Raw genomic sequence first — 144,179 nt, 5'->3', positions numbered from 1 at the left:
CTGGCGGAGGAGTTGAAAGGAACACGTATTTGTGACTTTGCGTGTGCATGAAGCATTCATTACTCTGCAACTAAACAGAGACACCTGCTGGAGCAACTACAGAACTTCAGTGATGTCTGTCCAAGAAAGAGAAATATAAGGGCTAATTATTAGTTTAAATGAAAACAGAAAACTTCGTAGCAGCTTAGCAACGGGATAGTTTTTTTTTTTTAAATAAGGCACATTCTCTACCAACTACCCTCTCTTTTGTCTCCTTCATCGTTCTCTTTGCCGCAGAGACACCCAGCTTCTATCCCTGCATGCACCCTTTCCCCCCGCCTCCAATCTAAGCTTGCAAAATCATTAGTAAAGGGATGGAGCCCGGGACCTTGGCAACGCAGCTTTGAATATTTGGAGTCTCTTGCGTTTGCCTTTTGTTCTTTTTATTTTCTATCCCTCACCTCCATGTCCTTCCTCCAACTTCTTGTCATATTGTACCAGATGGTTGTGCAATGGTGATTGGGAGCCATTAGGCGGCGCAGTTTCTGTGCAGAAAGGCGCTTAAAACATCAGTAGCTGGTTGTTAAGCTGCTTGTATTTTGATTCATTTGTGCAATTAGGTACTGTTATAGATTATACTGTATAGATCTGCGAGCGGGGTGGCTTATAGTTTGCAGGGGGAGGCGGCGCTTTGCCTGCATATGTAAAACATAAGCGCCCGTTTTGCAAACACGTCTGTGCCTCTCTGGAGCTTGTCTCTGCTGCGTCAAGCACTAGATAACGCTGAATGTGCCCTTGCAAAAAGCTCGCCCGACCTTTTTGCAGGTAATTTGGCGGGAATTCTATTTTTAAAAAAGAATAAAAGTCTGGGACGCATTTAACGTAATAACGTGTCGGGGGGAAAAAACTGCTTCCTGATGCATTGTGGGAAATGTAGTCCGGGAGTTTGAGATGATCTGAGAACAGGGAAGACCACCTGACCTGCATCAGAAATGCAGTTGTGAGGGAAGGCAGAAGATCTGTTTTATTGATTTGGTTCGTGCAATATCTAATAGGGACTGGAATTGTTGTTCTTGTTGTTGTTGCTTCCGCTGTCCACGCTCGCAGGAATGGATAGAGAAGTCTAGCCTGCCTGACTAAATGGCAGAATAAGTAAAGTGGGGTGGGTTGTATCTGTGATCAGATTTGTCACAAGTATGATTGATTCTGGGATTGTGTCTGCTTTTTTCCTCTGTTTTCATACTGTGTGCAGACTAAATTGGAGCTGGCATGGCTTGTTACTTTTGGACTACTAAACACTCAAAGACAGGCTTTCAGCTCCATGTCTAAGAGGTCATTATAGTGGAGGATATGACTAGTCCCAAAGTCTTCTGCCTTTTATTAAAATGAAATGAAAGCAAGTGTTTGTTTTTGTTTTTGAAAATAGCTTGCTACTGAAGATGAGGTAATGCAGGTATTTTTTTTAATAAGCATATTGTTATAAAAATTTCACACCCTCTTATTTTGCATCTGAGCCTCTTCTCAAGGGCCTCTTCTAAAAGTTTGACATTTGTCCCCTACTCACAGATGTAGGGGACAGAAGAATATATGTGTAGGCCCGAAGCTTGCTGCAGCTCATTCTCATTCTGGGAAATCACTGTTTCCCATTAATTACATCTGAACCAGGTAAATGATTTATTTTTTATATAGCAGTCTCAGTCCAGTAAACTATGTGTAATTGGACTGAGATTTAGCACTGTATCCATATGCTCTTTCTTTCACAACTGTAACATAAAAATTATGAGGTTTGTTAAGATCCTGGTTTCATGACCTGATTTGTAGTCTGAGATTAAACCAGTTTTCTGATTCATGCATAATGGAAAACAGGTTTTGCATTATGGCATACAAAAGGGGGTTCTTCATCCAGCAAACCATAGTTCATAGTTCATTGAGACGATCGGCTAGAATAGCTGCTGTGAGTAGCTCTCCCTTTTTATTTTCTTCCACTGCATATTTCCACAAACTTAATGCTGATATGACCAGAGAGCATCTAACCTACTAAGTAATGGAATCTACAAAGCAAAGAGCCATTCCTTGTAGGGTGTCTCATGAGAGCAAATGCAAAGTATGGTTAAGAATATAAACTGTGAACTTGCAATTCGTTTGCTTCAAATCTCACCTCAGCCAACTCAACAGGTGTCCCTCAGTCAGAAACACGCTTCATAAAAAAATACAGGGCTGCTATCGCTCCCTTCACAATTACAAGTAGGTAGCCTTGTTGGTCTGCCATAGTCAAAACAAAATAAAAAATAATAATAAATCCTTCCAGTAGTACCTTAGAGACCAACTACTGGTAAGTTTGTTCTTGGTATGAGCTTTCGTGTGCATGCACACGAAAGCTCATACCAAGAACAAACTTAGTTGGTCTCTAAGGTGCTACTGGGAGGATTTTTTTTCCCCCTTCACAATGTTCACTTCAGCCTGATGTCACTGTGCTGCATGCTTCCTGACACCCTCTAGTGGCAGCCAGGGAGATGGAACCACAGCAGGAAAATGCACAGTAGGATTGCAGATTCCATGCATTCAATTTGCACAACCACAGCTTTGCATGCTTGGCAACAAGCCAGCTGATATCACAAATTAAACACACACAAGGTGGAGAGATTAAAAGGTCTTAGGCAGTGATCGGGGAGCTGACCACCTATTGCTCACCCGTCGGAACGAAGTGCGAGCCTGAGATTGTAAGCAACAAGAGCGGTTGTGTGCTGTGTTCTGTTGGGTGAGCGAGGTTACCAAGGAAGACGGTAGTTAGTTACTATGCTTAGTTTTGAAAAAACAAAGAGCAGTAGTATTCAAAAGCCAAAACTTTTATTGTACCAGGCATTTGTATGTTTTTTTTTGGTGCATGTGATAGTGAAATGAAAAGGAATCATTTTTCTAGAGCCTGTATCACATCTAGTGCATTTTCAGCAAGCCATCGCTTGAAATGCAATGTTGTCCTTCACAATTTGTATAGTGCTTTTTGCACAACTAGGCCAGGGCTATCTAGGGCTGCATTCTCGGGGGGGGGGGGCATGACAATCTGTTATAGGCCACATAGCGAGGTGGGCAAAGTCAGATCAAAAAGTGTGTGGGGGGGGGGCCACACCCATGTTTCTCTCTTCCACCCTGCTGGTAGAACAACAGGTTACCAGGGAAGATGATAGTTAGTTACTATGCTTAGTTTTGGAAAAAAAAAACAAAGAGCAGTAGTGTTCAAAAGCCAAAACAGGTTGTGCTTGTTAGAGGTCTCCACAGAACACTTGCAGAGGACTTTCTCCTTACTCTTCCTTCCACACTCCATCAGTTTTGGCCTTTCCCTATTTCTCTCCCCACCTCCCCCTCCCCTTCTACCTTTCTTCTTTCCCTTTAGGCTCTTCCTATCTGCATCATGGCATTAGGCTGGGTGCACATAATTTTTTATATATTTATATCCCTGTGTTTCTTCCAAGGAACAGCAGGGGACATAATATGATCCTGCCCTTCCACATGTTATCATCACAACAACCCTGTGGAGGTAGATTAGGATGAGAGATGACTGGCCCAAGTTTACTCAGTGAGTTTTATGTTGGTGGGGGCATGGATTTGGGAGTTCTCGCAGGTCCTGGGTCCTAGTCTGATAATCGAACCCTTTCCTATGCTTATGCTCTTCCCTTGTATTGCCAACTTCATATTCCTACCACCATAGCATCTCTCACCCCTGAAGGCTTCTTGAAGCCCAGTGGCAGCATAAGCATGAATAGGGCCATCAGTATGTTCAAAGCCACACTGTACACAATACATCTTGTGCCCTTCACTTGCCATCAGTTTACCCAATCAGCAAAACCAAACTGATTTTTATGTTTACTATTTTTATGTGAATTCCTCTAGCTGTATTCTGCAGTGGAGGGGAAAATGTTAAATCAGAAGCTATCCTTATGTAACAAAGATTCCCAAGAACTGCAGAATCACGTGTTCTTACATATTAAGAAACAACAACCCAAGAATAGGTTGCACACCTAGAAGAAGCCCAGTAAACTAGCATGTCAGTAACCCTTCCTCATACTACTTTCCTGTGTGCAGAGGAAGGATCACAGTGGCATAAGCCAAATAGTAATGTGATTGTGGAACCCAATACGTTCCAAATAAAGGAAGTGCAGAGCCCTGACAATGGTCTTAAGATGGGCAAACGGAACTATAGGGATAATGCCAGGGATAGCAGTAGGACCTTCTTTGGATTAACGTCATTGTTTCTTGGCTTTTTGAAGTTATTTTGAGTTATTATATGGCACTGTATTTAAAAATGGTTTCATTTACTGCTGTTACCGGTACATTAGTGTTATTTAATACTATTGGTCATTTTTCTGTTTAATTAAGTCCTTGTAAGCCCTTGAGCCTGGTTCAGAAGCTCCAGCTGGTGCAGAATGTGGTGGCCAGACTGCTGGCAAGTGCTGGTGGTTGAGAACATTGACACAATTGCTGAAACAGCTGCATGGGTTGCCCAGTTACTACCCAGCCAGGTTCAAGCTTCTTGTATTAATCTACAAAGCCCTGAACAATTTAGGCCCAGTAATTGCCTCAACCCTTATATCCCAGCTTGATCACCGAAATCTTCTGCAGGAGTGTCATTGGTCATTCCCCAGGTTGTCGAGGCTTAACTGGCAACATGAAACCGAGTGCCATTGGCCCAGTCCTCTGCAACACTACCTTCCATGCCAGTTTTAAAACACCTGCTGAAATCTTTAATATTCTGCCAGGCCTATAAAGGCAATTAACAATATATCGTTACACAATGGTTAATTGATGCCTGTTTTTTTTTTTAAAAAAAACTTTTTATGGTTCTCATTGTACGGTTTGATGTGTATGGGTTGTTAGGGATGGGGTGGTACCTCTGCTGGGGGACGCTTTGTGCTCCTTTGGAATAGTTTGGCCACCTTTGGTCCCCAGTTTGCACTTAGCTCTCACCTGTGGCAATAGTGACTATACCCAGGAACAGCTTTGACAGGCCAGCTAAACCAGGTGAGGGTAGCCAGTGGAAACCACCTAACTGGGAACCACTGTGCTAGACTGTTGTGTTGCCTCAGTAATTGACTAGAGAAGAGCCAACAAACTGAATCCCAATCCAGATAAGATTGAGGCACTGTGAGTGGTTCCCTAGACAAGATGGATAGGAGTTTGCCTGTTCTTGATGGGGTTACACTTCCTCTGAAGATGCGGGTATGTAGCTTGGGGGTACTTTTGCTGTGGCCTTGGTAGCACAGAGTGCCTTCCGTCAGCTTTGGCTGCTGGCCCAGCTGTGCCCCGATCTGGACAGGGATAGCCTGGCTTCTGTTGATTATGCTCCGGTTACCTCTAGGTTAGATTACTACAACGTGTTATACATGGGGCTGCCTCTGAAGACAGCTGGGAAACTTCTGCTGGTGCAGATTTTAGCGGCCATATTGCTCACTAGGGCAAAACAGTTTGAGTATAATGCCAATCCTGGCTCAACTGGCTGCCAATTACATTCTGGGCCCAATACAAAGTGACCTATAACGCCTTAAGCAGCTGAGGATCGCAATACCTCAAGAACGTATCTCGGACCCTGTGGCCATCATCTGAGGCCCTTCTTCATGTTCTGGGTGGCAACATGAGACGGGCCTTTTCTGTGGTGGCTCCCTGTTTGTGGAATGATCTGCCCAGGGAGGCTCACTTGGTACCTTCATTGCATATCTGTAGGCACCTGACAAAAACATGCCATTTCTCCCAGACCTTTGGCTAATTAAACAATCTATGGCCTTTTAAACTGTGGGGGGGAGGGAAGGGGTATTATTGTTATTGTTTGTTACTATGTTATGTATTTTTGTGTTTTTATATTGTAAACCACCCTCTGATCCTTGGGTAAAGGGATGGTATAGAAAGTAAGTAAGTAAATAAATAAATAAATCCTAATTATTGACTAAATGAAATTAAACATTTCAAATAAATAGAGCAGAACAAGGAACTACATTAGGCTAGATATGCAGCGAAAGGATAGGTTAAAAGCACTGCATTTGCATAAACGGGTTTGGGGTGTGATGGTATACATACTACTGCACATCCAATTCTCCTGCTTGAATAATAGGAAAAGGCCTAGCAGGTTGCACAGCTCTCTCATAACAACATTTCAGTCCCTTGTTTCAACCCGTTTTATTTTAACCTGAAGATCTGCATTGCACTGTATATCAAGCTTGAATCTATTTTGCCCCATCTCTTTGCACCAGAAAGCTTATGAGTTTCATCAGAGTCTTGGCTGAGCTTAGGATCTAGGGTTTTCATTCATTATTACAGCATTGGCTGACAAAGAGCCCATTACATCACCCATTTGGAACAGAAACCTTTGCAGCTGCTTGCACGGTGAGATGGGGATTTGGGTTAGTATTATAATTATTTTTAAATAAAACATTTTTTTTTGTTTCATTCTTCCAGGGCAATTTTCTCTGTAAATTGCTGAGAACTGTATGCTAAAGAGCTTCTGGAGGAGGGCAAAGGGAAGGAACAGAATAAAGCAGTTTTATCCTTTCTCTCTTGATTTCCCATAAAAAAGACCTAAGGGGAAGAAATAGCCCCATTACCCTGCATATCTTCTAGTTACTGTAGTGAAGCATGAAAAGCAAAGCACACTCATAATAATGGCAGATGGTATTAAAAAAAGATGACATGGGTCAGGCTCAGAAATGTTTGTTCCATTTCTGACCTCAGAACGAGCATGGTCCTAATTAGTCCAAAAGAAGTAGGCAATTAAACTGATGGTAAGGGAAATGAGTGCTTTTCCTCAACTAGCTGATTTAGAGTGCCAGCAATTTATTTATTTGCAGACAAATGGGATGGAGTGCTAGTGGCTTGCATCATGTTCCTTCTGGTTGAGTATCTGGGGCTTTATATAATGCAAATATTTCACATATTTCACATTTAGTGAAGAAGAGATTTCTGCCTTCAATCCCCGGCATGTCTGATAGTGCCAGCACCTTGAAATAACACTTCCATTTTGAGTAGTCTAATCAAAACTCTAGCATTCACAGGGGAAATGACCGACAGCTGTACATTTTACCAGCTTGGGTTTTATTTTGTGCAGAACAGAAAACAGAGGCACAAGGCTGAATTAAAATGAGAAGCATGTGCAAAGGAAATGGGTTTCAGGGGGCGCCTGAATTCTAAAGTTAGGGTTTTTTATTTTTATTTTAAAAAAACACCATTGCATCTCATTTGGTACTGTTATAATATTTAACTTCATTAGACTTCTGCTTACTGTTAACTTTCAGCCTTTGTGCCAAGTTCATTCCATCCACTGTCAATTTCTGTGAGGAGGTTTACACTTTGAATCCTTTCCTCTGCCATTTTTAATAGGAACAAGAATGATTTTAAAAGAATGGATTTGGAAGGAATGAAAGCTGAAGGTGACTGCCAGAGAAAAAAAAAGAGAAAAAGCACAAGATGCATTCTCAGAAGCCAAATAGGACTGTTTACAGGTGGGTAGCCGTGTTGGTCTGCCATAGTCAAAACAAAATCGAAAATTCTTTCCAGTAGCACCTTAGAGACCAAACTCAGTTTTGAAATAGGACTGTGTCACACAAAGGATAACGTCCATGTGTTCTAGGCCAGTGTTTTTCAACCACTGTTCCGCGGCACACTAGTGTGCCGCGAGATGTTGCCTGGTGTGCCGTGGGAAAATTACTTTATATATAGTCAATATAGGCACAGAGTTAATTTTTTTAACATTTTCTAATGGTGGTGTGCCTCGTGATTTTTTTCATGAAACAAGTGTGCCTTTGCCCAAAAAAGGTTGAAAAACACTGTTCTAGGCTGCCACAAACAGTGCCAATTAAATACCATTCAGCTTGAAACCCATCCCCACCCGCTAAAAGGGAAATAGGGGTGGAGTGGGGAGATTGAAAACACAGCCAACCAGTGGACTGCCCCATCTATCCTAGTCAAGTATATGGAGAGGAGGAAAGCTCCCTAGGATACCAGAAGCTTTCTGCATCCCTGAGGGAGGCTCCTATGTACATCTATTTAAAGCTTTTAGAGGGGGCTGTGTTAGCTCCTGGTAATTTTAGGTACAGTAACAGGATGATGTGCACCCCCAAAACACCCAGTCTTTTTTCCATCTGCCAAAGTTATAAGCAACAGTTTGGCTAATCAAGCTGAACTGCAGCAGGGGAAAGGCCCTGATGTGCAGGTGGCACGGTTTCACCACACTGGATCCTTGTCAGCTGTGAGAACCCACTTCAGTCAGCAGTCTGCTTGCGGCATATTACTTCTTGATCTGTCCATCTTGGGGCAAAAGCTGAATCCTCAGTGACATCACTACAGCTGACATGAATACATGAGTGGCGTCCACTGCTAGCCCTACTCACATAGTGTGCCCACTGAAGTTAGCGGGCTTGGCTAACTTAGATTCATCACCAGAAAGAATGACAAAAGATTTTTTCACATAAAGTTTGCACCTGATAATGCATATGTATAGATTCCAATTAAGAAATATTTACTTATAATTTAAATAAACATGCATGCTGTGGTCTAAACCACTGAGCCTCTTGGGCTTGCCAATCAGGTTGGCGGTTCGAATCCCTGCGATGGAGTGAGCTCCTGTTGCTCTGTCCCAGCTCCTGCCAACCTAGCAGTTCAAAAGCATGTAGATAAATGGGTATCACTGAGGTGGTACGTTTCCATGTACTCTGGTTTCCGTCACAGTGTTCCGTTGTGCCAGAAGTGGTTTAGTTATGCTGGCCACATGACCTGGAAAGCTGTCTGTGGACAAATGCTGGCTCCTTCGGCCTGAAAGCGAGATGATTGCCACAACCCCATAGTCGCCTTTGACTGGACTTAACCATCCAGGGGTCCTTTATCTTTTTTTACCTTTTACATCTCACCATAGTGGAGAAGACTGGGCCCAGTGACCTTGAGCACCTGACCAGCCTCCTTCTCCAGGTTGATGGGCCACTTCAAAGGCCCTTCCTGCTCTTATAGTTCTTTATCTTTAAACCGGATTTAGACTGGATAGCCTTTCAAACAGAGGTCTGTCCTCCACAAAGTAGTATGACTGTATAGTAAATATGTACTAATCACAACTAGGAAAAATGACACATATCACTGCAGTATTGATGTGCTTCAATTTTCTATTTAAGTAAGACAAAACTCAGGATAAAATGAGAGCTCTTCACAAGTAATGAGAATATGAATTTAGCAGAATACAGCAGATGGGAGGGTGGTTATGTGGGCAAGTTTCTGGTTTCCACAGCACAGTCTACATCTGCAATTGATGATGTTAATAGGCTGATTTATTTCAGTTGCTAAAGTAAAGAACCCTAGTACAGTAAATTAAGTCAGATGAGTAGGCTCTTTCTTTTCTAGCTAAAAGAGGCAGAATCCAGCAGCTGACCAGCGATGAAGAAGTGAATGTAAAAGGGACCTGGAATGAGGGATGAAAAGGAGCAAGGCATAAGGTTCAAGTTGAGTGTGAAAGGAGAATGGGATAAGAAATTACAAGAGATGGGTAAAAATACTTATGAGAGGCATGTGGAAGTTGGAAGGGAAAAATATAAAAGAAAAAGCCTTCTGCACTTAGAGTCTCTGGATCAGCAAATTCTGTCTACAATGCAGAGACTGAGTCATGATAGTTCCAGAGCAAACAATTATGTCGAGTTGTTCATATAAATCAACCCTGAGAGCTGTGCGTTCTGGTAATTGGTTTCATTATTGAACTTCTCTTTCCATTAAGAGACTGCTTCTGAAGTTCCACTGAAACCTACCTAACTTAAGCCCATTAGAACTAATCCTGGGGAAGCAAAGGACAAGCCATTTCCCTCTTATAATCAAGGGCCCTTCAATTATTTGATGAATGCCATCATGACCCCACTCAGTCTTCTCTTCTCCAAGCTACGTGTTTGCTGCTCCTTCAAACAGTTCATGAACTGCAGTTCATGAACTGACAGCTCAACAGATGCAGCTGCAGCATCCTAACAACATTTTCTGTGGCAAAGTTAGAGAATATGCTGTCATGAACTCAAAACAAAGCACTGCATATATGTGTGTGTGCACGAGTGCACTTTCTTTTAAAAATTCTTCAGATTTTTAAAAATTAAAGTAAAAAATAAAGCAACAGTTAAGCAAACCTAAAACAACTGGAGAAAACAACTCCAGTTGCTTAATGCCTATTGCAGACATGTCCTCCACCGAGAGCAGAACAAATTGGTGATGGTAAAGACTGGAGGAATTCTGTGGCAGGGGTGGCTTGGGCACACATACAGGCTCTCACAATGAATGCCTTGAAGGGCCATAGGTTGCCCATCTTTATCACACATTAGAATAGGTGGCAAAAATAAAGAAAAGCACAGTTTCATCAGTACAGATGTTGACACAAAATCAGTGGCAGAAAACTTACCTGAAAACTTATGGACATGGATCTCTCTCTGAACTGGTGAGGCTTTATTTTATTTATTAAATTTGTATACTGACCTTCATCTGTAGATCTCAGGGTGGTTCACAGCATAAAAAGACTAGATAAACAACTAAAATACATAAAAACAAAGAGCAAAACAAATCAATAGCCTCCTCCCCCACACTATCCCACAAAGACATTTAAAAGTATATACAGTAGGATGTTAGTTAGCCAAAGGCTTGGTTGAAGAGTTCCACCACCAAAAGCAGCAAGCCTCCTATTCTCTCTTAAGAGGGGAGAATAAAACACCTACTTCAAGCTTCCCTTTCATGACTCCTAAACTGTACATAAATCAGACACTGAAGCAAATTCAGGTCTTTACACCAGGAAGACAAACTGTAAATAAGATCACAGAGTACAGCAATTGTCATATCCTTCCCTGTTTATTAGCAGCTGCAGTCATGCTTTGAGTCTCAATATAGAAATGCATTCCTGTCCCAGAAAACCATCTGAAATATAGTCAATAAGCTATCACATTAATATGAATGTTGTATCACATCAACATAACGCATACTTCTTCCCATTCCCTGACTGCCTCCGTAAAGATGTAAAACACCACACTGAACTTAATTTTAAGCATTACCTCAAGAACAGGATGATATTAACACAAAGAAGTTTCTTTTTAATAGTTAAGATATTTTATTTGAATAGCTTTAAATAGAAAGCTTGTTTAAATTAAACCTGACGAAGTACTCAAAAACAGTTGATTTGTCGTTCAGTCGTGTCCGACTCTTCGTGACTCCATGGACCAGAGCACGTCAGGCACCCCTATCCTCCACTGCCTCCCGCAGTTTGGCCAAACAGTTGATTACTGTATGTTAAAAACACCTAAGAGTAGAGTTGGAGAAGAATGTTGATTTTTTTTTTTTTTTGGCAATAAAATTTTATTATTCAGTCATCTTCTGATACAAAACTAAATAGTCATTTAGTAATATACATTATGTATTTCTTCTAAACATTTCCCCCCTATATATTTTTTACAGATCGTTGGAAGAAATGAATAGATAAAACATGAAGACTACTACATTAAACTCCTACCGCCCAATATTGGGCAGAAACAAAACTGAGAAGAATGTTGATTTTTAAGTGAACCCAATAGCACAGAGATTTCCAAACTGTGTGTCGTGACATGTTAGTGAGTCTGCTGCAGCGTGTAGGTGTGTCGTGTGAATGCTCCCCACACTCCTCCCGGGGCTGGAAAGGGGTTAGTTTAACCTAAGGTTACCAGACGTCCCCGTTTCCCAGGGACAGTCCCCAGATTTACAAGCCAGTCCCCATACAAAATCCATTGAAGTTGAAAAGTGTCCCCGGATTCATTGAAAAAAAATCTGGTAACCTTAGTTTAACCTCCAGTTTGCAAGTAAAACTGAATTACCATGTTGCAAAATGATGCATGTCTAAAAAATGTGTGTCACCAACATGAAAAGTTCGGAAAGCTCTGGACTAGCAGATAGTGCAAAGCCCGGAGAGCTTGAAAAGCTGAGAGCCTGCAGTCCTTGAGGTGTCTTGTTTTCCTGTGGCCAAGATGCGGGACAAACATGACCTCTCTGAAGTTGAAAAGTTCAAAAAGAGTAAACTGAAGAAAACCAACAGCTCAATTCCTAATCTAAGTTGGGGGAGGGAGAGAAATACCTCTTGGAAGAGACTACATGTGGGGTACATGAATAATAATTTTATGTATGGAAAATACATGCTGCATGAAAGTAGGTGGGTTTGAATAACAGTTAAGCCAGGATTCAGGGCCAGATCACTGACCTGGAGAAGTAGTCTAATTTATTGACAGCCGCATGAATTATTACAGCTAGGAAGTGGAAGGGGCAAGCAGAATATAAAATGGAAGAATGGTATAAAGAGGCGTGGGATATAGCTATTAATGATAAATTTGTTAGGGTTTAAAACCTGAAACGCTGGCAGACTAGCAAGGTCACATGATTTAGGTCGTTAAGTTGTTAAGCTGCTCAGTAAATACAGAGCGTTTGTTTTGTTTGCCTCTTGGGCGTGGCTCAGTGAAAGCTCCGGAGGTGTTTTCTGTTATCAGCCTGCAATAAACCTCTCTTTAAGAAGCTGAGCTCCCGTTTGTCATTTGATCGTCTCTGCACTAAGAATCCCGCTGCTGGAAGTGTTTTAATGCTCTGCAAAGAGAAGTGTTGCTGGTTTGCACAGCAGAAGCATTTTTCTGGACCAGTACACTAAAACCTATAAGGTTATGGTCACCAGAACGTTTTTTGTGGCTGTGTTGTGTGCAGAGACAGTGAAAGTAGCCTTCCTGTGAAAGAAGACCGGCTTGGTTGTAAATCCAGGAACGGAGAGGTTGTGAAAGTTAAAGGAGCTGCTTAAGAGAAGATTAACAGCTTAATTAGCTGCAAAAGGCTAGCTTAACCTCCCGTTGTGAGTGTGTGTGTTTTTTTGCTACTAAAGACAGCAGACGGTGGAAGGTTGCTAGTGAAGAAACAAAGGGAAGTTTAAAGGCTTCAGAGAAGGCTCCTAGCATCTGAAAAGTGAGTAATTTAAATCTCAAAAGGGGAAGAGAAGCCAGGGCACACGGAGGGAGTAGCAGCAGACCTCAAGAATGGCAGCAGAAAATTTTCAGGTACCTTTTCCAAAGTTGAACTCCACTAATTACGTGCAGTGGTCTAAGAGGGCACAAGTTTGGTTAGAAGCTAAAGAAGTGTGGACAGACTACGTCCAGAGGCGAAAGCCATTTGTGGCTGTTGAAGCAGATGCCACACCAGAGCAACAGGCTGCTGCACATGTTCAGAATAGAGAACATGATAAAATGGATACCAAAGCTAGATGTATGTTGATGGTATCGATAGAGGACTCTCAATTACCCCATGTTGAAGACCTACGATCTGCATTTGAAATTTGGAATGCCCTTAGGCGTATTCACCATAGAACCACGCCCGGAGAGAAGGTGAATATTATACGTGCTTTGTATGGGTTAAAATTGAAGCCGGGGGACAGTGTGGTTGAGCACACATCACAAATGACTGAATACTTTAACCGGTTGTCGTCTTTAGGCGTGAATTTTCCTGAAAATATTAAAGTTTATACTCTGCTTAGCAGCCTGCATGCAGGGTTTGAAAACTTGGTACTAACTTTACAAGTATTGCCAGAGGACCAGCTGAATGTGAATTATGTGACTGGTAGATTGTGTGAGCAAGAGTATCAATATCATCGAAAGCATACTGATAATCCAAGTGTTGGGTGTTCAGATAATTCCCAACGTGGGGGAACTGGCAAGCAGAGCTGTAAGGAAGCTTCACAGGTGTCTGCTATGACCAGCAAGTCATGTTTTCAATGTGGCAGCAGGTTTCATCTAATAGCAAAGTGTCCAGAAAAGCAACAGGAATTTCAACAGCCAAAAGCCAATTTCAGGAGCTACCGGGGAAGACGACGTGAGAACTACAAGAATCAACGACCCAGAGGGGGAGGAGGTACTGATAAGGGACTATCTGCAATGGCAGCGCAACAAAGCCCTAAAAGGAAGCTACAAACCTTGAAATGGATTATAGACAGTGGTGCCAGTCACAGTTTGGTTCCAGCGACATCTTGTGGCAGCCTGATGAACTGCAAGACCTTACCAGTTGCAAAAACTGTGACTATAGCAGACAATAGTAAACGAGAAATGAACCTTAAAGGCACAATTTATGTTAACTGTTTGCAAACTAACCTTCCTGTTTTTGTTCTTCCAGGAATGAAGAATGGACTTTTGAGTGTGTCATGCCTGGTAAAAAGTGGTTTTAAGGTTGAATTTGAAAATGATGTGTGCACCATTTCAGAACAGGGGAGGGAGCTGGTTAAAATTCCCTGTGAAGATGGGCTTTTTGTTTTGGATGAAGAGCAGTTAGCAGCAGGCAGGTGTTCAACAGGTGAAGCACAAGCTAAGTGTGTAAATAAGGCTCCTCATACAGGTTGTGCACATCTACTACACAGAAGGTTAGCTCATATATGCTTTAAGTATGTAAGCAAGATGCCAGATTTAGCTGAGGGGTGTAACATTAAACCCTGTTCAAATTTTTTGGATTGTTGTGCTTGTAAGCAGGCTAAGGTTAAAACATGTAACTACCCTAGATCTGATAGAGTAAGCAAGAAACCCTTTGAACTGGTACACACAGATGTGTGTGGACCAATGCCAATCAAATCGCTTGGAGGTGCGAGATTTATGCAAATTCTGGTGGATGATTTTTCGAGGGCTAGTTGGGTTTTCTTTCTGAAAGAAAAATCACAAGCAGCTTCAATTCTAATGGATTGGATTGAAGAAGTTGAGTGTAAATTTGATACTAAGGTACGTAAAATACAATCAGATCGTGGTGGGGAGTTTGTAAACCACAAGCTAGAGACTTGGTTAAAAAGGAAAGGTATAGTTCATAGGCTTACCAATCCTTATTCACCCCAAGAGAACGCGGTTGCGGAAAGAAAATTCCGAACATTACAAGAAGCCATTGCTGCTTTATTGTTTGATTCTGGACTTCCACAGCGTTTTTGGGCTGAGGCTGCACTGTATGCAAATTATACTTTTAACAGAGTGTACAATGTCACAGTAGGCAACACTCCTTACTTCATGTTATTTGGGAAAAAACCAAAAATTGATCATTTAAGAGTCTTTGGATGTCGTGCTTATGTACTGGTGCCTAGGGCACAACGTAAGAAAGGTGATCCCAGATCTAAAGAAATGTTTTTCTGTGGTTATCAAACAAACACAAAAGGTTGGAGATTTGTGAATGTGGAAGGCAATCAAACGAAAATCACAATCAGCAGAAGTGCTGAATTTTGTGAACAGGATGGTTGGAATAGAATACATGGAAATCCTGACATATTATTTGATGTGGTGAACAGTAACAATCAAACACAGGCTCCAGGGCAGTTATTAGTTCCAGAACAGGCTGAGGAATTTGAGTCTGAGGACGAGGGTGAAAAACTGTCTAGTTCACACAAGTCTGTAAAGTCAGAATCATCTAGCTCTGAAAGCTCACCTGTACAGCAAGGGAGACGTGTAAAATCAGAATCAGAAAGTTCCTCAACTACTAGTGACAAACAAGTGACGACAGGTGATTCTGAGTCAGAGGGGGCAACTGAAGGAACATCGCAGGAGCTGTTAAGACGCTCCAAGCGAACCACCAAAGGAAAACCTCCTGAGAGGTATCAAGCTATTAGTGTTTGGGCAGGGTTGGCGAATTCCGAACCCGAAAGTTTTGAGGAGGTTGAGCAATTACCCCAGGAGGAGGCCAGTAGGTGGCATGAGGCCATGAAAAAGGAATTAAATTCTATGAAGGAACTTGGTGTGTTTTCCATCGCCAAACTGCCAGAAGGTACCAAGGCAGTAAGTTGCCGATGGGTGTATAGAATAAAGACAACAGCAATGGGGAAACCAGAGTACAAAGCAAGGCTTGTAGCTCGAGGTTTTACCCAAAGAAAGGGGTTACATTACACCGAAGTTTATGCACCCACTTCAAGGAGTGAAACCCTGAGAGCACTATTAGTGGTTGCTGCTCAGAAAGGATTAAAAGTGAGTCAGTTTGATGTCTCAACTGCTTATCTTCATTCAGACTTGGCTGAAGAGCTTTATATGGAGCTACCACCAGGTTTGAAAGACAATAAATTAAATCAGGTTTGGAGACTACATAAATCCATTTATGGACTCAGGCAATCTGCTCATAATTGGAATGAATGTCTGAATGACGTTCTGATAGGCATTGGTTTTAGCAGAAGCAAGGCTGACAATTGCTTATATTTCCGAGGTTCAGGAGACGCTCGAGAATCTTTGCTTGTTTATGTAGATGACCTGATTTATACTTCAAAGACGCAAGAACAAGTAAAAAAATTGGCCAAAGAGTTAAATAAACACTTCAAAATTAAGAATCTTGGTGATGTAAAGGTCTATCTTGGTGTTCAGATAGATAGAACCAAAAATGGCAGTTTCCTACTGAATCAAAAAGGCAAGATATTGCAAATGTTGAAAAAGTTTAGCATGACAGAATGTGCAGGTGTTAAAACTCCAATGGAAATGGGTTTCGTAAAAGACAATGAGTTCAAGGAGAGTGCTGAATTCAAGCGTCCTGAAATTTTTCAGTCAGCACTGGGAAGCTTACTTCACATCTCACAATGGAGTAGACCAGACATTGCGTATGCTGTTAATGTGCTGAGTAGGGAAGCATCAAAACCTAGCGTAAATGCATGGAAAGGAATTCAAAGAGTCTTAAGATACTTACAATACACCAAAGATATCTGTCTTGAATTATCTTCTGAAGGACAAGCACAGGTTACTTGCTGGGCAGATAGTGATTGGGCAAACTTAAAAGATAGAAAATCAGTATCTGGTTGTGTAATAAAATTTGGTAACTCTCTGATTGGATGGAGATCTAAAAAACAAAACCTGATTGCTTTGTCATCGACAGAAGCTGAGTTCTGTGCTTTATCCGAATTATGTAGAGACTTAGAATTTTACAAATGCTTGGCACAAGAGATGTATGAAAAAGTAATCACGCCAATCACTGTATACGGCGATAATCAACCGTGTCTTAAGTTAGCACAAAATGGACAGTTTAAAGGTCGTACAAAACATTTGGATATACGTTTTCAAAATGTGTGTCAAACAGTGAGAGCAGGAATTGTTAAATTAAATTACTGTCCTAGTAATGAAAATCAAGCTGATGGTTTTACAAAACCACTTGGGTTTCAGCGTCATGAAAATTTTTGTGAAGAAATGGGTCTGAAGTAATCCTGTTGTTGTTTGCCAGCGAGAGGGGGTGTTAGGGTTTAAAACCTGAAACGCTGGCAGACTAGCAAGGTCACATGATTTAGGTCGTTAAGTTGTTAAGCTGCTCAGTAAATACAGAGCGTTTGTTTTGTTTGCCTCTTGGGCGTGGCTCAGTGAAAGCTCCGGAGGTGTTTTCTGTTATCAGCCTGCAATAAACCTCTCTTTAAGAAGCTGAGCTCCCGTTTGTCATTTGATCGTCTCTGCACTAAGAATCCCGCTGCTGGAAGTGTTTTAATGCTCTGCAAAGAGAAGTGTTGCTGGTTTGCACAGCAGAAGCATTTTTCTGGACCAGTACACTAAAACCTATAAAAATTAACATTAAGGTAAGAAGGGGAATATGTAGGAGAAATGATTTTGAGGAGATATGGAGGCTGATTTGTAGAATTTGTTCTGTTAAAAGGGAAAGGAGTCAAGAGATGTTGAAATTAGGGAGGTTGGGTAGTTACAATGGGGTTCTAAAAAAAAGGTTAAAAAAGTGAAGAATTCTAAAGAAAAAAAGAAAAGACAGTATCCATTTCCACATCACTGAATCACCATTAGCTTTTACATTATTTTTCCATATTTTATCCGTACTTAGTCACTTATTATATAATATATATCGTTCATAAAACACATACAATTACAGTTGATAAAGAATTGTCTGATTTATAAGAATCAAATATATTGCAGCTATAAAGTGTGTACCATCCTGTAGAACACCAGGACATAGAACATAACAGCTGCCTAGCAGCTATGAGATTATAAATCAGTCCACAGCAGAACAGATTATACTGTGCCTTATATGAAATTGTTTCCCCACCAATCGTATGAACAGCTTTTATAATTTACAGTAATAAATCTGTATTTTATGGAATCCCCAGCCTATGTTTCTGCATAAGCAGACTGAATTGGAAACAACAGATAGTACAAAGAAGAAAGGCCTCCTTGAATAAGCAGTCTTTTGAATTCAGCCTTGTGCTGTAGTACTAAAAGCAATTGTTGGTTATGGAGCTCCATCTAGGGGAAGTATTTATATAAAGCAGGATGGTAATGAATTGGCATCAGATGTAAAACAAAGCAAATAGCTGCGGTGGGAAAGAGCAAACCCCAGGACAAGAATTTAGGAGATACTGTAGTAATGGCAGTTACATCACTGAGCATTGTGTAGCTCTGGGATAATGGTAGAGGAAGAATAGGAAGCTAAAGGAGAAATGGACAGAAGAAGGGGCTAAGACTCTGGTCACAATGTTGCTGGGTTAGCCGTTTGTTAATCTAGTGCCCTCCAGATGTTTTGGACTACAACTCTCATGAGTCCTAGCCTGCACGTGCAGATAGGAATTGTAGTCCAAAACTTCCAAAGAGCACCAGTTTCACAAATTTTCCATGTTGCCTTCTGAAAAATGGAGACGATAACACTGACTTACCTGTTTTGCATGGCTGTTTAAGGATTACAAGAGAAGGTGGTTGGTTGTCATCCATCTGTCTCAGAAGACAATGGAGGAGTGTGCCTTTGGGGATGAGATCAAGCTGCTGGAAGGTTGCCTGCTGTTGCTGTAGAGACTGATATGGGAGAGACATGTTTTGTTGCAGCTGGTGCAGATAGGCATCCAGTTGTGCTGCTGCAGATGCACCATGGCATTTCTTCTTTTTGTGCTCCTCCCAGGGGTCATTCCTCCTCTGGTCACTGCTATGGATACACAAATAAAGTACTATACTTATACAAGAGCTAAGGGAAGACCAGGACAGCATGGAGGAAGAGCAAGTCTGTTCACTGTACCCCCCCCCCACCTAATATGTGCCCATCTAGGCCAGGTAGACCTTCTTAAATGGCACTCACTTTCTACATCTGCTAAACAATGGCTAAACAACCAGTGTGACATGACATTTGTACCCCCCCATCACCCATTTGTTAACTCCCATCTCTCCTACTCCACCTCTCCCAGCCACATTGCCCCTCCCATGTCTTACTGTCATGGTAGCCTTAAGATTTTTCAAGAATACTACTAAACTATTTCTCAACAAGGCAACATTTTTGGAGTGCGACCCTCATTGAGTGCAAGGAACTCACAGGCCAAATGCTGATAAAAACAAATTGATAGTTATCTAGAATCATAAACTTCATATAGAAGATGGGAAGTCAAAGGTGAGAGATGGAGTGAGATCTGAACCAGGGAAGCTCCTGGTTCACAAGCTTGGTCTCTTTGTATACCTTGCCTTGGCCCAGTATACCTGAAGGAGCTTCTCCACCCCCATCGTTCAGCCCGGACATTGAGGTCCAGGGCCGAGGGCCTTCTGGCAGTTCCCTCACTGCGAGAAGCAAAGCTACAGGGAACCAGGCAGAGGGCCTTCTCGGTAGTGGCACCTGCCCTGTGGAACGCCCTCCCTTCAGATGTCAAAGAGATAAACAACTACCTGACATTTAGAAGATATCTGAAGGCAGCCCTGTTTAGGTAAGTTTTTAATGTGTGACATTTTTAATGCATTTTTAATCTTTGTTGGAAGCCGCCCAGAATGGCTGGGAAAACCCAGCCAGATGGGCGGGGTACAAATAAATTATTATTATTATTATTATTATTATTATTATTATTATTATTATTATTTGTCAGCACGTTATATTATCTTATTGCTTTTATTATAGTAGGGCATATCCTCCACAGTTAATGGAGAGAATTTCACTCAGCATTTAGCTCTGAAAGTGCCAGTCAGCTGTCATGTGAGCACACATGATATAGTGACTGTACATCATACTGAATCTTGGCCAGGGATGAGGCCACATGGCAGTGATAGGCAATCCAGAGGCAAAAATAGGTGGAACGGCAAATGTGACTCTAACCTTACTATAATAGGTTCAATTCCAGCCACACAAAAGTCACAGGTTCCTACACAAACACACACACATGTACACACAAACCTCCATCCATGTAAGCAAGAGGCATTATCAACTAAGATAAAAGGCTAAATATTGGATATAAGGCTATTCATTTATTAACAGTGTAGATTTATATCCTGCCCTTCATCCCTTTTGTGAAAATAGGGACATTTTCATCTGAGGAATGTTGGAGGGTATGAACACACAGAGTCATTTTTAAGAATGACAGAACTACAACACATTCTCTCCCCCCCCCCCCAGTGCACATGGTGGGGTTTGCCATGACTTCCCGCTTCACCCACTGAAAAAAAGTCAGAGAGCAGTTGCCTGTTAGCACAGCCATGGAGATACTCTACATGTCATACATTGTCCTAGACTCAATGGGCCAATGGCTGAACTCAGTATACATGTATAAGCAGCTTCATAATACTACACTACTACTAGCAGTATTTACTGAATTGTGTTTTACATGTGTTGGATGGCCTCCTGCCATGTAATATTTAGTTTACCTTCCTGCATCGCAGGAGGTTGGGCTAGATGACCCTCGGGATCTCTTGCAATTCTATGATTTACAACTATACCATAAAAATGGTGACACAAACCATTCATAACGTAAGAATATTCTTCACAACTGTGAGCAGGGCAGTGGGGTGCGGTAAGTGAAGACAACAATTAACTATAACGTTGTTCACCTCTATATGGCGATGTCAGATGCTGTCCTGGAGCCCAGGCATCTTCACTTGGTTGCCTGGCACCCAGCTAATGTCAAACACTAATTTGAAGATGGCCATCATATCTCCTCTCAGTCTCTTTTCCAGGCTAAACATACCAAATTCCCTCAACAGTTCCTCATAAGGTTGGGTTTCCAGATCCTTGATCATCTTGGTTACCCTCCTCTGCACACGTTCAAGCTTGTAAACATCCTTCTTAAATTGTGGTGCCTAGAATTGAACACAGTATTCCAGGTGTGGTCTGAGCAGGGCAGAATAGAGTGGTACTATTACTTCCCTTGAGCTGGACACTATGCTTCTGTTGAACAGCCGCTCCACCTCAGTGCCAGGGGGAAATAGTGCCATGGTGCCTTGAACTGAGAGTGATCAGCTGCCCTGTTTATCATCATATCGGTGGTGTATTGAAATCAACTGCCCTCCCTCGCATGAGGAGTGATATACAGTCATACCTCGGGTTACAGACGCTTCAGGTTGTGTGTTTTCGGGTTGCGCACCGCGCCAAACCCGGAAGTATTGGAACGGGTTACTTCCAGGTTTTGGCACTTGCGCATGCGCAGAAGTGCTGAGTCACAACCCACGCGTGCGCAGACGCAGCACTGCAGGTTGCGAACGCTGTGGGTTGCGAACGCTGCGGGTTGCGAACGTGCCTCCCACACGGATCATGTTTGCAACCTGAGCGTCCCCTGTATTGCTGCATATTACAGAGTCAAAATTGTTATCGCATTTTTGCCAGGATATTTTGGCCAGTGTATTGTTGTTTTAGTGCTAAAACATAAAATTTGTGATATTACCATGCAAAAATGACAAAAATTTAGTTGGGGGGAGGCAAGGGATGTGGCTGTGGACCCCCTGAGTGCATTCCAAGGACTCCCAAGGGTTCCTGGACCTCTAATTGGGAACCACTGCTCTAGATCCTTTTAACGTGTAGCCTGCTTCAGGTAAGCCAGGTGTCTCTCACCTTAACGTTTGTTTAGTTGGTTCTTCCTGCCTAAGTGTAGAACCTTACATTTGTCCCTATTGGAATTCATTCTTGCGTATATGCAGCTCTTTGTGTATGAAGCTCTGCTCACTACTCCTCTATAAGTTAGTGTAGATCTATTTCTTATATATTTTGTGCTTTAAAAACCACACATTTAAAAATATGTACTCTTAATATTGAGCCACACTAATATAAGTGAGATGTCAAATTATGCTATTCTTACTAAATCTGTATATTGTTTATCCTCCAAGAAACTCAAAAGTAATGTACATGGATTCCAACCCACAGCCTCTTATATTATTTTATTAATTATGCAATATATTTCTATCCTGCCAAATTTTGGATTCAAGGTGGCTTATAACATTTTAAAAATCAGTTATAAAATAAAGAACAACAAAAACAAGCTCGTTAAAAGCAATACTTAAAATACATCACAATATATCTCAACCCAGCAATTGTAATTTGCACTGACAGCAGCCCAGTCATCAACATAATCTGCATCTTAATTTCCAAATGCATATATTCTACATGTATTTGCCAGTTAGGCTGAAAGAGGGAAGGCGGCTCAAAGTCACCTTTCACAGGAGCGGAAAGAGGGAGCAGGAAAGGCCAGGGCCAAAAAGATCAGCAGCCCAATTCTGTATGCTTTTACTGCAAAGACTCTTGAGATCAATCAATGGTTTACTCTTATGTGAGCATGCAAAAGATTCGGAATGCAGCCCTGAAGCTCAGTCCTGAGCATTTGCCTGGGAGCAAAACCTTAACTCGTTAAGGTTACTTACTTCAAAGTAAATTTGCAAATATGACTGGTGATGGGCTTCAATAGACAGGCAGACAAACAAAAAACAACTGCAAATTGCCCGTGCACCCCGCCCCCCTCAAGCAGGCACTTAATTAAAGCACTCCAAAGAATCAATTGGCAAGTTAGTACATCCACCCTTGCTCCATCCATGCTGGGCTCAGGTAGCCAAATAATTTTTGGAGGGCTGCATTTGCAAGAGGATTTTGGTCCCTTCCCCCATCCCCTTTTAGTTTCTGGAGCGGAAAACAAAGAACAAGCCGCAAGCCCTCCACATTGAACGATATGGTGGTGGAGGAGAAATAAAATAAAATAAACATCAATATGCTTAAGCGTGTGTGTGTGAACCGGCGCTCTTGGGATGGTGATGGAGGAGACACAGTAAGAATCCCCGATGGAGTTAAAGAATAAGAAAGAAGCGGCACCGTTGGAGGGTCGTAGAGGAAAGAAGTCACTGAGGATGCCGCTTCCTGAAGGTTTCCTGTGGCGAGGGTGCCTTTCCAAGCCAGGAGGGGAAGGGATAGCAGAGATCCCGATGGTCTTTCTATGGAAGCGTAAGCTGGGAGAGGATGGGCTTGCCTGACTTCAGGCAGGAGGGCTCTGCAGGGTCCTAGAGTCCACTCGTCTTCTTCACAGAGCTTAGGAACCACTAACTCGGCTTTCGGAAGGAGCCCCCACATCTCCTTCCCAATGCTGCTGCTGCAGCCGGGGGAAAAAAAAAACAGAACCCCAAACCCCGGGGCACTTGTACAAAAAGAGGGGCTGCCACACAAAACGGGGCTGTCGGGGGCGGTCTGTAGAGTAGGTATCAATAAAAAAAAAATGGATGCCATGCAACCTATTGAGTATAAAATGCACAACTTAGAGCATCAAACCTAGCTCCTGGGGATATGGCTGATATTTTGAAATTATTGAATGTCTTAGAATAAGCAATTTGCTATGAGCCTCTTCTTCAGAAACAACTGCTTCACAGCATTTCTGCATTATTGGTCCCAAGATTTATTGGGGGGGGGGATTTTACATGAAACCTTAATAATCAGAACAATGCTATAAGTAAACTATACTGTATAATGAAAAACCAACATAATAACAGATACAGGCTAATTTGTTAGTGTATGAAGCATGAAAAAGGGAGAAAGAACAGGCATAACATACCTTCCAACATTTCTCTGATGAAAGCAGGGGTGCCCCATTCCATAATATTTCCACTATGTATACCCCACACATCTTATTGGATTGCCCCATCACTCTGGGCAGCTTCCAACACATTTAAAAACAATAAAACATACAATATTAAAAAAAAAACTATACAAGATTGCCTTCAGGCGGCTTGGGGGGTTGGATAACTCCATACCCTCCAACATTTCTCTCATGAAAAAGGGACACCCTACCATACCCTCCAACATTTCTCCAATGATAATACAGTACAGACATCCTAAGGAAAAGCGGGACATTCCAGGCTCAAATCAGAAACTAGGACAGCTTCTCTAAATCACGGACATCCCTGGAAAACAGGGACACTTGGAGGGTCTGACATATTTAGCAATATGATCACCATGCACTGGAAGTACCTGTATTTTTCGCTCCATAAGACACACTCCCCCCCTAAAAAGTGAGGGGAAATGTCTTTGCGTCTTATGGAGCAAAAGCACTGGACAGCAGCGGGATCCTTCGGCTGCCGCTGCAGTCGCAAGCGGAGGGATGCCTCTGCCGCCGGAGCCATGGCTTCCATTGCTCGCTCGCTCGCTGTAAAGATTGTAAGCAGCTGCCGCTTTTCTTGCTGTATAGTGAGCAGGGAGAAGGGACGCACGGCAGCCCCGTCCACCCCTCCTCCCTGCTTGCTGTACAGGAAGAAAAGCAGCAGCCGCTTACACGCTGTGCGCGGCTCTCACGCACAGCGTGTAAGCGGCTGCCTGTCTGCTTGCTTGACACTGTGTGCAGCTCCTCCTCTTGCTCCAGAGTTCCAGCGTCACAGCGTCACCCACAGACACCCACAAATGTGAGGTCTCCCTGTCTCTTCCTTCCTTCCCTCCCTCTTCCATCTTTAATAAAATATTGGGGGGGGGGGCAGGTTGTTTATTAAAAACCAGTTTAGTACAACATTTGATTCAGAATATTTTTTTCCTTGTTTTCCTCCTCTAAAAACTAAGTGCGTCTTATGGAGCGAAAACTATGGTATGTGGCAAACCAACTGAAGAAATATTCTAGATTATGAGAAGGAATTGGTTGTGTGTGTGTGGTGTCCCCCCAATATTTATGTAATCCTTTGAATGAATACTCCCTTACTTTAATTTCCTTCTTTCTAAACCCACTTCCTTTTCCTTTTGGTATTTCTGGATACCTCCTTTCCTACTATTCCACATTCACCACAAATCAGCTTTTTTGTTACTTTGCAAATGAAAAATATTCAGCTGTTAACTTGATGGGATGCTGCATCTTTTGATGTGGCACCAGGCAGAGAAGTAGTGTCTACCTTTCAACAGTGGGCAAGAAAATGGGAGTGGCACCCTGAGGAGCAAAGTGGATGCTGCCATATTTGATATGAATCAGAACTGTCATATTTTTGCTTGGAAATTTGCTGGAAGTTTTCAAATTTAAAGAAGTGAAGTGAAAAAGAAGCAAAAGAAGAAAATGTTCAAAATAAAGGAATGGGTGGGGGAAATTAGAAGCAAAGAATAAATAAGAAGGTCCTGCTTCTCCTATAGCTGCATGCAACCTTGGCTTCAAAGTGACCTCAGCCATGGCTCTGACTCTCCCTCCCCAACTTGTTGTGTTTTACAGACTCCCACTTTACCTCTCGCCTCCTACTCAGCTCACATCATGCAAAAATTCCAGTCCTAAATGCAATGCTTAAAACTCTACTTCAAAACTCTCTTTTGTCTTCCAAATGAACTCTGGGTTGAGGGATGGCCCCCTTCCATTTGTCTTTCTTAATGGCCCATTATCTTCCCCTTGTCTTTGTTACTGGCTGATCTCCCAGGTGATTATCAGGTTGGCCTGTCTGATCCAGGAATTAGGAGTGCCCAGGTATTCAGACTAACACCCCACCCCATGGGCATAACCAAGAAGGGGCAGCTGCCCCACAAATCAATCAATATCAATAAAAATCAATACAAATTTGAGGTTCTGCTCCCCAACAAAAGCCTGCCCCCTAACAAAAATCCCTGCTATGCCCATGCCCATTTGCAGGCGTATACTTCAATCAAGGCAGCACCTCCAATCCTCATTTTGCTCTTAGACTAATATATTAGCAACTACTACACTAAAAATATTTCTAGAAATGGAAAGCTAAGAAACCCTGCTTCAGAATTTTTGCCATTCTGCTTGAAATTAGAACATTTCTTAAGCGAGGGGTCTGCCTACCCAATGTTAGTCATTTCAATTATTTGTGCATCAGCTGACACACATACAAACCCAATGCACACACAGAAACCAGTATTTCCCAAAATAAAGCCCACTCATATCTCAATTGTGCAATGCCTATAGTGTAAAAGGGGGTGTGTGGTATGGGTTGGTACCTCTGGTGGGGGGACACATTGTGTTCCTTCTGGGGTAATTTGCCCACCTTTGGTCCCCAGTGTGTACTCAGCTCTCACCCATGGCTCCTAGATGCTGTCAGCATGCAACAGTGACTACACCCTAGGAAACTGATTTGACTGGCTGGCTAACGCAAGTGAGGGTAGCCAATAGCTCTCAAACCCTTGGTTAGGGACTTCCCCTGCATGTGAAAACAGGCTCTGGTGGGTTGAGTGGACTGTCAACAAGGTGGTTTCTGCACCTGCTATAGTAGCAAGTGAGCGACAGATGGGGCCTGTCAACCTGGGAAGGTAGCTCATCTAGGCATGGGCATAGTTGGGGGGGGGGGGGAGCTGCTCCTCAAATAAATAAATACAAATCATTACAAATCTGAGGTTATGCCCCACCAACAAAAATCCTCGCTATGCCCATGCATCTTGGAGAAGGAAAACTCTGATCCTAAACCTCTGCTGCCTCGTGGGACATCTTTGGGAGAAAAGGCTAAGGAGTAAGCCCTACACATATGTGGAGTCCCTAAGGCTCCTGCTGCCAAACTGGTGCCAAACATACCGGTCTTTCCTTTGAACCACATTAGCGAGCCCGAGGGTGTGTGTATCTTGTCGTCAGGGTAGCCCAGGACCTCCACACACACTGCCCAGGCTTGCGCCCTGAAAAGGTTGTTTCATTGCTAACACAGCAGTTTGATTTCACTCCCATTGTCTCTATAGATGGATGCCAACAACATAGTGTATTGGCGCTGTGGTCTAAACCACTGAGCCTCTTGGGCTTGCCAATTGGAAGGTTGGCAGTTTGAATCCCTGCGATGGGGTGAGCTCCCATTTCCTATCCCAGCTCCTGCCACTAGCAGTTTGAAAACATGCCAATGCAAGTAGATAGCGGTCTGTGGCAGGAAGGTTTCGTGTCCTCTGGTTTCTGTCATGGTGTTCTGTTGCGCCAGAAGCGGTTTAGTCATGCTGGCCACATGATCCAGAAAGCTGTCTGTGCCTGAAAGCGAGATGAGCACTGCAACCCCATAGTCGCCTTTGACTGGACTGAACCGTCCATGGGTCCTTTTACCTTATTATTTACACCTAGTGTTAATAATAATGCGTGCTTTTTGAACTCCCTTGTGCAAAATGCTGTCAGCTCTGACAAGTGATCTTCACATTCCTCTGACATCGCCATACATGCCCTGCCTAGACCGAATTGGGGGGGGGGGTGTCCCAAGTTCAAATCCCCCATTCCACAACGGCTAGTTAGGCTCTTTCTTTCAGCCTAACCTACCTCAAGAGGCTGCTGCGTGAGGATAATTGTAGGGCAGGATCGGGAGCTCGGAAAAGCATCCCTGCAATCCTGAAAGCAACAACAACAATGGATGGGGTTTTAAATAATAATATTTTATTTTATTTTGTATATGGATAAAATCAACAAAATAACGCAGCAAGCGAGCAACCGACATTTCTGAAACTGAAAGCCGACGACCATGGCCACCTCTTCCCAATCTGGGGCAAAGATCAAGCCGGAGAAGCCGAGGGGCGGAATCAGGGGGCCTCCCAAGGCCCTCGGGGCGCGCAGGCCTCAAGCTCCGCTAGGCCCAAGTCCGCTTCCCCTTTTCCGCCTTTCCTGCCTCTTCCGACCGCCGCCTCGGCCGCCTCCCACAGGCCAGCCTGTTCCACCGCCCCCACGCGGCCGGAGGCTCCCTCGGCTACGGAACAGCCTTCCTGCCTGCTTCCCTTCTCTCTCCCCCACCCCCCACCCCGTAATTACGGAGCCGCCGCTGTCTCTCCCCTCTCTCCGTCCTCCTCCATTCCCCTTCAGGCGAGCAGCCCGTCTGAGCGCCGGCACGGGTTCGGTCCCTCCTCCGCGGCGGGGGCTCCATGGAGCCGGCGAGGCGCTAATGAGGCGGCGTGCGGCAGCAGCAGCAGCAGCATATATAGCCCGCCGCTGGGGCTGTTCCAGGCGGTCGTAACAGGAGCCGCTCCTCTGGCAGGCAGGCAGCTTGCCCGCCCGCCCGCCCTTTCCTGGGACAGGGACCATCCCCACCAGCGGCAGCGACGGCGGCGCCCCCGGCGTCTTTCCCTTCTCCCCCGGTGCTCCTTCCTGACGGGCCTTCTTCTGAGGAAAGAGGAGGGATGGCGGCGGTCGCCCCGACCCAGCTGGAAGCCGGTGAGTCTCGGGTGCTGCGGGGGCTGAGGCGGAGGCTGCCTCCTTGGGCTTCCCTCTCCCTGCTTTAACCTGGCTTCTTCTCCTCCTTCTCCTCCTCAGAGCTGTACTACCTGATTGCCCGCTTTCTCCAGTCTGGACCGTGCAAGCAATCTGCCCAGGTGTGAAGGGTTTGTGGGCAAAACCTAGCGTGGTTGTGGTGGTGGTCGGTTGGGGGGCGGCGGCGGCGGCGGCGGCGGCGGTCTTATTCTAGAATGGGGTTCTGTTTTTTTTTTTTAGTCGGGGTTGTGGGGAAGGGACCTCTATTGCTTCCCCTCATGCTCTTTGTGTGTGTATCTGTATGTCTTTTTCCTCAGGTGCTGGTGGAGGAGCTGGAAGAACACCAGGTAATGTCCCAGCATGTGGTCTGAGTGGGGTTTTTGGTGTGTGTGGGGTGTGGGTGTGTGGGGGGGTGGATTAATTCCGAATTAATATATGTCTCCTCTTCAGTCCTTGACCCCTAACCTCACTTCAGTAGCCGTGCAAATATCCTCCTGGTTCGTAACCCCTTCCCACAAATCTTGCTATCGGTGAAGAACTTGTTGGGATAGGTATTAATTGCACACCTTTGCAACGAAGCCTACGTCTCCACCCCCTCTTATTTTGTTTTAAGATTATATTTATTCACGGAGCAGCTGTCTCAAATTAAAAAAGAAACCGTGCTTGCTTATGGTGACCTTTCATTTGGCTCTTAAAAAGAAAGAGAAAGAAAGAAAGAGGGAGGGAGGTGTTGCTACTATAAATGCTGGTTTCTTCCGCCGCCCCCCCCCCCAAATGTGACAACACAGGACATGCAGTTTTTATCTGCTCAGGAAAGGAGCATTATTTCCCCTTGTAGTGCTTGCTTGTGGGACACCCTGGGGTGGCAAATGAGAGAGAGTGGGTATATTTTGGTCAAGGAGCTAGTAGTGGCTTTGTGGAATGGCCAGATAGGCTTTCTTTTCTGAAGAACTGTTCCAGGCCAACAAAGGAGAAGCTGCATGAAATGTAAAGGGCTCTCTCCCACCACTAAGTAGGACAGCTTTTACATGTAAACCTATTTTCCTTTATCTTCAGAAGTTTTTTTTCTTTACACCTATCTGGAGAGTGTAAGTGACATGGCATGCAGCTGTAAGAATCAGTGGGGGAGTTGTTGGGAGATAAGGGAATCATTTGTTTTCCCCATTTCGCACACGCTTTTAATTGCAAGACCTGTATCTCTTCCTTGCACCCCCTCCCCCGCCCCACTCAGTTGATCCCAAGGCGCCTGGATTGGCAAGGCAAAGAGCATCGAAGAAGTTTTGAGGATTTGGTGAGTGAAGCCTGGCTTTTAAACTTGCAGGTGGGGGTAGGGGTTGCTTCAGCTATGGAAGATATCGCAGAGTTATTGCCTTTCCCCTTCTTTTCTACTCTAGCCAAGGGAGAAAGGAAAAGTAATGTTAATATTAGTCACTTGGGAAGTGATTTCTGGTTTATTTTTTGTGTGAATCGAACAGGGAGGGTTATCTGAGGGCACGTACAAAGCTCAGGCCAATGATTCTGCACCTACCAAGCTGGAGTTCCGTGTTTGCAAATGAGAGTTGCTTGCTGATTGGTTGCAGCTTTAAAGATAGGAACTGAAGAGAGGAGGTGGCTTTTTTTTTTTTTTGCAGCATTCGAAAGAAAAATACACTCTCACTGCATAGCCATATATTATTGCTGATAGATATTTATTTTTACACTTTAGATCAAAATGTAGAATGTAAACAAATTATAAAGTGAGTCATTATATGTTAAGTTTTGCTTATGAATGATGAAGATCAGTATGGAAGTACATTGCTTTAAACATGGGAAACATTCATATTTGCTTGAGAAATAAAGGAATGGTAATTCTTGATGACCAAGAAGGGAAGAGTTAAAAAGAGCTAAGTTTATTGGAAGGCAATCCTTGTGCAAACCTTGGATTCATTTCGTTTTAACAATTTGTGCTGGTGAGATGATAATGTAGCACATCAAGTTATGAGTTGTGAGAAGTGTATTAGTGCAAACTGATTTACTAAGAATAAAATATTACATATTTTTAGAATACATTTCTGTTTTTGATTCTAAAATGGCCTATGCCGTCAAATGCTGGAGTATGACAGTTGCTGTGTGTGACGATCATTATATGGAATATGATGTTAGTCAACATTGTATGGTTGCTTTTGCTGGTACTGTAGCACAGATAGGGTAATTGCTCACTACTTTTTTTGAATTATAAACTCCTATCTCATGTCTGGTACTTCTGTTTACCGGTAATTTAGAGGCACCTAAGGAAAGGAAGACTATGGTTACACCTCTGGTCTAAACACTACTGATGTGTTTTCTGTCTACCTTGATTCCATAGGTTTCTTTTTTTTTTTGCAGATAACTTGTAGTTCTGAAAATTTTGCTCCTTTCCCTTTTAGCCTTGTACTAATGCACTGTGCTAGATGCTGTATGATGTTGTTATTTTTATTGGTTTTTTGTTTCTTATAGCTTGTATTATTTTATTACATTTTACATTCCATAGAATTCATATTGTAATACAATAAAATATAAGGAAAAAGAAAGCAATAAAATATGCATATTTAATGCGGTCATATTGTGGACTAGCTGAATGGATCTCTTTGACCACTGTCTACCTATGACATTTTGAGGACCCCTGATATTGGCCACTGGGCGTGTTCAACTGTTTAGTGGGTACTTCTTCACTTCAGATTGTAATATATTATAAATGATGATCTGAAGCTGCTCACTGGGGCTAATTCCATCCCTTAGTTCATGTATGGGGAATGGTTCACTAGCATGGCCAGTGATCAGGAATAATGGGAGTTTCATTCTAACAACACCTGGGGTGATATGGGTTCCTCATCCTTGCCTTAGTTCTTAACCTATACCTAATAGTTTATTTTTTTGGAAGCTAATATGGATGGGCTGCTGGTCTTTAGCAACATATTTCATCTCACCGGGTAATATAAACATATCTCCATATTTCCAGGTTGCTGAGTGTGGATTTTGAAATTAGATATGAGAGAAAAACTCTTGTAAGCAGGGAAGATGAAACTTAAGAATATGATTTACAGTAGTTGGTTTGAATGGACCCTTCTGTCCTCGCCCAGTTTAATTTTTCCACCATTTGAGGTCTAGCTTCTCCCCCGACCCGCTGTCTTTTTAATGCCAGCAGGAAAATTAAACCAGCAAAGGCAAAACAGAAACAAGCCAGTACAATTAGAATATGAAAAACAACTGATGCAAAACCATGTAAAGAATTGTGTGGCAGGGTTTGTAATTTCTTATAAGCAAGAAGTTGTGTTTCTTCTTCTTTTTTTGCTGATTTTATGACTGGGAATAAAGTTAATTTAGGGAGATCACGGATTAATTAATTGCTCTTAAGTCTTCACTGTGACTTTTCAAGGTACTTAAATATTTCTGACATTCATTTCAGGAAAACTTCCTTTGATTCTGAGTGAATGATCAAGCTTTATAGGTATTAAATATTACTTACATAGGAGTACCGTATTTTCCGGCGTATAAAACGACTGGGCGTATGACGTCCCCCAACTTTTCCTGTTAAAATATAGAGTTTGAGATATACTCAACCACAGATTCTCCACCCGGCATATAAGACGACCCCTGACTTTTGAGAAGATTTTCCTGGATTAAAAAGTAGTCTTATACGCCAGAATATACAGTATTGTTTTTAATAACTGGCTGGTATATTTACACAAGCAAATACTATAGCAATTGCTACCAGTACTTGTGACACCTATTTTACATGGCAGAATCTTTCTGTAATGAAAGGTGCTCCCATTCCATTGCTGCAAGTGAACAATATATTCAACCAATACTGGTGGTTATAATTAGAAATGATCATGCACTCAGCACACTTGTACATTCTATAGTGGAAGAAAAATGGTTGTGAATATGAGTTGCTAGAGGTTGGATCTCTGACTTCACAGACCCATGCCTGGTTTTAATTTATGTGGCTGTAGTAATAGACCAATGCAAGGTGTTCAAGCAGGGATGAAACTAGGTTGTTTTTCACCCAGGTCAAAGAACCCATTTGGCACCTCCATGCACACAGGCAGTGAGCCTAAATGGTGCCTGTCTGGAGGCTTCACCTGGGGCAAAAAACCATGCTAGTACCCACCCTCTCCCCCACCCCCGTAGCTAAGGCACTGTCTTCAAGTTATATTTTCTTTAAACAGTGGCAATATCTTTTAAGCAACCATTTTTTACCCCATAAGGTTGTGTTTTTGTTTTTGTTTTGCCTTGCCCAGGTAATCTTGAGAGCTGCACTCCGAAGGTACTGAGAATTGCCTATCATATAATTAAAGTTATTAAGTTTCTTGTGTGCATATATAAAGGTAAAGGTACCCCTGACTGTTAGGTCAAGTCACGGATGACTCTGAGGTTGCGGCGCTAATCTTGCTTTACTGGCCAAGGGAGCCAGTGTACAGCTTCCGGGTCATGTGGCCAGCATGACTAAGCCACTTCTGATGAACCAGAGCAGCGCACGGAAACGGTGTTTACCTTCCCGCCGGAGCGGTACCTATTTATCTACTTGCACTTTGACGTGCTTTTGAACTGCTAGGTTGGCAGGAGCTGGGACCAAGCAACGGAAGCTCACCCCGTCACATATATGTATGCATGTATAGATGTGCTTTAAACTTATCAAGAAAAAGCTGGATGGTAATTTATTGGAGATGTGTTAGGCTTGTTGTTGACCATTTGCCTGGATGAGTAGATTATCAGACCCGAGTCTCCTTGCTCTGGGGTGTTTGTGTGCTTGTCTTTGTGGACTTATATGCAAAGCTAGTACTGGATTCCCTGCATACTGGCAGGCCTTTTGACTAGATATGATTCTTCTAAATCTGCAGTTCTACTTAAAAGGCATCTACCAAACTACTCCTGGCCCATTCTGAAGATGCAGAGGATAGAGTCAGAACTGCCTTGAGCCTTAGGGTAAATAGTGTTATTTTGGCAAACAAGCACAACATCAGCATAGTCATTTTCATACTTGGGATCCTGGTTAGCTGTTTTATACCCTTAAACAATTGTCTACAATGACTGTTGGTGACTCTTCATGATTTCAGACAGGGAACATTATCAGCCCTGCCTGGAGATGCAGCAATTGAACAAGAGACCTTCTGCAGGCAAGCAGATGCTTTTCACTGAGCTACTATTACTTTTCGTAACTATCTAAACTGGAGCAGATGCTCTTGCTTTAGATAAAGCCCCTAATACATTGCCATTTGGGAATTAAACTAGTTTGCTACTGGTGTAGTCTGGAGTATATATGCAAAGAAGCACAATAACAATACGGTGTGCAATACACTGTGCAAACACGTTCTAATAAGTCTCAACTGCTTTTCAGACTGAAGCCCCTCTCCAAGTAGTGTTCTAAATTTAAAATGTGTAGTAAAAGGCAATTTTGTAAACAAAATCAAAACAGCAATATAAAATTTAATTCTCACAGACCAGCAGAAGACAAATAAGGCTGAATTATTAACTTGCCCTGAATAGAGACCAAAGGTACCGGTACCTCTGGAGGAAGACTGCAGAGCAAGTGCAGATAGGATCGTGGATTAAATATTTTTGTAGCACATTTTCAGTGTAAAAAATGTTTTACATGCATACATTGTCTCGGTTGCTTTTGCAGGCACCAGGTAAAGGAGGTTAGTATTATTTCCTTCATAATGCAGATAAAGAGTATATGTGTCTTAATAATACGTAAATTATAGCAAAAAGTCTAGATGGTCATGATGTCATATAATTCATTAGCTACAAGTGCCAGAAAGGCTGGACAGTGGTAAAGTCCAGCTATGTGAGCCCTGCTCAGAGTAGACTTATTAAAATTAATGAACATGACAAACTTAGGTCCTCTAATTTCAGTGGGTCTACTCTGAGTAAAACTTGCATGGTTTCAGCTTTTCCTCTAGTTCAGAAGACTAGAGGCATAGCTGCCCCAAAGCTATTAGTGGTGATGGGGTTCTGCCATAGGAGCCAAATCCTAGCCACCCCATAAAAAATATTGATTCAGATGGTGTCCATGCACTGCATCATTTGATTATGTGGGGGTAGGGCTTACTTGGGACCCCCAATATCTTATTCAAGGTGGGACCTCTGGGTTCTGCTTATGGTAGGGTTACCAGATGTCCCCGGTTCCCAGGGACAGTCTCTGGATTTGCAAATCTGTTCCTGGACAAATTCCATCCCCAGAATGTCCCCAGATTTGCATATCAGTCCCCAAGAAATGTGGCAGTGGCAGCCTCAGCTGCCTGGAGTCAGCCTGGTGGCACAGTTGGCTCTGGCTGGCTTCAGGGGCTGCCCGCTGCCCGCTACCGTGGTGCCCATCATTTTTCCTTGCTGGAACTTCCTGTGAGGAAAAATGGTGGATGCCATGGCCGCAAGCAGCTCCTGAAGCCAGCCAGAGCCAACTGCGCTACCAGGCTGGCTCTGGGCTGCTGGATGCTGCTGCCGCCACCACCACTGCCAAAAGGGAACGGGGGGCATCCGGCGGTACAGATTTCCTGCCCCCTTCCCCCTTTGTTTTGACTGATTGGGGGAGGCTCGGGAGTTGCGGGTGGCCAGCCATTGCCCAGTTTTTAAAAAACTCTGCGCATTTATGTTTCACAAGGTGCAAAAGAAGGGCTTTGCACCTTGCCTAGCAGAGAAACTGTGTGCCTTGTGCCCCCCCGGGCTACGGGCTGCCCACCTGTGACTCCCGAGCCTCCCCCAATCTGTCAAAACAAAGGGGGAACGGGGCAGGAGATTGGGGAAGGCTCAATAGTCAAAGACAGGCAGCTCACCGTTGCCCAGTTTTTTAAAAAAACGCATTTTCACAGGGTGCGAAAGAAGGGCTTTGTACCTTTATACAATATGCATGTGTGCTTGGGCCCAGGGTCTTTTGCCTCACCATCCCCACTACTGACTCCCTGTTGCTACTCAGTAGCCCTCTTGCTAAAGGGGTTGGACCACCAACTGCATAACAACAAACCCTGTTTAAGAAGCATGAATATTGTCCCCATTCTCTTTACTGGTAGCTGTTTTTACAGAACAAAGCAGCTTCATTGTTTTGTTTCTTCCTTATCTTGACATACCCAGGACTCCAAATGTCTGTCCAATCATATCTGTTTGCTAGAATCAAGTGGCTTTTTATTTACAGATTAATTGGCCTCTGATCTACCCTTTCAGGGCTTCATACCAGGGTGAAAACAAATTGCACTATTTAGTTCACTTTGCAAATGGTTAAGGTAACTATTGATTTGCAGCACTGCATTAAATGTACTGAGCCACCAGAATCCAGCTATCTTTTGTTCTGACCTTGGTTAATTTGGTTTTTATTCTCCTGCCTGTCCCATTCTGCATCTGGCCAGTTATCTATGACAATTCTATCAGGACAAAAGAATAATAATAAAAAAGAGGGATCACTTGTATAGGTTACACTGATGTAATTAATTTATGGGATTCCCTGTCATAATATATGATTATGGCCACTATCTTAAATTATCTTTAAAAGGGCGTTGATAGCTTTTTGACAGATAGATTAATAGTTTGTAGCCAACACAGATGAAACAAACTTGGAGCTTCAGAGGCAGTATGATTCTGAATACCAGTTGAATGAATTGTGTGTGTGTGTGTGTGTCATTATTTGCTTCATTCTCCAATTTGTGAGATTCCTAGATGGATCATGTTGACCAATGTACCAAGTAGTGTGGTGGACTTGATAGACCTTTGGCCTGATAGGAACATAAGAAGAGATCTGATGGATCAGGCCATAGGGCCATCTAGTCAAACTTCTTGTTCTTATAGTGGACAACTAAATCCTTGTGGGAAGCTTGCAACCAGGACCTGGCACAACAGCACTCTCCCTGATGCAGCAGGTTCATCTTAAGTCCTTGTTTGTGAAGTTGGGAGCATTGAACTTTCTGAGGGGAGTAACTTGTACGCCTGGTGCATAGACATGTGATACTTAGCTAGACAAAAAACCTCCTTATTGAATAGTAGAATACAGGTGTTCCTTTGGCAGTAGAAATCTACATCTCTCCTGCTTTTTAGAATGTTGGGGTAGGATTATCTACTCATCTAGCTTCACGGGTGGTCAGCATGGTGACCTCCAGATGGTTTGGACTTATAATTCCCATGATGCCTAACCATCAGGCATGATGGCCTGGGCTAACGGTTTTTAATCCAAAATGTCCGGAAAGTATCATGTCTGCTATCCCTGATCTAACTTAACCTGTGTGTGTGTGTGTGTGTGTGTGTGTGTGTGTGTGTGTTTGAGAGAGAGAGAGAGAGAGCATGCTAGGCTTCCCATATTTCAAAAAGTATAAATCCAGACACCCCCCAAATTGTTGAGCTCTTTTTAGAAAACACCAAAAGATCTGCAACTATATAGCGCACACACACACTCTTTCACACACACGAGCCCACATTTCCTCCCTTTTACCTGCAGGAAATGGTGGGAACCATCGGGCAGGAGTGGGCAGGCAGACTTTGAAAGGCTTGCCTGGGAAAGGCATGCCAGGTGCTGGCACTGCGGCCGCAGCAAGAGCCCGCCACACTTAGGATACTGCATCGCTGCCACATGCTGAAGCACCGCTGCTACCTAGCACGTCACCTGTATCTCAGAGAAGTGGTTCTCCAACAGGGCAGCTATGCATGGCCAAGTGAGGGAGGCAGTGGCCAGCTAGAGCCCTCGACATGCACCCCCCCCCAAAAAAAAACCTGGAAAAAACCCTAGAAAAATATTCCCCGCGATGCCATTTTAGGCATCCAATTTCCATACACGTCTGGAATTTTCCGGACGTATGGCAAGCCTAGAGTACACACACACAAATGTGTGCTGGTAGAGCTATTTTATTCTATCCTTTTAAACTTTATATTGTTTTTCAGGCCAGGTATTGAAAAATCAAAAAAGTTATTTCTATGCCAGATAATTTTATTTTTTCAGGTATCAGTGTTAAATCTGTGTAGATGGTTCTTTAAAAAGAGGAACAGAGACTTAAACACGATATTTTTTGCAAATTATCTCTCCTTGTGAATATGTCAGTTCAGATATGCCAATAAAAAAATCAACAAGATATAAGAAATACCTTAGCTAAGGAATTTGTCAGCTTTAGTGCTCTGGGGATTTATTGTTGTTTTTCACAACTGGAAATCATTTTACCTTCATAAAAATATTTCTTCGAAAATGGTGCTACTATGTAGTATTTTCCCAGCCTTTGATTTAAATGTGCTTCGCTGTAGGTTAGTGTTACTTAACAAGCAGCATTTATTCAAGAAATTTCTTGCCATGAGTCACAAATTTACATTGTAGCTTTAAAAGTTAAAGAAATCCTTGGGAACTCACTGTTTTTAACGAAAGGGCTAGTGCTCTGATGTTTTTTATTATAATGATCTTATGTGAAGTAGTACCTCTGGTGGGGAACACTTTGTGCTTCTTGGGGGGGTAGTTTGTCCACCTTTGGTCTCCACCCTGCACTCAGCTCTCACCTGTGGTTCCTAGAAGCTGTCAGCATGCAAAACTGGCTACATCTGGGAAACTGCTTCAACTGACGGGGTAAACCAGGTGAGGGTAGCCAATGGGTCTCTCAAACCTTTGGTGAATTAGAGATTTCCCTTGTATGCAAAGACAGGCTGTGGCGGATTGAGCGATGCACCAACAGTAAGTCCAATTGTTTCTGCACATGCTGTAGGCAGAAGTGAGGGGGCAGATGGGGCTTGTCAGTCTGGGAAAGTAGCCCATCTAGGAGAAGGAATATCTGAACCAAATCTTGCACAAATACGGTTGGATGGTGCCTTATAACCTCCTTCTGGCAACTCCTGCAGCCAAGCTTGTACCAAACGTAGTACTCTGCTTTCTTTTGGACCACATCAGTGAGGCCGAGAATGGGGTCTTGTCATCTGGGCACAAGAAAGGGGCTGTGAGCAGCTGTCTATTGCTTGCCATTAATCCAAGATTGGGTTGTGCAAATGTGCCCACTGATTCAGCATACTTGTGACACTTATAAGCCCTGGGTTTTACTGCTGTTCCTAACTTACTGTAGCTTTTTATGTAGCTTTTGGATTTTAAGGAACACGGTATTATAAGCTACTTTGGGCATTTGTTATGATTGGGAAGGTGGGATATAAATTGCTAGATACTTGCTGAGATCTGGTTTAACACACTTTGTAAGCTGTGAAGGGTGTACCGTAGTTCAAATTTTAGCTTAGCCGCATGATTCACTAGGTAACCTTAGGCAAGTTGCTGTTCTGAATCTGTTATCCCTGCCCCCCTCCCTTGTCTGCAAGAGAGCTGGTGTGGCAAAGTTGCTAGAGAATGTTTGCCTTAGACCAAGGGTTGAGAACCTCAGGCCTTTGGGCCAAATGCACCCCTCTAGTCCTCTTTGTCTGGCTCTTGGGGCTATCCTCAAGCCACATCCCTCACAGGCCCTGCTTCACACCCTCCATGAGTGGTTTTGTCTTGAACAATGATGACTTTTACTTGCACCCACTTTTGCCTGTGAACCTGCTCACCGCTGGCATGTGGTCCCCAGAAGGTTGCCCAGGAAGAAATGCAGCCTGTCAGACTGAAAAGGGTTATCCATTCCTAACTTTGTTGGTTTAAATTCCTACCTGGGCAAGCAGCACTCTCTCACCCTAAGCTACCTCATAGGGGTGTTGTGAAGGGAAAAATGGGAGACCTATGTATGTCACCCTTAGTTCTTTGTGAATTAACAATAAATAGTAAGAGACAACTTCACTGCTAAATTATATAATCTTGTGAGAATTATGAGAATCCACATTTTATATGAATTTTAAAAAGCTGTAAATGTTAGAATTTGGAATAACATTAAAATGCAAAATTTGATTACGCAATGTATTTTAACTTGTGTGAAGAGAATATCCAAATGTTCCTAATACAGTTGTACCTTGGAAGTCAAACAGAATCTGTTCTGGAAGTCCATTCGACTTCCAAAACGTTCGGAAGCCAAAGTGTGGCTTCTGATTGGCTGCAGGAAGCCACGTTGGACATTCGGCTTCCAAATATAGTTCGCAAACTGGAACAGTCACTTCTGGGTTTGCAGTGATCGGGAGCCAAAATATTCGAGAACTAAGCTGTGCAAAAACCAAGATACGACTGTTAATGAGCAAGGGAGGGAAACATGATTTCAGAATGAGACAGTTAGAAACTACTTTCGTTCAGAATGTTTCCTTGTGTTTGGAAGATGATCAGCTAACTTTTTTAGAATGCAGGCAACTCAGTTGTGTTGAGTCTTCAGTTTAACTACTGTACTTCAGTTTAACTACTACCATTGATTTTAAATGTGTATTTGTGTTGAGTGGAGAAGGCGGGCCTGCAGGATCCCCAACATCAAGAGCCAGGCAACTCAGCATCATGGGTAGAGGACATGTTTTCCTTTTCCTTTTGCAGTATTCTCCAAAATACTCCTAATAAAAATTGGCAGCCATTTACTTACGTGGAAAAAAATACAACACTTGTATATTGCAAGGGTCTCTGGGTCCTTTGTGCATAGAGACCCTTTGCAAATCAATCTGTAAGTTAGAAGTTGTGGTCGTCCCATGTCCAGAGAGGCAAAAGAAGCCCACAATATTGTCTTTGTAAAAAACTTATTAAGGTTTTTTGTGTTACAAAGCAAACAGATAAACAAGGAGTGGTACATCTTTCTCTCCTCCCTCCTCTCCCCCAACTGCAAGATGTCTATGACAATATTGTCCTTTTTATAAGAAACACGAAGTGGTGTCTTTTGTAGTATTTCTGCCATGTGCAAATGTTAACGTGGACCAAGATTACAGTAGATAAATATACAAATATTATTGTCAGATTAGGTTTTATGTTTGTACTTCAGACCATTTAAAAAAAATACAAAACCCTTATTTTAAATTCTGCATATCATGGCAATATTTTCTACTGGTTTTCGTGTGCTCAAAGTAGTACAGGACTCTAGCCTTGTATACAGACAATCCATATTTTGCATGGAGCCCTGCTTATGTTGGCAGGGCCCATGTAAAGCATTCTACCCCACCCCATTGCTTTCCCCATTCTGCTCTTTTAGTGACATTTTAGGGTCACATTTGGTTTGGCAGCATGCACTCATATGGGATCACGCACCAATTGGACTTGCATAAATTGGCTGTTGCCTGTACTTGAAGGAGCCTCTCCATTCGCATCATTCAGACCAGACACTGAGTTCTAGCTCCAAGGGCCTTCTGTCTGTCGGTTCACTGTGAGAAGTGAAATTACAGGGAAACATTCAGAAGGCCCTTTCAGTTGTCACACCTGCCCTGTGGAATGTCCTCAGCAGATTTCAAAGAGTTAAACAACTATATAATTTTTGGTAGACATCTGAAGGCAGCTCTGTTTTGGGAAGCTTTTAATGTTTGGTGTTCTTGCTGTTGTTGTTTTTCCTGTTGACTGGGGCAACCCAGTCAGATGGGCAGGGTATAAGAAATACATCATCATCATCATTATTATTATTATTATTATTATTATTAATTACATCATCATTAGTATTAGTATTAGTATGTTGGTTGCATATTTGCTCTATGACCTTTACAACAAGCCTGTTTCATTCTGCTTGTGTGAATACCTTTATTGTTGCATTTCTTGGAGTTTCCAAAATCATGGATATTTCAGTAAAGTACATTTCCCCACATAATTCCCTACTTGATGAAGGATCACATAGAGGCAAAAGCAACCATTTTAATGTGAAATAGCTGTAAGTAAGAATTAACTCCCTTTTCTGTTTTGTCTGCACAGAGAAGAATTATATGTGTAACTCGATGTTTAATTCACTATCATAAAAAAAATCTGTTCAGTATTAGAGATTGGCTTTCTCCATGTTGTCTCTACTCAGGGTATGCTGACAGGGGAATTGAGGGCTGTAAAGTTTATAATTATTGGCAGACACTATATATACTGTCTTTCCAAACTTCATTTACTTTACAGCTTGAACAGAAATGCTACTTACTGGTGTTAGGGATGGTAAAAAAATAAGTTTTTAAACAGTTGAAATGATATGCAGATACCACTTCTTCAAAACCTGTCTCAAGCCCTGGTTAGTATTAACAGTGACATTTAAATGCAATTTAGTTTGGTGTGTGCAGTGGAAGAGGGGGAACACTTGTAATCTTTTAAATATGGTTCAGATATTCTCAACCAGCTGGTTCCTTGATATAAATTTATGTAATATCAAATTGTGTTTTGATTTAATTATCGTTTGCCCTGATACCTGAATTGTCCAATCATAGCTATGAACATAGTTCCATCTTCTGAGTTGATCATACCATAGAAATGGGACTTCTGAGCAGATTAAAAGTGAAAGTTTGGTGACATGTACTTTGAATTTAACGGGTTCAGTTTCTGTCATCTCTGTTTAAAAAGAAGCTCATATGGCAGAGCTGGGAAAGGATTTCTGCCCAAGAAGAAATAGTCACTGCTAGTCAGAAGCTTAGTTCACACATAATGATAAACCATGGCCAATGGCTTTGCAGGATTGAGCAATACTGCTACCGGTAGTGCCTGCTGCCAGGGTACTCCCACTTTGCTTCTCCACTGGCACAGACAGAAGTAACAAGCCATGAAGCCTTTATTTGTAGTTACATCTGAACCAGGATTGTGGTTTCTTTCTCCCCAAGAAACTACAGGTGATACTCGGAAAATTAGAATATCGTGGAAAAGTCCATTTATGTAAGCAATTGTTTTCATTAGCTACTGGAGTATAATATATGAGATTGACTCATGACATGCAAAGCGAGATACGTCAAGCCTTTGTTTGTTGTGATGATTATGGCGTACAGCTGATGAAAACCCCAAAGTTGAAATTGTTAATTTGGGGTTATCATCAGCTGTACGCCATAATCATCACAATTATAACAAATAAAGGCTTGACATATCTCGCTTTGCATGTCGTGAGTCTATCTCATCTATTAGTTTCATCTTTTAAGTTGAATTACTGAAAGAAATGAACCTTTCCACGATATTCTAATTTTTCGAGTTTCACCTGTATGATCAGCAAGCCAAGAACAAACCATGGCTTTATGATCACCAGGGGAGGAGTGAAGCAGGAGCAACCAGGCAGTATGCTCTGGCACAGTTTTTGACCTTGATAAGCTATTAATCATGGCTTTTTCAGTGTGTACGAGGCCATAGGGTTAGATGGACAAATGGTCTGATCTGGTGTGAGGTAGATTTCTATGAAAGCAGATAAGCAGCTGCCAAATTCCTATTCGCCTATTCATTTGGAAGCACAAGTTGCAGTTTGGTGTAATGCCTGAATCAAGACATAGTCAGAGACTTGTTGGGGGAGGAGGGTTGAAGATTTGTTGGGACTTGCTGCACATTCAGAGAATCTTGTATAGTAAGTTTTCAACTTATGTGGTTATATTCCGCAGATCGTGCCTAAAGCCAGAATCGTGTATAGTTGAAACCCATTGGATTCAATGGGAGCTGGGATTGCCAATGCCATTTTTCCTAGCAATCTGCCCCTTTCTGTCTCCTTTCTATTTTTAATTTTTTTTGCCATGTGTGTAAACTTGAATGTACACAAGTTGCAGGCTTACTGTATTAGCTCAATTACTGTGTTGTGTCCTAGGCAGCGGTACCAGCCGTGGAATTGGGGTTTTGCCCAATGTGTGGCCTTCGTGCTTGGCACAGAGTCTAGGAACAACAGGCCACATACTGCCAGCACCGGTTCTAAAACTAGGAAGCAAAGTCAGGTCAAGGAAAGGTTGGTGGACAGACAAGCAGAGGGTCAGTCAATTTAAGTAAGAATAGGCAAAGCAGGGATCAAAATTCAAAAGGCAACAAACAAGTTGGGCAGTTCTGAGTGGCGGTTGGACAGGGCAGGTTTGAATGTTGCTCCAACCCAGACAGCGTTAAAGAGGATTGCAGCTTCCTCTGAGCAACATTCCTTGCTCCATGAACAGAGTCTCAACTCTTAAAAGGCATGAGGGAGGCCAAAGTTCTAGGTGGCCTCCAAATTAGATTCCGTGAAGTCTGAGGAATGTAAGCCAGAGAGGCACTGGCATCACAGTCTTCTCTGATACTGGAACTCCCAAGGAGATAGGGATATTTAAGACCGATTCTGAGAGCAAACCCTCCTTCTGTTCCAAGATGTCCTCTGTGTCAGTAGATTCTTTACCTGAGAATGGTGGGGTTGAGAGCAGTAGTTCAAAGGAGACGGCTATTCACAGCAGTTTAGGAACTGAGCAGAGTTTTGGGTGGGTTTGTTTGTTTGTTTGTTTTTGCTTTTCCTCTTAAGCTTTCTAGCTTATTTTTTTTAATATTCCTAACAGTCTTGGGAAGTTAAGCACTTTGGAAACAAATGCCTCCTCAATTGCAGTGAATATAAAGGCTGTACCTGCATCACTGCTGGTGCAGATGTGCTGCTTCCTTTCATCTTTTACTGCATTGTATTTTGAGGTACTGTCTGTGCTAGGTGTGGGGTATAGGACATTTCCCTCCACTTTGTAGTCAGATAAATAGCTTGGCGCTCAAAAAACTGAAAAATGCTGATATGTTGGGGAAATAGAAGAAGAGCTCTAACATTAATTATCTTTTTAAAAAATAATTTAGGTGGCAGCCAATGCTCACATTCCTCCAGACTATCTTCTAAAAATCTGTGAACGCATTGGACCTTTATTGGATAAGGAGATCCCACAGAGTGTGCTTGGGGTGCAGACTTTGCTGGGAGTGGGACGGCAGTCATTACTAAGGGCAGCCAAAGGTAAGATATGTGGCATTTTTCCTTTGTCATATTTTAAAACCTCTAGTACCATTTTACAGAGGCCCTGGAAGTGGCTTAACTTTCTATTTAAAAAAGCTTACCATACATAAAGCAAGCAATAAAAATGTGTTATTTTGTGTTTGTTTTAATGTAAATTGCATTTCTGGTTAACATTGAAAATAAATGGGCAAATAGGCAGAAAGAAAGTACAGTAATTAGTTGAAATGAAACGTTGAAACAGACAACATTGTGTCTCATGAAAGCTTTTTTTCCTGAAATTTCTTTCCTTTTGGAATTAGTACTGTACAAGCATTTCCCAGAAATAGCTTTGCAGAGAAGGGAGGGATGAGAACGAGTTCAGAGAAGTCATGGCTTTCATAGTTCCGGCAAAACAAAGCAGAATTGGTTGTAGAGCTCAAGCATTCAGCTCAAGATTTTTACCAGCTTTGAATCTTATTCACACAGACTGTAGGTACACACCTTGGAAAGTATCAGCATTTGCAGCTCTCCACAGAGGAAGGCCCCCTGAACTACCTTCAAACTATTCAAAACCACCAAATGTGGGTAAGGAATAACTTACAGTGTTTAAGTGCATGTTTATTATTTATGGAGTGGCTTTTTGTATTGGAAATTTTTCTTTAGCCCAAAAGTTAACTTAGATTTATGGCATCATAGAAGGAGCATTAATATAATGGGCCAAGTGATTTTTTCCCAGCTAGAACATTATTAGGATCATCAGCAATTCCTGCCATGGTACATGTAGACTGCATTAAAATATGCACTTATTTTTCCTGTAAGAAAAAAATTGTTTTATAAAAAAATGGAAAGGACAAAAATACATCTATCTAATCTCTTGCTGTAAAGGCAGGATTATTCATTCTGTAGACATGTTTGTCTGGGGGAATTTGTTTAATTTAAAGTTTACCCTGGGAAGAAATTTGTAGGTGCTAAAATATGGCAGTAAATGAAATCCTGATTGTGAGCAAACTGCATCCACTGCATCACCATCTAGATGACCTTTTTAAAAGATCTTATGGTGGGAGTAGATAACACTACATGATTCTACTGAGAAAAATAAAAATAAAACCCCAAAACGTTAATAAGAATCAATAATTTTAAATTTTGTTTATAAACAGAAAAAATATCAAAACCCAACTTTGGGTATGTATGTGTATAATGGGCAGAATGTGAAGCCTGGCTCAAAAATAAAAGTGCTTATTTAAAAAAACAGAAACTTTGAAAAGAACAGTTTTAAATGGCAGTAGTAGGAGGCTTAACAAAATAAGCAAGAGCAGGAAAAAGGAAAAAGAGAGGCAGTGTTCAAAATGGCATTAAATATGTTTAATAAAATAGTGAAATACCCAGCATGTTTTGGTGAAATCAGCTTTGAGCACAAGAATATGGAGGACCATACACAGGGCTCTGCAGACCATAAACCTGGCACTGCCAGATGCCATACTACATACCAGATGGCATACTACTGATGCCAACACATTGTAACAGCCCTTATACTGTGTAAGGGCTTTTCAGTGTGAGGGTGGAGCTTCTGTAGTCCCCTTGCACCCAGCCTGACTGCTTCCAAGATGGCCTTACATGTTTTCAACTAATATTAGCATAAGTAGGCCAGACCTGTTGTTACACCTGATGCTGCTCTAATGGTTGCCATGCGAACTTCTGTTTTATTGTTGGATAAGTAGATTTACAGCAATTTAAGTCATAGGGATAACTGTGTTTTCCCCTTCTCCCTCGCTTTTAGTAAATATAATCAGTGCCAAGCAAACAACAGGATATGGGCGTTTCAGCCATTTGTTCCCCTCGTCTTTCTACCAGCACATCAAGATGCACAAGAGAATTCTTGGGCATCTATCCTCTGTGTATTGTGTAGCCTTTGATCGCACTGGGAGGCGAATTTTCACAGTGAGTTGAAGAAAACTGCAATATTTCAAAACATTGCTTGACTTGGTTTGTTGGTTGTTTTGCTCTCTCATAATACCTTTTTCAGACCTAGGAACCACCTTTAAATCAAGCACATCTGAGGCTTCATTTCTTATTTACCCCTCATATATTTTAGCATATATTTGTATAGTGGTAGGTAATGCTTCTGTTGTGATCTACCTTAGATCTTGACATGGGGAACTGGATCTGACCAGGGGGCTGGATCTTTATCTCTACACACACTTGTGGGTCAAGCTTGGCAGTTGGATGGGGCAGCCCAGCTGTAAAGCCGTAAATCACTTGGCCCATTTTGAAATAAAAGTTCTGCAAAAATGTCTGTACTGTGCTTCCCAAGCACTGACAGCCCTGTGCAGGGGGCTTTGTAGGCACCCTTTCATCCAAGTCCTGTTACCTGCCCACACCTGCTGTCATATCTATATGGTATTGGGTATTTGGCTGAAATGGGCTTGGCTGAAAAAGTCTTTAGGACAAATGAGACCTGACGACCCAATTAAACTCATGTCCGGAGGTTCCATACCTCTGTGGCAGTGGCTCCCAACCTACCAGTTGAAGATTATGTGATCTTTACTTAAAAAAGAAAAAGAAAGAAAAAGAAAAAGAAAGAATGCATGTATCCTTCAAAAAGAAAATGAAAAGGTTTTATATTTTGTTTATAGTCAATCATAGAAACTCTTGGTTTTGTGTTTGCTACTTTTCTTTTATAGCTCAAAAATAACTTACGGGAATGATACAGAAGCTGCTAGTCCTTCATACAACCGTAGCATTTTCTTTGCAGGACAGCATGAAGCACTCCAAGTTAGGGTGGACCAGATTCGAGGTCCGTCTAGCTATATGTTTTGCTTCTCACAACAGTCAAAACATGACTCTGGGGCACTCTCAAACAGGGCATGAAAGCATTCTGTTGTAGTGGTTAGAGTAATAGTATTGGACTAAGTCATCAGACAGATCTGAGTTCTAATCTCTAATCACTAGTGGACCTCGGATCAATTTCATTCTCTCAGTCCAACATCGCAGGGTCCTTGTCTGGTTTTTTAAAATAATTTTTATTGACTTCAAGAAAAGAAAACAGCAACTTTGAGTAAACATAACAGAATCCAGTTGCAGATTGTAGAATAATTAGCATAGACTCAGACACTCAGTGTGACGTTATGTCCTTCGACAGCTTCACCCTTGTCCTTTTAATTATCCCAGTGATTTTAAATGTTTTATACTGTGATGCCAATAAAGGTTTTATTTATTTATTTATTTATGACTCAGAATAGATCACAGAAAATGAATAAATTATCTTAGAAGAATCATTACCAGTTTTATGTGATTATTATGCTTCAGTATAGTCCATCTACCCTCTTGAACCAGTCTTCACTGCAACACTCATCACTTGTCTGTGTTGTGTACGACATTAAGACAGGACTGTATCCCAGAGATTATCGAATGCTATCTCTAAACAGCATTATACATGGTTTCCATTGTTGAACAATGACCATATGAGCCACCACCATAAGCAATCTACAATAATAAAGTGCAAGTGTCTCTGCGTCCAGTCCATGTGTCCGTGGGATTGCGCTACTGCGCATGTGCCCCACGGGCAGCCGTTGGGACTTGGAACGCAGAGACACTTTGGGAAAGGTCAGTGCGAGGAGAAGGTGGGAGGGAGGGAGGGAGGAAGGGCGGGCCCGGCTGGCTGTCAGTAAGCGAGTAGGCGGCAAGCCAGCCAGGGAATGCCCAGACGTGAGAGCGAAAAGGGGCAGGGGTGGGGACGAGAGCAAGGGGGCGTGTCTGCGAGGCTGGGCGCGCGCACGGAAGAGACCGGGCTGAGAGCGTCGACGTCGCCTCCCCCTCCCCAGCAACAGTGCCGCTTGCTTCTCACAGCCCCGCCCGCGGCTCGAGCTCGTGCAGCCGAGCGTGACGCGGTGTCCTGGTGCCCGTTAATTTAACGGGCATAATACCCACTAGTACAATATAATTATGCTTAATTGTTGGATTAAGGTAATTTTCCAGTGGCAGCAGTACTAAGAAATAGTCAAGCAACAGGGGTTGACCTGTTACTGATGAAGTTGTGTCAAATATCCAAGACCAAAACACATTCACTATTGCGATCACAGGATTGTTGTGAGGATAAAGGGTGGGTGGGTGCAGGAAATTGTTTACGCTTTTTTTGCACTCCTTGGAGGAAGGCCAGGGATAAACTACAACTACTACTAAACCTAATGGCACTCAGGCAGTTAGCAAAAAGAAGGGAAACACATCTCTAGTATCATAGTGAAAACAGTGGTACTTCTGCATGTTATACTTTGGATGTTGTTTTTTGTGTGAAACATTAGGGTTCGGATGATTGCTTGGTGAAAATTTGGGCTACAGATAATGGACGTTTGCTCTCAACACTCAGAGGACATTCGGCTGAAATATCTGACATGGCTGTTAATTATGAAAACACCCTCCTTGCTGCAGGCAGCTGTGACAAAGTAGTCAGAGTATGGTGTCTTCGAACCTGTGCACCAGTTGCAGTGCTGCTTGGCCACACAGCTTCAATAACATCTATACAGGTAAAGTAGATGAACACTGTTGTTTTTTCCTTTGCTTTTGTTTAGCACTGAGATGCAAAACTACATTTGCTTGACCAAATGCATGTTAAATCCACCTCAAATGATTTGAAAGTTCCATCAAACAATTTTGTGATGGGCCTATTTTATTGATTAGCCTTTATTATTTTTTGCTTACTTTCTCGTGGCCAAAAGCAGTCCAGAACAATATTTATTCAGTGAGTGTGTTTCATATGCCCAGCAAAATAGTTGATTGTTTGTTTTTAAGCTGGAAGAATGAGGGGAAATCCTAAAACCAATTTACAGTATCTTTTTTCTAAAATCTTTAGTTTTCTCCAGCAAGAAAAGGAACAACTCGATACCTCACTTCTACAGGTGCTGATGGAACTATCTGCTTCTGGCAATGGCATTCAGATACAATGAAATTCAAGTACGTATATTTCATTAGATTTATTGTTTTAGCTCATTTTTCTGCCTTTGGACACATCAATATTTTCTTAGGTCAGCTTGGTGGTGTACCACAATATGACAATATGCCAGCGGCGGGCAGCACCAGAGGAAGAAATGGGTGTGACCAGAGGCAAAGTGGGTGGAAGTACACATGTAACTCTTTATGCAGTAGGCTACATCCCAGCCACATGTCAGATGTTTCTACCCCCTCCATATGTAAAAGAACATTAAGAATAACTCGATAGAGAGGGATGACAGGCATTTAGCCTGCAGTTCTGAGGTTCCCCTCCATTCAAACTTCTAGCACACCAATTTTTGTATTCAGCTGAATTGGGATTTTAAAAAATAGTTTTTTAAAAAAGAGGATTTTCTTTTTGTCGCGTGGCTCCAATAGATTCATAGCCTTTGGGGGAAAGCAGAAGATCAACCCTTTCTAGGAAAAGTACAACTTAACTGATTCTATATATCTGTATTCACAAACTTTATCCAGGTTTGGTTTAGTTTTGATAGGCTGCAGACAAGCACCTTACCAATTTTTATTTTGCAAACTGTTAACGTTGCGGGGATGTTACTTTCTCAGCATGTTAGTAGCCATGATCACATTCTATGGACAGCTGCAGTTCTAGCAGCTGCGTATTGTACAAATATAAATTGTTTTCTTAACAGGTTTATATAATAACCTTTGCACCACTTAAGGTATAATAATTAAAGTGCTTCATATTTACATTTCAGGGATCGTCCAATCAAATTTGCTGAGAGGTCAAGGCCTGGTGTTCAGATATCTTGTTCTTCTTTCAGCTCTGGTATGTATATATATTTCAGGAACAGAAACCACACAGGGAATGGTTTTCCATAAAAAATGGTTTGTGCTTGTTTTCGAAAGTGCTAACTGATTCAGAAAACACAACTAAATTTTTCAGGAAAATGCAGACTTCAGGAAGATTCTAACCAGAGCGAATATTAATTGACAACAATATCTAGGAAATGATTGGGATCTAGGACATTGGTTGCTTTGGAAAATATAATTGATGGAACTTTCAGCTTCAGGCACAAGCATTAACTTTTCACAGCACTATGTCATTAAATATATATTGAGTCCTAGTACAGGTTGATTTTGCTAGCAGGTTTACTTTGTAGGCAATTTGTCTTACTAGGATTTCCACCCTTGAGTATTTCTCTTGACACCTGAAATAAAGTTAATTACTGTTACACATTCCTTGCTGTTTAGGTTCTTTATAAAAGTATTTTAGCAAAGCACTTGCGGTTCTTAATGCCATTTTAATGGACCTTTAGCATGATCTTGTATTGTGCCAAATTGAGGGGGCGGTGCAGGGTCCAGTCTGACATTCCATGGTGCTGTAATTCTAGGGTAATGTTTTGGATAATTGTGTGCAGTTTATCTGTTTAGTTTGCCAAATATAGATGTCTGTGTTCTTTGAATAATAAAACACTTTCAGAATTCACAGATCCTGAAGGAAAAATGCATTACATGGTTCACATTTTGCTCTCTTGAAATGTTACTTTTCAAATCTGGCATTACCATTTGAACAACAATCATGATTTTTTGAATGAAAAATGTAAGGTTTCTTGATTTGTTTTCTTCTTGTCTTCTTTATCTCCTGCCCCACTTCTGCTTTTAGGTGGTATGTTTGTTGCAACAGGGAGCACTGACCATGTGATAAGAATATATTACTTGGGTTCTGAGTCTCCAGAAAAAACTGCTCAGTTAGAATCTCATACGGTAAGAATGAAGTAGGAAATCACACTTGCATTAAAAAAACAACAACTGCTCAGACGTTTAGGTTGTGCATTTTAACACAGGCTTACCCTGATAAAAGTTCTTGTCTGGAAAACATCTTCGTTATCTTCTGTGGAAGAGGCTGCTTCAAGGCACATGCAAGAAAAAATGCTTCTCTTTTGAAACAAACAAGGGAGCTTTTGCAGCCTACGGAGCCTGGTGCTTTCCATGAAGTTTTGTGCCTGCAAAGACTGCTGTTCTGAGACTAATCTATGGTTGGGTAACAAAACTATCCTGCTAGTTGACCAGGACCTTCTGCAATAAGCAGAAATGGTGTTAAGATTAATACAGTGCACTTATAATGGTGGAATTAGTTTTGGCAAAAATATTTCAGCTTGTAGTTTCTTTTTCTGCCAAATATATTTTGCTGTAAAGGAAAGTAATATGTGTCTGTTTGGTTTTTGACAGAAGCAACATGGCCATGGGATGCCATGACCAAAGTGCATGGTGCTCTGAGCCAATGTCATGGTTATGTGGAGTGGTGGGTGATCAAAGCACCAGTGTTTTGGGATAGCAAATAGGAAGGTGCCCCCCATAGAGTGCCAATACTTACTGGTTTTAATTTGTGTATGCATGGTATCCAAATGAAACGTGATGGCTAGAAGTGGTATGCCAGTGACCTCAGGGAACAATAGGTACACAAGATACGTTATGATCCTCAGGGGCCAATGGGCGTAGGGCTGGCCTTCTTGTTCAGTTAACACTGGCCTGTGACTTCATAGACTTCAGTACATGCTACTGGCCCATACACTGGGGCAAAAGACAGGTGAGTCAGAGAAAGGGCTGATGCATGTTTCTTGACACTTGCTGCTAAGATGTTTTGGACACTCTAGAAATGTGGATGGGGGAGAGCAGGGTTGTACATAAGTTGACTGGAGAGAAAAGTATTGATGAAAACAATTCTTTTCAAATTTTTTAAGGACAAAGTAGTTGCTGTTCAGTTCTGCAACAGTGGAGGCAGGTAAGCATTTCTTCTCCCATGATGTTATTGCTGCATTTGATTTTCCAAAATATTTTTTAAAATTCTTACGCTACTTGTGAAATATAAACAGATATTTACAAACATCTTGTAAACTGCTTTATTACAGTCAAGCAGTATATACGTTTTCTAAATTAAAATAAGGGATTTATCTTAAACTGATCAATGGCAACTTTCTATCTGTTTGGACTTGTGATTCAAAGCAGAACTGAAAACAGCTGTCTAAATTGTGCTTCCAATTTTGGCTTGGATTGAACAGCATACTATGGTTTGCTGCAACCAGAAAATAATTAACTGGAGCATGTGATGGGTTGAAGAGGCAAAGCTGAAAAACGGCACGAGTGGCCAAACTGTGGTTAGGCTGTGACGCATCAGCTGGGACAAGGTGTTCTGAATTGCACTGTGAAGTGTACTGGATAGCTGTTCAGTATTATACTGTTTTAAACCTTTATATCCCACTTATATTCACTAAGTGACTTTTAATTAAAGGAAATTAATGAAAATATTACCTTTAATTAGCCACTATATTAAAATGTCAGATAAGCAACTAGAAGCCAATTCACTTGAGTTTTGTTCCAATGCTTACTAAATGTTTAATATCTGGTTGGTGAGCCTGTGAACTGACCACATGGTATAAAGCATTGCATTTTGAAGAGTTAGGAGAGTTCCAGGGTTGGCTTGTTCAGCCATGAAAGCTGTTTCTAGATGTTGCTGTCATCTAGAACGTGCATGTGAGGCTACCCTAAAACAAAGGCACATGCAAGCCTTGCCCCCTTGTGCTGTATTTTGTGTTAAGTGTGTTTGTGGGTACCAGTGCACAAGATAGTGGCCCTTAAAAAAACACAAAGTGGAAATATTATTATGCAGGAATTCAGGGTACCAGTAGACCAAAATTCTGAATGGGGTAGAGGAAAAGCATGTTGGAGAGCAAAGCAGAGAGGCTTCAGAGCCCTACACATGTAACTGTTTTCCTTTTCCTTTTTACTCGGAAATACAGACTAAGATTTGTCAGTGGAAGCAGAGATGGAACAGCCAGAATCTGGCAATATCAGCAGCAAGAATGGAAGAGTATAGTGTTGGAGATGGCGACTAAGATGACTGGGTAAAAGGCAGAATAATGTTTATTATTTAACCTCAATAGACAAAGGAATTCAAATGTTCAAAACACAGTAGTATTTATTTCTGTGGTTGAAATCCAGAAATGTTCGTTTTCTTCACCTGTTTCAGCATCTCTCCCTTCTAGCCATTTTCCTGTTGTGGCTTTTGTGTAACTGAGGGTTTCTGGGGAAACCAAACCATCTTGTTACCTATGGAAGGTTTTGTCATGGTATTTATAGTAGCATTAAGCTGCACCCTTCTGGTTGCTTCCCATCATCATGTTACGTGTGGCACATGGGGCTTGCTGTTAAAAATTTGTGAAGCTACAGTACATCATATTGGGCATATGCATTTCTCTAGAGGGGAGCACTGGCCTACTTTCTGAACTAACTGTACCTGGTTGAGACACAGTGAGTTGTACTAGAGGGAGCTCTTTTTTGCATTAGAATCTGACAGTGTTTCCACAGAAATGAACTTTGTAGTCTGTATTGAGCATTAAACCAAACAGGATAATTATCAGGAATATAAGAGGCAGATATTTTCAGAGAGCATTTGGTATTTTATAAGCTACTTATGCTACATTTCTTGTTTCCTCTCAAGATTCAGCAAAATTTGAATGTGTAATACTCATAGAACTTGCATTTTCTACATATATTCTCTTGCGGCTGAAAAATGTTAGGCTTATAAATTAATTCCTTTATACTACTGTTTGCATGTACAGTTAATCCTCGGTTATTGAACGTAATCCATTCCGGAAGTCCGTTCGGCTTCCAAAATGTTTGACAACAAAGGCGCAGCTTCAGATTGACTGCAACAGCTTCCTGCACTCAAGCAGAAGCCATGTCAGACCTTCGGCTTCCAAAAAACATTCAAAAACCGAAGCATTTACTTTGGGTTTTCGGCCTTCGGGAGCCAAAATGTTCCAAAACAGATGCGTTTGGGAGCCGAGGTTTGACTGTATAGTTTTGATCTGGCCAGCTTTTTACTGACAATGGTTTAGTGATGATAATCAGTTTCCAATATCTGGAAATTAAGGCCAAGTATGATATATAACAGGGAGAGGTTTTTGTTTGTTTGTTTGTTTGTTTGTTTAAAAAAAGGGGTGGGAAACAAGATCTAGCCTGTGGGCCGAATCTTTAGCTCCTCACCCCCACCTGGCAGGCCACTTTGACAGGTGGGTGGGACTAGTAACCTTTTTGGAACCTGTAGTTTCTTCCTTAGGGCAGCTGCACAAAAGGTGGATGGGGAAGGGTAAATTCCTAGTATCACAGCCCCAATGTATCCCATGGCTGCTTTTAACATCTTTAAAAAACAACAATCCGATCAAAGATTTCCCAGTGTCACAAAGTTTGGCTCTAAGTTGGTACTTAAAAGTTTCATTTGACTAGATTCTTCTTTAACGTCTACATTTTCTCAGAAATAGCCAAGTGTCTGGGGAAGACAAGGTATCCAAGTTGAAGGTGACTATGGTAGCTTGGGATCGTTATGATACTACTGTTATTACAGCAGTCAACAATTTCCTTTTGAAAGTGTGGAACTCTTCTACTGGGCAGCTTCTTCACAACCTAACTGTAAGTTAGACCTTCAGTCAATTAGCTTTTTAAGAGGATCTGAATTTAGTGCTCTCTCTGTTGTGTGCCACTGAACTGGGGTCTGGCACTAAGCTTTGGAATCTTTAAGAATTAAGATTCTGATCATGCTTGTGGAGGAACAGCTGAGAAACTTGCAAACAACATCAGATTAGTCCAGGAGTTGTGCGGACCAAGGACTGGTGATCCTTTATCAGAAACACATCAAAACAAATATACAGAAAACAAAATAATTGATCAAATTAGTAGCTTCATTTTCCCAATGGGAGAAGAAAGCTGTTATCATTTTTCCTGCATTCTAACTGATTGATGGTTGGTTGGTTGGTTAATCAATCAATCAAATAAGATTTTCCTGTTGTTTACTATCCATCTGCCTTCTTACTGATCAATTAACTAATGAAATTATAAATATATTTATATTTTTTTACCAAAACTTCAATGAAGGTACCCTTCTGAGGCACTTCTGAGAAAATGTTAGCGTGTTTACAATTGAATAAATAAAAGATACCACTTATTGTTTTGGGGGGAATTACTTGTGTTTCATAATACAATTATAATTTTCATAATGTAAGTGGGACTAACCCCCCCCCCCCCCAAATATTAAAGTTTCATATATATATTAGAAAATCAGGTCCATCCAAATACCTGTTGTGTCCAAAAAATTTCCCACAGGGTTGGAAAATGCTGTGACAGGCAGGTATATCACTCTGTCTGATACCAGGAAGAGCAGGGATAGGTGAATTCTTGCTTGGCCAACAAAGCAAGCTGCTCTTGTGTTCAAGTATTCTCAGTAAGATTCTTCATTGTTAAGTTGAACAGTAGAGCAGCCTGATTTGTTCCTGTGTGACTATTCCCAATAACAATCGTGACCTGTGGGAGTAGGGTGAACTGGGAGCAATTTATGGGGGGTTCTGGCAAAAGTAAAGGGGATAGGGGATTAGTCGCTCACCAAAAGATCGCTATGAAAACAATTTGCCTCACAGCAAAAACTCCATCTTCTGTTCCAATGAAAATGGAGGGCGGGGAAGGGGGTGGGAGCGGATGCTTTTAGGCAAAAGCAAAGGAAAAGGAGCCCATGATCGGTAGTGATCGACCGGAAGCTCCCGGGGATCGACCAGTCGATCCCGATCAACCTGTTGGACATCCCTGATGTAGAGCTATCACTTGCACTCAGGAGGCTGATGTGTCCTTCAATCCCCAGCAGCAAATATCTGTGGATCTTGTAGGCACTTCATATTGGGACTGCTCCAATTTGAGCAGAGTTGCTTGCATTTCCAACTACCCACTGTTTAAAACAATTGCCTTGTATTTAAACAGGAGGTCAGTGTGGATGTGCCTCCATTCTCTCTCAATTCCAAAATATAAAAAAGTCCCTGAATATGGGCTTCTACCTGACATTGTAGTTTTCTGTTAAAACCCTTCTGACATGCTAGTTTTGTGTCTATTGGGGTATTCATTTTTCCATTTATATACCAGTTTTCATAAAAAATGCAAACTGGTTTACAAAGCACAATATAAAATACACAATTGCAAACAACTAATAAAAGATCAGTACTATTAAAATCCCCCAAACCAGGGATTAGTTCAGCAACAGCATAGTAGTGGACACGTAGGATTCCTTAAACTTCACAAGGATCTGATGGTCTGGGAGACACACCTTTTTGGTATGCAGGAATGTTCTGTCATTGAAGCCTTCAATCTGAGGTGGTAGACCACAGAAACATGCAGACCACATTCATAAGATTGAGGCATTGGTCATCTGTGTGTATGTGATGAGCAGGGGAGGGGGGGAAATGTAACATGAAGCTTATGTTGGACAGTAACTACTTCTTAAAATATTACTTTCTTTGCATTTGTTGCAGGGCCATGATGATGAAGTGTTTGTTTTGGAAGCTCACCCATTTGACCAAAGGATCATGCTTTCTGCAGGCCATGATGGGAATATTTTCATTTGGGACCTTGAGAAAGGAGCAAAAATGCGCAATTACTTCAACATGGTACTGTATAACAGGCAGAATGAGTGGTTAGATCTTAGAATCATAGACTTGTAGAGTTGGAAGGGACCCTAGGGTCTAGCCAACCCCCTGCAGTACAGAAAACCTTTTGCCCAACATGGGGCTTGATCTCATGACCCCATGATTAAGAGTCACAGATCTGAGAATTACTGTGTGTTTATTTATCTGCGGTGGTACTTGATCTTTATAAGGCACCTCATACCAAAGCAGAGAGAACCTGCCCTCAGTGTCCTTGGTGAAAATACTTCTTGCTGAAAGTAAAAGTAATGTCTCTATAAGCTTAATGGTAAAGGTAAAGGACCCCTGACAGTTAAGTCCAGTCGCGAACGACTCTGGGGTTGTGGCGCTCATCTCACTTTACAGGTCAAGGGAGCCACAGACAGTTTTTCCAGGTCATATGGCCAGCATGACTAAGCCGCTTCTTGTGAACCAGAGCAGCGCACGGAAACGCCATTTACCTTCCCACCGGAGTGGTACCTCTTTGTCCACTTGCACTTTGACGTGCTTTCGAACTGCTAGGTTGGCAGGAGCAGGGACTGAGCAACGGGAGCTCACCCTGTCGCAGGGATTCAAACCACCAACCTTCTGATTGGCAAGCCCAAGAGGCTCAGTGGTTTAGACCACAGCACCGCCTGCGACCCTTAAGCTTACAATATAACAAAACCACAAAGGGTGGGAAGAGGGTGGGGGAGAGCTCTGTTGTGATTAACAGGTCTAATTTGTAATAAGTGGGAAATGTTTTGCCAGGTGCTGGCAAAAAACAAGTGCTTCATGGGAGGGATGTTGTTAAGAATTCTGGTGACACACTCAGAGCAAAGGGGTGTTTTGTAACCTATGTTTAGCCCAGTCCCTCCATTTCCCCACCCTTTACTTTCAGATCCTAGTTCTTTTTCTTTCTTGTTGATGTAAATTTGCTCCTGTTTACATTGACTCCTTTGCTTACTCACCTGTTCCTTTTAGTCAGTGGACCCTCCCCTCCCCCTCAGTTCTGGTCTGTTTTTTTAAATTGTCTGTTTGTCTCAAGTGATTTTATTCATCCATTGTCAGTCTTAAATTCTTAGGGTCCTTTTGTGTGTACTTTTGCATGTACTTATTTTGTGTCAAGTGATTCTTATTTCCAGCCACGCCATAGTATGTCTTCAGTTGTTGTCATAGTAATTGCTAGCATCATCTTCATTATTTCTTTTTTACCCTCTCTCAAACTTTGAATGCTATCCTTATAGGAACTGTTGCAGCTTACCTCCTGAGATTTGGCAAGAGGTGCTCTGCTTACAAGTTTCATCAATTTTCTGCCAAAAATTGTGAATGAAATCTGCAGGCAATTTAATTGAATGGAAGATGACAAAGCCTTTTTTTTTTTTTACCCCAAAGTGAGCTTGAACCTGGGCTGAACTGGGCAATCTCTGAAATGCTTTGAGCTGAGAATGGCTGTTTTTTTGAAGTGCTGAATCGGGGTCAGAACCAAATCTTGTTTTCGGTACACACCCCTAAAATAAAGGAAAACTCAGCTTATCAATTTGTCCAGAAAAGTTAAGCAGATCCAAATGGATGTTGTGTGTTTTTTACAGATTGAGGGCCAAGGCCATGGTGCAGTGTTTGACTGTAAATTCTCCCCTGATGGTCAGAACTTTGCCTGTACAGATTCCCATGGACACCTACTATTGTTTGGATTCGGGTGCAATAAGAATTATGAAAAGGTGAGTTGGTAGACTCTTAATGTCCTTCTGTGTTTAGCAGTGTTTTACATCATCCAGCCAGAATGAATCACTTTTAAAGTGCTGTGAATTGCAAGGAAAATGTAAGAATGTGCTTAAATCTCTCTTAAAGTTAATGGGATGTTAAAAGTGCCTAGCTTTGCAGATGGATTGTGTGTACTGTTCTTCTGTGGGAGACATTCAGACTGGAACTAATTACTCTAGAGTAATCCTACCCAGTGGGATTTATTGCATAGCTTCTGGTTTGAGGACTGATTAACTGATAATGTCTGGAGGAACTGAGTCCTTGATTTATAAACTGCTAATAATGGTGTGAAAAGGATACAGGTTTTTTTAAAGGCTAAGAATATGTGAGAAGTGTGGGTGCACATGCTCATGCTTTGTCTTAAACAGCAGCTTCTTTGCACTCACAAGAAAGAATTTCTAGAGTAAATAATAATAATAATAATAATAATAATAATAATAATAATAATAAACAGCTAGTGACTCCTAGTATGTTTACAAGAACAGTTCAGAGTGTTGGTACTGACTTTTGAAGCCCCAAATGGCTTTGGCCCAGTATACCTGAAGGAGCGTCTCCACCCCCATCACACTGAGGTTCCACTGCCAATGGTCTTCTGGTGGTTCCCTCACAGCAAGAAGTGAAGTACCAGGTAGAGGGCCTTCTCAGCAGTGGCACCCACCTTATGGAACACCCTTCCATCATATGTAATGGAGATAAAGGACTACACAATTTTAGAAGACATCTAAAAGCAACCCCTGTATCAGGAAGTTTTTAATGTTTGACATTTTATTCTGTTCTTAAAGTTTGCTGGAAGTCAGCCAGAGTGGCTGAGGAAACCCAGCTAGATGGGTGGGGTTTAAATAATAAGATTATTATTAATAATATTATTTAAAATGATTAAGAAAGCAAGTTTTGGCCAAGGGTTCCTCCTGGGCAGTATATTTCACAGGTTAGGGACACTATATAAAAAAACTGTTCTGCCCACTAGGAAGTTTAATCTACCCAATTATGGTGGAAATTTTGACCAGGACTGCCCTAAAAATATTTAAGGATGTGAAAGTGTGTTAGGGAGATGTGTACTCCATAAAGATTCTCTGAGTCAAAACCAGAACCTTGAGTTGAATTTGGAAGAAAACTGGAAGATAACACTGTAGTGAATTGGTTATAAAAAGAAATTTGTTAAACTCCTTCTCCTAAAGAGTTGACCACTTAGGACCTCATATCTGTGGTTTCTGAAGGCTACCACCCTCATGTTTCATTAAAGCTTTTCTTTGTAGTCCTAAGGGTAAGAACTGTGCTTGCTTTATTTAAAAAAAATGAAAACCACATAGAAAATACACTTAATTCTAAGCTCTTGTGGTGCATAGAAATAGTTCACATGCAGGTTTGCTCCTCTAAAGTAGTCTGAATATTCTGATGGGACCAAGGTGAAAATTACCATTTGACAGATAATCTCTAGCCAGGAAGACAGTTAACAGAGTATGCATTGTATGAGAAGAATTAAGAAATGTTTGTGTATTTGTACTGATTTCTACGTTTGTGTCCGATGTAGATCCCAGACCAGATGTTCTTCCACACAGATTTCCGCCCTCTGATCCGAGATGCGAATAACTATGTCCTAGATGAACAAACTCAACAGGCCCCACATCTCATGCCTCCCCCATTCTTGGTTGATGTGGATGGAAATCCTCACCCCACAAAATACCAGCGACTGGTGCCAGGGCGGGAAAATTGTAACGATGAGCAACTCATTCCTCAGCTGGGATATGTGGCAAACGGTACATGATTTTTATATAACAGAGTCTGAAAGAGGTGTTTCTTGCAATGTAGTATGCCTATTATGAAGTTTCTATGTTTGGGTATGGCAGTCTTCATCATCCTGCTGGCCTTCAGGTGGTTTGGATTATCAAAATATGCTGGCTGGAGCAGATGGGAATTGCAATCCAAAACATCTTGATGGCACCAGGTTGGGTTAAGGCTGGGATATGGGTTATCTAAAGAAACTAGGGCGCCTCTCTGTCTTGCGTGGGGGAAAATCATACATTAAAAATAATCTGTTAAAATCTTAGTAATAACATAGGTCACCTGATGAGGCAGACCAGTCCTTCCTTTGAATTTAATATTTTCAAAGTTTTTTTTTTTTTTACTCAGAAGTAAAGCTGCAGTCTTAAACCCACTTACCTACAAGCCAGCCCCTTTAAATTCAGTAAGATTTACTTCTGTGTAGACATGGTTAGGCTTGCCACTGTAAATCTTTCTGAATGCAATTTTGGGCTTACTTTAAGTGAAGACTTTTTGGGGAGTAACACCTTATTTCATCAGACATTATTTAAATAAGGTTTTTTTCTGATTTTATGGTTTACTTTACCAGATTTTGTCTCTAATGCATTCTTTTTGTGACCTTATTGTTCACCATTTAGAAACTATGTTAAGCAACATAAAAATTGTCAAAATAAAGTTGTAGCTGTAGTTAGCCTTTATTTTTTGGAACCTTCCAGATAATACAGATGAGGGGAATGCATTTAGACAAGCTAGCATAAAGCTCAGTGATGCGATGGAGTTTCTAATTTAGAAAAGTAATTAAGTATTACTCCATGGTGGGGCTGCAATTCTAAGTAAGCAGGTGAACATACAAAAGGCTGGGAGGGGTAGAGTTTTTGGATTTCATGATCTAGCAGCCTCTGCTTGATAAGAGAGAAGATTTGTGAGTCATCCATTAGAAGAAGGGAATCTATTGCAATCCCCGTTTGCCTGAGTTTGAGGGTAATATCAGAAAACTATGTAGAATTATGTGTTTCTGTCAATAAAGAAGTTAGTAAACATTCCGGGTCTGTATTGAAATGAATTTTTAGCCAGTATTTGAAAGTCATAATCCAGCCCCTATATTCTAGGAGATGCTGGCCTAACTCTGCGCATGTAGCCAGGTAGGAGACACATTTTGGAGCCCCTAGAATTTGTTGGAAGAAGAATGACTTTACACCCTCAACTTGTTGTTAAAGTCAATTATCCATAGGGGAATCCCATAAAGGAGTTGCAAATCAGTTTTTGCTCTATATGCCTAACCATTGCAGGCACATTCTGTTTACCGTCAAGACAATAGAATTGTTTAATTTGTGCTGCAGAGCACAAATGGTCACCCATTTTAGATTGTAAAAGGTGATCCCTAAGTATTTAAAGCTTTTAACTTGTTCGATTTCTTGATCAGCAATACACAATTCATGGATGCCAACTCTTTGAAAATAATTAATAGGTGATTTCCTTGACAGTAATGAAAGAATGCCTTTAGATACCTTTGGAGCCCAGCTCTGGTGCAGGAGAGGTAAAAGAGTGTGTGTGTGTGTGTGTGTGTGTGTGTGAAGGACCCCTGGACGGTTAAGTCCAGTCAAAGGCGTTTGTGGGGTGCGGCGCTCATCTTTCTTCAGGCCGAGGGAGCTGGTGTTTGTTCACAGACAGCTTTCCAGGTAATATGGCCAGCATGACTAAACTGCATCTGGCGCAACAGAACACCGTGATGGAAACCAGAGCACACGGAAATGCCGTTTACCTTCCTGCCGCAGCGGTACAGATTTATCTACTCACACTGGCATGCTTTCAAACTGCTAGATTGGCAGGAGCTGGGACAGAGCAACAGGAGCTCACCCCGTCATGAGGATTTGAACCGCTGACCTTCTGATCGGCAAGCCCAAGAGGCTCAGTGGTTTAGACCATAGCATCACCTGCAGGAGAGGAGGACAGTGTCATTGCATATAAATGTACAGTGGTAGCTTGGGTTACGAACTTAATTCATTCCAGAAGTCCGTTCTTAACCTGAGGCGCACATTCCCTACATAGGCCTCCTGTGGCCCCGGAAGCAGATTGCGTTCGTATCCCGGGGTAAAGTTCGCAACCCGGGACACCTACTTCTGGGTTTGTGGAATTTGTAACCCAAAGCGTTCGTAAGCAGGGCTGTTCATAACCCGAGGTACCACCGTATAGGAACTGCCCTAGATCCTAACCTAGGAGGGTTGCCATTCACAACGAGTAGATGTTGTTTCATATCATTCAAAAATAGATTAATTAAATGTGGGGCAAGAATACATATAATTTTCGCCTTTCGGATTTCATATACTTATCCGCTAGAAAGGCAAGTGTGAGACAGTGATCAGTAGTTGATTTCTATTTTGTAAATCTGATTTACAAATGTTAAGGACCAAGAATTCTATTCCTTTTAATCCAATCCAATAGATAGCACTCTAAATGTTTAGAGTAGAGTTTACTTACAGAGGGCAGGAGACCAATAGGGTGATAATTACATGGCTGCTCAGGATCGCCTTTTTATAAATTGGGATAATTACAGAAGTTAACCATGATTTTGGTATAATTCCATATTCATCTGTAATAGTTAAAAGGTTAGCAAGTGGTGATGCCCACCAATCTGCATATTTTTTTCAGATTCTCAGGTGCCTTACCAGGTTTTAGTTCTGCAATAATTTTGTCTGAGCTTACTGGGGGCAAGTTTGGTATAGTAGAGAGGACAGGCACATCAGCGTTTGGAAGAAAGCAGGGTGAGATTTTGAGTATTGTAAAACAGTATTCCACCCAGGTTTGGGAGGGAACGATAGGTACAATTAAAAGATAGTATTCTGGTAGCCAGAGGTTATTCGCCAGAAGGTTTTATGATCATTCACTTTTACTACATTTATTGTGTCCATTTATTCTGATGGTATATTTTCTTTTTCTTAGCAATAAGTTCATTATATAGCATCCTACGTGTAAAATAGGTTTTTTTTGGTTTTACCATCACCATTTTTGCAAAGGTCTCTGAATGATATTCTGAGCAATCTTTTCTCTGTATAGCATTCCTGGTCAAACCAAGGGGAGGGATTAGAGAGGGAAACAGATGCAGGCTTAGCTATTGTACCACAGTTGTCTATTACTCGGGAGTAAGCTCTTATTACTACCTTAATAGAATGTGAGTTAGTAAGGGTTGTTCTCAAGTGTAACATTTTTTCTTGAACCCAGGAATTTGGTGATCAACACTTTGAATTGTGGGGACTATTTAATCCTTTTCAAAATACTATCAGAGGCCTAATCTGAGTTACCAGGCTTCAAGATTTTATTTGATGGGTTGCATGTAGTCAGAAGTAAGGGTGTGTGGTCATTTTCCGTATGGACTCCAATAGAAAGGAAGTTAACACCATAGTGTAGATTTAGAGAATAGATGGAATACAGATACAATTAGAATTATTTGTGATAAATCAGTATTGCATTATCCCATCCATGGTGGCCCACAACATCTAGCTACCAGCTATTGAAAAGGAATAAAAATTAAATAAATCAGGGAAAGTGTTTGTAGATGTGTGTTTTAAAAAAGTAATTTTGAAAAATATTCTAGTCTTGTTTATCCGATATGCTTGCAAAGATTAGCAGTGGGGAAGAAAGGTCTCATGCACACTCCTTGTATTTGGGAGTAAGCCAATGCAGTGGAGCTTCTGTGAATGAATGTGCAGAGATGTTCAGGATTCAGCTGAGTGTTTCCCAAAGAAAAGGCTTACATGAGGCAGGATCCTAATCCGTTTAGATGCATCTACACTCAGGGGCATCCGCTACTATGAAACTAATGAAGCTTAAACTTCAGGGCCCCTAATCCTGAAGGGGCCCTAGTACTGACTTTAGCCTATATTGCTTAAAATAGACCCAATTTGAGTCACACAACTCAAATTGATTAATTTTTTTGTTATGTATATTTCAGCAATCCTGAAGTTTGAGAGTCAGTAGCTAAGATTTTATAAAGGTGCAGTGTTACAGTAGCTTGGAAACTAAAAGGCAAAGGAAATTTTTATTCACACCAGTGACTTGTACATGTGGGATAATTCAGTACAGTAATTTAAATCAAAATCTGAGATGTAGTAGTTAAATTTTTTTTAATTGATCAGTTGTGGAAAAACCGTACTGAGGAAGTGGCTTGTTGCTGGTTGTGAAGGGCCCCCACAACATTTCAAACTTCAAGGCCCCCAAAATGTAGGTCCACCACTGGCTACACTCCTGTTCCTGTGATTCAGATTAGAACAGCTTGTAGGAGCTTCGTTATACAGGGCTCAAGTAACTCACATGGGACTGCAGTCCAACCCCTGCCCCCCAAGAAGTCAAAATAATATTTTTCTTCCTCTCCCCACAACTCTTATAGGGTGATCTGATGATCTCTTAGAAGGTGATCTTATAGGGTGATCTCTTCTCCACTTTCTCGTTCACCCCTCTCTTGACTGGTCAGAATAGCTGTCACTGTCATCGTACCTGCCCAGTCAGGCCTGGAAGACTGCAAGGCCTAGTGCTCCATGAAAGACTCACCTCTGCTCAAGCTGGTGGGAAGCAGTGAAAAGGAGAAAGAGAGGTGGCAGTGGCAGCAGGATCTGCTGCTTGGTGCAGGAGACCCACACATTCAGTAAGGAGGGCAGGAAACTCATCATGGACTAGCAGTTGATGGCCCATGGACTGGCAGTAGTCCACGGACTACCACTTTGAGTAGCACTGTCCTAGGACAAGTGTGACAATAATACCTTTAGGAACAAATTCCAGAGTGGGAGCTGTGTTAGTCTGTTTCAGAATAAAATAAAGAAAAATGAAAAACAGTGTCTAGTGGCACCTTAAAGACCTAAAGACTTACTGTAGCATATTTGCGGGCCAGATACCATTTCATCAGGTGTGTTACGTTTTAACCTTTATAGATAGGTTTAAGCACCTGCAAAAACGTTTTAGAAGAGTGAGGCCAGAAAATTACACAATACAAGAGAGACTTGGGAAAAATCAACAAATACACAACACAAATGAGATCTGGTCAAAGGTGTAAAAGATTGAATCCGTAGGTGTGATCTGCTTCCAGTTGGTGCTGATCCAGGCTGGAGCTGGAGTCATGGTTTCTAAGTATGGAATGGAATGGCGGCATACAAATAAGATGATGACGATGATATGTTAACCCAGTACAGGTTCAGAGAAAACTTATAATCACTGTCAATTCTGCTAGGTCATTGTTTGCAGCAGGGTTGCCTTCCTCCCCCCAAGTAGACCCTTCCATGTAGACTTGCAGCAATAGAACTGTCTGTGAACCAAGTAGGTGCTCCTCTGGCCCCTTGGACTTCCTGTCACGTCTGTTGCTGCATTTGCTCTTGAGACCTGGGGGTGGGTGGGAATCAGGTTTGATGGATTGTGGGAGGACAGGTGAGTTGTCCCTGAGATGGGGTTCTTCAGGTTGTTTTCAGACTACTGTGAGATTCTTCTAGTCCAGATGGAGTAAGGTTTATCTGCAGGACCACAAGCCTTGACCTCCAAAGAGATCTCCCCAGGCTCTGCGTTGGATAGGATCCTAAACCTGCAGGCAAGATGAATATTGTGCATACATAAACACCTAGCCAGGCAGTCCTACATTTAATTCTTACTTAAAATGGAGAATGCAGTATTCTGAGTTGCACGGGGCTCTTCTTTCACCTGCATGTCAAGGAAAAATAGTTCATTTCACTACTTACATGAGGGCTCACTGCTTAGCACAAGGTTCTTGATGGGCACGTGGTAACCTCCTGCTTTGGGGTCTCCCATGGCACACCTTTTGGCATTCACTCTAATAAAGTATTGTACATCTTGGAATGCTCACTTGATGCTATTTTTCTTGCAAAGGTGATGGTGAAGTTGTGGAGCAGGTGATTGGGCAGCAAACTAATGACCAAGAAGAGAGCATCCTTGATGGAATCATCAGGGAGCTACAACGAGAGCAAGATCAGAGAAGACTTAATGGAAGTGAAGCTACTCCAAATCTTTTGCAGAACAGATTACAGCCTGCTAATAGTAAGAGCAATCTGTTATTCTTCTAGACAAGTGTAGAAGGATTCAGTGTTCATTGGTCTTCTTTTGATACAACAAACACACTGGGGGAAGTTAATTATTCTTGTGGTTTGTTTTGGTAGCTTTGAGAAGTCCAAGTTTGGATATAGCTTCCCCCCCAAATGTTGGGCTCAGACGGAGTGGTCAGATTGAAGGTGTTCGGCAGATGCACCACAACGCTCCTAGAAGCCAGATGGCCACGGAGAGGGATCTCATGGCATGGAGTAGGAGAGTGGTGGTGAATGAGCTGCATCCTGGGGTTAGCAGGTAAAACTATGTTTAAAATTAGTTCATTTTTTTGTCTTTATGCATGTGTGTGCTGTGATCATCCTGGAATTGTTTTAAGGGACTCACCCATGTTACAGATCAGCAGAGTTTGTATATTTGTTTGTTTGTTTGTTTGCTGTCACAACCAACTCCTTTCTTTAGCTTTTCTAAACCCAAGCAAAAGTAGGAGGTTCAGTTATAACTATGACGGACATACCAGTGGGTCATCATCTTGGAAACCCTTAGCCAATCATGGCAGGGAAGAGAAACAGCCAATCAGGAGTGTGTGGAGCTGGTAAAGAAATAATTTGAATGGCAGATAGCGCCTGGCTACAAAAGTAGCTAGGTGTGCTTAGGGGTCTGTCTTGCAGGATAAGCCTGTTTAATTTCCTCAGGTGGAGGAAATAGACTGAGAAAGAGTATAGGGATACTTTAGGAAGAGGAAAAGCAAATAGTAATTGTATGAGGAGATAATTTTAATAGAAACAGTTATGTTGTAGAGAATTATAAGTGAAGTTTAAACCTAAAACGGCTTTTCAGAGAGAAAATAAGTACTGTTCCTTTAATAGTGAAACCTTCAAGCTTTATCCTTTTTGAATGTATGTTAATAGAAACACAGTTTTCATCTCCATTGTGCCTCAGCTTTGATTTCTGCCAAGCTTGGGGAATAGGTTTTCACTGTCCCAGGGGTGTGGCAAGCCTCTGCGCTGCTGGGGGCGGCGGCGGCGCAGAGGCACCCCCCTGGGGGAGGGGCACGACGCATGCGTAGTGTTGTCGTGGTGACGTCACGACGCACGTGGATGCCGCTGAAAGCGTGCCACCCCCTCCTTGCTGGCCCACCCCCCACCGAAAAATAGCTGCTGGAAGGGGGGAAAGGCGACAAGCCCCTATTCGGGGCCCGCCCGGCAGGGCGGGGGGGGGTTACTGGCCAAAGTGTTAACCCCCCTCCCCTGGAACTCGGGCCGGCCCCCCCCCTTGTTATGCCCCTGCTCTGTCCTCCCCAGTAACAAGAGGCCTTGCTGCAGGTTTATATTATACATGTCAGGGGGCTGCCCTCACCTCGAGGCAAGGAGTTGCCAGGGCTTTATCAGTATCGCGAGCCCCCGCCCCAACTGCTTAGCAATTCATCTTCCTCCAGTCAGGAGGACAGTGATCCCTCTAGTGGGGAGGGAGAGATGGGACCGGGAAGTAGAAGTCAGGGCTGCCCTCACCTCGAGGCAAGGAGTTGCCAGGGCTTTATCAGTATCGCGAGCCCCCGCCCCAACTGCTTAGCAATTCATCTTCCTCCAGTCAGGAGGACAGTGATCCCTCTAGTGGGGAGGAAGAGATGGGACCGGGAAGTAGAAGTCAGGGCTCTGACATGGAAGGAGAGCCCACGCACCAAGCAGAGGCTGGAGGGGAGGCACCTCTTCCGTGTCCCCACTTGCGCAGGGGGGAAAGACACAGAGGGGGGAGGCGGGGGTTCTGCATCCCGCGGCTTTTATGCTGGGCAAAGAACCGGAAGGGGTCATTCCCGGACTCTGGCAAAGTATGAGCTAGACGTACTTTTTGTTGCTGCACTGTATATATCTGCACAATAAAGAAACTTAGTTTAGGAACCTCGGAGTCTGGCTGGTTACTCATGAGCAATCACTGACAACCTTACAATACACTACCACATACAGAGAATATCTGAATTCTTGGTTATTTTAGAAAGGGAGTGACCAAACTTTAATTACTCCATCTTCACTGAGGGAGTATGTCACAACAGCCCAGGTAACAAATGCATAGATCAAGGCTGGTTCTTCACCAGTTCATACTTGAAATTGACAGAGGTAGGCAGCAGAGAGATGTGGTTTAGTGGGTTAAGCAACATGGCCCCTAGTATAGTGTTTACATAGCTGTGTTGCTTTTCTCTAGTGTTCCCTTGCTTTTGCTGGACTTGGAACATGAATACACCAGTTGCGGCACCACAGAAACACAGCACTATATACACTTTTGTTCCAGTGTCTTGTAGAATTGCAAGGGGCATTGTTTGATAAATTACTCCTTCCCAGAGACGCTGCTGTAAGGATTCCTCTAATCTGGAGATGAAGAACCTCTAGCCCACAGTCCTGATTAGACTTAGTACAAGTCCCAATTTGGCCCACAAAGCCATTTTCCAAGACCACACCCACTTGCCCCACACCTGACGTCATTTGTGAACAATTTGGAGCCTTAAAGTGCACTCCTTTTTATTCTTTCGCAAGGGAGACTTGCTGTCTCTGCAGATCAGCTGTTTGGCAGTAACAGCAAGCAGGTTGGAATCAGCCAAAAGCCAGGCTTGAACAGTGCCTTATCAGCTGATCAGTGGTGACTTTGGATTGGGGTTTTCCTTGTAGCACAGCTTGAGCTCAGTTTGTGCTACAAAGGAAAAAATTGGACTGCTTGGTGTCATGCTGATGGCAGGTGATTGATAGGTGGGCAGTCCTCCTCACCTGTCAAAGTGGCCTTCCAGGGGTGGGGGAGCTCAGGATCCAGCTCACCAGTTGGGAAAGGTTTCCCACCACTTCTCTATTCAAAGACCATTTGATTTGCTCAAAAAGTCCCTAAAAGCATATTTTTCTCTTATCCCATTATATTTGCAGTTTTGAGAAATGGTAGCTTTGTGCATGTAATCTTATACATGTGTACTCAGGAATAAATTCTCTGCTGTGTTCAGTGTGGCCTGCCACAGGAAATTGCACAGGATTACGTTTTTAGCCACCCTGCACTGACGTTGTCTGTTCTTTAAGTGCAAAATAAAGACCACACTTTCCACCAACTATCCTGGCGAGCAAGCTCCAGTTTGCGCATCAAATTTTCTCATCCAGAACAGTTTCGCCATTCAATTAAGTGGTGGCTGTTGCATCTTCCTTTTGTGCATGTAGATCTAATCCCTCTGTTGAAATGAACACATACAGGTGCAACTCGAAAAATTAGAATATCGTGGAAAAGTCCATTTATGTAAGCAATTGTTTTCATTAGCTACTGGAGTTTAATATGAGATAGACTCATGACATGCAAAGCGAGATATGTCAAGCCGTTGCTTGTTATAGTTGTGATGATTATGGCGTACAGCTGATGAAAACCCCAAAGTTGAAATTGTTAATTTGGGGTTCTCATCAGCTGTACGCCATAATCATCACAATTATAACAAATTATAGCTTGACATATCTCGCTTTGCATGTCATGAGTCTATCTCATCTATTAGTTTCACCTTTTAAGTTGAATTACTGAAAGAAATTAACCTTTCCACGATATTCTAATTTTTCGAGTTTCACCTGTAGCAGGAGTGCATATAGAATTCTAGATTGAAGTACACTAGCTTCAATAGATGGGAAAAAATTTGAACCCCCCCAAAAAAGCTTGGAAACCAGGGTGATGAAAATCTAAGAAAATGTTTAAAGGTTCAGAGATTAACCCAAACTTACCATCTTCTTAAGAGTTCAAGAGGAATGCCGAGCTGCAAAAGGCGAATTAGAAATTCATCTGTATACTCTTGAAAAGAAGAGAAAGCCTTCCTATACTTTACAAAGGGTGAGAAATTTTGCTTGTTTTCAGAAATCTTGTTTATTCCATGCTAAGAGCTAGCTAGCCAAGCAGAGATACAGGATCTTAATGCTTTGGTGGGCAGTGCTATTGGGAGGAAGGGCTGAAATACCACAGGCATCCAGGATTTTTTAGGGAGTATCCTAGCTTGTGCAAAAGAGCAAAGTTCCACATAAATTGCAGGGGAACGAGGCTGGTGGTGCATAATATGATGAATAAACTCAGCGTAGCTTTGAACTTGACTTCTGAGGAGAGAGCCAGAGAACTGGAGGGTATCTCATTTGGGCCTCCTTATCTCTTGATGAAAGTGGGTTCATGTCCTCAGACTACACAGATAAATGGATAAACTCCATGTATATTCATATACATTAATAAATTGTGAGTAAGAGTAAGGGACTGGGGATGCTGGTGGCGTTGTGGTCTAAACCACTGAGCCTAGGGCTTGCCTATCGGAAGGTTGGCAGTTCGAATCCCTGCAACAGGGTGAGCTCCCGTTGCTCAGTCCCAGCTCCTGCCCACTTAGCAGTTCGAAAGCACGTCAAAGTGCAAGTAGATAAATAGGTACTGCTCTGGTGGGAAGGTAAACAGCATTTCTGTGCATTGCTCTGGTTTCGCCAGAAGCAGCTTAGTCATGCTGGCCACATGACCCAGAAAAACTGCGGACAAACGTTGGCTCCCTCGGCCAGTAAAGCGAGATGAGTGCCGCAACCCCAGAGTTGTTTGCGACTGGACTTCTGTCAGGGGTCCTTTACCTTTTTAAGAGTAAGGGATTAGGTAGGGAGAGCAAGAAGGCTCCAGTTATAGTGGTTGCAGGTAATGGGAGGTATGGTGTAGGGCATGAGACAGGGCAGATACAGATGGTGTTGAATGCTTAGTTGTTGGCTGCTGCATGCTGGCTCCTCCTCCTCCAACTGGGCAATCAGTGTCCTGTCAGCCAGCCCTCAAGCCTGAAGATACTGCTGTTAAACATCAGACCAGTTTTAAATATAATCTCACTCATTCACAGTTTGGGCCAGCAGGAGCAGAGTTGTGCTCCCCGCCCCCAATCTTTGCCTGTCTAAGTGTTCAGGGCAGCATTAGAACAGATTCCCCCCCCCCCTGTACAGTGGTATCTTGGTTCTCGAATTTAATCTGTTCTGGGAGTTCATTCAACTCCCAAAACAGTTCGAAAGCCAAGGCGCTGCTTCCAAATGGCTGCAGGAGTTTCCTGCACTCAATCAGAAGCTGCGTCGGATGTTCGTTTTCCAAAAAACGCTCACTTCCAGGTTTGTGGCGTTCAGGAGCCGATTGGTCCGGGAGCAAAGCTGTTCATTGTATAGTCTCTAAGAATTCAGTCTCTCTCCCCCCCACCCCAAGTTTCTTGCTCTCCACCCCACCCCCACCTAAGTACAGATCTAACGTGTTTTTAACTTGTGTTGAACACATGAGGTAGGTTAAGGATTCTGCTGGTGTCCTGTTCACTGTGCTACTCGTAGCCTCCCTGCCAATAAATATCCCATCACCCCGGCCTCTGATGGGAGTTGAAGTCTGGCATTTGGAGGGCCACAGGTTCCCTACTTCTGCTTTCAGCTCAGTTGTTTAATTTGCATTGGTTGTGGGTTTATTATAGCTTATACTGCAGTATGCACCCGTAACACTTAGTGGTTTGGGTACAGTGAGGAAAAGAGCTTCATCAACACAATGAACATTTAAGCCTGGAATAATGAAACAGTCCCTTTTACTGGCTAAAATGGGTGTTTCAAATACTGCAAACAAGGTTTTGAATAAAAATGCTCACCTGTTAAGAGAGCCGTTTTGGACTTAATGCTTAACTGTAGTTCAGCATTACAGGCATGAGCCAGCCCTACATTATTGCATAGATTTGGTCGGTCTTGATGTTTGATGCTGCAAACTTTCCTTTGTAATCTCATATTCTGTCTTCTGTTCTCCCCTGGTATTGTGAAAGTGTGATTATCAACCTGGCAGTGGGCGATCTTTGCGAAGAAACCAACGCAAGCGTCAGCATGCTTACCAAACACGCTCCACCTTTGATCATCATTCACAAGGTGTAAGAAGAAGCTCACATACTCAGGAAGACTCTGAAAGCTCTTCTGAGGTCAGGTGTCTGGTTATTATATTAAATCGTTTTAGTGGGGGAAAGCATTAAAAGAAAAAGTGGACTTTAAACTTTAGAACACAAACCATTACCAAATACGATCAAAATGTTGGTGTTAGAGTTTTGTCACAATTAGCAGAAGTAAGATTGGAAATGAGTTCAATACAAATTCAGTTGGACAATTAGGAGCCAGAACTGATCTGTGAACCAGTTGGTTTTGTCAGTACGAAAACCTCTGCCAGCTATTTAGATCACCCTCAAATCGTGATGGTTTGGAGTTTGTGTAGCATAGTGGCTAAGATGCTATGAAACAGGAACGCCCAATTCAAATCTTGCCTTTATCATGAACTTACTGGGTGAATTTATGCAAAGCATGCTTGTCTGAGAATATGGGTGATAGTATGACCTCATAGGGTTGCTGTAAGAATTACAGCTCTTCTCTTGCATTATTTAACTGTAATCCTTATAACACATCTATAAGATGCTTACAGATGCTAAATATAATGATTAATTCAGCTATCTCCCCTTATTGCTATTTGAGTCCAATCTGAAAACATTCTGGAGGGTGAAATGCTGGCTGCTTGCCCTTAACAGGACTGCTGTTATGAGTCTGGCACTCAGCTAGTTCTGGAGTGCTGTAATGGCAGCTTTGATGTTCAAGGAGGATGTTTTCCCTTGTAGTTTTCTGCTCACCCGCTGTATCTAATGTCAAGAGCAGTTACTAAAGCTTTGTTTAACGATCAGCTTTGGATTTTACAGTTTGTGACAAAAGACGGACACAGGTGCTTTCTTTGCACTCCTTTGAGTCAGTTAGAGTAGATAAGAAGCTGCTGTATACCAAGTGAGACCATTAGTCCATCTAGCTCAGTGTTGCCTACACTGACTGGCAACAGCAGCTCTCCAGGATTTCAGGCAGGAGTCTCTCTCAGCCCTACCTGAATATGTTGGGACCTTCTGCATGCAAAACCGATGCTTTACCACTGAGCTGCAGCCCTTCCCCATTTAGTTATTGACCGTGTCTGTTAGACCTACACATAACAGGAGAAGGTGTGCAATGTGAGAGGGAACTCGTCTTTCTGCTAGCAAATTTGTGACTGTAGCAAAGTGATAGAGCAAATGTACAAAGCTTTCTCTTTTCTTCCCCTCTTTAGGAAGATGACACAGGTGGCACAAGTGATGCATCTGTGGATGACAACGTCGCTGCATGGCAAAGTGAAAGCAGCTCTAGGTAATTTCTCTTACTCTGTTTTAAAGGGGAATATTTCACAATGAATGTGCTGCTTGATACAAGGCCACCTAATGTGGGGAGGGCACAATGTGCACAGGGCTACATAGGAACATTTTGCTGCTCAACAACAAGAATTTTGTATAAGTAACAGAAATTAGTACAGATTTTTATCTGCTAAACTGAAAGCAAATAAACTTGTGAGTGCTAACTTCTTCCTTTCAGTTTACCTGCTTCCCCTTGTTGTTAGTCTCATCCTCTGCAGAGTCTGAACCAGATAATCACAGCAGATCAACAGCCAAGCTGTAAAAAATGTAAAGAAAAAAAGTAAATAACTTACAAATTCATATAACATATTTGAAGGTCCCCAAAATTAAACACACGTGTATCTAGAGTGACATGTCTTTGGAGTAAGCCTCAATTGCACATTTAAACCACGTTTTTAATTACAATAGTTTCTCCCAATTCTCTCCCCCCCCCACGTTGGCTCAAATGAGTCAAGTATGCTTTGTCACATTGTATGAATGTAAAGCATGGTTTGTGTGTTTCATGCAAACTAAGCAGTAAGCCAGAAATAAACTAGTAATAAACCTTGGCTTATTTCAGGCTTACAACTTGTAAAGCATAGCCCAGGTTCAAATAGGACAAGACACAGTATGCTTGCTTGAACCAGGGGGAAGAAATTACTCGGGTACTTCTGTAGGGCTGGGTGATACCTGGTTTTCAACATAATTACATTACAACAAGTGATCCACTATCACTTCCCGGGAGATCCAGACTGTTGTGCGCCTGCTGCTGTGCACCAAGGCCGTCACCAAGTACACCAGCTACAAGTAAACTTGGAAAAGAACTACTCCACTTATTTTGTTTTGTTTTTATGGCATGGCATCCAATTTCATTGTACTTGTACAATGACAGTAAAGAAATCTTATATCTTATAATGATTTATCACCATCTAAACATTGTGATTTAGTGATATATCATAGTGTCTGAAACATGGAACTGTGCAGGGTGGGTGAAGATCGGGTGAAGGCTCAGTCTTTGGAGATTGCTGCAGGTGGGGGGGGGGGTAAAGATTGGGCATGCGGCTGGGCAAAAGAGCATGGAGATTGGGTGGATGGGGAGTGTAAAGATAGGACATGTGGTATTGTGGTAAGTCAGACACACACACACACACACACACACACACACAGAGAGAGAGAGAGAGAGAGAAGAGAAAAGGGAGAAAAGAGGTGCGAACGACACAGGGCAGTATGTTTGGTTTTTTTCTTTTGCAGCATCTGGGAGGGAAGTCAGTGATTCAGCATTGGCAGTGGGTTCATGAAACCGAGCTTTCTGCCATCTTCTCTCATATTATCAAGCCTGCCATTTAAAATGTCTACATTCAGATACCGGTTTATTCCATGGGTTGATGCAGAACTTTGCATAGACCCTTCTGGATTAAGAGTACTACCTTTTCAAAACCTTAATAAGATGATGATTACAGGTCTAAATAATGCCTTTCTTAAAGCAACCATGCAGGTCCAGGGGAAGTTGGACTAAATCATTGGCATTTTACAGTTCTCCTTTAACACCTATACAGTGGTACATTGGGTTAAGAACTTAATTCGTTCTGGAGATCCATTCTTAACCTGAAACTGTTTTTAACCTGAGGTACCAGTTTAGCTAATGGCCATGCCACCGCCGCACAATTTCTGTTCTCATCCTGAAGCAAAGTTCTTAACCCGAGGTACTATTTCTGAGTTAGTGGAGTCTGTAACCTGAAGCATCTGTAACCCGAGGTACCACTGTATTGGAGCATGTAAACTTTAAAACATGTAGAAAAATACCAACAATTTGCCAGTAGGGGGAGTAAGAGTATAGAATATGCAATACCTATAAAAATAATAAACTACTGTACTAAGAAAAAGAGGAGCTGTATCAACTTTTGGATGATACCTGTCAGTAGGTTTCAAATATTTTATTCTGTGAATGGCTTTGATATCTTATGATGAAGGGCCATATCTTTTGCTTTTTGATCAGCTGCAATTTAGGTCTGAATTAGGTACTCACTAACATGGTCTGAAAATAACATTGTTTATAGGGGATCACTAATTCAGAAGTGGTGACATCTTGTATTTATAAGGCACTTTTGGAATGGACTGGTAACATGTTGTGTTTGAAGGGAGTGTCGGGGACTGACATAGGACTGGAGTTACAGGATAAAGTATAGAATGCTAAATGGGTTAGATCACCTTTTAAAACCATGTCTGCAGAATTCAAGAATCCACCTTCGAAACAATACATAGATGGCATTGGACCCCAGTTAAATTGAATAGAATCAATCCAAATATCTCTCCAGAATGTTGGATGGGTTGTGGTGAGAGGGTTGTTTTGTGCAAGATTTTTGGATCACTGTATTCGATAAAATATCTTTTTATTATGAATATTATGAAAAAACAAAAAATGCCTGACCCTGCTTTGGCCCTTTTTAATGATTCCACTTTCAAAAGGTCCTCATTTATTACATCCAAAATTAGTAGCTCTATTACTGGCAGTGGCCAACTTAGAAATAGAGAGGCACTGGAAATCAAGAGAATTCACCATGAAGGGTTGGCTTGATAGAATATGGGATGTAGCACTTTCAGGACATCTAGAATACCACAACTGGGTGATTAGGGTCCTTTCAAAGGGGGGGGGGCAAATTTGAAATAGTTTGGTGGCCATTTATAGCATATATTCACACCAATGAACACTCGTTATAACCCCCATCGGGTCAGGTAACATTATGGAATACTTACATTTAATAAATTTTAAAAATAAATAACACTCTATACTATAAATAACTTATTAAAAACTATACTATAAATAAGTAGAACATTCCAAACTATAAATAACATAATTTAACAAATAAATAAAACAACTAAATAACATTCACCACGCTGTCTCAGAATAAATGTACTTACTATTAATCAACGACACTGTTGTAATCTCCTCCCTTTTATGCTGTAATTATCACCCAGTGACAAATATCGCCTTACTTGGCAAGGTGCTTCAGAAGGTGGTTGCTGTCCAGCTGTAGGCATGCTTGAAGGAAGCTGATTACTTGGATGCATTCAGACATGGTCATGGTATGGACTCGGTCGTCCTTTTTGATAACATTTATCTGGAGAGATGTGGGGAGTGCAATCCTACTTGTTCTCTTTGCACTTTCAGCAGCATTTGATACTGTTGTTTTCCAGAGTGGACTGGAGCACATTTGTTAATAGAATCATAGAGTTGGAAGAGACCACAAGGGCCATCCAGTCCAACCCCCTGCCAAGCAGGAAACACCATCAAAGCATTCCTGACAGATGGCTGTCAAGCCTCTGCTTAAAGACCTCCAAAGAAGGAGACTCCACCACACTCCTTGGCAGCAAATTCCACTGTCGAACAGCTCTCACTGTCAGGAAGTTCTTCCTAATGTTTAGGTGGAATCTTCTTTCTTGTAGTTTGAATCCATTGCTCCGTGTCCGCTTCTCTGATGATAATAAGATGACTCCTCCCACTCGACTGGATAAGCAGGGACCTTCAAGTCTTCTGCCCCCTCTTCCTGGGGGGAGGAGCCATCCTGCTCCCCAGATCTTCCCAGGTTGGGTCGGCTGAGTCATCTGTTCTAGACAGAACTATATTACCTTTTGTTCACTCTGCAAAGTGGTTTCCGTAACTTCTCTTTTCTCTGGTTTGTCTACCTTGTTGATCTGAACAACAACAACATTTAAAATAGTTTAAAGGAGAGGAATCTATTTAACTTTGTTTTCCCTCAGGTCTTTAAATCTACAGTTTTCATTTATGGCAGCCCATTCACTTCCTTTCTGCCTCTAACACAAAGAGGACCCTACTATGTGCCAACTGACACTCACTCTTGTGGCTTTTGAATAGCTTAACATCTTTGACCCCCCACTCTCCATACTATGCAGGCTCTCGCCTTGACTGATATAAATTGTTGCCCACAAGCACCTACAGCAAAAAACTTCTGTCCCTTGGCCACCATAGCAACAAAGCAAAAAACAAAAAGGAGGTGGCAATAACCAACAGATGGTGTTTATCTCCCCTTTCTATCTTGATGAAGCTCAAAGGCCTCATGGACGGTAGTGCTGCTAGGTAGAGATTTGGAGGTGGATTTGCTGTCCTCCCCATTTCTCTTCTCAATGCTACGTGGCACAGACAGAGTTGAGGGTCTTCCATGGTTTGGGGAGAAGGAAGAGTGGCAGCACTCATGAAACACTACTTTTTCTGTTATTGAGAAATTGAATAGGCTTCAATATCAGTAGATCTGCCAGGTAGAGATGTGTAAATGTATTCATGATACTGAGTTCCTGGTAAAACCACTTTTGATATTAGTCATGAATGAAGGATTTTATGTTTGCTTTCGTATGGAGTTCACCATTTACAAATGATTTTTTTATAGAGCCACATCAGTTTCTTCCTTTTATATTTTGGTGGTTATAAAAATAGGTATATATTAATTTGAAAGGTATTTGTGAAATACAGTATTAGTTTATATATATTCTAAACCCTAACTTGGCTGTTGTTGGGTTTTTATTTCCTTTTGTTTTTCATCCAATATAATCAGTAATTCCCCCTACCCACCCCCAGCCAGCAAGCTCTGGTCTTCCCTTTGTGGCCCTGAAAATATGTCCCACCAAGAACAAAATGGGTTTTCTAAGAATTTTGTTATGTGAATCTTTTAGTGATTCATCCAGTGAATATTCTGACTGGACTGCAGATGCCGGAATAAACCTTCAACCTCCGAAAAGACAAACAAGACAGGCAACTCGCAAAATGTGTAGCAGTTCTGAAGATGAAAATATGAAAGATATGAAGGGACAGGAAGAAAAACGCAAAAAACCCAAACAAACAAGGAAAAAGGTCTATAGGCTTTTCTAAATAAAACTTCACCCCCCTCCCCTTTTGGGAAAGGTAAATCAGTTACTTGTGTTTAAACTCTGTAATGTTTTTGTTCTAAGAAACCTAGTGGACGGCTTTCGATGGATGGTGAACCCACTGAAGAATGGTTTGCTCCACATTGGATACTGGATACCATACCGCGGCGTTCTCCTTTCGTTCCACAAATGGGGGATGAGGTAGCTGTTTGTTTATTTAACTGGAGTAGGGCATGCCATTTTAGGGGGTGAAACCTAATTTTTGCAAATTTCTTCAGTGAGGGGTCTTAAACACAGTGGTACCTCGGTTTTCGAAGGCCTCTGTAGTCTAACGTTTCGGAACTCAAATGCTGAAAACCCAGAAGTAAATGCCTCAGTTTTCGAACATTCCTCGGAAGTATAACAGGAAACGCAGTTTCCGTTTTTGAGTTTTCCATATTGAGGCTTCCACTTTGATGATGATGATAAAGATAATAATTAATTAATTAATTATTATTTATACCCTGCCCATATGGCTGGGTTTGAGGCTTCCTCTCTCAGTTTTCAGTTTTTGAATGTTTCGGAACTCGAACAGACTTCCAGAAAAGATTACGTCCGAAAACCGAGATAACACTGTATATAAATAGGGGCGTGAGGAATGAAAATCTGCTAATATTTTTTGTGATTGGACAACATTTAGCTGGGCGAATCTATATTTGATTAAGTAGCACAGAAACTGCTTTTAGAAAAACAAACTTAATTTTAATTTTGCCTTCTGAAAATGTCAGATAATGCTATAAAAAATTAGTTTCTCTCCATAAAGCATATCCTACTAAGCGTACAACATAAAGCAACATTAGAAAAGAATGACATCAGTTTATAAGAAACTTAAACAAGTTTCATCAGGTCTTCCTTTGCTTCGTTCTTGGACATCAGCTGCGAACTTGCTTCTTGGCCTCTGATGTAGCCCTGCTGCCTCTGTGACTTGTTGCACACACCTCTCCATAGACTGATCATGACAGGGCCACAGTGGAACTTGCATGAGTTCAGCAATGAACTTTATTTCAGCTGTAGTAAGTTGACGTGCAAAAGGAGCTTCATGAACCTCGTCAGTCCAATCAAACAGCTCCCAACAAGGACGAAGCACTGGGGCTGACGGAAGATGTCTTCCTCATACTTCTCTGCTTAGATTCAGCCAGCCAGCCATCTTGTCTTGTCTCATCTCCTTTGCCACTTCGCTTTTTAACTTTACTGTTACGCTCAGGCCTATATAAGATAACAGAGAGTACTTGGCAATCATTTTATACAATTTATTTCATTTTATTATATATCTTTTTAAAATAATTTTATTAGTTTCCCCCCCCCCACACAAAATTTGACATTATTCCATTCACTTTCAATATAATAATTTATTACATTTTGACTTCCCATCCATCTGTCCATGATGTACCTGCTGTATTCCTGTATGTGCTGCCATTTATTTTCTATTGTATTATAACTTATATTGCAGTCATTTATTTATTCTCCTTCACTTGCCTATTATTCAAATCCTGCTTATGATTTCATTTGGCTATAGTTTATTCTCAAATAGTCCAGTTTGACAAAGTTCTCATCTTTTTGATCTCTTATATTTGCTGTCAACTTTGCCATCTCTACATAGTCCATTACTTTAAAATCCATTCTTCTTTCGTTGGGACTTCTTCTTTCCATTTCTGCACATACAAGATTTTGGCTGCGGTAGGAGCATACATAAACAACATAACTATTTCCTTTGGAACCTCTGCCCCAATAATCTCCAGAAGAAATGCTTCAGGCCTCTTGGGAATAATTATTTTTAAAATCTTTTTAAATTCATTATGTAGATTTTAATACAGTTTTATACACATTGTTTTAATAAGACAAGTTTAATATTACTGGAAATTCCACATCAGGTTGGCAAAGTCTGCTTTGTCAGGTAGCACAGAAGATTGTTTTAGCAATCCCCAAAGAGTCAGAAGTCCTGTTTCTTGAAATACGTACATTGAACCTTAATACATTGATCTTTGTGAGCCAGTGTGGTGTAGTGGTTAAGAGCGGTAGACTCGTTATCTGGGGAACCGGGTTCGCGTCTCCACTCCTCCACATGCAGCTGCTGGGTGACCTTGGGCTAGTCACACTTCTGTGAAGTCTCTCAGCCTCACTCACCTCACAGAGTGTTTGTTGTGGGGGAGGAAGGGGAAGGAGAATGTTAGCCGCTTTGAGACTCCTTCGGGTAGTGAAAAGCGGGATATCAAATCCAAACTCTTCTTCTTCTTCGTTCTGCATCTTTGAGGGTTCTTCTGTTCCATTGTATCTCCTGGCATGCACAAATGATGCATGTTTGGGGACTAGCAAGTGGATCATTATTTATTTACTTTGGGATATTTATTTCCAAATTAAGGATAAGTTCTGAAAGCTGAGTCTTGGTGTATGTGAATCAGTGTGTCATTTTCTTCCTTTCAGGTAATCTATTTCAGGCAAGGGCATGAAGCATATGTGCGTGCCGTTCGAAAGGCAAAGATCTACAGTGTAAACATGCAGAAACAACCATGGAATAAAATGGAACTCAGGGTAAGGGGGGCTTCAGAGTTACATTGTTGTCTTTTATCACTGGGTTGAATAAACCCAGTGAACCTGCCTAATACCAAATTAGACCATTGACTAATCTATTGCCTTGCACAAATCAGCAGTAGCTCTCCAAGGTTTAGGGCAGGAATCATTCCCAACCTTACCTAGAGATGCCAGAGATTGAACCTGGGATCTCCTATGTGCAAATCATATACTCTGCCTGTCTGAGTCACAGACCCTGCCAACAACAGAGACTTAAGGAGACTTGAGGCAAAATAAACCTGTGCAGAAGCATCTATCTGATTAACTCACCTGGTGCAGACTACACTGTGTCACAAGCAGAGAGCAGATATCCAGGAGTGTGGGACTTGGCTTGGAGATGACATTCAACTTGACATTGTTTAGAGGGCATTATCAGAAACCTCACACCTGCATTTGTGAACTTGAATTTCTCCCCTGCCATCATATTCTTGAGCTTCTCCCCTCCTCTCACCAACTCACATGCAAAGTAGTAATAGGGAGTATGGAAGTGTGGAGGCGATAGGTTATAAAATATACATGTGGGCATGTGGACATGAATGTATGAGTTAATGCAGAATGAAAAATGGGTCAATGTAGAATGAAAAGCGGCGGCAGGGGTGGAGCTTGTTTTTTATGGTCAATTTGGGAATTCACACTTGTTTTTGTTTTTTTTGTTTTTTAAAAAAAACCTTTGTGTATGTGCTTCAAATAAAATGTACATGCACAACTAAGCTTTGACCTCTAGTGCTGTTTTGACAAACAGGAACAAGAATTTGTGAAGATTGTGGGAATTAAGTATGAAGTTGGACCACCTACACTTTGCTGCTTGAAGCTTGCTTTTCTTTATCCAACCTCAGGCAAAATGACTGGTGAATCATTTTCCATTAAGTAAGTGGCTGGCTAAATGGGTGCTTGTCCATCACTAACTCACATTCTCTCTCCCCCCCCCAACTAATTCAAAACCTTGTCTCCCTAATAATGTTTAGGAAAAGAAGCATGCTCATCACATTGAGCATTTTCCTGTGCCATCAAGATGCAGACAATATATTTGATCACATGGCAGGGAAGCACAGAATATGATTTAAATGTTATCGAAAAGGTGGAAAATGTGCACCATCACCCTGCAATATTTAGCCTGGCTTCTTTGATTGATTTGATTGATTGATTGATTATTTAATTTCTGTACTGCTTAATATATTAAAAATATCTCTAAGCTATGTACAAAAAACTGAAGTGGCAACAGACAATTTAAACAAAATGCTACAAAAATACAGTTTCATATAAAAATGTTACATTAATACAAAGTTGCTAATACACATATGAATCAATATCATAATTACCTTCAAGCTGTGTCTGTGGTTGTACTACCTCCTTCTGAAGAGCTATTCCACTTTTGTTTCACAGGTACCATGATATGCCAGATGTTATTGATTTCCTTGTACTGCATCAGTTTTACAATGAAGCCAAAGAAAGGAACTGGCAGATTGGTGAGTGCTAGCTTACCATTGGCTAGCTCCATATTAAACATATGAAATGTTTTCTGATTTTAGTTTTTGTTTGTTATTTGATGTAATCTTAAACATTTTGTAAATCACTATATTTTAATTGCAGTGTATATATTTTAATGAGAAAAACTGGGGGGGAAACACTCTAAAAATGCACACCACTATTAGCATTTTTGTGCTATTTCTGCATATATCACTTGGCTCATTCCAACTTTTTCTGTTACAGGAGATAGATTCCGCAGCATAATAGATGATGCATGGTGGTTTGGAACGGTAGAGAGTCAGCAACCATTCCAGTCCGATTATCCTGATAGTTCCTTCCAGTGCTACAGTGTTCAGTAAGAATGACTATGAGTGGGGCTGTGTGTACTTTGATGCATTTTTTTAAAGTCCGCTGCAAGAAAAGCTGAGTTCTGTAACCTGTATTTCTAAGTGAATTAAGCAAACATGCTCACTGATTGATACAATGATGAACATACAGTATCTGTACCTGTCTCTTGAACCATAAGGACCCACAAGGCAGCTAGCAAAATAAAATCATAATACACACTTAACAGCAACAAAACAAGACTAGATGTTTAAAACATATCTCAGCAGCAAAGAGCCAGCAGCATTATACTGCTTAGCAACTACTTAGCAGTCAGCTACATTGCTTATGAAAAAGCAATAGGTTGTGTCCAGTTTACGCAGGGTGGGGCACCTAGTTTTTCCTCATCTCTCCTACCCCCTACAGCCTTCCATATTGCCAAAAAACCTGCTCTTAAGGGTTGGGAGACCTGAAAAAGTGTGGGATATGGCACAGGAGGTAGAGATGGGTTGACAAAAATTGGGTTCCATTAACTGCATGAACAGAAATAGTTTCCATCAGTGCAAAGAGCCATCTTGGGATAAACAGCCCAAAGCTTTTGCTTGCTGTATATGCCAGTGAGGCAGAGGTTGCCTGCCTCTCCTTCCCTGGTGCCTAACCACTCTTCCCTTTGACAGCCATGGGTCGTTCTATGTGGGATGATTTGGGCCAATCTGGGGCTGTCTGGCTACCTCTTTCATCTTTATGCTATAACTATGTAAAGGTAAAGGGACCCCTGGCCATTAGGTTGAGTCACGGATGACTCTGGGGTTGTGGCGCTCATCTCGCTTTACTAGCGGAGGGAGCCAGCGTACAGCTTCCAGGTCATGTGGCCAGCATGACCAAGCAGCTTCTGGCAAACCAGAGCAGTGCATGGAAATGCCGTTTACCTTCCCGCTGGAGCAGTACCTATTTATCTACTTGCACATTGACGTGCTTTCGAACTGCTAGGTTGGCAGGAGCAGGGACCAAGCAATGGGAGCTCACCCCATCGCGGGGATTCGAACCACTAACCTTCTGATTGGCAAGTCCTAGGCTCTGTGGTTTAACCCTATGTAGGGTGGTGGTAATTTGTAGTTACTGGCCTTCTTCCCTCTTAGCATGCTTAAACATCGTAACCTCCTTTGGCAGCTTTTCTCCAAGTGGCTTCTACTTTGTCAGTCACAGATGGGGCCTTTTTAGTGGTGGTTCCTTTAACCTTAGGCTTTAGAGGCACCAATATACAGTGGTACCTCGGGTTACATACGCTTCAGGTTACATACTCTGCTAACCCAGAAATAACACTTCAGGTTAAGAACTTTGCTTAAGGATAAGAACAGAAATCGTGCTCTGGCGGTGCAGCGGCAGCGGGAGGTCCCATTAGCTAAAGTGGTGCTTCAGGTTAAGAACAGTTTCAGGTTAAGAACGGACCTCCGGAACAAATTAAGTACGTAACCAGAGGTACCACTGTAATCCACTTTTGGACTTCTTTATTTTTCAAGACATTTAATGACTATCTTATACTTCTGCTGTTTTGTGTGTATATACTTAAAAGGGAAGCGGGTGGTGCTGTGGCCACTGAGCCTAGGGCTTGCTGATCAGAAGGTGGCTGGTTCGAATCCCCACGACAGGGTGAGCTCCCATTGTTCGGTCCCAGCTCCTGCCAACCTAGCAGTTCGAAAGCACGTCAAAGTGCAAGTAGATAAATAGATAATGCTCCGGCAGGAAGGTAAACGGCGTTTCCGTACACTGCTCTGGTTTTGCCAGAAGCGGCTTAGTCATGCTGGCCACGTGACCCTGAAGCTGTTTGCAGACAAACGTCTGCTTCCTCAGCCAGTAAAGCGAGATGAGTGCCGCAACCCCAGAGTTGTTCACGACTGGACTTAACTGTCAGGGGTCCTTTACCTTTTATATACAGTACTTAAAAAGAACTTTTTATTGATGTGGTCTGTATATGTGTGAATTTAAAACTTTTAATGTTTTTTGTTGTTTCACTTGGATTAGTATTCATTTGCTTGTTTTTGTTAAAACTACTTGGAGACTTCTCAAGCAAAAAAATTCAATGCTCTAAAATAAATAAAATGTAGACTATATCTTGTTGCGACACTTGATAACACACCATGGTGTGATTGATTTAGAATTAAATTCTCTTTATGGCTGAATGCTGCGTGCAACATGTGGTTGGATGCAGCTTTCAGTCACTTCACAAGTAGTCACTGTGTGATAAATGTTGAAATAAATGCCTTAGCAGCGTCAGACTAATTACTTGAATGATTGCTTCCACCCATATGAATATTTCTGGGCACTGAAATTGTTCTTGGAGGCCTTGCTGTCTGGCCACTGCTACTGTTCTGCACTAGATCTGTGTATGTTTTAAGTCTTTAAATACAATTTTTGTTCCAACAGCTGGGACAATAATGAAAGAGAAAAGATGAGCCCCTGGGACATGGAGCCAATTCCAGAAGGAAGTAAATATGTTCCCCCATCCCCTTCATTGGGTATCAATAATTTGTGAATAAGTACAATGGCAGAGGCTCTGATGGATATGTCTTTCTGTCTCTGTCTCCCTCCCCCCAACCCTGGTTTTCTGTAGCTGCTTATCCGGAGGAGGTTGGGGCTGGCGTTCCTGTGACAACAGAGGAGCTGGCATCTTTGCTGTACAAACCACAGGAAGGTGAATGGGGATCCCATTCCCGAGATGAAGAATGTGTGCGGGTACTTCGCGGTATTGATCAACTTCTATCCTTAGGTATGTGGACCTCAAAATAAGACTTGGAGATGATGCCCAGGGACCAACAAACACAGATGGCAACATCTTAGCATATCTGCTTACTTATTTTAAAGCATTCTTATCTCACTCTTCAGTTAAAGAATGCTCCTGGAGTGGCTTGCAGATGTCAATGATAAGACAGTTCTTGCCCTCATGCTTACAAACTAATAGAAATAACACAAGATGACAAGGTATTGGGAGTGGGGGAAAGCAAACTTGTGCACTATTCTTAGTTTCAGAACTCTTGTAATCACCAGCTGGAGTGGAAAAATTAAGTTGATAACAGTGATTCCTGGCATGTGGCTGATGTGAAGCCAGGATTTGGGTAAACAGAAATCCAGAAGGAAGTATGTTAACATTTATTTGGTATTAAGGACCTTACAACGGATGCACACTAGGTTGACTGCTTTGCATACAGCTTTTAAGTGCAGCAACAGATATACTAGCAAACTGAACTTGTATCTGAAGATCTCTATTACCTGTTTAGTTCAAATTCATGTCCCCATCGCAACCCCATGCACTTTGGTACCACTGCTTCTTTGTGTCCCAGGGCTCTCTTTGGGCAACTGCAGAACTGTTTTTCAGGGCATTCTCTGTGGTGGCCTCTTTGCTGTATAAGAAGCCAGAGAAGACTCGGGCTTCTTTCAGTAAATGCTGAATACACACTCCCCTAGCCTTTGACACCTAAGATGTGTGTTTTCAGAGCCCACCCTATTCCTGTTACTAATTAGTTTTAGCTATTTTTAATAGTGGGTTTTAAATTGTTGTGACCCACTGCGGGGCCTTCTGATGAAGGGCAGGTGGCGATAACAACAACAATTAATAATAATAATTTATTTAATGCTCCATGCAGAGTTTTTCTTCTCTTCCCCCGCCAACATCCATTTTTGCTTCTTTGGCCTCTCTTTACCTTAGACCTCTGCCCCATCTACCATGCTTCCCCGAGGTCCCTGCTTTTCATTTCACTGCCCTAGCCGATTCTTTCTGTCCAACATGCATGTCTTTGTCCTTTCCCATGCTCGCTCCCTACCTAACCATGGACACTTCCTCCTAATTATATACAGTGGTACCTCGGTTTACGAACTTAATCCATTCCGGAAGTCCATTCTTAAACCGAAACTGTTCTTAAACTGAGGCGCACTTTCCCTAATGAGGCCTCCCGCTGCCGGTGCCCTTCCACTGTTCGGATTCCGTTCTTAGACCGAGGAAAGGTTTGCAAACCGAGACACTACTTCCGGTTTTGCAGAGTTCATAAACCAAATCATTCATAAACAGGACTGTTCTTAAACTGAGGTACCACTGTATCATTCAAATCAGGCGTCCATTACAGGTTTCATCTCGTGCTCTTGCACACATTCTGTTGCTGTCAGCTTGTAAGATTGTGAACTTTCCATTACATCATTGCTGTTCAATTGATACTGTGGTTAGGACAACAATAATTTTAAGTACTATACTGATCATCGTATTACCTTATTGGGCAGGTTATATATGTCTGCCATTTTAAAATTAAGCTTCTAAGTTTCACCATTTGATTTCCGGCATAGCTTGTGGACTTTAATCCTCTTTCTTTGCTACCTTTTTTAGATATATCCAACCCTTTTGCTGTCCCAGTGGACCTTAGTGCCTATCCTCTATATTGCACTGTTGTTGCTTACCCAACTGACCTCACCACAATAAGAAGAAGACTTGAAAACAGATTTTACAGGTCAGATTGATTATTTCTGTCCACAGTGTATTGTTTAGTATCTCGTCTTAAAAAAAAAAAAGTTGCTAACTTTTGCTAAATTGTATCTGCTGTAGCATGAGTGAATTTTTTTCCAGCTCCACTTAATCAGGGAAATGCTGCAAGAGAGTTGTAATTTACATGCAGCATCTAAGATTCTCCCCTGTTAACTATATTTCTGATGTAGGCCAGGATGTGTGGGTTTTGCCCTGTTTCCAAATCACTCATGATTTCATTTCCTGGCTCTTAAGAATTGTTGATGTTTTCCCTGCTTCTTGTATTTTGCTCTTCTGCCAGATTGGTACTTCAGAGAGTTGCAGCCATAACAGAGGTTCAACAGTCTCATGTTGGGTTCATCTCAATGTGTCAACGTTTATAGTAGTGAAATAGTGAACAGTTGCTCCTCTAATTGCCTTGGATTGACTCAGCAATTGGTAACAATAACAGGAGTCCCTGCCTTCTCCCAACCCCCAGTTCTGATTTCATAGATATTTATTTTTCTTCTTCTTCCCTTTAATGTCAGTTATACTCATTGTTTATGAAAAGCACATGCAGGCTTTGTAAAAATGGTGTTAGGTTACAGAATGAGCATGGCACGTTTTTTAAAATTAATTTTATAAATTTGTTCTCTTCCTTTTTCAGGAGAATATCAGCGCTAATGTGGGAGGTACGATATATTGAACATAACGCTAGGACTTTCAATGAGCCCGATAGTCCTATAGTTAAAGCAGCCAAAATAGTAACAGATGTCTTACTTCACTACATTGGGTGAGCTGTCACTTTTCTTGCCAACTACCATTTCCACAGTTTCCAAATACTTTCCCTAAAATTTCTCTGATCAGCAAGGTGTTTCATGAACTGTTGCAGTTGCATTGTGTGCATCTGTGTTGCACATCCCTTTCTTTATGTTACCAAATAATTTCTTCTCTCATCACCTCTTCCTTCACTTTTGTCCTGCCCACCATGGAGATAGAGAAGCCCTACTTCCCACATGATCTGACCATCTGCTAATAAACTCAAAGTGGTGTTGCATAGTATCTGGCATGTGGGTTCAGCAAGCATGATATGCCAATTACACACAAATCAGCCCTTAATTTGTAATCCGTCTGGGCAAGGATGATGTTGCTTTTACAGTCCCAGCAGTCCATGACTCTCTGTTGGCCCTAGTGCTGATAATCATATTACCCTTTAGGGATCAGAGTTGCACAGATATTCTGGAGATGTATAACAAAGTGAAAGCCGAAGACCTGAGTAGCGCAAATGAAGAAGAGGTGACAGAAACGTATGCTGATTCAGATGGTCCAGGAACCTCATCTGGGAAAAGAACTGTGAGTGCTGCTTAGTTACCTTTCAGGGACTGACTGGCTGATGAGTAGTGGAGAACCTCCAAGGGGAAGGAAGGAACAGAGCCAGGGGACTAGTGGAGGAATACCAAGGGGAGGTCAGAGGGAGAGGCCTGGGAGGAAGGGTTGAATGCTGAAGGGGCAACAGAGTTGAGTAAGCAGGGAGAGCCAGTAATGGGGAGCAGTTCAGACTCCTGAGGCTGAAGCGGGGGGGGGGGGGATGTCTAAGGGTCTGCTGAAAAAATCCAAGGACTCTCCCTCTCCTGCTGTGACCAGCTCCCCTTCCCCTGGTCTGCAAGAATGTGCAGAATGAGGAGGGCAGAACAGATACCAGAAGTGTGCAGACGTAGTTTGAGGCTGCTTGGGAAACATCTGGGAGAGGAGGAGCCATAGAAAGGGTGGAAGGCAGGGACCTTTAGTCCTGGCAACTGCTTCTTAGGGGCAAGGCCTGCAGGGAAATGTTGCTGACACTGCTAGGCTGAGTGGCATGTTCATTTCCTTAAATGAAGAATTAACTTCACTGGCAATGAAGCCTTGTGTCTTTCGTACTGACCTGCGTCTGGCAGCACCCTTCTTCAGCCAGTTTGTACAGAGCCAGTTATATGTAGAGTTTAAAACTATATATCTATCAACACAGAATGAATCACTAATGAGTTACCTTTCACATGCCTCTGTCAAATTGGAACTGAATCAGTATAAATTAAACAAGATGGAAGTAGAATTTTGTCATAAAACTTACATGTTGCTGTTGCTCCCCTTTTAAAAGGTTCAGATAAAGCAGCAGATAAAAAAGCAGCCTTCCAAGCCACGTGCTGATGCCTGGAAAGATAAGTGCAAACAGCTGTTAAGCCTCATCTATGAACGTGAAGATTCTGAGCCATTCCGACAACCTGTTGATCTCTTTTCTTACCCTGTAAGTTGCTTTCATTTCTTCAGTTCAGGAAGGAGGAGTAAAGAATTGTGTGAAGCGCTAAAACCCTACCTTCCATAATAGCACCACAATGCTCTCGGTATTCACAGAGTTTTCTTAGGCGTTAATCCCATACTTCCAACTCTGTGATTGCTTGCTTTAAAAAACAAAAAAGAAAAGAACCTGAGGTTCTTGGGATCTGAATCCTGTATTTCTTCTGGAAGCTGTGCTTGTACAGCTTGCACAGTAAAATAAACAGTCCTGCCCCTTACTTAATTTGAAGTATGACTACGTCCTACAGAGCTTTCCAAACTGTGTGTCGTGACACGTTAGTGTGTCGGCTGCAGTGTGTAGGTGTAACATGTGAACACTCCCTGCAGTCCTCCCGGGGGCTGTAAAGGGGTTAGTTTAACCTCTGGTTTGCTAGTAAAACTGAATTACTGTGTTATAAAATGATGCATGTCTAAAAAGTGTGTCACCAACATGAAAAGTTTGGAAAGCTCTGATCTACTTGTGTTTGCTAATTCAGTTTTTTGTTTTTTAAAAATCAGTTCCTGTAATATCCCATAAAGACATTCCACATAGTAAAAATATTTCTTTTCCCCTCCCCCATACAGTTCTCTTTTCTCCCTTCCTGCTTGTAGAGCACTGAAAAATTTGGCAGATGGACTTAGCAGCAAATGCATTCACTCCATGATTATTTCTTTGTTTGTAGTATCTTCAGAATAGTTCCACCTCAGAAATCACCACAGTGAGAATGCATGCCTTGAAGCAATCTGCCTTTTGAATGTGCATCCAGACCTTAAGTTTTATTGTCTGAGGAATGTTAAAAGTTTTATAGCTGGTTTTTGTGAAATAACTTTGGAAGCAGCCATTCTTCATTAAGTGCAATATCTAACAATATTGCTGTAATGTGGCAATGTTACTCATTTAACACATAGAAAATGTTGCTTGTAGGATTATCGTGATATAGTGGACACTCCAATGGACTTCAGCACTGTGAAAGAAACTTTGGAAGTAGGAAATTATATGAACCCCCTTGAGTTCTACAAAGATGTTCGTCTGATATTCTGCAACTCCAAAGCATACACTCCTAATAAGAAATCAAGGGTAAGATGTAGAAGTGGTGGGGGTGCCTATGACTGCAAGCCTCCAGCCTGACACATGCAAATAAAGTATAATAGTCACAAAATACAGGCCGTTACTAAAGACTGTTGCCCTCATAGGCTTCCTAATCTACATGATATTATGCACATGGTGAGAGTCCAAGCCTTTGGAGCAGGAGAAAACAGGGTTCCATGTCACAATCCTTTAGATATCTGAAGATGGCCATCATATCTTCTCAGTTTCCTCTTATCCAGGCTAAACATACCCAACTCCCTCAACCGGTGTAGGAAATAATAAGCTAGTTTGACAAACAAGCTGACTTGGGTACCAGGCAGCTTCCTTCGTCTTTCTTCTCTGGTGGCTTGTGCATAATTTTGGGACCATTGGTAGCCCCAGAAGTCCTCAGACAGCAGCCTGAGCCTCAGACAGGGATGGTTTGGGTCATAATTCAGTGGTAGAGCACATGGTCAGTATGGTGTCTGTTCCAGGTTTAGTCTCCAACACACTTTGATGCAATGAGGATATTGGACAGCAGGGCTGGGAAAGACTCCTCTGCCTGGGCCTAGGGAAGAGGGAATTGCCAATAGCCTGATATGCTACAAGGCAGCTTCCTATGTTTTTTCGCGATAGGCGAATAAAAGGTTAATGAATAGTTAAAATATTTGCTTTGTTTCTCTTTGCTTTGTCAGTTCATTTAGCTGTAACAGCATAATTTAACAAGATGCATTGCCACTCTTCTTCATTTTATGTTTGATCTGTTCTTTGTTATTTTGCAGAAAGCATTCTTACTGTAATAACCGCATGTAATATGAATTTCTTATGCCTAGTTTTAAGTATATCCGCTGCTGGATTGCTGCTTTTTGAGGATCATCAGTTTTATGGGTTTTACGTTGTATTTGCTATGTTGTATTTTAATGAAACATTGTGTGCCTTGCTGAAACTTTAGGTTAAAGGGCAGATTATTATTATTAATAATATTTTAATATATGTAAGGAAGATTACTAGAGGCTCTAGATTCAAGCTGTGTGTGTAATCGTGTGAATGTGTTTCATAGTAACTGCCCAATAAGCAGCTGCCTTTGAGTATGTATGGTATCAGTGGAAAAGAAGTTCCTACTTGTCCTCTGTACTGCCAGCAGATAGACTTGGCTGACTCTGCCAACCATTTTATAAATGCTCCATCATGCCATATCCAATACACATTCATCTCCTTGGTTGGGAATCCCAAGGTTTATGCTGCAGGGTATGAAAGTTCTGAGCTTATCCAACTATCCTGAAACTCTGAGATCAGAGACTGGCTGGACAAGTGGAAGTGCTGTTGGTACCCCTCACTTTTATCTGCTGCACAGCCTGCCTCTCCAAACATCACTCTTCATCTCATGTTGAATATTGAAGAATTGCTAACCCTCTATGTTAAAGAATTGCTCCTCTATGTTAAATTTGCAGGGGTTTTGCTTAACTTTTTAAAATAGATGGCTTCCTCTAAAAAGCAACTGATTTGTTAATCATTTCCACCCTCCAAGGAGGCTGGGGGTACTATGCACTGTGACTCCCATTTTGACAGGTAGTGACTAGCCCAGAGACCCAGCAAGCTTTGTTACTGAGCAGGAATTTGAATCCAAGTCTCCTCAGCCTAAATCATGCAAGTCTTCTGACATTCACTCTCAGGTGTGATCATTCTGTCCCTCTTTTCCTCCCCTACCAGATCTACAGTATGACACTCAGACTATCTGCCTTATTTGAAAATCATATTAAAACTATAATTTCTGAATACAAGTCAGCAGTGCAATATCAGAAGAGGCGAAGGCCACGGCTACGGTACCGGAAACAACTGCAGAGCAGCAGCAGTTCTTCCTCTAGCAGCAGGTCACCCAGGTAACAATTCTGATACTTGCTAAATGTATGATCACACATTGATGTGCCTTTAGTGAGAGCTTACTAGACAGTGTGTGGACTACTAGGCATACAGCTTTCTGAGTAATAGCCCCACACTTTTGGAACCTCCTCCCCTGGGAGATACATAAAGCCCCATCACCTTGGCCTTTAAAATAAATAAACCCTCTGATGACACATTTATTCATGCCTGCATTTGGACGAGCCATGCTGCACTTTGTAACATTTTTAACCATTGTTCATGTCTTGTAATTATATTTTCATGCATTTTAAGAGTCATGTAAACTTCCTTGGGAGGGCGGAGGGATTTAGGTTACAAGAAAGGAATTCTGACTAAACATCAGGAAGAACTTTCTTGACAGTAAGAGCTGTTCGACAGTGGGACATAACTGGTTAACTGTCCTTCCTTGGAGGGTTTTAAGCAGAGGTTGGATGGCCATCTGTCCTGTATGAACTAGTTGAGATTCCTGCGTTGCAGAGGGTTGGACTAGATAACCCTCATGGTGCTTTCCAACTCTACAATTCTATTTAAAAAAGTTTTAAATAAATAATAATTTAGTAGTACATTTGTTTTATGCCACTGCCATCAGCTCCGCCTCAACATCCAGCCTCTGCAGCAATTTATGTACCACAACAAAACTGGTGAAAGCAGATTTTCGTGGGGGAAATGCAATATAATTATAAGCCTGCTGAGTTGCAATGAAAGACACAACATAGACATAACTGACCTTTCAGACTTCACAGAGGTCGTTGTTAAGAATAATGCATTGCTGTTTTTTTGTCATGTTTATAGCCCCAAAGGAAAACAAAAGCAACCGATGCAGCCTAAAACAAACCTGAATACCTCACTGCCTTTAACTAGGACTAATTCTTCAGTTTCATCTCATGGTAAGTGAACTTGGAAGCAATAACCTTTCATTGCCTTTTCCGCTTCTGCACTCTACTTTTCTACCTTGCTTTCACCAGAAGGACCCTTTGCTTTTGCCTGTACCAGTTGACCTCAGGGGCCTAGGCAGACAGAGAGGATACACCATCCTACGCATACCCTATAATTGATCTCCATATCACTGAGGAAAGCATTCTGCCCTTTATGTTCCTTTGATGCTGATATCCCCCCAATACCTTGCCCTTTGCCACAGAGTGCCAGATCTCTTCTCCAGTCTGTTCTGCCCTCTGCATCCTCAGGAATGTTCATAGTTTTCCTACATGCGAAAATGTGTAGATGAAACAACATACCAAGTCACAGTATCTGTTACTGCCCATTTCTGTCCAACTGCCATCTTTGCTTCTTTCATTCCAAATGTATGTGATTCCCCCCCCCCCAAGTCATTTGGTAATTGTATATTTATGTTTGTAAATTCATGCATATGACCATTGGCCTTGCTGTCTAGGGGTGATGAGAGTCAAACAAATTCTGAAGAGTGATGAGTTTCCCACCCCTACATTAGAGAAATGTGTTAGTGTGCCAGAAGCCTCTCCTAAGTCAGTAATTGACTCCCATCAGTAAAGGCCTGGTGTCTTAAGGAATCAGTCTTCTGTGACCTCCAATTCTTTGTATGATTGTGAACCTTGCACTAAGCCAGTGTTTTTCAACCTTTTTTGGGCAAAGGCACACTTGTTTCATGAAAAAAATCACGAGGCACACCACCATTAGAAAATGTAAAAAATTTAACTCTGTGCCTATATTGACTATATATAAAGTAATTCTCTTGAATAGGAATCAAATAAACAAATTTTTCCCACGGCACACCAGGCAACATCTCGCGGCACACTAGTGTGCCACGGAACAGTGGTTGAAAAACACTGCACTAAGCAGTGCAATCATAACTCAAAAGAAATTTCCACTGAATGAACTCTGACATCAAGGATTTGAGGCCTACACACTCAGGTGCCACTAAAGCAAATGAATGCAATGCTTCTACTTTCAAATTATTAACGTTTTCCATCCATTGCGAAACTTGTGACATCATGTTTAAATTTTCAGATACTACTGAGGAACCACCTGGCTCTGCTGTTGCTACTGAAGAGATGGACAGTCATCCTTCTTCATCTGGCTCAAACACCCAAAATCATAGCGGAAATGATGCTGAATCAGGGAAAAATAGGCTAGTTAGAAATAAATCCACACCAGTTACAGAAGGTGGGAAGTTGGACAAATAAAGATCCCCCCTTCCTCTCCCGGGTTTGTGTGTCTAGGTCAGAGGTTTTCAACCTTTTTGGGTCCACAGCTCCCTTGACCAGCTACATTATTTCTGTGGGACCCAGTTATGTCACCCCTTGCTTGCAGAGTTAGCAGCCCCTCACCCTTCCCTTGTGGAGGGTTCCCTCAGCCTCCTCTCTTATCCCCTCTCCTTGGAACTCCAATGGGCAGCCATAGCTGCTGCCTCTTGTCTCGGAGCTTCCCACTCCCAAGAGAGGTACCTCCTCCCACTGCCTCACAGGGGCCTGGGAAGGACCCCCTGGCCAGCCCCAGAGGCACCATTCACCTGGGGAGCTTGTCGTCAGGGCTGCTGAGACAAACAGCTGTGCAAGCCTTTGGGAAGCAGAGATGTGAGAGGGCATCAGAAGAGGAAGGGAAGGAAAGAGGGACAGAGGCCAGTTTTGCCTGTGGCACCTCTGACAATCATTTAAGGCACCCCAGGTGCCACGGCACACTGCTTGAAAACCACTGGTCAAGGGTTTTATTTGGTTACAGGGTGATTCTGATTCTTGTGTTCTGTGAAGCAAATGTACTGTTAGATTGTGCACCAGATCACCCTGTGTCTCTCCCTTCTCTAGTCACAGGGCAACAATGTGGCAGAGTTCTCTCTGGGAGGGAGCGTATTCCTAATGGGCCAGCTCCCAAAGTGTGGTACATAAATACAGTGGTGGTTGTGCTTAATGGGACTGCTTGGGTAGAAGGCAGGGAGGCCAGCAGTAGGTGGAGCCAGAGCCAATAACAAGTGAACTCAGTTAATTATAGTTGTCCCCATCCTCCTCTCTGCTGAGTTCTACAAGACAATGCTGAGATAAAAGAGAAGGGGCTGACAGCCAGGGCCACCGTTGTCTGACGTTTGTAAAGTAGGCAGGCAGGCAGGTGGGGGCTAGTTCAGGGTAGTGGGTCAGTTCCCTGCTCACTCTAATAAACCATTAGAAAGGTTCGTGGTGGTTTGTAACAGCTATGCAATTTTGAGCTTTTTTATTTTAATCTCTGCAGAGATGTCATTTCCCTGACTTCCACAAACTGATTAGCTAGCACACATGTTTTGGGTGTGGTGAAGGGTGGGAAGCCCAATAGAAGCTTCTCACACCCCTTTCACTGCCCAACTGCAACACAGTAGCCCTGCAGTACTACTAGTAGTTGCTGCCACCACCCTTCCACTTACTTTGACAGTCCAGATGGGAGGGGATCTGGGATGCACTAAAGCAATTGCTTTGCAGACTTTCCTTGTGAGTGGCTCTGAGTCTAAAGGCAGTCCTCACACTCTCTGAGTCTCTCCCAGACCTCAGAAGAGTAGGCTGGCTACTAACAACTCCAGTCCTAAACGTCAAGTGGCATGAATTTCAAGAATCTAGGCACATGGGGATCCTGAAACCCTGAGGTTTGGCAATCACACACACTTTGGGGGTCAAATTATAAAACTTTATTATGAATAAATGATTGAGGAAAAGCAAGCAAAAGGTCAAACAGAATACAAAATAGGCCAGAGTACCGTGGCTTTCAAACTAAGCTAATCCTAGCCTAGCCACTACAATACAATGGTTCTAATTTACTTAAAAATCCATCTTCATAGCAAGTCCAGCCAAATCCCCGACAGTGGAGGGAACAATCTGCAAGTGAAACTCAGCCTTATAAAGTCTCTCTCCCCTCTCCTGGACAAGTGACCCCTTGACTTCTTCTGACCAATAAGCTTCAGAGTCAGTTGTCAGGTATCTCACATCTCTCTCAAGTACCCCTTTTGCATCTGAAGAGGACTAGCAGGAGATACCTGACAGACTGGCTTAGGGAAATTGTGGGCAGTTCCAGGGTCCATTGGATAGGTGTCATGTAGCAAACTTACGTTTAGTTACTGGTTACAAAATGAAGGCCTTCAGGGGATGTATGCCAGGCATATTCAAGGATAAAAAGGAGGAGAAGCAGGAGGTTGTTCTTTGTAACTCACTTTGAGTCCCTGTCAGGGGAAAAGATGGGGTATAAATACATTTGTTGTTGTTGTGACTGTGGCTCGGAGGCATCCCTAGCATTGCAATAACCCTGTGATCTGTTGGCTGGTGGGCTCAGCCTTGCAGAGGCCCAGTACCAATCTCATGGGCATCTCATGGGTAGGTGCCTGCCTCTTGATTCAGCAATGCACTTAATCATGTATTTGTTTAAAAACCAACTCTTTGCTTCAGTTTAAAATTGCTTGCCTTTGAGCAGGTGTAATGATCAATCCACTTTCAGCTTGGTAGGCAGAGAACTTTTGAAACAAGACTTCTTGTTCTATGAGTAAATTTCTTCCAGGCTGGAAAAAAATGTTTTGTTTTCTCCAGGAAACTGAGATCTAGCTCTGTAGCAGCATCATTGACAAATACATTTGTTTGAATTTCTGTAGATCAGCCTTCTGTTAAGCCCCTGACAAATGGTGATGGGAGAGAGCCCCGAGCAACAGTCAAGCGGAAGCTCTCAAGTGCATCAGAAGAGGATGAACCCATTGGTGAAAAGAAGAAGAGAGAAGAAAAAGAAAAGCCAGGTTTATCCTCCTCAGAAAGTGGAGATTCACGATCAAGCTCAAGTTCTGAAAGTGGATGTGGCTCTGATTCTGACTCTGAATCAAGCTCTAGAACAGATCAGGACTACATAGATGGAGACCATGACTACAGCAAATCTGTGCAAGTGAAACCGAAAAGAAAAATCCGAAGGAACATCTCCAGTGGGCAGAGAAATTGGCAGGGTAGAGGGACAGGAAAGAGAGGGAGATGGGGCCGATGGGGTAGGTGGAGCAGAGGGGGGCGAGGCAGCCGGAGGGGAAGAGGCTGTAGCAGAGGAAGAAGAGGAGGCAGAGGAGGAAGAAGAGGGAGAGGGAGAGGAGCCTCCAGAGCCAAGCGCCCACGAATTGCTGATGATGAATTTGAGAACCTTTTGGGGGGACGCTTCAGTGAGAACACATTTGGTGGGCGGTTCAGCAGGCCACCTCGGATTAAAACTAGGAATGAGGGCAGGCGAACCGTTTTATATAATGACGATTCAGACAATGACACTTTTGTGCACACTGAGGATCCCCTGAACCTTGGTACTTCCAGGTCAGGCAGGGTGCGGAAAATGACAGAAAAGGCCAGGGTCAGCCATCTCATGGGATGGAATTATTGACAAATGGGAAACTGGAAGTGAACAATGGTGTTTGACGATCTAAGGCCTTCTACTGCAGGGATTTTTGCCAGAAAATCTACAACGCAAATTGTGTGGGGACTCTGCTCACATTTTTCTGTGGTGCTTTTTCCATTTTGCCCATATGTATGTTCAAAGACTTCTGATTGCCACATGTCCTTGGCCAAAAGAAGCCTTGCCCATTCATTCTACATCTGCAGAAATACTTTCCCACACTACACTTTGAGTTTGTCACAGGAGGACTGTGGCAATGGAATCATGATTTTGATGTCTCCCCTTGTTTTTCTTTTTTCTTTTTTGTGCATTATAGAAACAGCACCTTCTTACAGCGATTTTGAATTGTCTGCCATAAATTCCTTACATTCAGTAATAACTTTTGCACAATTCACCAATCTTAAAGGCAGCTATAAAATGTTTACAATTTCTCTATTGTGCACAGAATATGAATAATTTCAATCTTTCCAAGCCAAACTTTCATGAAGTATGTTCATACTTTGGTATCTCGGTATGTTTTTCTCGTTGGTTCTTAATTCATGTTCTAAAAATGAGAGGATGAAAGAGGGTTGGGTGGGGCTTGGTGCCTTGTAAATACGTAGCAAACTTTTGACATGCATTAACTGATGCATGCATTAATAATATTCTACAATGAGATACTTGAGAACTATGAATATCTAGACACACAGGTGCCAAATGCAAAAGTTAACTTGCTTCTATATTCGTTCTGATGCCCTCATATTGTTATAGCATTAATTGAGACTGTCAATAAGGTGTTAACAGCATTGATATTTTTTCTCCTTCGCAGCCACTGTTTTTCTAGTAGCTTAGCTGCCTCCGGACTTGCAAATAATAGAAACGTTACAGAGAGAATTCATTTCATTTTCTTCATTTATGGGGTTGTTGTAGGTTGCTTGGCATTAGCACAGTCCGTCATTATACAACAAAATAGCCATTAGTCAGGTTTCAACCTGACATTCATACTCTCGATGCTTTACATGTTTTAATTTTATTCTTGCAACTATAACATAATTTTTTTATGCTATAGTAACTTTGCCGACTCACTTAGTATGGACAACCATCTCAGTCTTCCCGGGGCAGGGAATCATACACCCTTGATTAAGAGATTGCTAATTGGCAAAGGAGCTCCAGGCCACTGAGCTCCCCCCGGCTTCCCCATTTACTTTGGCGGAAGGGCATGATTGGCTCACTTTTATTTTTTTGAGCGTGCTAATCAGCACCTTCTGTTGAAGTGGACACAGCACCACAAATGCAGAACATCTGTGTGTGAATTCTGGCATGTATGGATTTCTCATTGGGTATGATGCCATCTGGTTTGATACTGAGAAATAATTTGCACAGGGCTCTTCTTGTAACAGTGTTGAACAGTGCATCAGTGTAAGGGAAATCTAGGCTTGGGGAACCATGTTTGTCCCTCATCACTGTAGCAAGTGAATTTCAGAAATGTGCTCCCCCCCCACTCTTGAATAAGAGTTTCATTTTTCTATTTTGTGTAATTCACCATCTCAGAGATAAAATAGAAGGGTTGACAGAACATATGAAAGAGAAACAGGAAGCCAAATAAAATAATGAGTGAAATTTCATAACATTATTTCTATCTAGCCTACAAGCAATTCTTTCGCTAGGCACACTTGGTCAGTAACATTGCTGGATCTCCAGAGAATTACAGTATAATTATTTTTATATAACACGTGTAAGAAAATACATATATACACATGCATACAAAAGTGGCTGTGGATCATCTAGCGTAAAAAAACAGATAGGAAGGCATTTGCCAATTAGGGCAATAATAGAAGAATTATGTTATTGAGTTATGTGATATAGAAACCAAGCGTTTATTTATATACACACTGGATACAAATCCAGGAGTCAGGTATGGCGCACAGTTGTCCCGATTCAGATCCTTTCTGCCCATGAAAGCCTGGAAGTGTTCCTGGAGCATCATTTTCTCAAAACTGCTTTGATCCTGTGCGTCTGCTCCCTCCAGTGAAATTAGTGGGACAATCCTTTAATACAGCAGCTCCCTGTTTGCTTCTGAGAGTGCGCAGGCTGTGCCTCAGGATGTGCAAGTATAGAATCTTTTAGTTCAGTGTAGTATTTCAGATCTACGAGACAGGTTTGTGCTTAAAAGGAAACCTCAAGCATACCTCCTGCTGTACTATATAGACCGGCTATACTGTCACCATGGTTGCTTGTAACCACAATGGGGACAAATAGTGTTATTTTAAAGAACTGAAATCCTGTCCTCAGCGAAGGTATTCACTGGTTTACAGGTATTTACTGTGGAGACTTGTGCCCTAAGGAGCAGTGTGTGCTTCGTTGAAACAACAATTACAATTTAGGAGAAATGCCTTCAGTGTTATCTTTTATTTAGGACTAATTATGTACTGTGAAGATGATAGCAAAGCAAGAATACTTTTGTAGGATGAAAGCATTTTTAGGATATGTGTTCATTACTGACAAGAAACTAGGCTACAATGGTGCTGCAACAACAGAACATCTGTTCTAAAGGATATGGAGGTTTCTTGTGCATGTGAGAAATAACCTGGTGTTATATTTATTTTGGTGGTTGGGATATTTATCAAGTGAGGATTCCTTATTGTAACCATTTATCTATTTGAGGATATCAGGTGATGTGGGCCACCCTGAAACACAATTAATTTGGACAGGGTTTACTTTCCAAAGTTAAAATTGTATAGGACTCTGTAGCAATATTGGCTTGGAAATAACAAAATTGGACCCATTCTTCAGTAGACAGCTCTCAGGACCTCTCTGATTTGGACTGCCAAGGCTCTACTTCATTCTATCCCATTCTTATCTTCCTTGCACCTTTTCCTGCTCCTTTCAGGTGCTGCTGGTTCCTTTGTACCACTTGCCCTGTGGATGCTCCACATGTTCAATTTCTGGACATCAACCCACTAGACTGTTGGCAGCCTCAGTGAGGATCAGATGCACGCAGTTGAAGGCAGCTTCTTGGAGAGGCGGAGGCTTGCCCTTCCCCATGATTTGTGTAACGCCACAAAAGAACTTTCACTGTAAAGGCTTGGGATTTGAAAAATCCAGAGAATGCCATACTAAATCAGTGTAATGGTCTGTCTACAATTCTGTTTCAGGATCAAAACTTTAGAAATTTAGTGAACAAACCATCAAATCACCCCTTCTTAATTTTGTTTGTTTCTTACTGTGCAAGCCTTAGGATCTTGTCTGTGAACTCATTATGTGTCTTGGTATTGCTCCCGGTTATTCTAACTGGCAATAACTGAATACCTTCATTGAATTTATGCCCAATTATGTTCACCAATAAACCTCCCAAAGGGACAGTATTTAGAAAGGAAATGGTGCTGGGTTCTACTGAACAGCTGAGCAGAATTGCTTTAAGGGATTCTGCAAGGAAGCCAAAGCTGTATCCTATAAATTGGCCATTCAAATTCAAAACTAGATTATGTTTCACTGCAGAAAACTTTGTTGCAGTGAAACACAGTTGTTTTATCTGAATTGCCCATCGTGCCTGGCTGTAGGCTGTTCAGTGCTTGGTGAGGCTGCCTTCACAATTTGCCACATGCATTTTGGAAGTGGTATTCTAAACAGAACCAATCATCTTTAGCAATAACCAGCATGGTATATATGGAAATGCAGAACACCTATTTTCACAGATTTCAGGTTCAACCTCCCTGCTTTAAGATGAGATAGAACTTTGGATTTTTACATGATATATGAAACCTTTCAGTTCCAGTCAAGAGCAATACTGAAATCTATAACTAATCTAACTGAAAGACATTTAATGCTTTTCTGAACTTTTGAAGTTTGGGCAATATCTTAAATGGCCATATCAACTGAATTTTAAGTCAATTCTCTCTTAAACACTTTCATCTGCCATCAAGAAACAAAGGGTTTGTGAGGGCTTTTTTGCATTCTATCATATCACAAATTTTCTAGTTTCCATTTGTTCTTTAGTAATAGCAACAAAAAGTTCTAGCCTTCAAAGTCCCACAAACCACCTTGACTTCTTGTTCAAGTAAACCTATTCCTTCTCATTTTGCATGTAATCTTTAAATTTTAAAATAGCAATATCCCCACCACCACTGGATCAAAGGCTAAGATGTTACTGCATTTTGTGTAGGGAACTTTATTCTCTAGCATTTGTTGCTTCTGTTGTTTGGCAGCCTTGGAAACCCGTGGTTGCAGAATATTTCTTAGCATTAAGCCAAACCATACAAAGCTGTTGGTCATGGCTAAAGTTAAGCTGAGTAATTTATCTTCACCTAACACAGCTGATCATGTGTTGGCACAAAGCAGGATAAATTAGATTTAATCTAAGAACATTTCACCAACCTTAATTTACACACCAAATGCAAGCAGTTCTCTATTGCAAAGTTAGAGTACTGGTTTCATAATATATGCTACAAAATATAACTTTTCTATTTGTAAGAACAATTAAATATTTATGGACAGAATGCACTGTTCAACACCTAAGGATGCTCTATTAGAAAGCTCTTATGTGTTCTTTAAAATGATGTATTCTAAATGACTGCATTTACAAGGAATCCCCCCCCCCCATATTACTATATCAGATGTTTACATTTTAAAAAGAATTTCACAATGGTGATTATCAATCTGCAATGTTTCTAGCATTTTTTAAAGACCCCTCAAACACAGAGTAACACTTTGACATGTATAGCTCAGTATATCAGACGTTGGCCCACAACAAAATACATGTGTTACAGATCCCTGCATGTTTATCAGCTCTTGTGCAAGCCCGTTAAAATGAACAGGAAGTGCTCATAAGGTTTGCCTTGCACACCCTCTTTATTTTAAACGAGCAAGCTCAGAAAAGTTCTCTGCTGGATTGTGCTCTTATTTTCCAGCAGAATCGCTGTCACAGCCTTAACCTATAGTATTATATCAGATGGTGCTTTATGAATACATGTATATGCATGGATGTGGGTATGTAATTAGCAGACTGTTTTTTTTAAACAAAACGGATACTTTATAATAATCCTGCTGCATACCCGCCATACCATTTTGGCATTCTCCATCCAAATATTTAAAGTATACACTAAGAATAGTAGGCCTCAGTCTTTATAAGATTGTACTTCATGCCCTCCTTATTTCCCCTCCCTCCTTCCCCAAGGCAGTGTGCAAGAGTAGGAGTGCTTGAAATGTGGCTGTCCGTATTTGATTATAGTGTGTCTGTTCCTCCCCCACAACACACACTTGTAGTCTTAACCTTTGCCAGGCTGATCGGCAAGCTCATGCCAAGACTTCTTTCTTTTTCCTTTTTAACAATTAAGTGGTATTCAGAAAGCATGTTTCCATTTCCAAGGCAGATATATATATGTGTGTGTGTTTCTGGCATATTTTGCCTTTTCGTTAAAGCATCACAGCAGATTTTGTTGAGGAATATTAGTTTTTACAACAGAGCTTCAGACACATATTGTGTTCTTGACAGTGTGAAGTACTTCACCGTTGACGCCCCCGCAGAAAAAAGGTGCACACAAATTGGTTTAAACTAATACTGTTTTGCTTTCATCTTGTTTTCAGAGGGTGCTCTATGTTCATATCTTTACATCTGCTATCTCAGGTCCCTTTAAAATGAAATGCTTCAGGGATTTTTGATGCCACTTGACGTTGGCAGACCAAATGTAATATTTATATGCAACAAGCTTAGTTTTTTGTATTGTAAAAAAAATGTAAATTTGTAAAGATTTTTTTTCTTAGGGTTTTTTTGGGGAGGAGCAGGGAGGGGAAAGGAAGTCACTTAATGTAATTTAGGATGTTTCATTTTTCCAGCTGTGGGATTATCTCAATAAAAAACCCACTCTATGATTTTTTGATTATTATTTTTTTGTGTTTTATTGTATATACAGAATAAATGTATTGATGGAAAATTATATCAAGTTCTTTAAAACAGCAACCACCCTAAACTAGAAGCTTGCAACTGTTAGCCTAATCAGTTGCTTCCAACCTTGGTGAGCAAGAGAAGGAGGTTTGGATATAATGGTGAAACAATGAAAAGAGGATGCACAAGTTCAAGAGGTGCTGCTAGGTTCTGCATCTAGCAAAGTGTGAATAGCTGTTCTCTTGTGGCTGCTTGAAGTAGTCACTTCCCCTGGACAGCAGACTGCCTTTTGAGAATGACCCTCTCCAGTGGATCTCCCCTGCATGTCCAGCTCAGCCCTGTTTCTCAACAGTGCAGAAGGTCTCTTCTGCTGGCTACATGACTGCATAATGTTAGCCTCCCATGCAATGTGGAAAGTGCCATAGCTAGAGATCCATCAGGGGAGCAGCCGCTACACCTGCCTTCAATTGATACCCTCCAGATGTGGACTAAAACTCCCATCACCCTTCTGTTGACCATACTTGGTGGGACTGATGGTAGCTGTAGTCCAACAACATCTGGAGGGCACCACATTGGAGGTTTTCTCTTAGAAGATGTGGAGTTCGACAGGCATGTGCTGTAGGAAGGGTTTACCAGTTAGATCTGCATTCACTGAAGGCCTACCCTGGGGTGTTACTGCTTTTTCACACTTGGGTTTTCAGTGGATTGTGATCCTCTTTCCATGCGTCTGGCTCATCACACATTGTGGGTGGATGGGTGATACATAGGGACTCCTGGATCAGTTTCTCCCTGTCCCAGTTTTCAGTCACTTCTACCTAAAGCTTTGGGGAAGTTACCTTTTTTATTGCATCTGTTCTACCTATTGAAAAAGCACTTGTTGCACTGGGGTAACATCCACACCGTGCATTCAAAGCACATGGCTTCTCTCAAACATGGAGAGTGTAGCCTACCCTTCACAAAGCTACAAATCCCAGAATCTTTAGCTACAGTTCCCAGAGTTCTTTGGAGGAAGCAATGTGCTTTAAATGTATGGTGTGAAGGTGTGAATGTGATCTAGGTTTTTCCTTCACAGAGGTTTCTGCTTACATGAAGTTTGGGGGTAAAGGGGTTGTTCTTCCAGTCCTGTTTAGGAGGAGGGCAGCCCCTGCCTCTAGAGAGGATCTTACTTGAGAGGCCCTGTTTGCTTTCCAAAGGGAAAGTCTAGAATGTCACCCAGAAGACAATGAGAGCAGAAATTCACAGAAGTTTCCCTTTTTGTATGCTAGGTGGAACCGTGGACATAAAATGTGCAAATTAAGTGCACATCCTCTTGACGTCTAAAGCCTTATAGTAATCTTGTCATCACAACACTGTCCCAATTTTGCAGACAGCATTATGAGAGCAGCAATTGGTTTCTGGGTCAGGGGAGAATGATACTTGCAGCTGGATATATATCCTGATTTCCCTGTCCCTTTGGCCACCAAGCTGGGTGCATTTGCCACCTTGTACACAATGTAGAGGATTGGCACATGATTGAATATCACTTTTCAAGCTTAATCCTGCATGACCCACCTAGCTGCAGTTTGGGAGCTGACCTCACAGAATCTCCCATGTCCAGAAGCAGCAGACCTCTATATAGCAGTTGCTGGGTGGGAGTCAGTAGAGGACAAATGCTCTTGTTTCACTACTGAGCTTATACTGGGATTACTAAGAGAAAAGTGCTGAACCTGTTGGACCATCAGCCTGATCTAGCATGGCAGCTGTTAAAGTTTTTTGTGACTATAGGATGCCCAGTACTACTAGGTCACATAAAGAGGCCCTTATTCCACCTTGTTCAGTCTCAGTAATAGCACACATATGAATGGCTTAATTTCTTTGTTTTTGACTCTGGTATCGTGATCAGAGGCAATGGCCTTGTGCTTTTTACAAATAAAGGGCTTTCTGTGTGGTTTAATTAGCGAGTCATCACCGCTTGGCCAAAGTAATTGCTGAATGTCTTTATGAATGATTCCAGCATGCACCAAAATAATTGTGTGAATTGCAGGAGTCTTTCACACAGCACATCATGATAAATAAATTGGCGTACTCACTTCTAAAGGGTACCTAGTGTACTTCTGCTTCAAATATAATATTGTTTTCTACCTCTTAGTTTCCTTCCCTCTTGCCAAATATCGCAGATAGTGCTATTGAAATAAGGATTTCCTCCTACGCAGCCAAGGGTTGCCTCCTCTACAGGACTTGATTGTGCTATCACAAATTCAGCACCAGGACTCCCCTCACAGGATAATTTCCCTGGTAACATGTTGTGAACCCAAATACAGGATTGTGGAAAAGAAGGATTATGATTATGATTGTTACTTTATTTTTGTAAGCTTCACAGTGGCAAATTTTGTAACTTCCTTCTTGGCAAGAAGAGCTGAGAGTTTACATTCCGTTGTTCTGCATACCATATCCAAAGTGGTCAGTAAAACAAGTAAAAAACTAAATTCAATGCAACCTTAAAACCACTTCTTAAAAATCACAATAAAACATTTAAAAGGAAGGCAAATAACAGTGTTGGCTGGAGCCCATTGTGCCTGATATGGCAGAAAGCAGGAATGCCAAAAGTAGATGAAGCCATTGTCAATGACAGGCAGAGCCACCCATTCTCCCTACTAAGTTCTACAAAAGTAACACAGAGACCAGGGAGTGTAGGGTAACCAGCATGCTTGAGTCTAAAGCAGTGGTTTCTAACCTTTTTTGGCCATGCCCCACCTAAGCATCTCTAAAATCCTGATGCCCCCTGCCCCCATGAATTATAATTCTTATTATTCAAAAAGTGAACTCCTATTCACGTGGAGGAAGCCTAAAAGGCCATTAACTGTTAATAACTCATTCTCGAATTGCCCCCCTTAAAAATCAAATTTCCCCCCTGTGGTGCATGTGCCCCACATTGGGAACAATGAGTCTAAAGCATGAAGGGGATGATGCCATAGAGTAAGCTCTCCTGTCACTTCCTCTCAGCTTGGGAGGAAATGGGCAAGCAGACTTTTTGTTGTACTCAGTCTACATTTGAATGTGTTATGTGAGGAGCTCTGAGCTGCTCCCTCTAGAAACATGGCTTTAATCGGCCTCTAGCTAGCACAAAAGAATGTGCTAGGCAAGAATGGAGTCTGAAAACCTAAACCAATATTTTAGGAACTTTTAGCATTTTGTAACCAAGAAATGTTTTACTGCCTGTGCAGCTTGGTATGAAAAAGCACATGAATCTGACCTTTGAAGTGTTTTCTAAGTAACCCATTTTAACTTACCACACGTGCCGTCTGTGTGCTAGGGAAGTGGGATACAGTGGTACCTCAGTTTTCGAATGTAATCTATTCTGGAACACCATTTGACTTCTGAAACATTAGAAAACCAAGGTGCAAAGGGCAGTCTGCAAATTTACAGAGAAAATTGAGAAAAATACAGTGGTACCTCAGCGGAAGCCATTCAACTTCTGAGATGCATTTGAAAATGGAAGCATTTGCTTCCGTGTTTTTGGCGTTCGAAAACCAAAACGTTTTACTTCCAAGGTGCTCAAAAACCAAGACACCACTGTACTTTGGAATTCACTGGAAAGGCACATTTTAAAGTTTTTCTAGCTTACATTTCCACACTTTTCTTTCCTACATGTTTTGCCATGCTAAATCTCTGCCGGGGTTCTCTCACCAAAGAGTACTTGCCCCCAAATTTGGGTCTTGGCTTCCAACAGGGAGCCAAATTTCAACAGGGAGCAGGAAGTTGACAATTGGTGCAACTTCCTGGACTGCTTATAAGAAAAGGAGGCAGGTAAGAGGGGGCTGGCTGAGGTCCAGCTGAGGTTGGTGGGCAAGTGCCCTGTTTGTCCTAATAGACCAGACTCCCCTGTGTACCACAACCACCAAAGATTAAAGTCTGTTGGAGCACAGCCCCACTAACTTGCTGCTTAAGTAGAAGCTCAGAAGTGGCCAAGCAGCTATTCCTAGAGAGGGCCTTCCACAATTTCGGTACCACAGAGAAGTGTGTGTCTCTGTTATACTTCTGATGATAAGGCACATAGAAGGGTGTTAAGGATGTTCTCCCTGTAAGTAAGAGAGAGTGAAAGAGAAATTTGAAAGGGTTAAGTATCCCTCCACCATTGCGCCACTTTCAGGATCACCCTTTCCAGTGCCCAACCTCTACACCTGCTTTCATGCTATCTTAGCCAACTGCTGGTTTCGGAACAAGCCTTTGCTGAGATAACAGGTAGTTCCACCCTACAACTCTGGCTACACAAACCAAAAGGGAGTAGAAAGAAAAGGTATAGGAGGGAGATTAATTTCTTTAGAATGAAGAGGTGAGGTTCTTTTGCTTTTTGTTTTTAAATGGCATTTTGAACACCCCAATATGCCTCTTCCTGTCCATTTTAAGAACACAAGAGGAGTCCTACTGGATCAGGCCCAAGGCCCATCTGGACCAGTATCCCACTCTAGCAATGGCCAACCAGATGCCTATGATAAGTGTGTGTGTGTGGGGGGGGGACCTGATTGCAACAGCAGTCTTCTCACCTGCAGTTCCCAGAAACTGGTATTCAAAGGCATAGTTCAGAAGTCAGCAAACTTTTTCAGCAGGGGATCGGTCCACTGTCCCTCGGACTTTGTGGGGCGCCAGACTACATTTTGAAAAAAACAAATAATCGAATTCCTATGCCCCACAAATAACCCAGAGATGCATTTTAAATAAAAGCACACATTCTACTCATGTAAAAACACACTGATTCCCGGATTGTCAGCGGGCCTGATTTAGAAGGTGATTGGGCCAGATCCGGCCCCGGGGCCTTAGTTTGCCTATCCATGGCATAGTTTATTTTATTGGTGTTAAAGGGGGGGGGGAGGAGAATTCCAAGTTTGGGGCAAATAATCTTTGGTGAGAGAACCCCAGCAGAGATTTAAATCACAAAATATTCAGCAAAGTAAAGCGTGGAAATATAAGCTGTTAGATCTTTAAAATATGTGCCCCTCCAAAACATCCCTTTAAATAGTTTCATTCCAAAGTTTCCCTCTTCCCACACCATAGGAATATAACCACATTTGGTAAGTTTAAAAATTGGCTTACTTACATACCCTTCAAAAGTCAGGTTCATATGTTTCAGAAAAGTTGCACAGGCAGTAAAACTCATCTAGTTACAAAGTGATAAAAGTTCTTAAATTATTGGTATAGAACTCAATAGAGGCTTGTGAGAGCCATGTGGCTGAGTACACTAGGTACAACAACAGGCTTGAATACCTACTTCCTCCCAAGGTGAGGGGAAGTGGACATAGCTAAGCCTGGTGTTCATCCCTTCAGGGGCGGGGCTACCTGCCCCAGCAACCAGAGCACTGGGGGTGGGGCTAGCCGGCCCGCAGGAGCAGGGCTAGCCGCCTGCACAGCGAGCATCCCTAGCTGCCAGTGGCCCGCACAGTGAGCAACCAGTGGCACCGCCCATGCAGTGAACGGGGTGTGTGTGTGACGTGGTGATGTCACCCACCCTCACGGCTGACACCCGGTGCACACCGCATCGTCCGCACCCACCTTCCTCCGCCAGTGCATCCCTTCATGCAATAATTAGACTTAAACATGTTGGTTATATGAGGCTGGTTATATCACCCACACCTCTGACCAAAGGCACTGGCTCCTGGGGGCAGAGGCTCTTTAGGCCCCCTGTTCTTTTTCCCCCCCTTTCTTTTATTTAGGGGGCCGCCCATTGTTTAGACTGAACGAGGAGCCGGACACAGAGTGATGTCAGGACGTTGTGCGATGTCAGCACATCACTTTGGGTCCCCTCAATGTTCTTCGAAAGATGGTGCCTCTGCCTCTGACATAGCTATTGTGGTTGGTAACCTTATCCTCCATGAATTTGTCTAACCCTTTAAAGCCATCTGAGTTGGTAGCCATCACAACCTTTTTTTTAGAAGGTCGTTTCAATTATCCTCTTCTCTGCCTTCTCCTGTTTTGTGACTGTTGTTTATGAAATGGCACTAGAACAGTTCATGATACATATATATATACAGTGGTACCTCGAGTTAAGAACTTAATTCATTCTGGAGATCCGTTCTTAACCTGAAACTGTTCTTAACCTGAAGCACCACTTTAGCTAATGAGGCCTCCTGCTGCCACTGCGCGATTTCTGTTCTCATCCTGAAGCAAAGTTCTTAACTCAAGGTATTCCTTCTGGGTTAGAGGAGTCTGTAACCTGAAGCGTCTGTAACCTAAAGCATCTGCAACCTGAGGTACCACTGTATATTTAATGTAAGCATGTGTGAGTGTTTGGTCTGGGCGGTTCCCTGAATGGTTCTTAAATCTAATATTTCTGTGAGTGGGTTTGGTGACCTGCAGCAATATATCACTAAAGATCAGACAAAATATTTTGGATAGCCCTTGACTTTCAGCTGATTTGAAAGTCAATGGAAACCAACATGACCCAGGAAGGCCCAAGTGATGAGCAGCAATGATTCATCCTTATTTCCCCAATTAGCCATTGAAAGGGAACAAATATGGTACTAATGTTAGAGAGAACAGAGCAAGCAGCCAGTGGCTGTTTTTGATTGATTGAAAAGAAAGACAAATTGGGCTCTGTAAAAGGATTATTTTAGAGAGAACTTTGAGACATTCATTGCAGTTCTAATGCTGTTCATTTCCACTTCTGCTCAACCTGCATAACTGTATTTTTTTAAACAAAGTATGTTTTTGAATCTCTGGATTTCTTGTTCATTTGCTTTTATGCATTTTTATATTGCTGTTTTACTGGGTTTTAGGTTGTGTTTTTGGGTGGCATCCAGTGCTATTCCAACTCAGAGTAGACCCATAGAAGTTCATGTGAATGACTAATGTAGTTCCATTGGTTTCAGTAGGTTTACTCTAGTTGGTTACAACCCTTTGTTTTAATGGTATATTTGCTTTTTGACTGTACGCCACTTGCAGATTTATGAAACATTAAGCAGAATTTAAATGTTTTTAGATAAATAACTAGAAATATTGCTCAATGCCATTAATTCTCCAGTAACCTCTTTCCCAGGAAACTAAATCCCAGAGTAAAACGTCCAGAGAAATACTTACATACGCATGTACATACATACATACATACATACATACATACATAATTTTATTTGTATGCTGCCTTTCCACAGTTCAAACCATGCTTAAGGTGGCTTAAACAAAAATACAGCACATAACTACAACACAACAAAAGTAGTCATAAACAATAATTAAACAATTAAAAAATACAAACCAAATGAACAATTTAATAAAGATACAAAAACCCAGCAGCAGCAACCCCCTCCCTAAAAGACCCCACAAACAACACCCCAGCCCAAAAGTCTTCAGCCCGTCTCCTGAGCTTGTGTGTGCTCCTCCCAGCCCTTGGGTAGCTAGAAGCCACTGCCCAGAAGTGTGAGCTGGAAGTTGAGAGCTAAAGGGCTCTTGACTGGGGCTCTCTCAGTCAATGGATCAGCCATCAACTGAACAATCTCTCTTGGTCCTAAACTGTGAAGAGCAGAATCCTTCTCCAGAAACAAGATGAAGAGTATCTGTACTTCTGAGATGTGTTTTCATCAGCAAGCCCCAGCTTGAGGCGCTCCTAGAGATGCCTTGGTGGTCTCTGATTGAGACATTTGGGAGCAACATCTTGGTGGCAACAACAGAGGTGCCACAGGTGGGTTCCTAAGGAAGGATGAGGGAGAAATTTTGGTGCAGGAGGCGGTGTTTAATTGGCTGCCACTGTAACAAACAACAGACAACACTGTCAAATTGCAGGATGTATACAAATAACACAAACCGTGAGAGTATTCAATCATACACACACACACACACACACACACACACAACTGGAGGGGATATAATACATAACACATACAAATGTCTCAAAAGAGGCAATTAAGATACCAAAAGTGCAATGTTCAATGTGCAAAAAGTTCAATGCGATAAGGTGCTCAAGTCTCTTAGGCGTTGTGGCGATCACACAGGGTCCCCGGACCTTTCACAGTCTATTGATCCCTGTGCCACCACAGCGCTTCGCTGCCACCAACCAGGATCCCCCCCCCCCGGTAATCACTGTCACAGTCAGGGTTTGGATTTGAACAAAATAATAAGTGTTTATTTTAAATATCAACAAACTTAAGATATTAGTTACATTGGTATACATTTATTCTTATCTCAGCCCTATCTTGATCCTACACTCACCACTCCACCTCACCACCAATACTCAGAATCACCAACCACCAACCAACCAACTGTCTCAGTCAACTGCCCTTAACCAACTGCCTAACACCAACTGACTAACTCCAACTGCCTTTGTTCAGCTGCCCCTAGCTCCTCCTCCCTCTGTTTATTGGTACGCCTAGGGTCAGCCACTTAACCCTTTACTTACTCCTGCACATTCATATATTCCCCAGGAAGGGCAAACGCCACAGGCGTCCACGTCTGTTTTCCAATGGGTGGCTAGCTTGCATTATCCCCGTTTCACTGTAATCGTTTCTTCAAGGGATGGACTTCTTAAACAATAATAATAATTGTAGTGCACACAGTGAGCATTTGCATTTTTTGAAATCAATAAACATATTAATGTCTAAAAATTACTTACCAAATATTCGTACATAGAAACTTAACAAGGCTGAAATGCTCCCAAACCTCAACGGTTCCTGGTTGGCAAAGCTAAGCTCAACAGAAGGTTAAAAGGTTAGAAACAATTTTTTCTAAAACCATCAATCATGACAGGGCAATATGTTAACATACACCATTAAGAGTTTAAAGGTACAAGCATCCCAAAACCTGTAATTGGTCTTATAACTATCCTGAAGATATCTACCACCAAGTATTCAAGTGGAATTAGCCCAATCACTCATGAAGAGGAGAGAATTCAACCAAATATAAAGGAGAGAAAACAATTGTAGAAAAAGAGACCAATTATAAAAAAGAACTGTATTCTGCTGGAAGATTTAAACCTATAGGGGCTAGGGATCCAAATCTGTGTATCCAATATGATTCTTACTGGTGCAACTTTCTTTTCAATATATCACTATTCATCTCAGGATGTTCATGTTTATAAATGATAAACCATTCAAAATCTGTGGCTTTGTGATTTTTTTCTATGAAATGGGAAGTAAGTGGTGCTTCTATGATCTTATTTACAATCCGGTTCTTAGGTTCCAGTATCCGCGTTTTTACTGGTCTTATGGTGCTCCCTATATACCACATACCACAACTACATTGAATGGCATAAACGACTCCTTGGGAGTTACAATTAGTGAAGGATTCCAACCGAATAGTGTTGTGTGTTTTCGGTATTGTAAATTCTTTGATTTCCCTAGGGCTTATCCACCTTTCTCCATCAAAATACTCACCAGGCAGTAATCTTGGATCAAAACAGCTTCCAACTCATCATGTTACAGGAAGCATTTTTTTAAAAAAAGAGCTTTTGATCTTGAAGGTGGGGTAGAAAAGAGATGGCTATGACAGGACCTACTATTTGCACTTTTCGGGAACAATTGAAAGACATGTTTGCTCTGAAAGACTTTGTCAGCTGAATAAGTGGACCCTTTACTACGAAAGCCTACTTTGTATGGTTTTATTCTTGTTTTGGATGTGTCTGCTTTTAGCTGCTTTTGAATTATTTCCGATGCAAATTGCCTTCAGATGGTTGTTTTGTAGGCGATTGAAACAGCAATAACAATAGCAATAGCAATGAAATTACCTTTTAATTTCATTTGTTGCCATAACCATGAAATGCAAAGGCACCCACTATTGGGGGTGGGGAGCCTCAGAGGAAAGCCCCCATCCACAAAACTGCCTGTTACAGCACAGATGTTTATGACAACTAGGGACACTTCAAAGCAGCCTCCGGGCACAAACTCTTGAAAATGTTAGATTTCATTACTGTTAGCAAGAATATAATCAACTGAGCACTGATGGGGATCCTGTGGCCTAAGAAAATGAATTGTTGCACTTTTATGCACACTTTTACCCTAGTATATGCATTATGCACACTACTTGGCTGGACAACTGCATTGCAAAAATCAGAGAACTGTGAATTCCTAAAGATGGCTGTGTTTTGATTCGCTTATTGTGTCAGAAAGAACAAATTAGGTAGGCTCACATTTTAAATGCAAACTGAACAAAACCTCTCCTCCACCCCTAATACTGGCCCTGGTTTCTTAATATGTTTTGCTGCCCCTATAGAATAGTGTGTGAAGTTTGTTTTTTTGCTTCCTGGTGGGTAGAGCCACAGCCAATTCTCCCTGCCTATGGAGGGTGGACGCTTCTGAGGTCCACAGCTGTACTGTCTAACTGCTTGACTCTGGAAAAGTTTGGCCTAAGTGCTTGTAGGTGTTGCTGATTTTATTAATTATCCATATTTCTCCCTAGCTGTTTTCTGTTGCACTTGACTATGTCATCAGCAGTAGTAATGGAGCATTCCCTGTCTCCTTGGTTTCAGCCCACGCAACTGGTTGAATAGAGCTGCTCTGGGTAGCTCATTGTGTACCCAAAGGGCAGCAAAGCAATCTCACCTTTAAAACAAAATCTCATAAATGTGTCTGGAAATAGACAATGTACGTCATGTTCACTACTGCTCTGCAATGCATTTTCTGTTGGATTATACCTGATCAACTTGATGGAGGCTGTTTGACCAATTTTTTTTTTCTATTTACTGACTTTAATGCTTGTAGACCATTAGATGAACTTGGGTCATGTGACAGCCTTTCAAAATATTGCCTGGTGCTGTTATTATTATACTTAGTATTCAATTAATGTTTTAGCACAAGGACAGGGAAACCTGTGACCTTCCAAGGTTTTGCTGCAACTCAACTCTCATCATCCCTCACCACTGGCCATGTTGACTGGGATTCATGGAAGCTGGAGTCCCAACAACACCCATGAATGATTTAGAGCATTCATATATGCTAGAAATGTGGGGTCCCCCCCCCTAACAATTAAAGCTGAACATTAATAGGAAAGGGGGGAACTGGGTTATACTTGAAGGGATTGTGGTTTTCACAGGCCCCTGTAGTTAAAGCCCCAAGCTCAGCAGCTTAGATCTAACACCAGATCTGGTGCACACTGTGACTGGTAGGGAAGAAGGCATGGAGGCCAACAGTAGGTAGAGCTAGAGCCAATGTCAGGCAAATCCAGCTAATTATTGGTTTGCTCCTATTCTCCTCTTTACAAAGAGAAACACTGAGACTAAGTAGTAGAATACTGCCAAAAATACCACCCACTGTGCAAATAAGGTTAAGAGTATCTCTTTTTTTTGTAGTGGGGGCTAAGATGAGGTTGGTGGGGCAGTTCTCCCAAATGCAGCAGCCCCCACTGCCTCTGTGCGCATCTTAATCAACAGAGACTTCAGTCCCATTTCTGTTCTTTCAGGGTTTCTGATGCTTTGAGATTATGCATAGCCACGATACTACAGAAGTGTCTTGCATACTTGGAGCCATTATAGCCATCCTTAGTCACCAACTGGTAAGTCCAATTTCCTGCAGAGTGCAGATTAACCTCAGTGATAATTGGAATATTGATTTGTTTTTCTGAAGGATTGGCCTCAGCCAGAGCGACAAAGCTGTGAATCTTATGACATTTTTGAAAAAACAAACAGACAAAAATTATAACAACCTGATACAGTGGTGCGTCGCATGACGAAATTAATTCGTTCCGCGAGTCGTTTCGTATTGCGAAAAATTCGTCTTGCGAAGCACGGTTTCCCTTAGGAATGCATTGAAATTTAATTCCCATAGGAATGCATTGAAATTTTTGTCTTGCGAAGCACGACCATAGAAAAATTCACCTTGCGAGTCACTTAAAAAATCGCAAAAACCTTTCGTCTAGCGAGTTTTTTGTTGCGCGAGGCATTCGTCTTGCAAGGTACCACTGTAATTGAAGGATTTGGGGTGCACGGGGTGTTAGGGGATGAGTAGTACCTCTGATGGGGGACATGTTGTGCTAAGCCAGGTGACAGTAGCTGGTGGGTCTCAATCCCTTGTTGAGTTAGGGACTTCCCCTGCATGTGGCAGGGGTGCCAAATTGAATAAAATATTGTGGAGGCCCGGGTAAGCCCCGTCCTGCATGATCAATCACATGACGCAGTGTGCGCGCACACACACCATTTGAATGGGAATGCCCATCAACTTTGTGGGTCCCAGCCACCTCAAATATTTCATTGTGGGGGCCAAAGCCCCCATGGCCCCTAGGAGTTGGCTCTTATGGTATGTGGATACAGGCTCTGGCTGATTGAGCGGACAAGATCAATAGTGGGTACAATGCTCAAGAAAGCATGTTCTGCACGTGCTGTAGAGGGAAGTGAGGGGCAGATGGGGCTCGTCAACCTGGGAAGGTGGCCCATCTAGGAGAAGGAAAACTTTGGTCCTAAACCTCTGCTACCTTTCGTAGGGTTGCCATACGTCAGGGAAATCCGGGACATGTCCTCTTTTGGGAGGGCCTACTGGGGAATTTTAAAATTTAGAAGTGAATGTCAGGGTTTTGGGGTTATTACCGGTATGTTTTTTTGTGTTTGTGCACTGGTGGTTCGGGTTCAGGCTTGGGCTCAGGCAGCTCTGGCTTTGGCTCGGGTGCACACGGCTCAGCACGCGCAAGCAGGAAAGACAGGGCAGCTAGCAGAGCTGACAATCAGGGAAGCTTCTTCCCTGAGCACGCAAGCAGGAGACAGGGCTCCTGGAGAGCTGATGTGCAAAGAGGCTTCTTCCCTGCACATCTGCTCTGCCTGTTCACACCACTGGCCTGTTCCTTTTGCAAGCAGGAGGGACAGGGCAGCATGCAGAGCTGATGGACAGGGAAATTACCATTGGAGGGAATTTTCAAAAATTGGCAAAATGTCTGGATTTTTACTTCTTGAAATATGGTAATCCTAACCTTGCAGGCATATCTTTGGGAGAAGAAAAGGCTAAGGAGTAAACCCTACACAAATCCAGAGTGGAGTCCCGATTCTGTTGATGCAGCCTAGAATTGCATTAGTGCTCTCTCTCTCTCTCTCTCTCTCTCTCTCTCTCTCTCTCTCTCTCTCTCTCTCTCTCTCTCTCTCCCCCCCCTTGCTGCATCACATTGTTTACTCATGTTAAGTTTGTGGTCCACTCATACCCCTAGATCGTTTTCACATGTACTGCTAGTAAGCTAGGTTTCCTCCATCCTATATTTGTACATCTGGTTCTTCCTGCCCAAGTGCAGGAACTTTACATTTGTCTATATTGAATTTCATTTTGTTAGCTTGGGCCCCATTCTCCAATCTGTTAAGGTCATTTTGAATTCTGATTCTGTCTTCTACAGCATTAGCTACCCATCCCAGTCTGGTGTCATCTGCAAATTTGATGAGCGTCCCCTCAACTCCTTTGTTCAAGTCATTTATAAAGACATTGAACAACAACAGGTCCAGGATAGAAGTAGATAGTAGACAATTCTGTATGGACTGAGGCTTTAATTTGGAATAAGATGACTTCTTCCTCCTGCTCTTTTTGGTCTATAACAGTAGAGCCCTTAGGGGCTGGGAATGCTCTGCAACATTTTGTGGCAGGTGTCACTTATACCACTATTCTGTAAGACAGGGATGGGAAAGCTCAGGTCTGGGGACCAAATGCAATCCTTCACGTCTCTGTATCTGGCCCTTAAGATGCTCCCCAGGTCACACCCCCTCACCAGCCCTGCTTTCACCCTTCCTAAATTTTGCCTGCCTAGAATGTGTCGTCAAGTGCTACGAATGCTTATTGTTGGCCTGCACTGCCTTTTCTTTTCTTTTCTTTTCTTTTCTGGGGGTACTTAGGGGTACGCAGTACTGGCACCCTCCCACCAAAGAAAAGCACTGGTTAAAAGTGTGGCACTTACTGTAACAACTTCATGGTGAGTACCAGCACCTTTTATTCACTCTATCTGTGTGCCTTTTTATTCACTCTTGTCTGTGTACTGACTCCAGGGACTCAGCAATTTCACTTTAGCTTGTCTAAATGTTTTGCCTATACAGTGGTACCCTGGGTTACAGACGCTTCAGGTTACAGATGCTTCAGGTTACAGACTCCACTAACCCAGAAATAGTACCTCGGGTTAAGAACTTTGCTTCAGGATGAGAACAGAAATCACGCAGCGGCAGTGGGAGGCCCCATTAGCTAAAGTGGTACCTCAGGTTAAGAACAGTTTCAGGTTAAGAACAGACCTCCAGAACGAATTAAGTTCTTAACCTGAGGTACCACTGTATTGGATATTTTTTTCTGAAGCTGTCTGTTGAATATGATTCTCTCTCAAGGCCTTGCTCTAGAGTTTGAGCCCTTCTGAACCACATGGCTCAAACAGCACGGATGTTTTCAGGTATATCCTGCATTCTGTATCTTACATCTGGCCCTGACTTTATCTTTGAGGCAAAGTGTTAGTTTCCACAAACACTCAAGATGATTGCTTTGTGATGAAGACAATTTTGCTTTTCATGTTGGCTGGAGGAAAGGAGGACCTAAGGTATCTGACATTCTTGGGCAGCTGCTATGGGGGATCCCAGGGTACATAGTAGGGTTGCCAGACTTCCAGGGCTGACCTGAAGTCTCCAGCTTTACTTTGCCCCCTCCACATGACATAGGGCTTGAATCTGCAGGTGGGGGGGGGGAGAGAAGGCTATGCATTTAGTTTGCATTTAGTCTGATGGGAGCCAACAGCAAATTACTACTTAGACTCTTAGGGACAGGGTGAAGGTCAAGCCTCCCTTGCTTGAGTCTGAAGGGTCCTCACTTGTGCTGGATTCTCAGGTGCGGGCATCTGCTGAGTCTGCTCTGGCTCCTGATGGGATGGAGGACCCATTGCCTGCAGGTGCTCCACTCCCAGCCCCGTCAGAGGAAGCTGAGGTTGCCCCTGGGTCCAGTAACCCACCAGCCTCTCCTGAGCTGCAGAGGCTCAGGGCAGAGAGGCGACGGGAACTAAGTTCCTGCAGGTGGAGTGCTTGCCTCCAGGCCAGAAGGAGACGCGAGTCACCAGAGGATCAGGGCCGCCCTATGCCTTGGGGCAGATAAAAGCCAGCCAGCCCCAGCCCCAAGTTGCATGAGCAACACAGTTGCTACTGTGTGCCTGCCTGTGTCCTCGTACCTGATCCTGACCTGTACCTTGCCCTGCTTCCTGCCTTGCTTTTTGCCGGACTGACCCCCTGTTGGACTGCTGACCACGCCCCGCTCAGCCCTGGGTGAGTTTCGGGTTTTCCTACCCAGAGTCCTCAGGGCCAGGCACCCCCAGGGCCAGCACACTAGGTCTCGAGTTTGGCCCCTGAAATCTTAGGGTCTGGAATGCTTCTAACCTGGCAACCCAGGTACATAGTGTGATATATGCAAACCCAACAACACTTCACATAGGAAGCTGCCTTATGCGGACTCAGACTCTTCGTCTATCTAGTGTAGTATTGCCTATACATGCTGGCAGCAGTACTCCAGGTTTCAGACCAAGGAGTCTTTCCCAGCACTTCCTACATTGGCTGCCAGTTTGTTTTGTGCTACAATTTTTAAAGCTTTGTTGTTTGGCATAGACATGAGCCGCTTACTTTGCTGAAAGTCTGTCTTTGTTTTTTTTATGTGACTTTAAATGTCTACTGAACTGAATTTCTGCCCCATCTATACTGGTTAGTTTCCGTATGTAGAATGGGAGCAGTGGCTGGGGTGGGGGGAGAACCATCACTGTCTTCATGTGCCCCCTCCGTGAGAAGTCGAGAGGCAACATCTCTCATGGCAACACAAGAACAAGCCTTTCCTGCAGGGCTCCACATTTTGTGGAATGCTCTCCCCAGGGAGGCTCATTCATTACACATCTTTAGGCACCAGGCAAAAACATTCCTCTTCAACCAGGCCTTAAGCAATCTATTGCCTTTGAAATGGAGTGTGGGGGTGGTGATTATTTTTGTTTCTTAGTATGTTATGTATTTTCATGTTTTTATATTGTAAACTGCCCTGTGATCCTCAGATGAAGGGCAATATAGAAATGTAACCATAATACTTTTAGGCACCAGGCAAAAGTGTATTTTTCTCCCACCCATACCTTTGGCCTTCAGTTTTGACTGTTTTGGATATTGAGGCCTCCTTTGGTGCATGGGATATGTTCAGCTGCCTTTGATTTATGTGGATCTTATTTAGTTATTTCATTTTAGTTTTATATTGGTTTTAAAATTTGTATTATATTGTAAGTCACTTTGAGTTAATTTTTTTTGTAAAGAAAAGAAAAGGACTCTTATACAGGCAGCTCCCTGTTTGCGTGGGGGTTCTGTTCTGAAGCACTACACGCATTGGCGGAGCATGCCCCATTCTGCCCCCCCCTTTCCAAGGCCAAAAACAACATGTGCATCGGCTGTTGCGCACATGCCAAACACGCACAAATGTGGAGTTGTCTATATGTGCAGAAAGGGGAAGATTTGCCCTTTTTTTAATATGTAGGCATGATTGCTGAAATGGCTGGAGGCAACATTGGTACAATTAATTAGAGAATGTCTGCTACTGCTGACATTTAACAATATTATTAATTGGACTTTCTGTGTAAAAAGGACGATGAACATACGATATTTGGGTTTGAAGATTGGAAAAATACTGATTTATGGAAAGTGGAATAGTAGGATGTTGTCGTGGAGCAAAAGTTTTGAATAATTCTTTTTATGTAACTGACAGACAGAGAATTGGAAGCCATCTTTTCTTTCTTTTTCCACCACCACCCCTTTGATTCTGTTGTCTCAAGAATGCTTTAATAAAAAAATCATGAAAAGAAGGAAGGAAAGGAAAGGAAAGAAAGAAAAAAATCTAATAAGTGCAATTAATAATAATTTTGGCTTGGGCTCAAATAGCAAATGATACTAGTGTATCTAAGAAGGTCAGGCCCCCTCCATTACACAGGAACATAGAAAGCTGAGTGTTGTCTGTTCTGATTGACAACTTCTCTCCATGCCCTCAGGCAGAGGTTTTTCAAATCACCTGCTCCCTGGTCCTTTTAAACAAGAGATGCTGGGGATTGAACTTGGAACTTTCTGCAAGTTGAGTAAGCACTCCACTGCTGAGCTGTGGTTCTTCAACCAACTATCAATTAGTAAATGAAACCACTGGGGAAAATTGTGTAGATATGTAGCACTCTGTTGATGGTACCCATTTCTCTTTTGTCATCTGAATTTGGCAGAACATAGGAAGCTGCCGTGTACCATTGAATCATCTAGCTCAGTACTGTGTACACTAACTGGCAGTGGCTGTCCAGGAGTTTTTCCAGTCTCTGCTTGGAGATGCTGGGGATTGAACCTAAGAACTTCTACATGCAAGCCAGATGTGTTACCACTGTGCTATGGCCCTTCCCTTGCTGCTGTTATGGTCTGGAAGTCTTGGTATTCTCAAAATGTCTGGCCACAGTTGGGAACTGCATGTGGGTGATCCGAACAAGATTAAACCAGGTCATGGCAGAAAAAAATGCCATTAGAACCATTGCCCATCCCTAGTCCTTGAAAAAAGGCAGGCTGTAAGTAATTAAGTAAATAAATTGGTAGATGGATATTATGACCATTTGGTTTCAGCAAACTCAGTAAATTAGTCTTAAAGATTATTACACATAGTCTTGGTAGCTATGAACTGCTCCGTTTAATTAACCACTGAAGAAATGATTGCTTTCTGAATATTTATAAATCATTCTGCGTGCCCTTATGAGGAATTCATGAATCAGAAAGTAGAGTGGAGTCTCAGGAAGATTTGGCAGAGTTTCTTAAAGGAGCATAATTTGAGATGGCAGTTGTGTAAGTACAGTAGTTATTTTTATGCTGTTGCATATGCAGCGATTAACTGTTTGCAATAACATAGGATGCAAAGTTAGGGCATTTGGTAAATCTAATTCAGTATTGTTTTTACAGTGAGCGGCAGCACCTCTACAGAGTGCCTAGGAAAACCCATCCAGATGGGAGGGGTATAAATAATAAAATTCTTCTTCTTACTACAGGGATTCATCTAGAAGACTTTCCCAGATCTACCTGGAGATGGCTGTGATTTAATCCAGTACATGTGCCTAATCCTTGTGATTCTATGCATAGTTTCTCACACTTGAGTCTCCAGCTGTTGTTGGACTACAACTCTCATCATCCCTGACCACTGGTCCTGTGACCTAGGGATGATGGGAGTTGTAGTCCAACAACAGCTGCCGACCCAAGTTTGAAAAAACACTGTTATAGTCATGAGATTGAGCTTTGAAGGAGAGGAGGACTGTTAAAATGACCATACCAACTTCTTTTGTTAATAGTCACACAAAGGGGTCTATTATCCCTTTTGTAATGTAAGCTTAGGGCAATATGTTACCACAGAAATGAGCAGCTGGAGACAAGTCTAGAATGTGAGAGTGAGTATACTAAAAAAAGGGCATGCTCACCTTCAAAAGCTTGAGGTGATTATGAGGGTCATTCATTAAAGATTTCCCCTGACCCACTTCTGGTTATCATAGGAGGATGAACTTGCTCTTGTGTAATGATACATCCATGGGTAACATGGTAATTTGTAGCTCTGAAATCCTAACGCTTTCTCTGCTACGGGTGCTAATGTGGAGTAATGTCTGATAATAGAACCAGTTGAATCAGGTTCTTGTACTTGAAAGGGTGCACACCATGGGAGACATTCAATGAGATAAAAGAGACTTATGGGGAGGATGCCCCATTGTATGACGTAGTCAAGCACTGGCATCATTAGTTCAAGTGTGGTCGGACTTTGGTGGAATGGCTCCTATTCCTGGGTGACCACAGTCCACTATTGATGAAGACACCATCTGGTAAGTGGAGTCCGCCATTTTGGAGGATCACTGCATAACCATTCGCCAACTAGCTGCATATGTCAAGATCAGTGAGGGCTCTGTAGAAAAAAACCATCCATGACCATTTGCACATGGGAAATGTATCCGCATGGTGGGTTCCCCGGCTGCTGACACCTTTCCAGAAGCAGGAACGAGTCACATGCACATGCGCTCTTTTGGCCACGTGTCACAAAAACCATAACTTTTTTGCCAGACTAATTACTCAGGAGGAAACATGGGTTCATCATTATGGCTCAGAGACTAAATCCCAGTCCAAACAATGGAAACACTCTGCCTCACCACCTCCAAAGTAGGCATGTGTCCAACCGCCAGCAGGCAAGGTCATGCTCACGGTCTTTAGGGACCATTGCGAAGTAGTGATGATGGCTTTCCTGGCAAAGGGTACCACAATTACCAGGACATACTCTGCTTCACTGCTGCAGAAATTGCAGAAGGCCATAAAAATTGAGAGGTGTGGTATACTGACCAAAGGTGTCCGCCTCCTACAGGAGGCTCACAACTCACATGTTGCTCAGACAGAAGTACGGTCCTGTGGCTATGAAATCCTTCCTCGCCCTCCTTATTCTTCCAACCTCACACCATCAGACTTCCACCTCTTTCCAACCATGAAGTTATTTTTGAAGGGCAAGCTTTTTCCAGATGATGAAATGCTGATTTCTGAGGTCAAGTCGTGGTTTCTGACGCAACCTGCCGACTTCTACAGACAAGGTCTCCACAGCTTCATAAAGCGATGGGAGATGTGGTTGGCTCTTGCTGGTAACTATGTAGAAAAGGACTAATAACTGTGCCCAGTTTCGTTTGTCTCAGTCCACGGGAAGTATGTCAGGGTAAATCTTTAATGAATGCCCCTTGTACATCCAGGTGTCTTGCAAGAAAGAGAAGCAGAGGCTGGCAAGTTTGGAATCACACTTAACTGTGAGGACATGTGGTTGTTTTTAGATGTTATTAATGTTTTTACTTATTTTATTTTTAATCATATTGTCATGCTGCTTTGCTGTATGATGTCCTAGGCTCCTTTGATGGATGGATTGCATTTATATCCCACCTTTTTCTTCAAGGAGCTCAAGGTGGTGTATATGATTCTCCCTCCCTTTGTTTTATATCCTCATAACAGCCCTGTGAGGTAAGTTAGGTTGAGAGACAGTGGGTGGCCCAAGGTCACCCAGAGAACTGCATAACCAAGTGGGGATTTGAACCCTGGTCTCCTAGTATGACTCTCTTAACTGGTATGCCACATTGGCTGTCTTCAAGAGGGAGGGTGAGATAGAAAACTTAAATAATAACAATTAATAGAAAAAATGTAATAATCCATAATTTTATTTTAAAAATAACAAGACCTGCCTTTTTAAGAGGAACAAGATCGGGCACATAAGGGTGCATGCTGTGCATTTAACATACTGTGCAGTTAACATTCAAAATGACCAAGAAAATATTTATACATCCATCAAATGCCAGCAGCTGGGTGGTGGAAGACACAGTGCTAACTCCATGTCAGGTGGGTTACTGGTGCCTACCAGTAGGGAGTGGTGAAGGGACACAGAGACAGGTTGGGGTCCTAATCTGCTGGTGTGTCTGCACCACACCAACTTCCCCACTGCCTTGCCTTCTGCCTCTCCCCCTTGGTAAGCAACAGTGACCCACGTGCCAGAAAGCAGGTGTCCCCATCCGGGAGAACTGTTCCAGCAATACCCAGGCAGGCAAGAAGCTCCCCCCTCTCCCCAGGCACAGCCCCTCAGGAGAAACGACCAGTCTAATTTTAAAAGCATTCCAGTCTTTTACTTTGGCTGAATCACGGGTTACCGGTATTTTAAGTGAAATGAATCTTAGGTTTACTGCTACCACCCCCTGCCACACCCAGCAAACTGCTTCTGATGGTTACCTACCATGGCTGGTAAATAATGATCTAATTAAATCACCAGAGACATTCTGGCCATGCATTGGGTACCTAGGCTGAAGGTAATTTATATGCCTTTTGGAAACAATAAAAATTAGAATGTACAGTCCACGTGCATGAACTCTGAGTTAATGAAGGGACTTTACTGTTCAATGAATGAGTGCCTTGGTGTTCACTTTCCTTTTACTATGTTCCAGAAGAGGTGGGAATGATTCCTTCAGTTCCGGATCAATGGGTTCCCCAGTGATGTCAATGAGTGGCTAGCAAAGCCGCTCTGTGGTACCTGTCAATGATTTACCTGTACCTCCCTGAGCACAGGTGACTCAATTCCATTTTAATTGCTTTCAGATCTTATAGGGCACAAATGAGGATCAAGAGAAAAGTCCAATGAAAGGTTGCAGTGAAAGCTTGTGAAAAGGAAATGGCCATAGCAAAACCAAGGTATAAAATATCCCTCAGAAGCGTGAGATCAGCTGTCCTGGCTCTCACACCAGATGTAGAACTTGAACTGCCAGCTTTGTTTCCTCCCAAAGGCTTGAATGCATGAATCAGATTGGTACACAGGCAAGGCACGAAAAGATAAAAGTAAGGTAAGCTAAGTTAGGATTGCTGCCTTCTTTGGTGAATGGAGGGTTCATTTGCCTCTAACAGCTATGTAGCAGACAGAAATTGCAGCTGGTCCTAACATTAGGCAGAGTGAGGCGGATGCATCAGGTGGCAGATGCTGGGTGGTGGCAGTGAGGTGTTGGAGGACAGAGCCATGTATCCTACTTTGCAGAAGATGGTCCTCTATTTGAAAGTATCCTGGCTCCCACTCAAAACACTCAGACAGAAGCTCTTACATTTGAGTAACAAAGATCTTTATTGAGGGAAGTGTACACTCCCATATGCCAAATACGTATTTTAAATGAGATTGATGCTAATAAGCCATGCACAGAAAGGGCAGTTTTGTCCCCAGATCTTTGAGTAGTAGTTGGTGGATCTACCAACATGTAGCCTTGCAATATACAGTAAGGCTCTTGGCTATTATAAGGGCTTGTAGAATTCGCATTTGTTGTCTGATTCTGCACTTACAGAGTAGGGTGTAGGAAGGTGATTTATGCCAAGTCAGCCCACTGGACCATCTAGGTCACTATTGTCTACAGTGATGGGCAGTGGCTGTCCATGATTTTGGCCAAGGGTTTTTCCCAGCTCTACCTTGAGATGGAATTTAGGACCTTCTGCTACTGACCTGCAGACTTTCTGTACAAAGGCTATGTGGAATTTACGTAGCACCGTATATGTATTGCTAATATATCCAGTTTAGAGTAGAAGGGGTGGGGGTGGGGTGTGTCTACGCGCTATTTCACCTGGAAGGCCAGTTTGACTCTGCCTGAAATTGCCAACTCTCATCTCACCATCCATTTGCTCTCTTCATCTTTTCCATAGTTTTAAGCAGTGCTTTTTCTGGGGGGTACGCAGTGGTACGCATACCCCTAAACATTTTGTGAATCTAAGTTTGGCCTCATTGAGGAGCAGTATTTCAATATGAGTTGGAAAATGAGAGTACCCCTAAACATTTTTTTTTTAAAAAAGAAAAAAGCGCTGGTTTTAAGCAAACAATTCTGCCCACACCTGATCCTCCCCCCACCCTAAAAATGACTTAGTAATTTCATCCCCTGTCACTCCTGAGTGATCACCTGGTTATTGGGAGCTGTTTTTCCAAGATGCATTAGCAGCTCTGAGAAGAGCATTTCAATTGAGGAGGTAGCATTATAAAAGGATCTTGGCTGTACTCATTACAGTTTCATCTGAAGCACTCAGACTCTTCCTTTGTATAAATTCGTCATCTTTCACTGTTAAAAAAAAAAACTTCCAGCTATCATTAGAACCCTTTAAATAATCATATCAATAATTTAGCATCAATAGGTTTTTATTTTAAATTACAGTTTTGTTACCGCTGCTAAAATCCGATTACAAAAGTAGCGGAAGTTCTGCTGCTTCTTACCCAGAATTTTAAAAACAATTTATTCCCCCCCCCCAACACTTGGTTTTATCCAACTAAGTCCTATGAAGTAATGACCCACTGAAATCGATCGCTGCAACTAATTTGCCCATTGATTTCAATGGGTCTACTCTGCACAGCTCTCAGTTGAATACAACTGTATGTTTCAGCAGATTATCTGCTGAAGTGAGGTATATTTGGAGTAAAATGCAACTGAGTTCAACTTTGACCTCCATAGTGCTTTGTGATGACCCCAACAGGCTTTCCTAACAACAACAACAACCTGTAGAGGAAAATGACATCTTGTTCTGTGATAACTGGGCATCAATAATACTTAAGAAAATAAATTGTAGACCACAGAAAATGCAACTCCTTGGTTAAAGAGTAAGCACCAGGAAATCCTCCAACATTCTGTTCTGGGGCTTTTGTGTGTACTCTGGAAATGCATGAGTGTTGATTGTTACTTGGGAGGGACCATTATGTACTTTTAGATAGGTAAATGCAGAATATTCAAAAGAATAACTTAACTCCTGCCACATGGAATGATTTCAGATGGAAAAGGTAAGTTGGCTCTCTGACTGGACTCAGGGCTTTATGTGTTTTAATGTATCTTCTTGCACATGGCTGATGAATTTTTGTGAGGGCTTTAAAAAATTTATTCACAACCTTCTGCATTCAAAGCAGATGCTCTACCACTGACCTATAGCCATCCCCATGTAGAAGCTATAAAGTTCTTCTTGTGTGGGCTGGGATTTGGAGCAACAATAGCTGGCTCTTCTGCGTTTGAGGGCATTTCTTAGTTCTTACTCCCTGGTACACCTCTGAAAGTAGCCTTGGCATCAAGCTACAGTGGGAAACTCAGACACAGGAAGCTGCTTTAAACTGAGTCAGACCATTGGTCTGTCTAACCCGGTGTTACCTACAAGCAGGGATGGCAACCTGTGGCCTTTCAGATGGTGTTGGACTACAATTCCCATCAGCCTCTCTCAGCATGGCCAGTGATAAGGGATGATGGGAGTTGTAGTCCAACAACACATGAGGTGCCACATGTTCCCCATCCCTCATCTACACTGAACAGCAGTGGCTCTCCAAGCTTTCAGACAAAGTCTTTCAAGACCAGGTATTGAATCTGGAACCTTTTGCATGCAAAGCAGGTGCTCAACTACTGAACTCCAGCTGTTCCCTAAGCTGACTTGCCGAACACCACCAGGTAGAGGTGGCACTTGAGTCCATTCCTGTCAGGACCAGATCCACCACATGAAGCTCATTTTATAATGAGGAATCGAATCTTATGAAAATCTCAATTCCAAGCTTTTCTGCACAGGTCTTTTTTAAATTTCTGTGTCGCTGCTTGAACTCAGCAAGAAGCAAATAATTTTTGTTCCAGTTCTACTAAGAATGGAAACAATTATTGGATATCATGTACATTATCACACACATTTTTATGTGTATGATTACACACATTATTATCAGAGGCTGTTCTTTTTTACCTGCTGCCCATTCATTGAGTATTCCTGAGATCTTGAAAGATCAGTTGCAAAGCTTGGAGAATGGAAATGGTATATGTATTCGCGTTGTGCACTGGATGAGGTCCAAATCCTGGACCATATTGGGTTCATTTGGAGGAATGTGGGTTGCAGTTGAGTCGGGCTGGGGTAGCTCAGAATGATCTGGGGATAGTCAGGAGGTGTGGTGTCAAGCATGAAGAAGAAGAAACCAGAAAAGGAGGGATGTACCTGGTGGCCACATCTTCAGGGAAGGAGATAGATGCAGGTATAGGTGGATACCTTCACCTTCCAAACTCTTTTTCCTCCCAGGCCTTCCCACTTACCTGTTGTTAAGTGGGAATCTCTGATCCTGCATGTTTTCAGTTGCTGCTTGCTGCTCATTTCATGTGTACTCTCTTTGGGAGGGGAGGAAAAGGAGATGCAGCATCTCCTCCTTCCCCTCCTGATTGTGTGTTAAAAGAGGGTTTCAAAAACCCTTATCCCTGCCTCCTGGATATTTTGTTGGACACAATCCTATTGTCATTGGAAGGGAATCTGAGGGGCAATAGGATAGACTGGACCTTCCTCTGAATGCAGAGAGCAGATCTGACTGATGCCCACTGGAACTGGTAGGGTGGAAGGCGGGGAGATCAAGAGTAGATTGAGCCAGAGCCGGTGACAGGTGGAGTCAACTCATTCTATCTTTCCCACTCATTCTCTTCCCTGCTGAGTTCTACAAGTTCTACACAGGCAGTTCCAGGCTGGTGGGAGCTGGCTGAGGGCAGACTGAGGTTGGTGGAGCAGTGTCCTGTTCCCCTAGTTGACCTGCGCCCTGTGAGTGCAAAAATCTGGATTGCACTTGCCATTTCCCTGTCTGTGCTCTGATGGTGCCAACAACAAAAAGGGATGTTATGAAATGGGGGGGGGCATGGACTAAGGGATGTTTTAGATCATAAAATGGTAGAGTTGGAAGGGACCCTGAGGATCATGTAGTCCAACCCCCTTCCAAGCTCCAAAGCCTTCCCATTCCCTCAGCATGTCTCCCGAAATTGGGGGAGAAAGTACAGGAAGTGACTATTTTAGGTGTGTGTACAACTGCACCCAAAAACATCACAAAAAGGGACAGGAGCAGAATGGGGGTGTTTGCAGGCTTTGTCAATGGCGTTTCAAATATACACAATTTCATGTAAATACACAGTGCCTTGGAACGCAAACCCCACATAAACAGGGAGATGCCTGTACACTAGCTCGGGGGAGGGGGGGAACTGGAAGGGAAAAAGCAGAGGTGGAAGTGTGTGTGGAGGGGCTTATAAAAACACCTTCAGGCTTAGGACTTGTCAGCCCCATCACTGATTCTCCCACCCTCAACCCCTGTAAGATTATTTTTTGTTTATTGTTAAATTTTTGTTACTGCTCAAATTAAGCTGTTATGCATGACAAAAAAATCCTTCAAAATTATTTATGAACATAAAGCTGTAAGAACATAAGAGCTTGCTGGCTTGGGCCAGTAGCCCATCTTGTCCACCATCCTGTTCTCACAGTGGCCAACCAGATGCCTCTGGGACGACCACAAGCAATGACCTGAGCACAACAGCACTCTCCCCTTCTGGGGTTTCCAGGAACTGGTATTCAGAGGCATACTGCCCCTGACAGTGGAGGCAGAACATAACCAGTAGGATTAGTAGCCAGAAAGAGAAATTCTTTAATGGCACTCATTTGAATTCTGGTCCACTTTGCATCTGGTTTTGACTCAGTAGTTTGAAAGCTGCTGCAGGGTCACCTTCAAAGTCAGCTGAGTGTGGTTTGAAACATTTCCCCTGCCTGCCTGCCCCCTTTCACATTTCCCCATGACTGCGCTCAGCAATGTTCATTTCTACAGCTGACGCTGTATCATTGGGCTATGTGCCACCCACCCCTGGCATGGAATCTAGTCTAGCCGGTTTGCATTAGCCATGTGATGTAGAGTAAACTCTGGTTTAGAAGCTTATTGCCTCAGTCAATATTTGCAATCGCTTTAGGGAGGGAAGTTTTTTTACTCTCTCTCTATCTCTCTCTCTTTAAAACAGCTTTGACTGACGCAAAAGTCCCCAAGCCCCCTCAAAATCTCCGTAAATGCTGATGGGTGTGCCTCACTTGCCTCCTCTTCCACAGATGTTTCCGGCTTCGAGAAGAGCTGAAAATGAAGGACAGGTTAGAGGAGCTCAGGAACAGAGTGAACGAAGACGGGGACTCTCTGGATCTAGATGACACTCTCTCCTTCGACAACCCTATTTTCCAAGAGGAAGAGGGCAATCCTATGAACAAGGTTTTCCAGGAGATAACCAGTCTCTCCTTGGCGCTGAATAAGTTGGAAGAATTATCTGAGAACATTGACAAGAAGCAGCAGCAGGTGCTTTGCTGCACTACTGAGGAAAGCATTTGCAGGGAGAAAAAAGAGCTGAGTGCAATCAAAGACTCTTTCACCCAGGAGGCCAAAACCCTGCAGCCGAGGCTCAACAGCATCCAAGAGGCTCTCGCCAGGGACAGCAAGCAGTGGCTGGCCATTAGCCGCATACGCCACATCCAGCTCTCAGCACTTGTTGCCCGCTACCGTGACATCATTGCCCACCACTACGCCAAGGAGACACAATATGTGGAGAAGCTGAAGGAGCAGATCAGGAGGCAAACGGAACTGGCTGGCTTGGATCTCCAGGAAGAGGACATCAAGCGGATGGTGGAGAGTCCCATGGTGCCGCGCATCGTTGGCCAAGACTTGGAAGTGCTCAGAGCCAAGCAGCATCTGGCCTTGGCGCATGTGCGCCACCAGCAGCTGCTGGACTTGGAAGCGCAGATTGGCGAGCTGCACGCTCTCTTCCTGCACCTGGAGATCCTGGTTGCGGAGCAGCAGGAGACCATCAACTGCATCGAGTACAATGTCCTTCATACGCTTGATTACATCTCTCAGTCAAACGAGGAGGTCAAGAAAGCCCTCAAATATGAGCGGCAGTCACGGTTATCTGCTGCGTTGTCTGCGGTGCTGGGCCTCTGCGCTTGCTGCACATGCCTATCGTGTATGGCAACTCCGAGTGTGATGCGCTGAATAAAGAAGTGTGGGAACAGACATTTTTTCCTAGACTTAAAGGCTACCACTGATGACTAATGATAGCACTCTGGAACATTGGATGTACATGTCATTGCAGGTCAGTCCTGGATAGTTGCTTGGGGTGGATGGAAGCATTTGCAAAGGCAACTAAATGCATATTCACACCCCTTTGCTTATGGATTTTGCCAAGTTTTTTTTTGTTCTGTTCTTAAGAGCATGAAAAGAGGCCTGCTGTGGATGCTGTTCTGGCCAGCATCCTGTCTCCAGCACCGCACAGCTGAATGCTTCAGGGAAGCAGACAGGCAGGATGTGAAGATGAAGCAACAACAATGAAAATGTGTTCATTTCTTCAACTATGTCTGTAGGAACATAGAAACCTGTCTTCTACTGAGTTTGACCATGGGTCCATCTAGCTTCATAATGTCTATGCTGACTGGCAGGGGCTCTCCAGGATTTCAGGCAGGGTTTTCTCCCAGTCCTATCTGGAGATGCTGGGGATTGAATTTGGGACCTTCTGCATGCAAAGCAGGTGCTCTACCACTAAGCTGCAGTCCTTTCCCAAACGGCTTTATTGTCTCCCAGTTAAGAGGAGTTAAAACCCAGAAAGGCAGTAGAGGTCAAACCAGCCCAGAGGCCAAATCTTCTGGTGAACAACACTCAAATCATAATCCCAAATGCACCTGAAAGGAAGGTACTTCTGCATATCCTCATAACAATCTCTTCTTTTCCATGTTTTTTGTGTGTTCCAAATGGAGACTTTGGAAATGTAGGGCTGGCCCAGTAGTGCAACAGGAGGCTTAAGTGACCTGCCAGGAAGGGGGACTAGAGGAAGGCAGGAATCAGTGCAGCGAGAGTATTAGCCCTATCTTGGGGTGGGAGTTGGTGGAGGTTGCACATTTGCATTTTGCTCCGCTTTTCTTGGGCTGGCACTGTGAAAACAGGTTCTGTGGCATCTCTCAACTCTGCTGAAGTTTAGCTTTAGTGAAACTGGAGATTACTGAAATATGTATAGCTCAAAAGAAAGTTGTAGACTGCCATAATTCACCCCCCCAACATCTTCCTTCCTCATTTTTTGCTTAACAGAGTTGCCACAAATTCTCCTGATGTGTCCATGGTTAGAAAGCATTACCATCAGTGTATGCCCCTTGGACAAGTGACTCCCCCCTCACCCAGGAGGGTCTTCTCAGTGGGCCCTGCTGCTACGGTGTGTGGCCCATAGTACTGGCCCTGATCCCCATATAAAGAAAGTGAGGGATCCCCCCCACACCTGTAAGACAAGGTCATTGCACCATTTGGAACAAAGAAGAAAACCAAAAACATCGTTTGGTTTACTGGCTTTATTTCCTGGATGCTTAAATTGATCATGTGTTTTACACCCTGGCTCCAATCAGTTATGATTTCAAATAGCTTCTGGCTGGTGTAATTTGGAATAACCTACAGTATGAATTAAGGGTGTTAATGTTTACATAAGAATGCAACGTGTGCATGCATGTAATATATCTATATATATCTATGTACTTGTATACATGCATATTACATATGTATTAATATGCATGTGTATATAAATTTGTATAAAACCATCTTACACAGTTACGCAGGTCTTCATACTTTCATAAGGTGTTGGGGGAGGGTGGGGCTTAGAGGAAAATCCATAGGTCAGTGGCAGGGCACAAGCCTTGCTTGCAGAAGGTCCCTGGTTCATTCCATGCCATCTCCAATTAAAAAATGAGCAAGCAGTGTGTGATGGAAAAAAGACCTTTCTCTCTGCCTTAGATGCTAAAGAGCCGCTGTCAGCAAGTGTAAACAATACCAGACAAATGGTCTGTCTTAAGGCAGCTTCCTATGTACTTGCCAGGAGTCTAAAATGGTTTTCTCCACCTGCAGTATGAAGCGGCAAATTTATTATTCTCCTTATTAACCAGTTTTATGCACCACCCCTCATAATGTCAGCAATCCTAGGGCTTTCCCCCAACATATAATTCAACTCAATTGTCCACAAATTTCATCTGTTGCTTTAAAAGGGGGGGGGGGAGGAGGAAAGGTGAAGTTACAGTCCTTTCTTGTATGTCTGCACGATAGTGAATAGGTGAGATACGAAGTTTTGTTTTTCTGAACTGGGATTCAGATTCAGATCCAATCCCAATGGGCAGCTTCCAATGAACTCCAGGCTGAAAAAGAGCCACCTCCCCCAAGGGGCCATATTGGGGTCGAAACAGAATTTTGCGGTTGGTGCACATTCATATATTTTAATGAATTTATTATTGCACTTAATATCCTGCTTCTCCTCCAAGGAGCTCAAGTTGGCATACATAGTGCTCCTCCTCTCCATTTTATCCTCATAACAACCCTGTGATACGCTAAGAAAAGGTGACTAGCCCAAAGCCACTCACTGAGCTTCATGGCAAGGTCACTTTAACCATTACACAGCACTGCCCCTCTCTATAAACAGGAGGGTTGGGGGAGGGGAGGCTTACTAAGAGGAGAGTGTGTTCTGCAGCCTGGGCCAACCAGAGAAATTTTGCTGTCTGAGATTACATCCTCATTCCACATGTAGAAGCTGACCATATTGTTTTAAAAAACAGCATCCCATAATGTTTGGGAATTTTTAGTTTACAGAAAAGGTGTTTGAGAGGCAACATGATAGAAGTTTATAAAATTATGCATGGCCTTGAGAAAGTAGGTGGAGGAAATGTTCTCTCTCGCTCTCTTAACACTACAACTCAAGGACATGCAGTGAAGCTGAATGTAGGAATGTAGGAAGATAGACAGATACGAACAACAATTTCACTTTTATTTTGCTCGTTTGTTTTTTTAAAACGAACAAAATTGTTTTAGGTTATGAAAGAAGATGATTGTTTTCCTCAGATGCAAGCACTTAATGCTAACTATCTGAAATCAAATGGAAATATGAAAAAGGTGACTGAGTGGAAATTGAGGTTTGGACAAGTGAGTGCCAGTCTTTCTTTTTTTTAAAAAAAAACAGGTTTGGTACAAAGCACAGGGTTCAAACAGCACTGCTGTCTTGCAGACACAGAAGTACAGTGGTACCTTGCAAGACGAATGCCTCGCGCAACGAAAAACTCGCTAGACGAAAGGGTTTTGCGATTTTTTTAGGTGACTCGCAAGACGAATTTTTCTATGGCCGTGCTTCACATGACGAAAATTTCAATGCATTCCTATGGGAATTAAATTTCAATGCATTCCTATGGGAAACCGTGCTTCGTAAGACGAATTTTTCGCAATACGAAACGACTCGCGGAACGAATTAATTTCGTCTTGCGAGCCACCACTGCACATTTGCAAAGAGTCAGAGGGAATTTTTCTGTGCTTCACTGTCCACTATGTAAATATGACACTCAAGGCTAGACTCACAGTATTAATAATACTAATACAGGTGATAGGTGGGTTTGTGTGCCTGATAAATATAAATAGATTCTGCTTTGGATGCAGAGATGTTTTAATTAGTATGTATGTGTAAGCCGCTGCAAACTCAGATCTGCAAGAGCAGAACATAAGAACTGGATATGCATTCAGCATGCTGGAGAGAATATCAGCTTTCATTTACTCCCTAGCCCGGCCTCAAATTCTAGTCCTCATGTCTGCAATGGGAAGCCTAGTAAAATCTCAGAAGTAATGATTGGGGGGGGGATGTTGGAGTGCAGCTGTTACGCAAGACAGCTTGTGATTGGCACCTCAGAATCCTCCACAGCTCCATGTCCAAGCAGAGTTAGAGCTGGACTTGTCAAATATACCTGTTTTGCAAAATATATCCAGCACGTAGTATTCTCTTACCTTTGGTGCAGAATTTGAGGCTGCCTTGCTGTAGGATTCAGACCTTTCATTTTTGTTTTGCTGTAGATAGGCACAGTTCCTTTCATACCCTCTGACATTTCACAAGTGAAAATAATGAAAATTTTGCAATACTGCTATTCTTAAACTGAGAATTGCTGCCTGAATCCAACCTGATCTGCATGACCTGATGCCTGCACAGACGTTACCAGCTCTTCACCACATTGGTGTTTGTCAGGGGTAGACAACCTTGTTCGCTCCAAGGGCCAGATCCTTATCTGGATCAGCCTCAAGGACCAAATCTAATGTCCCAACGGCATCGGGTGATTTGCTGCTCCGAAGTCTTCAAAACACCTCACAGGCAGCAAGGCGCTGCTAAAGCAAAGGGGGGGGGGACACTTGTTTTAGCAGCAGTTTCAATGCAAACCCTTTCCTGGTTCATTGAATCCTGCTGAATTGAATCAGCGTATGCATGTCAAATCCTACTGCATGCAGGGAACCTGCTCATGCAGCCAAACTGAGCAGGATTTGGCCTCTTATCAGCTGACAAGTGTGTGTATCTGTTAAAGCCTGCTACTGTATTGGTTTCTCATGACAGTCCATGTGGCCTGCACAGCCGATGTGGAATTGATTCCCATCCCTTGCCCATCAGTAGGCAGGGGCAGACCTTGGTAATATTGCACCACCCACCCAGCCCTCATGCCACCTTCCCAATGACGGATAAGGGAGGCGCCACACTTTGGGAAAGGAGGCACAAAGCTCTGGCAGGGTCCTAAGAGTCTTCCTTCCTCCTTCCCAAAGCTGGGCAAGTGCTACTAGGGTTTGGGAAGGAGGCAGGAGGACTCTAGGACCTTGTCGGAGCCCTCACATCTCCTTTCTGAATCAAACACTTACCGGTACTAGGCTTTGGGAAGGAGACTTGGCCCCTGCACCCTGTGTGGGGAAACCAGTTGCACTGCCCTAAATCTGCCTCTGCAGATGGCATTATTGAATGATGTTTGCTGATGCGACAGGTGGATGTGGTTGGTGGAAAATGGACTTGTGGGCCAAAGTGGGCTACCTGGCAGGCAAAGACGGGCCTATGTATTGGAGGTATTGAGTGCATGTCCATCATGCTCATGTTGCAGTGCTTACAGCCTTTGCCTTGTATGGGGGAAACCCACACAACTATACCAGAGTGAAATGTATTTCTCCTGATTATGTTATTTTCCCTTTCCCACCCTCCCCGCTAGGCACTATTCATTGTAATAAAAAGTAGCCCACAAGGCTTTGGAATGGCTCATTATCAGAAGCAGAGTAGCAGCCACAGAGCTGTGAATACTCCATATTTTGTAAAGGCAGCTCCATGCTGTGGAAATGCTTTTCTATATAAATTAACTTGTTTACAAATTGGACACACACAATTCGGCACACTGGAGGAAGCCATATTAAAAAGGATTAAGCTCAACAGTCCAGGGAATTTATAACAGGCTTGGCAGCCCTGAGTATATTTCATTGAGAGTCTTCTCAGCTGAATAAATACTACAAGAAAGGTGGTGTTTTTTTGTTTTGTTTTTTTACAGGAGACTCTCAAATCCTTTCTTGACATTTAGAACAGCATATCATGGTTTGGTAATGTAATCTTCCGACAGAGACACCTCCAAGGGAAATAAATTTGCCTAACTCACTTAACAAATGTGGAATGGGGAGTTCTGCTTTAGGCTACAATTCTTGCTGCAGTTCAAGGATAGGATCTGATTTGTAAAATGAGAGGCACCACAGTTTCTCTCTCCCTGTAATACTGTCGTGAGGTGGCTTTTTCGGTGGGGGGTGGGTGGGTAGCGTGTATGCCTGAGCCCCCTTCTACTTCCTGGATCCAGCATGAATTTAATTCCTGGAACAGCTCGCTTCCTAGTGAGGTAATGGCCTATGTATGGGTCATTAAGGTAACAAATGAAGTGCCTCACACGGGTGGCCCTCAACTCCCTCAACTTGCTGGTAATTAGAAACACAAAGCCCAGAGTTGAGTTGGTGTGTGTGTGTAGTAGAAGCAAGAAGCAGGCTGGGCAGCTGAGAGACAGAGCCATGCTGGATCTCTGCCCGAATCCAAGGCTGTGGCAATGGGAGAAACAAGACACTCTTAGGATGTTAATGCTGCGGGCCCCTCCACTGAAGGTTCAGCCTCTATATATGTGTAAATAAACCACATATCTGAAAGACACTGCGGTCTCTGCTGTCCCTCATTCTGAGGAAACCGAACCCTAGGTAAGCGTCTGGAACCCCTGGAATCTCACACTGCTCAGAGACTGGGGTGGTGTGCAACAATACCAATATCTGCAGTGATCTATCTATCTATGCTTTTTGTACTGTACAGCATCTGTACAGTTTTGCATGGTTTTGTTTTGTTTTTATCTGTGCTTTTTTGTATTATGCTGTGTATTATCTACATTGACTGGTGGTGGCTGTCCAGGCTTTCAGAAAAAGCTATCTCCCCGCCCTACCTGGGGATGCCAGAGATTTAACCTGGGACCTTCTGCATGCAATGCAGATGCTCTGCCACTGAGCTACAGTCCTTCACTAAATTATCTGGGAAGCTCAGGTCCAGTCACCTGATCTGAAACAGATCTAGGAATGAAGAACACCATCTTAAATGCTGCAGCTTGGTCTTTTGTTACAGTTGTGTGAAAGAGCTTGCCCACATCATTGTATCTGGTGCCAGGATATAGTCTAAGGCTGAAGCTAAGCAGTACTGAATCTGGTCAATGCCTGGATGGATGACTGCCTGAGAACCACCTGCACACTGGCTTGGTTTCCACAATGAAAGAAAGGCAGGCTATAAAAGGCAGAAAATACATATGCAATTCTGGATCAAACTCCCTGGTGATCCCTGGAGAATCAAATGACACAGTTCTTGCAGGGCTGTCTAAACCATTTCACTGCTTGAGGAAGAGGACAAGCCGGTCCCTGCTCCCCAAATTCCACGTATCATAGCCAACTTGACCCAAAGCAGTTGACTCTTTTTTCAGTGATGAATGCAGGTTAGGCCAGGTTGCATATACTGCCCCTGTCCTTTTGCCTCTCCTCAGAATGTGGTACCTTGGCCAGCCACACTGCATCAAACTGTAGCTGGAGGATCATAGCTTTGAGTGCTTCCATGTTAAAAGCAAAGCAAAGCATATCTGCTGGTAATACACTAGTTTTCTATGCATGTAAAGGAACATGGGAATATACTGCTTGACCATCCAGTGAAGTTTTGCCTACTCCAATGGGTAGCAGTTCTTCCCCAGAGTCTCAGGCAGAGTTCTCTCACATTGACTGCTATGTTTATGCAGAATGAGCCAAGTTTTGTGAATTAATTGCTCCACCCACTTTTGTCTGTGGCCCTGCCCACCACTGGCATGTGGCCCCTAGAATGTTGCCCAGAAGGGAATGTGGCCCCTGGACAACATTCCTCATCCTTGAAGTTATAAAATAATGCTAGAAAGTCCCCAATCAAAGTAATCAATCAAACCTAGAAAAATATCAACTCAGTTTCAAAATGTCTGAAAAATGCTTTAGTTACTACATTCCCTTGTGCTTTGCTTTGTCAACAGGCTTTGATGTGTATAATTTCTCGCTCTAACCACAGACCTGGATATTTGTCTACTTAGCTCTTGAGGGAATCTTTTGTCCTTTTCCTACTTGACCTCTGAATAATTTAATTAATTCATCTGTTTTTAATTTAATCAACAAACCAGTATTAATTAAAAGGGAGATGGTTCATTGAGACATTCCTTTAATCAGTGTGTAGCCCTAAAAGAAAGAAGCAAACAAAAATTAAACAGCAGCAGTCATCCTGGTCCACCTTAGGGTTTTGGATATGACTCAGGGAAGAGGCAATGTCATTGTTGACCCTAGAGACAACTTTGTATCCTGGAGGAAGTGGTGGGGAATTTAGCCATTGATAGCCTTATCCTCCACAAATTTGCCTAATCCTCCTTAAAGCCATCCAGGTTGGTAGCCATCACTACTCTTGGTGGAGCAAATTTAAGTATGCACAGTGTGAATAAGTGCTACCTGTTATTTGTCCATAATCTCTCTCCATTCAACTTCATTAGATGATCCTGTTGCACAGTCTAGTGTGATGAGAAAAGAGGGGGGAAACCACATTCTGCATACCATGCATACCAGGCATATTTTTTACACACCTCTATCAAACCACAGAGCCTAGGGCTTGCTGATCAGAAGGTCAGCGGTTTGAATCCCTGTGATGGGGTGAGCTCCCGTTGCTTGGTCCCAGCTCCTGCCCACCTAGCAGTTCGAAAGCACGTCAAAAAGTGTAAGTAGATAAATAGGTACTGCTCTGGTGGGAAGGTAAATGGCATTTCCGTATGCTGCTCTGGTTCGCCAGAAGCGGCTTTGTCATGCTGGCCACACGACCCGGAAGCTGTACACCGGCTCCCTCAGCCAGTAACCCGAGATGAGTGCTGCAACCCCAGAGTTGGACAGGACTGGACCTAATGGTCAGGGGTCCCTTTACCTTTTACCTTTATCATTGCCCTGCTGTGAATGCTGAAGACTGCTCCCTACAAAGGCCCTTTCCCCCTGGCCTAGGGGGCGGGGTCCAGACTCACCCTGCTCAACATAAGAGACTCCTGGGAGGGAGGGACATTGCCTGCTGCAAGTGCTGAAGAGCCCAGACTCACTGGAACAAACTCTGGGGTTGGGGAAACTGTTGAAAGTATTTTTAAAAGTTTTAAATGTTTTAAAATAGTTTTTAATCTGTGGCGTTTTAATTTTTTTGTTTTTGGGGGATGGGGTAAACATTTAGTCGGGGCTGGGGATTATTTTAATTTTAGTATAACTGTAAGGAGTTACGCTAGGATCAGTTATACACTTAGTATAACTGTAAGGAGTTACACTAGGATCAGACCATGTCATTACCAAAGAGGCAGATTTAGTCCTTTTTTGAACACTGTCCCTGCCTCCGGGTCTGGTCTTGACCAGGATACTGGAATCAACAAGGGAGACCCACATGACCTTAAGGTGCTGCTTGCAAAGCCAGGTCAATGATCCACAAGACCACTGTCATCCACAACTTGATTGCAGATGGAACACTTGAGCTGGCATGTGTGACAGAGACTTGGTTGGATGAAGCAGATGGGCCTGTCCTTGCTGCTGCTTGTCCACTAGGTTTCTCTTACACACAGCAACCCAGGTCATATGGGCAGGGAGGGTTGCAGTGATTTTTAGGAAGTCATTAGCTTACACTGGGTGTTTTATTGGGAAGACCCAGTTTTCTGAGTGCATGTTCTGGAAGTTGGGCAATAGGGGAAGTATAGAATTCCTTTTGGTGTACCAACCTCCGCGCTGCACCAAGGATTCCCTGCCTGAGCTGCTGCAGGTTGTGGCGGATGTTCTCCTGGAGACACCTAGTTTGGTTGTCCTAGGGGACTTTAACATCCATGCCAACATGACCTTACAAGGGGTTGCTCAGGACTTCATGGAAAGCATGGCCTCCATGGGGCTGTCCCTGAATAAGTCTGGTCCAACCTATAGCCACAGACATGCCTTAGACCTGGTGTTCACCTCTATGGATGGTGGTGAACTGACACCAAGTAAAAGTGAAACTAAAGAAGTGCCATGGTTGGATCACTTCCTGCTGCAACTGGACTTCTTGACCCTTCCCCTCTGCAGGGAGGTGGGGCTGATTCGGATGGTCCACCCCCACCACTTAATGGATCCAAATGGTTTCCAAAGAGTGGTAGGGGATGCTTTATCCCATGCTGATGGCATTTTAGCTGATTCCCTGGTGGCCCACTGGAATGCGGAGTTAACCAGGGCAGGGCCGGATTTAGGCTTGATGAGGCCCTAAGCTACTGAAGGTAATGGGGCCCTTTATATGTGCAGCTGTCCTTTGTCAACAACAAATTGTCGCTGTTTTTTGTGTTGAATATATGCTATATGGTAATTTATGAATCTAATAGGTATCTAAAGCCATTTGCACCTAACAAAATAGGAGCCTACAAAACACAAAAACTTATTTTATTTGTTTTTTTAATCTTATATTTTGGAAATGTACATCCAGGTTTTTTCCTTTAAATTTTTTTGGGGGCCCCTAAGCTATAGCTTGTTTAGCTTATACATAAATCTGGCACTGAACCAGGGCTATTGACTGTCTGGCTCTGAAGCACCCTCTCCAATTGCATGGAGCCTGAATAGCCCCATGGTTTCCCCCAGAGCTGAGGGCACTAAAACAATTGCTGATGCAGCTAGAGTGCTGGTGGTGGAAAACTCATTCTGAATTGGACGGGACATGGGTTAGAGCTCAACATCGAGCCTACCAAGTGGTGATAGTGACAGCGAAGAGGACTTTCTTCATTGCCTGTATTACATCTGCAGAAAACAGTAGCAGGAGACTCTTTCAGGTGTTCGCAATCTAAAGGAATCACCTCCACCACCAGGCCACAAGATCTCCTGCAATGATTTTGCAATGATTTTTGTACATAAAGTCGCTCAGAATTGGAATGAGGTAGACTGCACCATGGGAGCAGGGGCGGGGCGGGGCGGGGCGGGGCGGGAGAGTGCTCGAGTCCTGTGTAGTCTCAAGTTGCATGGGATCAATTCTAATCTGCTACCTCTGAGGATGTGGATGGGCTGCTTGGATGAGTGAAACTGACCACATGTCTCCTTGATCCTTGCCCATCCTGGCTCATAAAAATGATTTGGGAAGGGATGGGCGATGGGCTCTGCGGGGTGGTGAATGCTTCCCTCTGTGAGGTAGCCTTCCCAGACCTGATGAAAGAGGTGGATATTAAACCACTTCTTTAAAAAAACCATCTTTGTACCTGGCCAATATGGCCAACTATCACCCTGTATCAAAACTTCCATTCTTGGGCAAGGTGATTGGTGGTAGCTGAACAATTCCAAGCATGCTTGAATGTGGATGATATCCAGCTCTACATCTCTTTTAAATCAGAACCAGTGAAGGCAGTGAAGGTCCTGTTTAGGTGCCTGGAGGCAGCTGGAGGATGGATGGCGGCTAACAGATTGAGGTAGAATCCTGACAAGACAGAAGTATTTTTTGGGGGGGGGACTTGGGTGGGTGGGGGAGGGGGACTCCTTGGTCCTGAAGGGGGTAACTGTGCACCTGAAGGACCAGGTGTGCAGCCTGGGAGTAATTTTGGACTCACAGCTGTCCATGGAGGCGCAGGTCAATTCTGTGTCCAGGGCAGCTGTCTACCAGCTCCATCTGGTACGCAGGCTGAGACCCTCCCTGCCTGCAGACTGTCTCACCAGATTGGTACATGCTCTAGTTATCTCCCGCTTGGACTACTGCAATGTGCTCTACATGGGGCTGCCTTTGAAGGTAACTCGGAAACTACAATTAATCCAGAATGCGGCAGCTAGACTGGTGACTGGGAGTGGCTGCCAAGACCACATAACACCAGTCCTGAAAGACCTACATTGGCTCCCGGAATGTTTCCGAGCACAGTTCAAAGTGTTGGTGCTGACCTATAAAACCCTAAACGGCCTTAGCCCAGTGTACCTGAAGAAGCGTCTCCACCCCCATCATTCAGCCCGGACACTAAGGTCCAGCTCCGAGGGACTTCTGGTGGTTCCCTCACTGTGAGAAGTGAAGCTACAGGGAACCAGGCAGAGGGCCTTCATGGTAGTGGCACTCTCCCTTCAGATGTCAAGGAAATAAGCAACTATCTGACTTTTAGAAGACATCTGAAAGCAGCCCTGTTTAGGGAAGTTTTTAATGTTTGATATTTTATTGTGTTTGTAATACTCTGTTGGGAGCTGCCCAGAGTGGCTGGGGAAACCCAGCCAGATGGGTGGGGTATAAATAAAATCACCACCACCATCTTACTCAACCCCCCCCCCCCCGGCCAAATAAAAAATAAGTCCCAGAAGTTGTAAACTTTCCTGATGGGGTAAGAAAGCTTCCTCTGTCATAGGCAGTAATGCTTCTGAATACCAGATGGTGGAAACTGCAGGAAGGGAGAGCACTGACACAATGTATTTGGGCTTCCCAGAGGCATCTGGCTGGCCATTATGAGAACAAGATGTTGAACTAGAAAGGCCACCAGAACTTGTTGGAACTCAGTTCTGGTACCACTCAGGTGGATGCCATTGCCATTCTAAGAGAACACACCTCTTTTTCTAGAAAAATAGCACTGGCCACTGGGCTGATCCAGCAGGAAAGTCTTGTGTTCTTATGCTCTAGCCTCTTGGTCATTTTGATTGCTCAATTGCTTCATGATATGAAAGAAAAAATATTAAAAAAACTGTTAAAAGGCACATTATGGCAATTCTGCACTAGCTGAACCTTTTTTAAAGGCAGCCTTCTGTGGAGCGCATGGTGGCAGTCCAATTTGGTGTATGTCCACCAGTTATGGAGCTCTGTTAGCCTCCTTGCCCAAGATGCCTGCCTTCTCTTTTAGCCATGGGTCTCACACTACAACATCTGATGTGTTCAAAGAGCCAAGAACTTTCATTCTGACTGTACTGGAGGATTCGTTTTAATAACTCCATGCTGAAGTCTGTGAGAGCAGCAATATTTTTGGTATGATTCTTTCACTTTCATTCAAGGCCCTGCTTGGATGTCATTAGCCTTTGTTACATTATCTCCTCTGTCCAGCCTGTCTTGGTGAGTCATTCCACATAGACTAGCAGATCCTTTAATAATTCAGCTCGTTAGGAGATGATACCCAACTGTCCTTTGGAATCGCCTTGAAGACAGAAGAAGAAGAAGAAGAAGAAGAAGAAGAAGAAGAAGAAGAAGAAGAAGAAGAAGAAGAAGAAGAAAGGAAATCTAAGAAACCAAGTTATCCCAGGAGAAGCTATTATCTCCACTGCCCATAAGGTGATGCTGACAGAAAAGGCTGCAAAGGGGGGGGCAATGACTTCCATTCAGGATTTCTAAAATGATGAAAAACTTGCTCATGAGGCAGATGGGTAAAGTTGCAAATATTAACAAAGCATGGATGAGATTAATTCCTTTCTTCCACATCCACACACCCCAAAAGAGAGTTTCCTTTGTGGAGATGTGTTGTCCAGGCAAGCACTGAGGGAGGCCTAAGGATGGAAGAAGGCATCATTTCCCATTCAGCTCTCTCTATTAATTGCATGCAGCGCTGTTTCTGTCCCACTGCATTTCACCATCTGCCAAAAACTGTTATTCATCTCACTGTCCGCTGTGGCAATATTACAGAACCTCTTATCATTGGCCATGCTGCCTGAGGCTGATAGGAGTTGAAGCCCAACCTTTGGAGGGCCACATTTCCCCATTCCTGCTATAAAGATATGTCATATTGATAGAAGGACAAGAGCCACAGACAACTGGCTAGCAGGACTTCACAGCAGAACAGGACTTTGTTTCATTCAACCACTTAATCCCAAATTAAATTTAATAAAAGACCTGTGGCTGTACTACGGAATAATAAATAAATAAATAAATAAATGCTGATGGTATTCTGGGCATTGCATGCTTTTAGGGCAATGAAGAGAAAAACACAATTTAATCTGTTTAACAGACTGTGTTATTGGATTGGGACTTCTTTAGCACTTGGGGGAGAAGTCCTTTTGCTGTTATTCAGATTCAGAGTGCAATTGGGTGCCAAGAAATACAAACAACACATACACAGGTGCCATTGTGGAAGCGTGGCATGGGAGGACTCAAAAGCTTGACCTCCCACAGGATTCTCCAAGCCCCTTCCCTGAATTTTCAGTTTTTATTACGAAAGAAGAAGTAGAATCCACTTTTACGTCAAGAGATATAAGGAAATAAGACCCTCCGCAATCCACCCCATGGCTCCAACCCAGGGACCCCCT

General features: G+C 42.6%; 2 protein-coding genes across 2 annotated transcripts; both read left to right on the top strand.

Annotated features, from left to right (window-relative positions):
• The first annotated feature begins 28,078 nt into the window (after window positions 1-28,078).
• Window positions 28,079-99,938, top strand: BRWD3 (bromodomain and WD repeat domain containing 3). Its single transcript, XM_033138164.1, has 39 exons — window positions 28,079-28,234; window positions 28,334-28,392; window positions 28,588-28,617; window positions 29,502-29,561; window positions 43,833-43,983; window positions 44,449-44,547; window positions 45,740-45,900; window positions 48,261-48,482; window positions 48,809-48,909; window positions 49,662-49,732; window positions 50,570-50,670; window positions 51,648-51,688; window positions 52,704-52,808; window positions 54,222-54,375; window positions 56,256-56,390; window positions 57,977-58,105; window positions 59,680-59,905; window positions 65,775-65,942; window positions 66,062-66,245; window positions 69,689-69,782; window positions 71,740-71,889; window positions 73,041-73,117; window positions 77,827-78,004; window positions 78,103-78,219; window positions 80,479-80,586; window positions 81,368-81,492; window positions 82,009-82,091; window positions 82,336-82,447; window positions 84,841-84,902; window positions 85,028-85,183; window positions 86,789-86,909; window positions 87,570-87,695; window positions 88,120-88,255; window positions 89,037-89,183; window positions 90,138-90,290; window positions 91,992-92,161; window positions 92,973-93,067; window positions 94,164-94,319; window positions 96,754-99,938. The coding sequence occupies exons 1-39, from the start codon at window positions 28,201-28,203 to the stop codon at window positions 97,506-97,508; spliced, it is 5,352 nt and encodes a 1,783-aa protein (XP_032994055.1). The 5' UTR covers window positions 28,079-28,200; the 3' UTR covers window positions 97,509-99,938.
• Window positions 99,939-129,455: 29,517 nt separating this feature from the next.
• On the top strand, window positions 129,456-131,082 carry LOC117040371 (syntaxin-1A-like). The gene has a single exon (XM_033138102.1). The coding sequence runs from the start codon at window positions 129,690-129,692 to the stop codon at window positions 130,587-130,589; it is 900 nt and encodes a 299-aa protein (XP_032993993.1). The 5' UTR covers window positions 129,456-129,689; the 3' UTR covers window positions 130,590-131,082.
• Window positions 131,083-144,179: the final 13,097 nt, after the last annotated feature.

The sequence above is a fragment of the Lacerta agilis genome, chromosome Z (assembly GCF_009819535.1).
Source record: "Lacerta agilis isolate rLacAgi1 chromosome Z, rLacAgi1.pri, whole genome shotgun sequence".
NCBI lineage: Eukaryota > Metazoa > Chordata > Lepidosauria > Squamata > Lacertidae > Lacerta > Lacerta agilis.
The sequence above is the reverse complement of the archived record's forward strand: the minus strand, read 5'-3'. Positions and strand labels throughout refer to the sequence as shown.

Bases quoted from the DNA above. Each gene is read 5' to 3' on its own strand.
- BRWD3 (XM_033138164.1), top strand. From the start codon at position 28,201: ATGGCGGCGGTCGCCCCGACCCAGCTGGAAGCCG. The intron at 54,376-56,255 runs GTAAGTTAGACC...CATTTGTTGCAG, and splicing joins AGCTTCTTCACAACCTAACT to GGCCATGATGATGAAGTGTT. The intron at 92,162-92,972 runs GTAACAATTCTG...TCATGTTTATAG, and splicing joins TCTAGCAGCAGGTCACCCAG to CCCCAAAGGAAAACAAAAGC.
- LOC117040371 (XM_033138102.1), top strand. From the start codon at position 129,690: ATGAAGGACAGGTTAGAGGAGCTCAGGAACAGAGTGAACGAAGACGGG.